Here is a 144,179-nt window from a genome sequence, read left to right as displayed (position 1 = left end):
GCTTTGCTAATTAGCAGTTAGCGTAACCCTGCTACCACTGCATCAATCACTATCTTTTTCTGTCTTGTTATGTCAAGATCACAACTTACTTTTCTCATGGTCTCAACATAGCGGAAGCTGTTTTCCCGAGATCACAACACAAAAATTATCTCAGGAAAACAAAAGTTGTGATTAGACATGGAAACTGTCTTTGTCGAGAGAAAGAGGGAAGTGGATTCCGCTAAAAATGCCATGGCTGAATCTGCGCATTTTTTTTTTTTACATTCCCACTGAAAATCTAAAATTCCACCCATCTGCTACACATAAGGGGGGATTTTTCCCCAGTTGTTAGGAAAGAATTTCAAGCCTTTAAGGGTTGTCTTTGATGGACTTACGTAGCATTGTTATTTGGGGAATTATTACTTTTAAATGTAACAGTGACAGTAAAACTGTATCTTACACTTTTATGGTTAAACTTTGTAATTCATCTGTGGTCCACATGCATGCTAAACCATGGGAGGGAATCAAGGATCAAGGATCAACTACAGTCTGGTACACCACTAGTACGTTTATGAACTCAGTGGTCATTTCATAGTGGTAAAGTTAGATAGACATTTATTGCAGGTGCTTGACATTCGTTCTGTAGCATGTGATGCCTGAGCTCAAGGTAATAAGTAATTAAAATGATCTCTGATGTTATACTATTGCATGTCAAAAACAAAAAAAAGGTTTGTTAGGTTACTTACAGTACATCTGTGCCATTTTCACCACTTTTAAACATTTTTTTCAACGATGGACCTTACGTCTAATGTAATAAGTATAAATATTACATTATAACTTAATCTTACATAGAAACTATTTGTGTGGTACAACCAAATCTTTTTAGTAGCTCTTAAACTCAAACATAGGGGCCGTTCACATCCATCACAGGCTATGATCCAACTCAGGCTTAGCTGGTTCAACCCACTGCAGAGCTGTAACAAAGATCAGGGTACCTGATCATCATCAGACACTCTGAAATTGGTTGTCACTCATTTTGAAACCCTTATCTCCACTATCAGGGTTCCCGCAGCACTCGTGTTCACATCAGGAAACTGGAGACGACCTCAAAGAGGTCAGGGGAGACTCCCTTTCAAGATAAATATCACAACATAGGAATCCTTCATCCATCAGACACACAGAGTATTTTCTGATATTGTGGCGGAGAAATATTGTGATGAGCTACTCTACACTGAGCAGACGTTTGAACTTAGCAAATAAATATATCCCAATGATGTAAGATCACCTTAAGAGATCATGACCTTAACTCTAAGGTGAATATTTAATCATTTTCTTTGGATTCGCAGGAAACTATTGGGTGATAAACATAACTGACATCATCTGTGGGTGAAATTCCTGAAATAAAATGCCCAATCTGAGCAACACACTTTCCTCTCCACAAAAGATCTGCTTCTAGAAGTCAAACGTTAGGAGGAAGCAAAGGACCACACAGTATATTGCATGTGACCCTTGCATCCTGGAACGGATGATGGTCCGACACAGAGCAAACAGAAAAGGTCCTCACAGTGAGAATCAGGGAGGAATCTTGTATAGTAACAGCAATTCCAAAGAGTACAATGAGACCCACCAACACAGATCAGAAGTCTGGCTCAGAGACACTATCCCATTTTATCTTCAGGCTAAGTGACCGTCTAGTTGTTTCAGTCACCCCAGGGCATTGTGGGATGTGCAGCGTGACTGTCGGTGTGTATGAGTAATGGGGGAGGGGGGTGTAGCGGCTTGCCAAAGGGAACAAGACGGCATTAATGTGAGTCACACCGATGTCAGACAACATCTGAGACCATAGACAAAAACGGGACTCCTGTGAAAAATTCATGGGATGAATGGAAGCCAATGAGTCGGCATTTAGCTGCAGAGCACGGAAGCTGCGGGCGGAGCTGTCACAGGACAAGAGGGCTGACTCAAGACACGCTCTCCATTGCGTCGTGTCTTGAAGACAAATGCATTAGCATAAACTTGTCCATAGCCCAACTTCACATTAAATTGGAAAATGTTTCCAGAAGAGGCTCAACGTCACTTTGCCCGCGTCAAATTACAGGGACCATTGAGAAGGTTTTTTTTTTTTCCACAAGAAAGTCCTTTATCCATAAAATGAGGATACGGACCTGTGATTCCAGGGCTGGTAAAATAAGAGGAAGAGTGCAAGACTTACAGGGCTCTTCGTCTCACGTGGCAGGGAATACAAGAGCCCGGCGCCATGCAAGCCTGAGTGCGTCATGGCCTTTTGTCGTCAAAAAACAAGGTAACAGTGCCTTGAGCGGTGGCTCTAGTGTTCATTGGCATCAGAGGTGAGTCACGCCAAGGTGAGTGGGAGCCGCTCTAGGGACATGGGGAAGTCATACAGACGTACTGGGTTCCTTTACAGTCCTCCACAATGTTCCTCAACAGCAGCCACCCCCACCCCATGCTCTGATCTCTGGCCAGAGTGAGGCCATCCTCTTAAAGAGCTGGTCACAGCGTGGCCTTGAGTCTACCTTAAGCCCCAACACCCGCCTCCTCTCTGCTGGTGGACTTTCTCCTCGGACCAGTGATGTCACCTCCCCCCGCAGGCGCCCGCAACCTTCCCTTCATCATCAGCTTTCCATCAGGGATTTAATGCAGGCCTATAGGAAACGTCCATCCAGGCTCCTCAGAGTGGAGCTGGAAAGGGACTGCACTGTGATATCCATGTGCGGGTCACACAAAGACACACACGCACACACACGTACATGTAGGGTAAACATATCCTTAAGGGGACCGCTCATTCATTTCAATGGGAAAAATGCTAACGCTAACTATGACAACCTTAACCCCTACCCAGCCCTAACCATAACCATAAGTAACCAAACAAAATACAAAAGTTTTTGCATTTTTAATTTTTTAGTTTTTTCATTAGTCACAGATTATTATAAAATAGTGTTTTCCCATATGTGGACCAGGAAACCGGCCCCCATAAGGTAAAGAAATGGGTATTCATCATGTTGTGGGGACATTTGGTCCTTACAAGGTAAGGTATACCTGGACCACACACACACCCATGCCACCTCATCGTTTCAGCAGCACATGATTGCTGACAGAAAGGGGAAATCCTGCTGTTAATGCCAGATCACCGAGGGATGTAATCGAAGATAAAAGCATAATCCGTCCATTCACAGGGCTGTAAATTTACAAGCAGCCATTGTTCTGAGATAGCCGTCGTGGTCACGCAGAGTTCACTTACAGGTCTTCACCCTTCAGTGTCCCTGTTCCTTACTGTTGAGTGACAGCTGTTTAGAACTTGCCTATGCCCTGAACCCTATAAAGGAGCTGGATACAAACCTGCAACTGCCTACTGCCTTGCTTACTTTTAGAGGACTTGTTTTTCAGCATCACACTGCCTCTCCTAACTGCCTTTAGAGGAATTATATTCCAGTTCCCTACTGCCTCTCCTAGCAGTCTTTAGAGGAGTTATGTTCCAGAACTCCACTGCCACTCCTAACTGCCTTTAGAGGAATTATGTTCAAATTCTCTACTGCCTCTCCTAGCAGCCTTTAGACCAATTATGTTCCAACACCCCACTGCCTCTCCTGACTGCCTTTAGAGGAATTATATTCCAGTTCCCTACTGCCTCTCCTAGCAGTCTTTAGAGGAGTTATGTTCCAGAACTCCACTGCCACTCCTAACTGCCTTTAGAGGAATTATGTTCAAATTCTCTACTGCCTCTCCTAGCAGCCTTTAGACCAATTATGTTCCAACACCCCACTGCCTCTCCTGACTGCCTTTAGAGGAATAATATTCCAGTTCCCTACTGCCTCTCCTAGCAGTCTTTAGAGGAGTTATGTTCCAGAACTCCACTGCCACTCCTAACTGCCTTTAGAGGAATTATGTTCAAATTCTCTACTGCCTCTCCTAGCAGCCTTTAGACCAATTATGTTCCAACACCCCACTGCCTCTCCTGACTGCCTTTAGAGGAATTATATTCCAGTTCCCTACTGCCTCTCCTAGCAGTCTTTAGAGGAGTTATGTTCCAGAACTCCACTGCCACTCCTAACTGCCTTTAGAGGAATTATGTTCAAATTCTCTACTGCCTCTCCTAGCAGCCTTTAGACCAATTATGTTCCAACACCCCACTGCCTCTCCTGACTGCCTTTAGAGGAATTATATTCCAGTTCCCTACTGCCTCTCCTAGCAGTCTTTAGAGGAGTTATGTTCCAGAACTCCACTGCCACTCCTAACTGCCTTTAGAGGAATTATGTTCAAATTCTCTACTGCCTCTCCTAGCAGCCTTTAGACCAATTATGTTCCAACACCCCACTGCCTCTCCTGACTGCCTTTAGAGGAATTATATTCCAGTTCCCTACTGCCTCTCCTAGCAGTCTTTAGAGGAGTTATGTTCCAGAACTCCACTGCCACTCCTAACTGCCTTTAGAGGAATTATGTTCAAATTCTCTACTGCCTCTCCTAGCAGCCTTTAGACCAATTATGTTCCAACACCCCACTGCCTCTCCTGACTGCCTTTAGAGGAATTATATTCCAGTTCCCTACTGCCTCTCCTAGCAGTCTTTAGAGGAGTTATGTTCCAGAACTCCACTGCCACTCCTAACTGCCTTTAGAGGAATTATGTTCAAATTCCCTACTGCCTCTCCTAGCAGCCTTTAGACCAATTATGTTCCAACACCCCACTGCCTCTCCTAACTGCCTTTAGAGGAATTATATTCCAGTTCTCTACTGCCTCTCCTAGCAGCCTTTAGAAGAGTTATGTTCCAGAACTCCACTGCCACTCCTAACTGCCTTTAGAGGAATTATATTCCAGTTCTCTACTGCCTCTCCTAGCAGCCTTTAGAAGAGTTATGTTCCAGAACTCCACTGCCACTCCTAACTGCCTTTAGAGGAATTATGTTCAAATTCCCTACTGCCTCTCCTAGCAGCCTTTAGACCAATTATGTTCCAACACCCCACTGCCTCTCCTAGCGGCTTTTAGACCAATTATGTTTCAGCTTCATACTGCCTCTCCTAGCAGCTGTTAGACTAATTACCTTCCACTTTGGCAAACTATCAATACTGCCCTCTTGAGCATCCGAGTTTCAAGCCTTTTTGTATGACATTGATAGTAAATTTACAACATTTAGGTGAAATAAACATATTCTTATGCCCTTAGTCACACATACATAATTAAGAATTATGATCTATACTAACTTCTGCGATCTGATGTGAAGGAGCTACCAGAATGTCAGTGTAATTGTACTTGGCAACATAACAGAGCTGAGTATGGACAGGAAACCCAAGTGACTCTACCTACGTACAGTCTCCATCAAACTACCCTGAACAGTGTCTTCTTCCCCAACAGCATCTGCTTACTGTACATTGCTCCCCTAAACCATTTTTAGCAGAAACCAAAGAGAAGCTTAGGTCCTGACCCAGAGGGAGTGGAAGCCTTGCATGGCCTGTGCAAGCTCTATTGGATCAGCACCAGGAGAGATGGTATAGTGATCCCGTGCAGTCCGCTAACCCCCAACTTCCTCGGGAAAGCAGCCGGCTTCCTCCCGTGGGTCTTGTTTGTGGCACAACCCTCTGCTCGGCCGGACAAGGATGGGCTCCGTAAATGTTTCATACCAAGCGGTCGCGGAAACACTGATCAGGAACAGGCTGCAGCCCCCCCCACCCCCCCCACCCCCACCCCCCCCCACCCCCCTTGGTACTCCTCTCCCACGTAGGACACCATGCAGAAAGCCTCACTCACTGAAGTCAATGACTTTTCTCTTGACCTTTATCCTTAAATAATACTGTGTGGATGACCGATTGGTCACGGGAGCTGTTTGTGAGGGACAATGTGGATGACCACCGTGGGCTGAGTCCGATGACGTCTTTGTAGTTTTATAATAGCGCAGACGTTTGCTGCCCACGTAAGCCAAACGACAATGAATGAAAGGATGACCGTCCCCTGTACGTCTAAGCTCAGCTGACAATTCTTTCTTTTTTTTTCCCGGGTAAAATTTAATATGCCTTTCAGCCAAATCCTGGTCATTGTCCCGTTCCATATCAGCCAAGCGCACATTCACATAAAAAAGTAAAAAAAAAAACACCCTTGGAATATCAACAAACACAAACATGAAGCTTAAAACCTGAAGCTAAGAAGTAAACACAAGGCCAAAAGAATTGTGATAAAATGAAAGCATTATTAGAAAAGTTCCAAAGTGAGAAAAACAACTCATCATAATGTAACTTCTTAACGCTGATCAGTTATTTTAACATGATTTAACTGCCAAGTACTTTAATAAAATGTCAATGGCAGGCAAGTCCCATAAATTATAATGTGGCATCATGTAAAAGGTGAACATCCTCATTACCAAGAAAATAATTTCCTCACCAAATAAGAAAGCAGAGACACACCCTTGCACTGTATGTGGCTCTCAGTTTTTTTCACCGTGGCTGACAAACTGAAATGGTAGCAATAAAATCATTTTGAGCCAGAGAAAACGGCACCAAATGAAGAAGCCACACAGACCTTCTTTCTTAATCTGAAAATAGCATTAGGCTTTAGTCCAAGGCTGATTTACGGTCTAAGTCACTTCTTTTTAAATGCTCCTGATCAGGCGCATATTCACTCGTAAAATAGAGGGAACGGAACCAAACTCATGATGAGACGCACAAAAAAGGTTCTTTTTCATGAACCCAAAAACATTCTGTCTCAAAAAGGACAGGAAACTGGTAGATGCAGGAAACAAGGTAGTTTGCTGGGTAGCAGAGTTGCTTCATCAGCACCAGTTTCCTCTGGGATCCCCAGTTTCCTCCAGAAGGTCAGTTGGGGTCTCTAAATTGCCCATAGTACGTGTGATGGACTGGTCGATCAAGTATGACCCCATGCCATGTGTCCTACACTTCCTAAGATTGGTTCCCGGCCCATCTAGAACCGTGCACTCAATGAGTGGTTAAGGGAAATGGATGGATGAAAGCAAACCTTTCCGAGGCAGTTTAAATCGTGCAGTTTGCCTCGCTATATTATTCTGGAGCTGGGAATCTACTACATCATCTATCCGGAGCACCACAGCACTGAGAACCAGCAGGCACACTTGGATGGTCCCATCTGCATCTTCCAGAGAATCTGCTGTGGGACAGGTTTCCACTGTGGACCCCTTACTCTTTGCTGGTACCGCTGGCAGGAGAAAAGCATGAGACAGGCCAGGAATTCCATCACACAGGGTGAAGGCGTGAAAGGCTTCACGAAGCAGCACTTGGGATGGCTAGATTCAGAGCATCCCGTGTGGCCAAAAAAGGCCATCCTTACTGGGGGAGAAAGTCTTTCAGGGGCCCAGACACTGGGGGGGCTGGCAAGAGTGTGCGAGTGTTGATAATGATAGCTTTGGTTTTGGGGGGGGGGGGCTATTCAGTGGAATTTTTCAGAGTTCCAGTCATGTCTCTGTGCGACCCTCGTTTAAACACTGCCAAAAATGTCCCCTAAAATAATCCTCCACTGTCCAGCAACATCAAGATTCACTGTCTGGCCAGACCTAACGCACTGATTGCCCCCAGCCCCCGCTTGGTGGTAAAATTAGCTGATGAGTTAGCACTCCTGGCAGGGCGCCTCCGCTCTCGCAGCAGACCCTTGACACTGGGCTCCTGTCTCCACTTTCCGACGACGGTCTTCAGGCCCATAAAACGTAATTACGCTTAACAGAGTCTTGTAACGCGACGGTTAACTACGATCTGCATGGAACTTTTGCAGTTTCTGTTGTATTAGAATCTCGGTGCTGGGCTAGCTCCCTCGAACTGGGCTAGCGCTCCGTGAGTGGGAACTCTGTTTCCGACGACTGACCTCGTTAAGTCTAATGGAAAATTCTTTAAGCTTTCTCAATGGATTGTTAAAAATGGGAAGTAGGGGGTGGGGGGACAGAAAAGCTACAAAACACTTAACAATTCTTGAATTCCACTTCCAGCCACTAAAAAAAGGATAGATCCCATTAATAAAACGGTGGTGATACGTAACATGGAAGCCGAGCTTACAGCTTACAGCTTACAGTGTGAAGAGTAGATGAGGTCCCAGTGTTATGACAGAAGCTTAGACACACTGAAGGTGTTGCCCCCTATTGGAGACAGTTTAAACTGCAATTGTCTCCAGTAGGCCCTTATTTTCACACTGCATGACTGGTTCGCTCTTTGTAATAGAACTTTCTCAGGAGTTGTTGTTCCCATTCAAGAAGAGTATCTGGGAAATCATATAAAACATGACAAGAAGGACATCGTTTGTGACACGAGTCAGTGTTTTATGGCATCCAAAAGGGTCAAGCGTTTTAGCATATTGGTCTGTGAAACATGACCAGGGCCTTAGTGTGCGCATGTGTGTGTGTGGAGATATATGATGAGACAAGAATATAATTTAGGTTTGAAGGAGGAAACATGATTGTCCTTCAGAGGTCAAATGAAGATTTTCCAGATGCTTTATTAAGGTAATTACCAAACGCCACATTTTGGGAAACCATTATGTTGTATATCATACATAATAATATTTTTGAAAGTCTGGTAGAGAGGGAGGCCTTCGTGTTCTCACAACCTGGCTTTTTCATTATAGTGACAAGGCCGGAAGTTCGGAATATGCCCTGATGTCTGTGCTGTAGGAATCCCCATCACACAGCTCTGATCCAGTCAGCATTCTGAGCCTGGCTTAGCCTGTGATGAAGCCTGGCTCATTACGACGCCGAAACAGCGCCTTCCTCCGGAAATGGGGCTTAAGCTAAAGCCTCATACATATCTGAGGCTTTTGCAGAGGCATAATCTCACTGGACATGGAGTAATTGGGCTCGTCGCTTTAACACGAAACCACAACTGTTCTACCCGAGGGATACAGAAGACACAAAGCTCTGGCCACACTAGGCTAAGATGTGTAACGTCTGGAAACTGACTACCATAAAAATGGAATACTTTCTATGCGGATTACGCAGCAGAATGCATTATGCTGTTTTACTGCTAAAACCTGATTCTGCAGTGCTCCACCCAAAACAGAACTTAGTTTATCGCTGATAATTTGACACTCCCTTTATTTCACATCAACATAATTTCTGGAAGATCTTTGTCCGGTCACTCTGCTGACTGCATCTTAATCGTGTGGACTGCAGACAACAGGACTTGATGATTAAGGTTAAGGCCTCTTCCTAGTGCTACACATTTAGTAGTGATGTTACACTCATGCAAAGCGCAGTGTCCACTTGACAGCCCTGTGACTGGACTCTAATTTATTTCCAGGTTATAAGTTTACTGGGCAAATGTATTCAAATCCATTTAGGCCCCTGTACATTAGCATAGGAAACAAATGTGGATGAGGCTTCCCAAAGCTACCTAGATTAGCAGTAATCAGACTACCTAGATTATCTGAAAATGAATCCACGAATGCTGTTTTTAATGAGGCCATTTTCTGAGGCAGATGACTGATGCAATGCATTCAATATACAGTAATTAGGTATATCTAAAATCCATCCATCCATCCATCCATCCATCCATCAATCCATCCATCCCATCTCTTACACAGTATGGGGTTGCAGGTCAAAAATCCAGATACATTATCTAAATACTATCAGCTTTGACTGATATGATATTTTTGGATTTTCTTGCCAGTATAGATATAATTATAGCCTTGAACGTCACTATCAGCAAAGTGCATCAGTTTCTTATTATCAGTGAATTTACGCACACTTTGAATAGGCGGTTTTGTATCACTTTTATCCGGGAGACAAAATGAAGCAGTTCACTTCGGTTTGGGATCTGTCAGCCTCCTGGGGATGTATTTACTACATTCACTCTTCCCATAATGTGACCTTTCATCACTGCAGCTGAGCTCAGCCCAGAAATCAGGTGCACTTGTGACAGTCTTGGAGAAGGGGTTACAGTATCACATCACATCAACTCAAAAATATAATCACATGCATCTAAGACTGGTGGTAGCAATCGCCACCCCCCCCCCCCCCCGGGTCTCGAAACTATTTCAAAATGACACATTTACATATTGCCTGCGTATCCCTCACCAGTGACTGATTTCAGTTTTTTAGAATGTCAAACTAAATCCTTCCTAGCGCCTGTCGAAACTCTGTCTGCATGTATAGTGTTTAGGGTTACTGTGTTAAAAGATGCCGTTTACAATAGCTCACTTTCTGCAGCATGAAATGTCGTAATGGAAGAATTCGGGCATTGAAAGAGCGAAAGCCAGTGGATTTATACTAGGATCCCTGAAGGGACCCTAAAACGAAACTGAACCATAGGGCTTTTTTTCTTCTTTCGGTCTCCTAAACCACATCGCACTGGGGGATTCATAAAATAAGCAAAACAAAAAAAGAAAAGAAAAAAAACAAACATTCTTGTCTCCATTCCATTCCAAACAGAGAAGAGTTTAGAAAAAACCAAGTAGCATCAGTTCAGGCTTGTACTGTCACTGTCACGTCTGGCAGGCTGGTCCTGTGTCCATGCAGGAAGTGTGTTGAAGCCCAGTTGCAGCCCTGAACTTTCCGTGGTTCAAACATTGCAGGTGATCGTCAAGCGGCCCGACACCCCCGTAACCTCCACGCCCCTCAGGAGCATCGAGGCAGTGGCAGAGGTGACCACGCCTCTCTTTCGTCCATGAGAAGGTCCTGTGACAATAGCTACTGTCGTACTCTGTGATACCAAGCTGGCATCGTAGGCTGGGAAGGGGGGCTGGGAAGGGGGGGGGGCAGGCTGTAAGACTGGCCTCTTTCCCATTCACAAATTACTAATTACTCATCATATTTAGTATAGGAAATCGTGTTTCCTGAGATAAAGGCTCCCATTCTTACAGGAGACGCGACTCTCAGTGTGTGTGAGGGAGAGCGGCCTGCATGCAGTGAGTGAAAAGGATGGATTGTTTCTGCAAAACTAAAATTGGCAAGTAAAAAAAATACTGATATTGCTGAATACTTGCAAGTCACGTGTGTGTGTCTGTGCATGTGTGTGTGTGTCTGTGTGTGTGTCTGTGTATGTGTCTGTGTGTGTGTGTGTGCTGCAGCCAATGCTCCCCCTTTCCCAGCTCCAGGGTCCTGCTGGAAATCCAGCCCCCAGCTGCCCCCACTTGTATCTTTTCTCCGTGTTCTTCTGCTTTTCCCTCTAGATGCTCTTAAATTCCTCCCTCCGTCCAAAGGACACACTTAGAGGCTTAAAAATATATTTACAAACGCTGGTCCTATAAACCCCTGGCAGGATCTTTGCCTAGTGAACTGGCCAATCTAATCTGCCCTGAGTGTGCCGAGTGCCTTGCGATGGACGGCTGCCCAATTCAGGGGGCACCCTGCCTTCTTATTTATTGTATATAATTTATTTCTTTGGAGGGGAATCATTGTGCTGGGACTGACCTATTTTTGCAGTGCTGCTATACTACATCCACCGACCCCCATCCACCCCCCCAGCCCCCGCCGGGATCAGTAAAGTTTTATGTCACCAAAACAAATTAATATCGCTGTAAACACTAACTGCCCAGTTAGTCCATCAGTCTCCATTTTCCATTACCCATCATGCCCTGCATTCGGCACCTCTCCGCGTTATGTAGGGAAATCCCGGGATGCCCTTCGCTTTGGGCACCAGTCAGAATGGGACATGTTGACCTCCTGTCAGCGTGGACGGGGGGTGGGGGCGGAGGGGGGCATGCACAGCTCCTCCAGAAATAATAGCATGGCTTTCAGCACTGCGTTAACAGGAGCTAAATATACCATTATCTCTGGAAGGCTACGGTTTCCAATCAGGGGTGAGCAGGAGGCGGCTGGCCGCCGTGGGCCGAGCGGACAGCTCCCTCCTCGCCATGGTGACCCGTGTCATGGCGACGCATATGAGCAAGTGAGGATGGAGGCGCTTCTGAGACACACAGGACTCTCATTTAGCAACGTGCCAAAGGGGAGGGCTGTTCACACAAAAACACGGGTGCTAGTGGGAGGGGGGGGGACACATCAAAGCGCGTGGACACAATCAATTACGCTAATCAGTGGAGCGGTTCACTTCATTTAAGTCTGAATAAATATGCGTGTGAACCAAAAATAATCCACTGGCGGAAGAAACAAGGTCCAGAGAAACAATGTTTCAGGAGTGACGAGGAGGGGAAATGGAGTCAGATGAACAGGAAGTGAACCTGCTTCCTGCTCAGGCCGCCGAAGATTAATGTTGCCGATGGAGACCGGTCCAGGGGCCAGGTGTTCACGCGGCGGATGGCATTCAACTGGCACTCCCTACTCCCCCGCCCCCCCGGCTAAATATTGAGGGGTGCTGGACTTCTGCTCTGAGTGATTTACCCAAAACCCAGGAAGGGAAAAGTCCTTCAGGAGAACCTGCCAACCTGCCATAAAAGCCACTTCCACCAGTGTTAGTGCAATGTGTGGTTCTCCAGACAGTGACAGAGCACTCAGACACAAAACCTGCCACTTTCAAGCATGAAGAAAGTCTGTCAATAGGGAAATTACACCGAAAAGTGAAGAAAAAAGTACAGTCAGATGCATCAAAAGATAATTTTACTGCATGCCAAACAGAGAGCAGATTGTGTTTTCCCTTCAGATATTTCAAATAAGAAGCGGACATGCAGCTTTGATCATATCACCTCTGCACTCAGAAGTCGGAGAATTCCCACGTTCTGCACCGCAATGTTAGCGGTCAGCAGATCCGTTTGGCTTCGCAAGGTCTGCGTTTCCGCTTCCTGATATTTGTGCTACAAGAGCCCTAACCCTTTTTCACATTTCCAACCAGCTTCCCATAAATTCTCAGGAACACAAATAAGGTGACACACGGACTAGATGATGGCAGACTGCCCACCGGGATTAGTTTGTCGCTGCAGCATCCAAGTCCTGATCTGATGCTAGGAAAGGAACCATGAGAATGGCAACTTATGAAATTAACAAACAAAAAAAAACTCAATTTGGCGAGGATCCACACCGCAGGGAAAACACCGAATATGATGAAGTTGCTGTTGATCTGTCCTTTAATAAACGTCTTTATCATGATCATTGAGGTAGCAAAGTACTGCAGAGTCAGAAGAAGAGAGCATGTCTTACCAATACCATGTGGCAACCTCTTCCTAGGTCACCCCAGCCATTCCATGTATTTGTTAAATTTAACCACCAGCCCACTTAACTTAATTAGTCAAATAACTTGATGAGATATTGATTAGCCAAACAGAGTATTCTAGCAGTTGAGTCAACAAACACATATATATTATATTGAATGGTTGCTGCAAAAGATGTCTGTCACAGCTGTAATGATACAACCAAACGATTACATTCTATGTATAGTTATTAAGATTTTTATTAGAAAATAAGTTAATAGTTTCAAATTTTCTTTCTGTTATACAGAGACCATAAGGAGAGTAATGTTACTGTGATTTACAGTAAATAACCTCTTCTAGATGTTTATTCTCCTATAAAAAAAAAATGCAGCAGTTTTATTTACTCAATCTCTGTCTCCCCGGAAGGTTACGTTACGTAGCAGAGAATAGGGTTTGGTACATTATATTAATTCCAGATTTTCACACACTGTAACATGTTCTGGTACCATTAACTGAGTCAAATTGTAAAGTAATCCAAGATATATTACTTGGCTTGGCTTACAATAATCACATTTAAAAAGCTAAAAATAATACTAAATGTTTAACTCATTGGATGATAATGAATTTGCTGACAGTTAGAAACACTTCAGTGTAATAAATTATACTTTACAACATTCCACTAAAATGATGGAAAACATTACACAAGTTTGTTTTAGACTGAAAACAAACATAGCTAGGGGAATGTTGAAAATAATTCCTTTCTTAGAAACAGAGTGTAGAGCAAGCGATCTTATCCCCTTCGGTAGCCCGGTGACGCCTAGGCAGACCTCCTCAGACTGATTATAGGAAAACACCTGTGGTCTGTATTGGTGACAAAGTCACACTCATCTCTAGTGCTACTGTGGTCTGTCGCCTACCTCCACAATAGAAGGAAAAGGCTACGTTTCACTTAGAGGCCACTGAAAGTAAAGATGTTTGGAATATCTAGGGTGACCAGATAACCCATGTTGTGGGGGAGACTTAGAGCTAGGACAGGATTTGTAAACCACCATTTCAAACAAAAGGAGCTGGATTTCACTTAAGCCTTGAGCTCTTGCTGTGTGCCGGTTGGTCCGACTCCTACAGCTGAATGAGCCTTTCAATCAAGGAAACAAACTAGTCAAAGCACAAGAAGAAATTAGCCAAGCACAGAAGCCTTTCAGTTTTAGTTTGTAAAACCTGAAGTAGCTCAAAGTGTCCTCCCTGACATAGATTATCTGCTCACCCTGGTGTAAAGGGTTATACATGTGTAAAACACACGCACAGGGATCTCTGAATCAATCATGCATGCATGAGTGTCTAAAAGCCAGTCATTAAGGCTTAAGAAAATGACACATTATCCTGGGTAACCTGTGCAAATCTGCTTTATTGTCCACATTAACAAAAGGCCCTGTTGTGAGAAGCCACAGCGTCAGCCCTAAACGCTTCTCCTGACACCACAGTCAGTCTGAGAGCAAGCGGGTCTGAACTCACAGGGGAACTGAGGAAACAGAGCAAGAGACACAAATTACAGCTACAGAATTACAACGTTAACGTCAGAGGTGCCATCAAGGCGAGATCAAGCCGGACAGCTCATGGCGGAGGACGTTTCGCGGCGAGTCGTACCCCCTGGCAGGTGTAACCGCCACATCTGCCGGCTTCTATGGATCTCTGGCTGACCGAGTATCTATGAACATCTTGGATACAAATTTGCATGCAGTCATTTTGTTTTTTCAGTTTCTGCAGGCCTCATCTTCTCTTTTCAAGCAATACAATCAGATATATTGGCTTAAAGAGACTTATTTGGTCACCAAAAAAAGCCAACTTTACGTATCAAAAACCGGACATTGAAAGCTGCTCTTGGTATCTCTTACAACACTGCAATCAACTGGCAACAAGTCTGCTTTAATACATTATTAATTGCTCTTGCTTAGGATTAAGTAACTTATACACACAGACTATAAACAAAGCCTGATACAATCAGCGAAACTGAAAGTTGGAGTATAAATCAGCAAGGAGGATAATGAGCCTGGAAAGGCGATGATAAAGGCTCACGACTTCAACAAAGCGATATTAAGGATGACACTGAGCGCACTGCTGCACCAAGGCAGCAGAAGGGCCAAGGAATGTTTGCATGCGGACTTTTCAAGCCTGCAGAGGTCCTCCATAAAGCGTTTGAAGGCCAGGTGACTACACATGTAGTCATCTGCATCAGAGGTCTCCTGAGAAAGTTGCCCCTCGCCCAGAGATCCACACACATGCCAGCCACATCCCAGCTGGAGACGTGGGCTGGCTGACAGACCCCCTGGTGCGAGCCTCGAACCTGTGTCTGCTGCTGCCTGCACATATTTTCACTGACTTTGGCAAAGATTTGTTCAGTTTATGTCTTATAACTGTGGGGAGGGGGGCAGCCTGCATATTTAAACATCACTGTTTGAAAGAGGAGATCATTTTGGGGAATGGTAGACGGGGGGCTGGCTTCTGGTCTCCTTAAGCTTCATCCCTGATGTTTGGGGACAGTTAGAGAGCAGATACAGGATGAGAGGCCACAGGATGCGCGGATGGGAGAGTCCCTGCACTCCAGGAGCCTTATGACCATGACAGCAACACTCCTAACGGCTCATGTGTGCATTTTGAAGCGTAGAAACATAGAGACTGCAGCTGATTGGAAGGACTGAAAGAGGACCAAGGCAGCTACACACAGCATCTCCAAAACGAGTCAGACCGCAAAGCCATGCGTGCGAAGGTTTTCACGTCTGGCCTGAGGGATTTCGGCACCTGAAATGCAGAGACCTGGGCTGCAGGAGCTGAGAGGCATGACTGCTAGCTTGCTTCCTTGTCCGGTTGCTGGAGTCAGACACCCATTTTGTACCTCAGCCTTGCTTTTCACTCTCCATTGGCCATGTACCCCACAAAGAATCTTGGATTGTGAAACTGGGCTGCAGGAAATGAAAAGCCCCAAACAATCAGTTTTAGAATTAGGCTGAGAATGTGCTCCCAGCCCTGCCCCCCTCGCCCCTTTCATGGGACATTTATGGTTTTCTAATAATCTAATGTGAACTCATAACTGTAAGTGGCACAAAATTGCTGTACCTGGTAGAGGCATGAACTTCCTGTGCCTGTTAGAGGCATGAACTTCCTGTGCCTGTTAGAGGCATGAACTTCATGTGCCTGTTAGAGGCATGAACTTCCTGTGCCTGTTAGAGGCATGAACTTCCTGTGCTTGTTAGAGGCATGAACTTCCTGTGCCTGTTAGAGGCATGAACTTCATGTGCTTGTTAGAGGCATGAACTTCCTGTGCTTGTTAGAGGCATGAACTTCCTGTGCCGGTTAGAGACATGAACTTCCTGTGCCTGTTAGAGGCATGAGCTTCCTGTGCCTGTTAGAGGCATGAGCTTCCTGTGCCTGTTAGAGGCATGAACTTCATGTGCCTGTTAGAGGCATGAACTTCCTGTGCTTGTTAGAGGCATGAACTTCCTGTGCCGGTTAGAGACATGAACTTCCTGTGCCTGTTAGAGGCATGAACTTCATGTGCCTGTTAGAGGCATGAACTTCCTGTGCCTGTTAGAGGCATGAACTTCCTGTGCCTGTTAGAGACATGAACTTCCTGTGCCTGTTAGAGGCATGAACTTCCTGTGCCTGTTAGAGGCATGAACTTCCTGTGCCTGTTAGAGGCATGAGCTTCCTGTGCCTGTTAGAGGCATGAACTTCCTGTGCCTGTTAGAGGCATGAACTTCCTGTGCCTGTTAGAGGCATGAACTTCCTGTGCCTGTTAGAGGCATGGGTTCCCCTTGCCCATAAGGGTGGCAGGCTTCCTGTAAGACACCTGGCCCAGCCCCCCTCACACACCCACAGTCTTCTTTCATGCAAATACCCCTAGGGTCACCCGTCTCTGAAAAACCCAGACAGTCAGACGATCCGGTTAACAGTCATCTCCGTGTCAGAGGCGGCAGGCTGGGCGTTGATGACTGTGAGGAAACGAGAGCCTGGAACAAAGCCTTGGCTGATAGAGGTGTGTTTCACACCAGCGAAGGCACGAACAAAGCTGCATGGAGCACAGGTGGCGAGGACAAGCCACAACACACACAGTCGCAGGTCAGACAACGGAGCAGTTTATTAGTGCTAACTGGTCACATTTGGTTAATGATAAATGGCGTTATTTCAATGAAATCAAGGTTAACAGATGCAGCCAGGAAAAAATATCCAGGGAAAATGGCCTGTGTGTAGGAATGGCTGTGCAGACATACTGCTTAGATCCTGAACACTGAGCTACGCATAAAGGGCAACCAACTGTAATTAGTCAGACCAATTAAAATCAGCACACGGAACCACAAAGGATGAGGTCAGGCCATGTCAGTAAAGCAGCCTGGCAGGTCTGACTGCTGACAGCGAGACAAAGGCCTCATCCAGAGGCCAAGCCAAACGCGTCAGGTTGGTTGCCCACCACCGGTCGCTTGGGCCGCCTCATCGATAAGGATGCTATATTAACTCAGGAAAAGGCTGTATCTGCAAACTGCTTCCTCAGGTATTCAGTTTATTGATATCTTACCAATTTTAACACATTAAGAGCATCAAACATTCTTTGACAAGAACTCATTAGTAAACATAAGTTTGCATACAGCTGTAGCATGAATTATATAAAAGGAGGTTTTAAAATGGTTTTTCTATTATGATAAACTATTTTAATACAAAAACACTTATCAGCATAAATAAGTACAATTCACACAAGCAGAAGATCTACACCATGCCCCTAAAAACGTGATTATTAAGACTGGCCTGGTAGCCAAAGGATAGCCTTTCATCACCAATTCAAGGGCCCAAGACAGCAGCAGTCCCATAATTCATCAGGACACCTTAAAGAAAAGCCAAAAAAAGAGTTGGGAATAGCACCTAAGCTTAATAATATGAAACAAGCAGAACTTCCATCGCCAAAGCCCAGACCCTACACCAGCCCAAGGCCATGCCCCCCTCCCTCAGCTGACCCTATTTAGTGCATAATGAGGCCAGCATCCTTAATCTGGGTCAGCTGCATTTTATTACCCGAGGAAGTCGCTGGCTCTGGGCTGCTGATCAATTGGCATGGAGGCACAACTGGAGCTGCCCATCAGTCCTGCCCGCTCACGCTATGGGCCCTCATTTTTCCTAGGTGAATCTGTGGTCCTGAAGTCTTTTGTTGGGTCACAAACAAAATGTTCAATTTCCTCTAACTGAAGGCTAAAGGTCTGTAAAAGGGCGTGTGCACGGACATCATATAATTACACATTTCATTTCCCCTTGAGGAATTGCTGTCGGATACAATTACTGTAATTACCAAAATACAATCTCTCTAGTCCACACAAAAAATACAATGGGAATATAAAACCAGTTTATTTAACTCTGGTTATTTATTGCAAACTGGCAACAAATACCTGTTTAAACTGGTTAGATTGGATCACATCTGGTGGATATCCTTTGTACAATTCAGGAACATCGTACAAGTCACGTGATTCCATATACCCTCCACCCTTTTGCAAATTCAAAATGCTGCAGCGAGCATAGTGACCACAAGCAGAGAATGTGACGGAGTTATGCTGATTTTGACGCCTCTTCTCTCTGCTTCAGAATCGCTTGCCTCACTTAACAGGCTTTGAAAGCTCAGATCCCTGCTTATGTAACAGAGCTGACTGGCATCTACATTTCAGATCTTCTCTCAGAATGCCAGCCTCCGTAATTCCTCAGACAACCCATCTGTTGTCAATACAGCCTTTATCCACAGCGCCCCCCCCCCCCACCCCCCACTTTCTGGAACAGTAAGCCAGAATATTTAAGGGATGCCCCTCAGTCTAAGTATTTACATTTGTTGATTTAGCAGATGCTTTCGTTCAAAGAGACATACAAGTAAGAAAAGCTGAACTGGTGTCCAGTACCCCAAGAGTACTTAGAGCAGGGGTGTCCAACTCCGGTCCTGGAGAGCTACTGTCCAGTAGGTTTTCTTTCATACCCGGCTTCGGATGAGCTGTTCTCAGGTAAATACCAGGAGCAGGTGTGGCTCATCCGAAGCCAAGTGGGACAGAAAATCTACTGGATAGTAGCTCTCCAGGACCGGAGTTGGACACCCCTGAATTAGAATATAAGGGCCTTGCTCAAAGGCCCAATGGTGATATAACTACTGCAGTGACCAAGGGATTCAAACCTGCATCCTTCTGCACGCAGACAAATTCCTAACCTGCCGAGCCACACACAGCTCTAGTTTAAAGCTTAACTAAACTTGCTATTACGGTAGGACTTACCTTAAACATTTCTGCTGGTACATTGTTACCGGTGACATAATACTGATCCAGTGATCCTCTCCTCTTCGGCTATTATCTATTCCCAGAATGAGACCAATCAGAGGGCTGTTCCACAAAGTAGGATTTCTTGCTTAGCTGGATAACTTGTGAGATATAAGGTAGTCTGAGCTAAATGTAAGTGACCAAAGATAAAGTCCATTCAGCCCAGACTACCTTAAATCCAAGAGATTATCCAGCTAAGCAAGAAATCCTGCTTCATGGAACAGCCCCCAGGCATGAACTGCTTGCAGCCCCATATCACAGCTTGGACATGGTGGCACCGTGGGCTGCCCTAAGAGAAGCCTGACCAGAAAGCCTCCATTCCACTCTGAAGCGTAGCGCTAGCCACACGACGCACCTGTTTCTCACTTGTGCATCCTTAACATTTCTGGGGCGGGTGCCAGCTGGCCTTGGACTTCGAGGGGTTTTTCTAACTCCTATAACTACTGTGAAAGATTGAGTTTCCTCTCCTTAAATGTCTTTCTGAATTTTACTGCCGTGTAACTGCCGTAATGTCCATCAGTGTTGTTGTTCTAGCCAAATATTTGTTAAGTAATTTTGAGTGACCATGTTTGGAAAGGCACTAAATAAAAATAAATTGCATTAAATTGAATGACATTTCATCTAATTTTATAATAAAGCCTAGATTGTTTTTACAGAGCAGACCACACCGTTACCTTCCCGATAAAAAAAACATTTTAAATAATGCTAAATATTCTCTGGAAATACAGTACACACTGATATTTTACAAGTAAAATTACGTAATTTAGTGATAACACAAAATATCAATAATCTCTAAACAATCTGTGATGGGGGATCTTCTCAAAGGCCCCCTAGCCCACTAACTCACAAGCCAACAGGGACTTAAATACGAGCTGGTAGGACAATGATGTTTACATCTGGAAATTGGGGAGGGCAATGAAAGTGCTTGACTTTATCCTGGTGTTCATTTGACGACTCTTGAATTTGTTTATCACAGCTTGCACCTGGTCCTGTCTGTCCTCATGTAGGACCATGCAGAGCAATGATCAGACCTAATGTCTCCCACAAGATGGCTGCTGATACCATTACACACCTCTATCACACCTCCATCAGTGTACCCTAACCCTAACCTGCATCAGTGTACCCTAACCCTAACTTCCATCAGTGTACCCTAACCCTAACCTCCATCAGTGTACCCTAACCCTAACCTCCATCAGTGTACCCTAACCCTAACCCTAACCTCCATCAGTGTACCCTAACCCTAACCTCCATCAGTGTACCCTAACCCTAACCTCCATCAGTGTACCCTAACCCTAACCTCCATCAGTGTACCCTAACCCTAACCTCCATCAGTGTACCCTAACCATAACCCTAACCTCCATCAGTGTACCCTAACCCTAACCTCCACCAGTGTACCCTAACCTCCATCAGTGTACCCTAACCCTAACCTTTCAGGTTAAAGACACCCTTTGCATTTATCCAAACCTAAACCCATTTGGATATACAGTAGGAAAAAGTAAGAAAGATGACTCATCAGACCATATTAATTGTTTCTGTTGCTCAGACTTCTAAGTTTTGTGTTCCTTAAACCAGCAGATTACGTGTCTTGTACACAAGCCATGATTATAAACAATTCCCCATTGGCAGCTCTCACACAGATCCCAGCTTCGCGAAGCTCATGCCATAGAGTCTTTGTTGAGACAGGTGCTGTTTCGTGATAAATTTTAAAACCATACTTTTGTGGTTTAGCTTTGAATCTTGACCATACTTTTGTGGCCTGTTTGACTTGTGACCACTGTTTCTCTTTGCTAGTGAAGTTTTTTGTAATTAATGCACCTGCAATCCGGGCAACGGTTATGAGGGCTCCGTCAAATGCTGTTTAGCTGCCTCATGTTGCTTTGAAAACTCACATATCAAAGTGCAGATCGTCAGCCCTTTTTATAGCCGACACATGCTGCTAACTGGCATTTAGTTTTATGTGACTCACCTTTGTGGCTGCGTGTGTAATTGTGATTTAGTTACTTCAAAGTTAAAATCCTTTTTCATGTGGTCTTTTCATTATTTTATTCACCACCTGTATTTGCCACTTACACAGGGTACAGGCATGCTTCGGTTAATACATGTGACCTAATGCTACCATTTTGACCAATCATGAAGAGACATCCTGCATACCTCCAGAAACACCATCTTCCATAACTGCTTATCCAGTACATGGTCCAGGTGAGCCTGAGGCCTATTCCAGGCACCACAGTGCACATGCCAGGGGACACCCTTGGCAAAGGACATCCTTGGCAGGGGACGCCTTTCGCTGAATACCAGTTCATCGTCGTCCCACAGAAACAGTCCACCGTGTTTAAAAAGAGCCAATGCAACCACACCAAGAGAAGGGAGGCTATTTTAGTCTACATAACATGTGAGGCCTTATTAGAAAGTGTAACCTACTCCATTGACAGTAGGAAGTCCCATTGTGGCGACAGAATGCTGTTTCACAACAGTGCTATTTTTACAGAAAGCCGTTTGGCCGATGAGTGCAGAGTGGTGACAGTCCATCGAGGAAGGGGGCCCCGTGGCATTATGAAGCTTCTCTGTACCTGCGGACGGAGACAGCGGGGAGCAGAGTCCCGATGAGCCGAAAATCACACAGCCCCCCGGCTTTCATTATTCAGCCGGATGAAAGATACGGAAGGAGCAACATTCCAGGGAGACACCATCAATGTATCCGTGTCCGTTCTCGCGTGGCATTTTTGTGCCCTCTCTTTTGGGCTCGTCCTTTCTTCGTGTGTCGAACCTTAACATCCAATATCCTGACCAAACAGGGTAGGAACAAAGGCAGAGATATTCTTACTGCCTGGTTTGGTTTCCAGAGGGAGGGGCCGTGTAAGTGTCCTTTAAGTGCTTGATTGATATGTGGAAAATACTGGGCCAGTATCTCTCTGCACCCACCAGATCTGGAGCTGGGGATCGCAAGCTAATTGGAAGCTGTAAATGGCTAGGTGACACTGCCACCTCCCCCCTCCCCCCAGATCCTCTCGCACCTGCACAGACATCAGCCCTGGCAGCCCCAGTAAGCCCAGGATGGAGTTTCCACTACAGGCAGGACGACAGGAAAAGTCTATGACAGCAGAGAGTAATCAAGCTTTAGGAAAGTCAGAGGGCTGCAATCCTGTGTGTTTGGGGACCAAACTGATTGCTCCAAGTTACTGTTTGGTTAAAATATATAATCACTTTGACCTCTTTGGGGTAAAAAAAAAAAAAAAAACTTGATTGGGAAATGGGCCAATCAGTGAAAAACAAACAGACAGCCAGTTGCTGCTAACCTCTATCTTGAAATCATGACTTTGGATTTCTGGATAAATTTCCACGTGTGTGTGTCTTTGCTTTTCCACAGAGCACCTGGAAACATTTTGGCTGGAGCCTGGCTAATTGCCAGCATAAATGCCCTGGCTTACAGCATGTATATGAGATATCCTTCCTGTAACATGTCTCTCCATTTGGTGTCATTGAAACAGAGCTAGGATGTGGCTTTGATTCCAACAGGGAAACCTCAGACCAGTCATATAACCTTCTCCCCATCAAAAATTGTCCACATTACTCAGATCATTGCAATTAGTTGTAAGTATTATTAAGGTAATTTCAAAGGGTTTGTTGGGTTCACTATGTGAGAGGACTTTAAAACATGAAGTCTTTCTGGAGTTTTGTAGAAAAGTACACAAAAGGTTGGAAAAATATGAGAAACAGCATGAAAATAATGGGAACAGTCATTACAGGGAGCCAGTGCTCCACAGCCCCCACTAAGGACAAGCAGAGTTTCATGCTGCTGCTCTGCCTTGATCTAGCACCTTCTCATGGGTTCCTGTGACACTCCAAGTGTGCTGCACATTTTCGGTACATCGGAGCAGGTGAAAATTACTCTCCACTAAGCTGAATTTTCTTTTTAAATTTAGCTCACATTGAATTGATGAATGCATTTGCAGAGTACAGTTTAATCTCTTAAAATGATTGTTGGTAATAATAGCGTTAAGACAGATGCACCATGTATGGTGCACATCACGTGGCACAAACACAGAGCAAGAGATTTTTTGAGAGGAAACCAGGGTCCAATAGGAAACCTCACACAACATACAGCAGCCACTCACAGCGGGCTGCTAATCCCCAACCCGGCAGGTGTCAGATATGGCCCCACCCATTTATATTCATTTGTTTGATTGTCGCATTTGAACAAAAACTGCATAAAACTAGTAAACTGAGAAATATTTTTATTTAACTGAAGTTTCAGTAATGGGCATTTTTTTGCACAAATGTGTCAAACTGGAAGGACAATTTATGTAGAAAAGTAAATATTAGCACTGAACTTTTTTGCCATGTGAAGGTCACTTTGAAGGAATACAAAAGATTAGTCCTGGCTTTCTGAACACAGGAAGTCAAAAAGATGCCTGTAACCTTTGATGCTGGGAATGGTTTGGTGGTTAAAGATACAGGCTTTTGAGCGGCGGGCTGATGTTTTCAGTTTGTTGTACCATTGAACAGGCTATTTAACCTCAGCTGATCCAGCTAAGTACTGAGCTGTGTAAACTGGAAATAGAAAAAGTAATAAACCACTCTGAATAAACCTTAATAAGTAATAATTAGTAATAAAATATGGAGAAATGTTATATATTCTGCATCTTATTAGGTTAACATGTTCAAAAAATACATGAACAATTAGGTTTTTAATTTGTAAGTTTGCAGTTGCATAGTTATAGGTCCTGGTGAGCTGCGGTAAAGATCCTGACAATCATCTAGACGATTCTCAGTTTGGGTCACAGGTGCTTCTCTACATATACGTGTATAAATGTGCACTTTTCTCTTCCATGTGTGCAAGCCACACTCTGCTGAACCTGTGAGATCCCTGGGATCAGACCCGGGTGCCAGGGTAATTCCCGCGCTGTCCCCTGTGCCCCATGAGTCACCTGTAGTAGACGTCTGTTAACATCTCTGGCAGCGTGATCACGAAGCCCCTTGTTCTGGCCTCGTCACTCTCGCCTTATTGATTCAAGAGCCAGTTTAAGCGCTTTCGTGACCAGTCCCGGGGAAATAACTTCATCAACATGACTGGATAGTTTGTTCCAGATAACTCCTATTTTCATTCCTGAAAACCTCTGTGTTTCATTTCCATCCATGTCCTCCGGTCTACGTGATAGCGCTGGACCTGGAGCGACCTTAAAGGCCTTCCAGGGAACCTTTCTGCATCCATGGCCTGCCGTACCATTGCGGGACAATCCGATATTAAAATGAAATGGTCAAATAATACGCCTATTAAAGTCAAGCTAGCATGATAGCAAGCATGCTAATGACCGGCGGCTTCTTCCTTAGTAGAACAATGTCTCCGGTTCTTCTTCTCAATTACACCACGTACCCGTTTAATCACAACGTATAAACACATACATGTGTTCCAGATCGCTTTACAAGCTCAGATGAGAGATAAGCTTGCAAGTCAGGTACAAGCACAAAGCTCAATCCTCAGAAAGAGAATGACTTCATTTGGATAATAAGGAACACAGTGGCTCGCAAACATAATTCTTTATTCAAAGGTAGGAAAGAAATAGGAAAAAGAATAAGTAGAAATTAAAAGAATACAAATGTTATTTTAACAAAGTGTACTTTCTCCACATTCTAGATAATATATTTGAATAAAGAATATTATGAGCTTATAATAACAGTGTGGCTAAGCTATAGCTTGCAACATAATGAATGAGAATGAATCTTAAATCCAAAACCAATAAGGCGTAGAAGTGCAAAAGTAGCTTATTGAAGAAAGGACCCTTCTTGAGTACATTTGAAAAGTGCTCAACTCTCTCACGGCATGGAGTGTTAGGGAGTCAGCGACCCTAAGAAGGATAACGCAAGACAAACATATTATGTTTCCATTGACTTATCTTGTCTTAGGTGACTTTTTTTAATCAAGCATCCAATACTTGACTAAGACCTCTTTGCACTGCTGGTTATTTCACCAGGAATCTTGTCCAGGGTTCCCTTCATCCCCACTCTGTCCTTTCTGGAATAGACTCCAGCTTCACCATGACCCTGTGTTTGATGAGCTGTCATGGAAAATGGATGGAAGGATTTTTCAGTGGAGCAGTCCAGGTGTCACACCAAGGGTACAACAGCAAGTCCTTCATGTGACTGAAATTGCACACTTCAAGTTCACAAGCCCCTACTCTTAACCACTTCACCACCTGCTGTCATGACTTAACATAGCAACAGTTCTGCTGTTACACATTCACGCTGAGGTGTGTGGCTTCACCACTACCGTGACCGAACATCTTCCACATCCAGAGCGATTCAATAGAATCACACTGTATGCACAGGTTTAATGTGGGGGTGTGACTCAGTATCAAGAGAGATAAAAACATGTGATTGTGCTGTCCCTGCTAAGATACCAGTGCTGTCCCTGCTAAGATACCAGTGCTGGACCTGCTAAGATACCAGTGCTGTCCCTGCTAAGAGACCAGTGCTGGATCTGCTAAGATACCAGTGCTGTCCCTGCTAAGAGACCAGTGCTGTCCCTGCTAAGATACCAGTGATGTCCCTGCAAAGAGACCAGTGCTATCCCTGCTAAGATACCAGTGCTGTCCCTGCTAAGATACCAGTGCTGGACCTGCTAAGATACCAGTGCTGTCCCTGCTAAGAGACCAGTGCTGTCCCTGCTAAGAGACCAGTGCTGGACCTGCTAAGATACCAGTGCTGTCCCTGCTAAGAGACCAGTGCTGTCCCTGCTAAGATACCAGTGCTGTCCCTGCTAAGAGACCAGTGCTGGACCTGCTAAGATACCAGTGCTGTCCCTGCTAAGATACCAGTGCTGTCCCTGCTAAGAGACCAGTGCTGTCCCTGCTAAGATACCAGTGCTGTCCCTGCTAAGAGACCAGTGCTGTCCCTGCAAAGAGACCAGTGCTGTCCCTGCTAAGATACCAGTGCTGGACCTGCTAAGATACCAGTGCTGTCCCTGCTAAGAGACCAGTGCTGTCCCTGCTAAGATACCAGTGCTGGACCTGCTAAGATACCAGTGCTGGACCTGCTAAGATACCAGTGCTGTCCCTGCTAAGAGACCAGTGCTGTCCCTGCTAAGATACCAGTGCTGGACCTGCTAAGATACCAGTGCTGTCCCTGCTAAGAGACCAGTGCTGTCCCTGCTAAGATACCAGTGCTGTCCCTGCTAAGATATCAGTGCTGTCCCTGCTAAGATACCAGTGCTGTCCCTGCTAAGATATCAGTGCTGTCCCTGCTAAGATACCAGTGCTGTCCCTGCTAAGAGACCAGTGCTGGACCTGCTAAGATACCAGTGCTGTCCCTGCTAAGAGACCAGTGCTGTCCCTGCTAAGATACCAGTGCTGTCCCTGCTAAGATATCAGTGCTGTCCCTGCTAAGATATCAGTGCTGTCCCTGCTAAGATACCAGTGCTGTCCCTGCTAAGATACCAGTGCTGGACCTGCTAAGATACCAGTGCTGTCCCTGCTAAGAGACCAGTGCTGTCCCTGCTAAGATACCAGTGCTGTCCCTGCTAAGAGACCAGTGCTGTCCCTGCTAAGATACCAGTGCTGTCCCTGCTAAGAGACCAGTGCTGTCCCTGCAAAGAGACCAGTGCTGTCCCTGCTAAGATACCAGTGCTGGACCTGCTAAGATACCAGTGCTGTCCCTGCTAAGAGACCAGTGCTGTCCCTGCTAAGATACCAGTGCTGTCCCTGCTAAGATACCAGTGCTGGACCTGCTAAGATACCAGTGCTGGACCTGCTAAGATACCAGTGCTGTCCCTGCTAAGAGACCAGTGCTGTCCCTGCTAAGATACCAGTGCTGGACCTGCTAAGATACCAGTGCTGGACCTGCTAAGAGACCAGTGCTGTCCCTGCTAAGAGACCAGTGCTGTCCCTGCTAAGATATCAGTGCTGTCCCTGCTAAGATACCAGTGCTGTCCCTGCTAAGATATCAGTGCTGTCCCTGCTAAGATACCAGTGCTGTCCCTGCTAAGAGACCAGTGCTGGACCTGTTAAGATACCAGTGCTGTCCCTGCTAAGAGACCAGTGCTGTCCCTGCTAAGATACCAGTGCTGTCCCTGCTAAGATATCAGTGCTGTCCCTGCTAAGATATCAGTGCTGTCCCTGCTAAGATACCAGTGCTGTCCCTGCTAAGATACCAGTGCTGGACCTGCTAAGATACCAGTGCTGTCCCTGCTAAGAGACCAGTGCTGTCCCTGCTAAGAGACCAGTGCTGTCCCTGCTAAGAGACCAGTGCTGTCCCTGCTAAGATACCAGTGCTGGACCTGCTTCAGGTTGCTTTTTAAATTGTTCTAAGCTGCAGAAGTGGCATCTCTCCACTGAGATACCCATCCATATGCCTGGCTGACTGTAAACAGCTTTGGGGGGGGGGGGGTGCTAATGGTCCAGACATCCTATTGGGCAGGAGGAGATATGAGTGATGACATTGTCCATTTAAAAAAAAAAAAAATACCTTCTCGAAGGCTTTCTTCAAATTCATGGAAAGAATAACACTCATTAATGACTTTTGTTAGACCATTACGAAGTGGATGCTTTGCTTTGTGATGAGGATGAGGATGAGGATTGCCCACTAAGGTGATGTTCTGGGAAGGTCAGGACAAGGGCTCAGCGCTGCTACTTAGGGAGACCATTCAAGCACCTGCCCCTGGAAAGGTCTCTGTACAGCCCTTCTGGTCATTATGGTCATTACATCGTTTTTACACCAAGAAAGACACATTTGAATGCCACTTCGCTATAGATTTAGACAAAAGTAATCATGGAAACCAACTACAGCTACAGAGGAGAAATCCAATATGGAAACACGATTAAAAACTTATGAATAAAAGGCTTTTCGGATGGCCTACTCCACAGTATAGAGCCAGCATATGTGGAGATTTGTTTGGCATTCTTTATTTAATGAGATGCATTTCTGGCTCCAGGGTATCTCAGCATTTTCCATTCTAGGCATTAAATAGCAACCTTTAACCAGAGAAGGCAGTTCCTACGCACAGAGGGTCTCACTGCCTTCCCTGCAGTGGGATTTTTGTGGCCGTTCACGGCACACACTCTCACTGCATCTGACATTCTTCTTGTGTACTGCGTCCTTGACAACAGTTACTTATTGCAAAAGGGGGGAGCTATCTCTTTAAGCAGCACGCTGTGGGAGGCGGGAAAATAAAAGAGAAGGGGAGAGTTAGAGAGCTCTGCCACTGATGGTGTGTGATGGGCCAGAGAAACCTGGTATAGGGTTGCACTTCTTGGTTTCACCTGGAAACCATACCTCTTGTATCACTCAAGTCCTCATTAAGGGAAGGCAGATTTGCCTTCATTACAGGGCCTGGACTCGTGCTCCTTTTCCGAGTAGCAGTTAGAGGTACGTTGGTCCATTGCTGGTCAAACCGGCCAACCGTCATGTGGACGCCTGTTGCATCACACCATCTACATCCTTCACCTCCCTCATCAGCACCTTCTCCAACCCGAAACATCGTCCCTGATATGTGCTGGGGGAGAGCTACCTGTGCGATGCCAGCACAATCTGACACATTAATCACTTTTTTTGACATTCTTGTTTAAATGCACTACACTAGCGTGCCACTCAGTTGAACACTGTGCCCAGGGGTTGTGGCTTCCAGAGAACTCCCCGGTCATCCATCTATGCGGCTGGGGAAGGATTCGGTGACTGGCTGCCCCCATCGAAGCACTTGCTAGGTGTCCATCATGCTGACGTAAATACGACCCCCATGTTTCCCGTTTTATTGCCAAAGGGAGGGGAACGGCTAAAAATACTAATATAGAAGAAGCCATTTATGAGGTGCTGGGAACCTACCTGAATCCCGTTGAAGGGAAATCTGATAGTCACCAACCTGGTCCTCTTATTCTGTGCCCAGGCTCACCCAGTAATACAACAGTGTTTGAAGGAACTCTCCACAGAGACAGGAACATATGTAGCCAATGTCCTTCTCAGAAGCTTGACTATGAGCCTGAATCCTGCCCTGCTCACCAACCCTCCTCCCAGTCACATATTAGGGCCATCATTAGATATCTATGAAAGCTTTATCAGGAACATGTTGCTCTTTTACGCTCTTCTCTGATGCAGGATGGAGATGAATGGGACCTAAGTCACTACAACACAAATGTGTTGTTTGTTGAAAATGTGAGACGGGTCGCCGTAGCCGACGTAGGGTCGCGGCGGCTGCCAGACGGGCACTCCCTCTCCGCACACTCCGTCCCCGGCAGCTTTCTTGTATTTCGGCTCTTTTTTCCCTCCTCTAGATCAAATCCGAATTGAACTACGGAAAAAATTTCCATAAAATTTAATTGCAGGCTGCGGAGAGAACCTTTCAGAAGAGGAGGATGGGGGGGGGGGGGGAGATTTTATCTATGTGCCTGGGGTTTCCCACGCGCTCCTGTCAGCTTGGATGATTTTATGGAGGACGGAGGCGGAGCCAACTTCTGGGCTGGGACTTAAAGTGACAGGCACCTGCTCGAGGAACGTGCTCTAATTTCCCCTCCGAAATCATAAAAACACATCGCAGAGAGAGCTGGCCCGTCGCACATATTCATTGGGAATCAGGACGCTGACACATGTGGAGCTGAGGTGCAACGGACAGATGCGTGTGATAGCTGCCATTTCTCAGCCTGTGAAAACCGCAAATCATTTTATACTAATCGCCGTAATGAAAGCACGTTTCTTCTGGTTTTGCTCAGAGGTGCCCTTTGTCTCGCTCCCTGTTTACAATATTGCCGTCTGCCACAGTTATTAATTCTGGGAAGCGTGCGGGCAAATCCATGGGAAGGGGAACCTGTGAGGAAAATTAAGGATGCTTCTTCAGCCAATACTGCAAACGTGACTAAGTCGAGATGAATGTGAGATTTTGCCACCCAAAAAACCTATGGCCAGAACATCTCCTCCCCCATCTAAAATGATGTCCCAAGGTACCACGCTAATTGGCTATTAGGGAGCCATGTGAAAGCGATTAGCTACTTTCGACAGCAGCGAGCGATCGGCAGCACTGGCCAGAAATCTCCACAACAGGAATCTCAGGAAAAACAGGATACCCATTAATGGGCTTATTGTAAATGAATGACAGCGATTCATTTTTTGTATTCTAAAATTAAATCTTACAATGATTTTCTCTAGTTTGTTCAACACACCAAGCTAGTGGTTCAAGCCACATGCCTAGCAGTTAAACTTTTTTGATATTGGTGGTATTTTAAGGGCAATTTCCGACGCACTGATTTAGCACATCTTTGGATCATATACACATCCTATATTGATTTTTTTGTGATTTTTTACATCAACTGCCTGTGAATCACAGAATACACAAAATGGCTGTGTATTAGGGGTGTGAGGGTGGACCAGCAAATGGGATGACACCAGGATGAAAGCAGAGGTTCAGGGGTGACGGATAGGGATGACATCCAACGATATGCAAGGTGACCATGTATCCCATGCATGTTTGGGTCACAGGGACACTGGAGAAGCAGGTGCAGCAGATCAGAGTGGACAAAACTCCCTGATGGCCCCTGAGTTTTTAAGCCTAGATTCAAAGGCCGCTGGGCTGAAATGGAAAAGCCAGCCCAGGCACCAAAGACGCCAAGAAAAACACGTCGATATAGTGACTGCGTCCTCTGTGCTACTCGAAGGTGTCATTGCCATCACATATCCTTACTCCCTCTGCAACCTCACACTCACACTGTGCTCCATGCTCTGTGGATCGGAACCAAGCGGCGAGGAGCGGAGGGGCAGTGCTGGGGAGTGAAGGATCACCACACTCGATGAAGTAAACGTCTTGTGGCACGCACAAAGAGGAAACCCGATTAGCCCCACTGAGTACAGAACAGAGAAATGCACCTTCAAAGGAGCATACCAGGAACCACCCAGCAAAGGAATGCAATTAAGGACAAACAAATAGGCAAGCTGCTGATCTTCGCTATAATACGTGATGCGTTATAATGAATCTGATGCAAAATCTCACAGTCACCCTGGCAGGAAGTCAAACTAACCTTGTCCTGGTGATTTAATTAATCACTGAGACGTAATGTCCCTATACATTTGCATGGCGCATCCAAGACTTGTTAATATAATAATAATAATAATAATAATAAAAAATAATAATGATGAGGTACAGAACATGTACAATTGCAATGAATAAAACAGACTAATTTTGTGATAAAAAAAATACTGAACACTGGTACAGATATCAATAAACAACGAAAAACAAACAGAAAGGTGACCTTTGAAATGCTGCATACCCCAAAATAACGTTTCCAATTTAATTATCCTGTTTCATTTCATCCACAAATGACTATATCCGCGTTACTATAGGAACCTGCTTTTGTACATTTACTTTACATGCAGTTTACAAGTCTGACTCAGTCTCCACCTGGTCCCTTAAGGTCCTCACAGGCAATGTTTAGAAATGGCGGTTTTGTCAGAGCGTGTCAGAGGAAAACACTTGTGCATGACTGCCGCAGCTCTCGCTACATCTGTCCTTACGTGAAGGGACCTGGCAGGCATATTGGGGCTACGCAGGCCGATGTTTTGGAAAAAAAGGAATTGTATGTTCCATAAGTTAATATCTCTATTACTGGGTTGCGGAGGAGTTACGATCCTGAATCATGTAGAAGATATACTTGAAGTAAAACATGATCAAACCATCATCTGCAACACATCTGTAGCCATGACAACCAATATCGCTAGTCTCACCAACGATCGTAAAGGCAAGAAAGTACAGTCATTCTGTGGCAATGCAGGCACGTGAATGAGTCACAGGCCACCTCTGATCTGGCTGAAATAGAAAATTCCTCCATCATTTGTTTATGCTCAACATCTTTCGTTCGTGTTAATCGTGTTGTGAAATATGCCGCTTCTCTCTTCTCTTCAGAGGCCACGAGGTGCCTTTCCAAGGCCTGGAAGTGGAAAGCCGCCATACGTGGTGGGATTCAAACACGCCGTACGGGAGGTGCAAGCGGGTCCACCGTCTAGGGGGACAACTGAGGAAACTGTCCCTGACTTGTGCTCAGGTGGAAGGGTTTGTGCGTCATGGGGTCTAGTTGAAGTAATTTTGTCCAGGGCTCGAAAATTATACACAGTGGGGCTTGGTGTGAGGCCATCCACAATTTACCAAATTAATTAAGGTCAAACTGGGTAGAAACCAAATAAGGGCAGTGGGTAGCACTATTCCTTCACACCACCTGAGTTGTGAGATCAAATCCCACCTCTGCTCATTGTATGTGGAGACTGTATGTTCCTCCTGTGTTGCACAGGCTTCCAGCAGGCCCTCTGGTTTCCTGCCGACAGTCAGCAGACGAAGATGTACAGATAAGCCTAGAACACCCCTAGGTGATTTTCAGCAGTCGGTGAGAGTCGGTGACTGCCCATCGGGCTTGTGTGTGTGGTCACAGTCAGACATGGTCAGTGCTGAATTGGCATTATAGCCAGTCTATGGAACTGAACTCTTTGATTGGGCTATATGTCAACCATCACCTCTAGTTGGGCTGGTGTGTTCCAGGGCAACCTTACATAACCAACAGGAGCCAATGGCAGCTGGTTATTTGTCAGTCTAGGTTGGAGCTAGTCTTTTGCCATCGGCCTGGTATGTAGCCAGCTTCGGACAAACAGGCATCTCTAACTTAGTCCTTGTAAGTCTATATATGATGGACTAGGACCCCAGAGCTACACCAGCAATTATGGGCTCCAGGTGTGACCCTGATCAGGATAAGTGTAGTTGGACGGTAGAAGGATATTCTGGTTGACTGCAGGAATCAAAGAGGAACTTTAAAGCCTAATTCAACAGGCCTCAATACTGACAAATTCTTATGTAAGTTTCAGAAAATACAGTACAGACGCTCCTCACTAAACGGCCAAGTTCCGTCCCTACGACCACGTCGTTAAGCGAATTGTTGGATATGTGAGGAGCCGCCACTTACCGATATTTCAAGCATACTGTAGATAGTGGGTGTGTCTCAGCCACCCTTAGATGTTATTTTAATGTCACCTTTGGACCATTTATTGCATTTTTAGTAAATGTTTATACACTAGTGTACTGTATACTATAATAAACAGAACAGACAAAATCAGTTCTAATACACATTACTTAGTTTTGCACACTGTAAATAATGGTAATCATTTTTATTTATTCTTAATAAATTAAAGGTCTAAGGTAAACTTCAATTGATAACTTTGATTTAATTTTCATACCTCGATGATTTCATCAAATCGGTCAACAAAATTTTCTGCTGCTTCTACGTCCACCCGCACCGCCACACCGCTGATACTCCGATTATGCAGGTTGAATCTCCTACAGTACAAATTTATTGCTGAAATATGTAGTTTTTGAGGTTGTAAACGTTAGTCTAGTGAATAATGACCAACTGCGGGAACGAGAGTGATTCTGAGAAAGGGTGATGTGAGATGAGATGCTTGACGCTGAGACGCCAGTTCCACGACCCAAGTTCTCGTACAGTGTACAACACAGACTGGTCAGAGAGCTGGTTGTAAGTCCAGGCGGTTGTTAAACAGTGAGGAGTGTCTGTATCTGTCATTTTGGGAATTGTGAATAAGAGCGCAAATAGAATCTAAAGTGTGGCAACAACAAGTAATCTAGTTACTCCAGCTAGAAATGAAACAAGAATGTTTGTTGGTCTCCTTGGTTTTTGGTTGTTGTGTAACCACAGGCAACATCGCACACAAAGAATTTACAGATACACCTCAGAGTAACTAATACCCATATAACACCCTTCTTTTTGGATTTGAATTCTCAAAATCTACTGGATAAGACTTGCAAAACACAAGTATTCATTGTATCTGGTCTAATTTTAATATAAGAGAAAGACAGTGGAAATTACATATAAAACAAATAGTTTCGCTAAACTTAAACGAAAACTTCAGAAGGATGACTAGTCTCACAAGGGATTTTCTTTATTTCTATTTACTATGACAGGGATTTGCTCCCGTGGCTAATTATCCCATCAGAAACTTTTCAACAGAATCATGCTGAAGACGTGCAGTGAAAATTCACTATAAAAGCCATGCATTGCTCCACAAAACTGCAACAATCAAGGCTGTGATTTATTGCGCCCAGCGTGATTGCCCAGGAAGGAAGCTGCCGATTTGATTTAAAACATGGCACAGGGGAAGAGGCTGACATGGGACTCAGTGTGCAGCCTGCAGAACAAAGGAAAGCGCTGCAGCACACGACAAATCAGCCACTTGTACCACTTTTAGCTCCCTTGAAATAATTCACTTTCGGCCCATTAAACAATGAAGGCCTGTCTAATCTGATTTTGGTGAATATTCCTGAAATGAATAAGGTTGCAAACTCTCCCCATTTTCCATGTCAGATCCAATGGTCTGAGTGCTGCTTTGTGAACTCCAGCTCAAACTCCATTTCACAAACAAGGCCTGAAATTATCATACATGTCAGTGTCTCACATGTTTTCTTGAAGCTTTCGATCTGAACTTCACCCAGTCTGCAAGTATCTGGGGCCCTTAGATTTTCCATTTCAGTCCAACATGTTCATTCTTCGGGCACTTGCAGTTTCTTAGAATCAGGATGTATCTGGTTGATTATTCATACAGGTTTTAACCAATGGACTCCAATTACTGACGTTACATTATGCTTACGTTATTTTTTTAACCTTTCCAGCCCTCAAAAACAATACCGCTTTCTTTCCCATGTTTTTAGGTGAACTGCAAATGTAATCTTCCTGATAGCCTGCTTACCACACTCAGTCAGCCTTTGGGTTCTCTGTGAAAGCTATTGAAGTCTGATACCTGTGTTCCTGCAGTAGACTTAATAAGATGGAAGTGAGGACAGCTGGAGCCAAAAAATCTGAAGGGATTTGTGTGCGTGTGTGTGTGTGTCTGCGTGCGTACGCGCCCTCACGGATGCACGTGTATGGTCAGTACTTCTTTTCCTCCCAAAAAACGAGTCTGTTTTTTTTTTAATTCCCTTTTTAAAAAGCTATTTTTAAACACCCTTGGGCCACCTTTACCTTTAAGTTATAAGTCTGCTCTCTCAGTATCAGATGAAATCAAGAACTCCATTAGCATGCAAATTGGAAAAAAGGGGGCTATGTTTCTTTTGGATTAACCGGTTGCTCCTGTCTGTGACAGAGCAATATCCCTTATCGACATGCAGCCTGTAACAGGCGACGCAGGTACGAGCCCAGGGGCGTGCCACACAGGCTGGGCACCGTGCCTGTCAATTCTTAGAGCTCATTGAGATGCAAGGTGCCATGCGCCGGATCCTAAATTAGAGCCAGGAAACGCAAGCTGATTTCTGACACAGCGTTATCCATTAACCGGGGGTGGGACCGCAGTGTCTCCGTGACGACGTGCACCGGCCAGCTTCCAGGTCCTATGTCTTCGACGGGGGTGAGGGGGGGGGGGCATTGATGGAGAATGCCAACCGGCCAGCGTCTTGGCTGGACCCCCGCTTCAGCCTCATCCGAACAGCGTAGCCAATCCACAGCAGCTGCCTCACGACCCCCCCCCCTCGCCTACCTGCTACATCCTTGCTGTGGGACGCTGATATAGAAAAGAAAATAAAACAGATAAAAGTCTACAGAGAGAATATGTAATATTACTGCTATGTTACATGGGCTGTGCTTGTTATAACATGCTGTTAGGGAACGGCTAAAGGCTAAAGGTGAGGTGATACTGATCAGAGACAAGCGTGCACCCAGAGCGCCCCTTCAGGCGAACAAACGCGACGTGGGCAGCATCTATCTGTGAAATATGGGGGAGGGGGCATCCAAAAATGAATCATACTGCACAAAACAACTGCAGATTAATGCACACAGCAGACCATATGAGCACGGGTGGCATTCGATTTTTTTGTTGATTTGGCTTTTGATTCAATTTTGATCTTTTTTATATGTTGACATCACAGGGCGTGACAATCACCTTTGTGATTTTTACCATGAGGGTGGCTGATGGCCCCTGGAGCCTCTAGGTGCCTCTGGCTTGGTACCTCCAGGACACCCTTGGGCTTGCTTGAGATTGGGGAGGGTGGGACATTTTTTGGGCTCCTGGCCAACACCCAGAGAAGGGCAAGGAAACACTCCCCCCACCCCAGACACCAGCATCAGAGTGAGTGGCTGAGCCTCAATAGAGACTCTAGTTGAACTCTGCGTGCGCATGATGAGACCCCCCCCCCCGCCGCTTCTTTTTGGAGAGGGACTCTAAAACAGTGCCTGCCAGCCCCACCCACTCCCTAAAAAAAGCCTCCATAGCTTTGGGCTACCAAGTGCTTCGGAGACATTTAAAGCAGAGTAATTGAAAACACTTGTCTGTGTGAACGGATGTGGGAGAGGCTCCAGCGAGTATTCCTGACATTCCTGGGCTAGAGCTGGGTCCAGATGGAGCAGAACTGAAACCAGATGGCTAGGAATGAGAGGACATCTTGGACGAAGCACTTTATATATATATATATATATATACAACTGTGCATATATGTATGTAATATATTTTTTCCCACCCCAAATCTGCTGAAAATATTTCATAAAGCTGTCACTTTATGATACGTGACTTGAATCAAGACGTCATCTGGCCCACCTCTCTCGGCTGATCGAGCATACCTGAATGGACATCTTTCGCATGCCGTCATTTACATATGTTTCAGTATCTGGAAGATACTCCGACGATGCCTTTATACCAGCAAAACAAAGGCAGGTCCTCGTCACAGTCCGAGGCAAATATATAAATAAATATATATATATATAAATATAACAGGGGGCACAACAAAGGGGGGAAGTAGAGCTTTGCAAGATGAACAGAATATTTTGACAGACAAGCAAAGAGCTTCTGTACTGGCCAGTGCCTTCAGAGACCCAGATGCTCTGCCCAAGTTGTGTGCAAAGACAAGCTGCACGTGCATCAGCAATAATAAGCTACGTTTCTCCAGATGACATAAACAGCTTCGGAAAATATTTGTGAAGACAAATGTTTCTGGTTAACATAAATCACAAATGTATTTAATTTTGCTGGATTTATTTTTAGCTGCATATTCCGTCTGGTCATATCCTTCCGGATATATAGCTGCAAATATATAATGTTAAACTGTAACTCTATAAGACTTTATGTATAATTAGGCCAACATTGGTGTAAACCTACTGTATGTACTGCTTGCGTTGGTTGGATTGGTGGAGAATCACATGACACATGGATAGAAGGATTATATTTGTCCATGGGGTTTCACACAATGGTGGAAAGTAACAAAAACAACCACACGAAATTAAGCTTATCCATCTATCCACCCATCCACCCATCATCTGTCTTCCATAATCACTAATCAAATAGAGGGTCTCAGTGCCAGTGTATGGTCATCACATGGCCAATTTATTGCTTAATACACTATATATAAGTTCGTATATATATGTTATTGTGGTGATCCCCATCTTCAAGAAGGGGGACCGGAGGGTGTGCTCCAACTATAGGGGGATCACACTCCTCAGCCTCCCTGGTAAGGTCTATTCGGGGGTGCCGGAGAGGAGGGTCCGTCGGATAGTCGAACCTCGGATTCAGGAGGAGCAGTGTGGTTTTCGCCCTGGCCGTGGAACAGTGGACCAGCTCTATACTCTCAGCGGGGTCCTGGAGGGTGCGTGGGAGTTTGCCCAACCAGTCTACATGTGCTTTGTGGACTTGGAGAAGGCATTCGACTGTGTCCCTCGGGGAGTCCTGTGGGGGGTGCTCCGGGAGTACGGGGTGCCGGACTGCCTTATAAGGGCTGTTTGGTCCCTGTACAACCAGTGTCAGAGCTTGGTCCGCATTGCCGGCAGTAAGTCGGACTCGTTCCCGGTGAGGGTTGGACTCCGCCAGGGCTGCCCTTTATCACCGATTCTGTTCATAACCTTTATGGTTTGGTGACCGACAGGCGGATCGGTGCGGCGTCAGCAGTGATGCGGGCGCTGCATCGGTCTGTCATGGTGAAGAAGGAGCTGAGCCAAAAGGCAAGGCTCTCGATTTACCAGTCGATCTACGTTCCTACCCTCACCTATGGTCACGAGGTGGCTCGGGCATCTGCTTAGGGTGCCTCCTGGACGCCTCCCTGGTGAGGTGTTCCGGGCATGTCCCACTGGGAGGAGGCCCCGGGGAAGACCCAGGACACGCTGGAGGGACTATGTCTCTCGGCTGGCCTGGGAACGCCTCGGGATTCCTTCAGAGGAGCTGGATGAAGTGGCCGGGGAGAGGGAAGTCTGGGTTTCCCTGCTGAGACTGCTGCCCCCACGACCCGACCTCGGATAAGCGGAAGTAAATGGATGGATGGATGGATATATGTTGTCTTGTATTTGGTGCTACAAAATGAGAATAAAATTAGCACATTCTAACATTTTGAAGTGTCTGAATTTAATTCATATTCAAGGAAGTGAATTTAATATTTAACAGTATTAGATGCTGATATCTTTCCTTTAGCACAGTCATCTGCAGAAATGTACAGTCAGAGATGATGTTTTTGACATTTATAGAATGTTAAAATAAGTACAGAGGGATGAGATTATCCCAACATCACAAAGCTCCGCTAGGGGCTCTGTAAGGTGAATACTAATACAGGCCTCTGATTGGTTATTACAATTCTAAATTGGTGCTAGTTCTGAAGAGGGGGCATTTGTTGAAAGAGGATGAAAGTCCACTGCAACAGTCTAGTTACTAAAGATGTCTGATTACAGCCTTGGTGGAAGGATATACCACCTCTTACTCTCAGAGCTATTTAAACTACACTGTAGCTCAACAAACTAAAGACATCTAGCCAGCTTTCTGCTACAATAATCTGATGTATGATACAAACATTAATCTTTCATGAAGTAACCTGCATGACATGCAAATCTTAGTTTATGCCGGTTGGGTATATTATTCACTTACGCTACTTGCATGTACTGACCTGTGAGCTGTTTTAGATAAAACTGGTTTCCAAATAAATTGCCATTAATTCAGCAGCTGGTTTGACTTAAAATAGTTTAGTTTGCCCTGCAATAATGAAGTTCTTGCACTGCTATGTCTTGCCTTTGTGTCCCTTTTCCACTTTATGTTGTACAACATGTAGTATATCGTCTGGCCACTGCGTTAATGTAGTATGTGAAGTATACTGTATAGTAAATGTTATGTGTATGTACTGTATGTGTAAATTTTAGTATGTCATAGCATATTGTTTAGTAAATGTGTAAATATAGCACCATGGGGCTCAGGGAGATAATATTCCATCCCAGATGTATGCATGTTTATTGATGGGCTGACAATAAAGATCTGTTCAATCTTGAATCTTGAATAAATTAAAATCTACTTTCCTGTCAATTGACAACAGCACATTATTATATAATGGTCCCTTTGCCTCTTTCCTGGAAAATGTTTCGCTACGTACTTTATTTCTTCCTTGTTTTTTGTGCCCTTTCCCTTTCCTCTGGTGAGAGGAGTGACTCAGAGGGCGCCGTGGGGCTCAGGAAGCAGAGTCTTACGATGCCGCTCACATCACAAAGAAACACAGGGTTCTGCTTAACAACCCGGCTCTTCCTCTGACTGTGTGACTCCTTTGCCTCTTTGTCCTGTGGCCGTTTCCGTTTCCCAGAACCAGAGGCGGCTAGCAGAAGGTGCTAAGCGAACATCATGCTGCGTGCAAGCCCCAGTCTTCAGAACAGCTATTCTTATTTGAGTTCTTGCGATGTCGTCGGTTAATCACACAAAACGTCTCTCGTCCCGTTCTTCCGTATCGTAACGCTTAAACCCAGCGCACAGCTCAAATCCATCGACGGCAGGTGACATGGATCGTATAGCGAGCAATAGTGCCACCATCTTCGGTGTTCAGGTGGAGTAACTGCGCCACAGCTGACCCCATTCATCAGCCCACCCCCCCACCCCCCAGATCCAGGCTCTCTTCAGGAATTTGTTCTTGCATAAGAGTTTAACGTAATTAGAATTCAGCGCGCCTCACGCGATCAAGCGAGTCTCGTCGCGTCTGTTTAGCTCCTAATACACTTTAACGTGAAATATGTTCCTAATAAGCGCTAGCTGCTGGGGTGGATGAAGGAGGCTAGAGCACCCAGGCGCCAGGCGGATATGTGAAAACATCCCCCGCAAAGCCCTAGGACCCAAACATCCAGCGTGACCCGCAGGAGGAAGCGGGCTGGTCTGCCTGAGCCGCCCCGAGACGGCACAACATTCTCCATTTTCTGTGAACCTTCCGTGCCGAGTTGAACATGGGGACAAGCTCACCAGGGACAGGCTATTTATAACTTCTGCCACTCACACATGAATCAGGGTGTTTGGACTTCGAAATTGAGTTAATCTAGTCAGGCCTAACTAAATAATGGGATAATCTAAACAGCAAGCAATGTGGAGTATTAAATAACCCAGGGTGCTTCCACCCAGATGCCTCAAGTCCAACTGAGAGTGAATATTTCCGGCAAGATATACAGTGCCGTGCCAAAGTCTTAGACCATCAAAGATTTAAGGCTATTTAGCTAGGTCATAAATGTGTATTTGCTTAAAAAACACATGCAACATTAGAATATATGCAAATAGCACAGTAACACGATAAAAACTAACAAGAATTTCTTCTGTCCCCTAGAAAGATATCACGTTGAATGTCTATATTGACACAGTTTTGGTTCCAAATCTCTCCTCAGGGGTACCTCAGCCATTTCATTGAGGTTTTGAAATGACTAAGCTAAGACACCTTGAAAGACATAATATTATAGTATCACACCAATATGAAGATCATTTAAACATCATTTTCTTTGATTGCTCAAGACTTTTGCACAGTACTGTAGAGATGCGGTGCCATCAAATTAGATAAACAGGCTGCCTGCAGAAAATGAATAATATTCAGTGCTGTCTTCTTTGAAGACTCAGAGGCCAAACCCAGGCAGTTCCACAAGCTTCAATCTCCTTTCTGCTTACTCACATTTGTTCTTTTATGATTGATAGCTAATCTTTGGATCCAGCACAAATTCGCCTGCTGCTCAGATGGAAATTGGACCACAGTACCAGAGTAATATTTTACTGTTGTTACCATGAAGCACTTCCAGGCAAAACATACAACCTGGGAGGTCAGACTGGATAACGCAGGGACCTAAATAATGTCCCTACATCAGGATACAGATTAAAGCACCAGGCATATTAAATAAAAAAGAGCCATGTGAATACAAAGGACATGCAGATATGTGATTGGAATTGAGCTGCTTGAGTTGTGGCTTTTTGAAATGTATAATAATCATAAAAAGCATAAAAATTAAGCACAAGAATCCAAGGTAAATTCATTATTCTATAGTCATTTCACAGCCATACACATTTTCATTTGAGAGAAGCCCTCCACAATTTCATGGAAGGTTTAGCCTGGCTACACTGATTACACCACAAGTTATGACAGAGGAATTAAATTTAAAATTACAGATTCTGAGAAACATCTTTCACTGAAAGGAATTTGACTGCTTGGTCCCACTGGATTACAGTATTATTCTAATTACTCCAAAATAGCTATTTCAAATCCTGGCCACTGCTTTTGGTTAAATACAACACTTTTATACAAAGAATACCGAAATAAGAAAATAAAGCACATATTTTATTGACACACTAAATATGTTTAACAAGGACTGAAGTGTAATTATACTAACATGGGTAAATAAAATGTTCCATAAATAATGGAAAGAATAATTTGCTCTGGTACTTTGAAAACCGCAACTTAGAACCTATCTTGAGAAAATACCAAGAATTTATTTTATTGATCATTTTCAATGATGACTGTAGATTTACAATGCAAACCACCCATGCACATATACAATGGTACCAAATCATTACACACTGGACGCCTGCTGATCCAATGACTGCAAATTAAAGGAATACAACTTCTATATTCCATATGGAATATTCTATATATTCTGTCCTAGAACTAAGCATCCTCATTCCAACCTCCAGATAAGAATAAAGCTTATAATAACCAAGCAGCATAAAACATGGGCAACACAGTGCAAATATGAAGATCTCAGGCAAGACCAATCATGCCCAGACCAAGCTTGACAGGGCTGGGCGGAGCGCAAAGCAGGCTGACATCACTAGGACCTTCATTCACCTATGCTTTATCTTACACCTTACCTCAGGGGTCACCAACATGGTGCCCACGGGCACCAGGATGCCCCCAGGGACCACAAGAGTCGCCCACGGACCAGTTCTAAGAATAGCACAATTCACCAGTGAGCAGGGTCTAAAATTATCCTGTTGCTATTCTTTAACCACATTTGCATTTACATAGATTTGAAAATGACATTATCTATATAAAAAAAGGCATTTAAAACATGTTTATTATACATGAAGTTTAGGAGGGCAACTCAAACTGGTAGCCCTTTGTATGGCTCAGTACCCGTAAAGTAGCTCTCAGTTTCAAAAAGGCTGGTGACCCTTGCCTTACCTTTTTATAAGAGTTCCATTTGTCTCAGCCCACAAACCATGCCCAACCCTGACCCACCAGCCAGCAGCAGTCATATGGATGATTCAAAGCCCATTTTTGTCTTGATCCTGAATTTACGATCTTTGACACCTCTCGTCAACCATCATCTGGAGATTCAAGTGTCTTTTTCCCAGTTCATTTACAAGAAGAGCGAGGCAGAGGCACATTTTTCATCTTGCTGTCTGCAAATAAAGCCCCTATTCTTTCCTACCAGCCATTGATATATAACATGGTTGTGCTCACCCTTCCCAATGCTAGTCTTGCCATGTACAACAGGGTCAGTACACATTGGATTACGGGTGGAGTATCTCTTCTAGGGACTTTAAGCTAATATGGGTAGGAGCCCCCATAAATGGGCCATTTTACCTATTTTTTTCGATCAGAAGGGGTGGGGGTATTAAAAACGTTGAAACATCAACAATATGCTACTTAAAGTGCGGGGTGCAGCGGTAAAACTTGCCGACCAGGACGGGGTAGGAGTGCTGTCGGTGAAGTTCGCCGATCGGGAGGAGAGGGTATTGCACCGGCGGATCTATCGGCCAGATTTAAGCCGTTTAACGGTTCGCTCTTTGGTTAGACTTGATTTTTTGCATACGCTCGTTTAAATGTATTTTCTTTATGTCTGCTCACAATTCGTCTACCACTCTAGCGGGGTAATATCAAAGACACGTTAGCCTTGTTTCTTTACACCATTCCATTCTTCCGTTAAGCTACTTCGTACCGGTTACCTTGACGGGTAGATTCCAGTATTTCAAAGAAAGCTGGCTGGCACGAAATCTCAAAGCGGAATAGTCCATTACGGACTGGCCGGGGAGCAACTTTGTCTGTCATGAAAACTCTCGCTAAAAATACGAGTAGCAGACATGTTACTATCATTTAAATGATCAAATAATGTTACACCCTTAAAGGTAACTGGAAATTCTGTCAATTTTCGGAGGCCCCAGACAGTTGCCTGCCTTGGCTAATGGTAACGTCCACTGTTGCTTTAGATATTGGGTTTGCTCTTGGACTGAGGAAGTTAGAGCATCATAATTCACTTTATTGACCAGGTATATCTGCATGTACCAGGAGTTTTGGCAGCATTGATGCATACATTCATAGACAACAAAACACAAATTAAGAAAATTAAAATATGCGGAGATAAAATATATGGAATAAAATATGTTTGAGGATGGAAAAAGTACTGTTTAGAACCAGTTACCAAATATATACAAATCAATAGTATTATACATCAATGTGCATGTATAGCAGCAGAAATAGTAGTAGTATTGTTTTAGTATTGTTGTAACTGTATTATAAGTCATTTAGCAATTGTCTATACTGAGTCATGATTGTTTGAGGTTTTGTTTAATGCCTCTTTTTTGGGGGATACAGGATCTTGCTTTCCATCGTTTCCCCCCTCCTCAATATTTTCAGTAGATGGCTTTGTGAGGACTTTTCACCATATGCCACCATTGTAAAAACCATAACTAATTCCATACCAGCTAATTTTGTCTCAGATTTTTTAATTACCATTGCCCACTCTTATCCCTTCATAAAATTGAACACACACTTGCATACAGGAACAGTAGAAGGTAGACATTACTGAAGCCTATATGGAACAGATATATCCTCAATCTGCAGCAATGATAGTCTCACATATCTGTTTGCTTTATGAACTTTGTTATGGCATGTTTGCAATATGAAAATTTGCAATATGAAAGTTATTTGAAAACTACCAGGGATTTGAAGCAAAATATTACTTTTAAGTTAAGGCTGGAGTTAAATTTGGAACCATCTGTTTGCCACATACTCTGTTAGAGAGCCTCAGCATGCTTTTTGAATTATTATTTTTTTTCTGTTTCCAAGATGTGTGGGATTAAGATATATTGCTCTACTCTCTCTAAGAAGTGTGCATTGAGAAAACAGTTTTCCAGGAAATCTCTCTGGTATGACAGACACGGGTGATAACACGCCTTGCTGTGCTGTAGAAATCGCGTGTGTCAGCGGAAAAGCACAATGGCATTTGAGTCTTTCGTGACACTGTTCCCCGCAAGTAAAAATGCAACAGATGCAAAAAAGGTGACCATCACACCCAGGGACATAGCTACAAATTCTGGGCCCCCTGACAAAATGGCACCTTGGGCCCCCCATGGTATTTTTACCACGTGTAAATTTTACCGGGGAGGTGGGGTGGGGGATGGTACTATAGTGGAATTTGGGGGGGGTTGAGTACAGTATAATTTTGGGCTCCTATAAAGTGAACCCTCTGAACCTGCCAGGGTATCCATGCCATCCCTCTCCCCCTCCCCCAGCACCCCTGACCACACCCCAACATGTGCCTCAGCTGACAGCAGGTCAGAATACTCCAGGACTGAGTATTCACAATGATCTTCTCGATATGGCCGTTTGTCAGTGGGTGACAGACAATGTTAGGGGCAAATTGCCTTCTGTTCTGCCACCTTAAACCAGCCGCTCCATATTCCTTCATCTCAGGATGCTGCGTGGATGGTTACCTCTCATGTCTTTTTCCTGCTAATTTGTCTCTGATAGTATGACATGTATATCAGAAGTCTTTCTACTAAAGGAGTCAAATCTATATACTAACCATTTTTTTTTTGTTAACTCTTTTACTAGATCTGCTCAACAAAAATCTCAGGGGTGACACCCACCTGTCTACCAGAGAAGGGATTGTTCAAAAGTAGTCATCCATTACCCAGCTATCTTCTATAGAACTCCTGTCCTCAATCATTACACATCTCCTGAACCTATTGCACCTATTGTCTTTTTGGGCCCCCAAAACATTACATTTAGCTGAATTGGTGTCTTTAAATTAGTGCTTAATTTGTGATTGTGTGGGCCTACAATGGACTGGCATCCCATTCAAGATGTTTCCCATTCTTTTTCGGTTATTCCTGGAATAGGCTCTAGGCTTTCTGCGGCCCTGTGCTGGATAAATGAGTACGAACGATGGATGGGTAGATCCAGAGATACAGAATGATGGTGCGGCTGTGAAAAACAGTCCCCCGTGCCGTGTAGTAGCCTAGTGACAGCACTCCGCATGCTCTCTCTTGCATAAGCGGCGAACTATAATAACGACACGCATAGGGTCAGAACGCATAACAGATGGAGCTCCTGCAATGGAGAGCGAATTAATAAAATTCGGAGTGTCGTCTCCAATATGCAGTGAGGCAGGGATGCCGCCGCATAGCTCACAAGCTACTCCAACATGATGTCAGGATATTTATGTTATCATTAATCAAGGCGGTTGACAGGGTAACAAGACGTATGAAGTCGATCGTTTATCACTTATATATGAAAACACACCAGGACAACTGTGAGTGACTGGACTGTGATAATGTGAGATCGTTCAATGAATTTACAGCAATATCCCTGATAACCAACTTCAACGGTCGAAAAGAATAACGTGCAATATAATAAAAATCAAATTACAAAAATGAATATTAATAGAGTATATATGATAAGAAACAAAGCTTGTTTAGCAGCAATATCCAGGAAAATAGAAGAACAACAAAAGATATCGGAAGAATTGGTCTTATGCACTTAGATCAAACCGTGCACCTCAACATCGTTACAAATAGCACACGATGTGAAGGGAAGCAGTGGAATGAAATTGATGTTACTAATTCAAGTATAATCATTATGCCAAGATGGGAATGACTATGGGGAGCAGAGACAGAAGCAGATTCTCTGTGCTGTGGGACTGTCATCTTTCCCAGGGTTCAGCGTTATTTATTCGCTAGTTTACTTGCAGAGTCGTGAGGCTGCCTAGCTAGGTTACACTGGAAGTGCAGTGCAGCCACAGAAGGTATTCTCAACTACCACTGCATCACTGCATATAAATACACTTAAACATAATTAAACATAATAAAAAGACGCAGAGAGAGAATAAGAAGATGTGCTATGAATAAATAAACAAATAATTGCAGGCTTATAAATAAGGGCAGGACAGTAAGCCTGCATTGTTTTATATATCTGTGTATTTGTGTATTTTCTGTCTTAACAGTGTGTTTAAATTCTCTACCTGTGCCCCAACCGAAACATGCTGATTAGGATGAAGATTAATTTTATTAATCCTAGGGAGAAATTCTAGTGCATACAGCAGCAAGAACATAATGTACAGATGAACACACAAATACTGCCAAACCGACAAGGTGCAAAGCCAGTACACTAAGTGCAAAGAAAGAAAACATAGTAAAAAGATTTTAAAAGTACACAGCATACACATAAATGCAATATTCTAAAAAACAGAATGTGATCCTTAAAAAAAGGGGGTTCTCATTCTGAACAGCTACATGGATGAAGCTGGACAGGGCGGTTCAGCTCTGTGTTGTGTTTCATGACATTCGTGTGTCTTTCCCTCGCACTGGAAGCATGACTGACATAAGTGCCCAGCCGAGAGGCTGCTCTTTCCCTTTCATGAGGTGAAAGTTGAATACAAAGAGCTACAAGTACAGGGAAACATCGTGTCAATATGGAACACCAACCCTTCAGGGAACTGATCCATGTCGGCACACTGCGTTCTGACTAGATCTACTTCCTGTCACAACAGAGAGCGCTGTGACGCTGGGAAGGGTTGACCAAGCACAAGGGGCCTCTTTTTTTTTTCTTTTTTTTTTTTCTTTGAGCGTTCATCACGAAGAAGAAGGTATTTTCAGCCCTGAGAGCGTGCGGCGGTAATGACGTCCAGCTGGTGCTCATTTGGCTGATTATGTCAATCTGACATACGAGTCATATTCGCTGAACGGGGCAGAAGCGGTTTAGGAGCGAGAATCTGGGAAGGCTCTTGTTTTGGATGCCGTTTAAAGGACCAGGTACAGTAAAGCAGTGCCGTGAGACATAGGTCTCTGAAAGCCAGAGTCGCTGAAATCAACAAACTCTGTAAATCACTTCCCTTTAGGAAATTAGCATTGCAGCTAATGCTAATTCCTAGGCTTGTTGCATTGATCTGAAGAAGGGAAACATTTCTTTACTTCTTAGTCTTTTCTTGTTCCATTTGGCATTATTATATAGCCTGATAGCCCTGTCCTTGTACTCCTTAGAGCAGCTATTAAAATCATGTCCCCTGTGGATTTGCCCATTTTTATCCTAGCTCTTCTCAGAAGGAAATGAATGCGTCATGTGATGTAAACGATCACTCGGGACTGCGTAATGCTGCATATACTATGGAAACAGGTTTACCGGGGTCGCACAAAAACGACTCACAAGATTTGTTTAGCGTTGGACAAATCCAAGGGTGATTCCCATGCACATTTTTGCTTAGTGTCACATCACCCCAACTGTGCCACTCGTGCAACAAGTCACTAAATCTCGTGGCCATTGTTCTGTGGTCCTGCAGGTGCCTCATGTGCTCAGATCACTATGAGGTCGTCCTCACATGGAACCATGTTGTAACTAAAGCACCTGCAAAATGTACGCAGGCAATTACACTTTTGTTTAATGGCCACGTGGTTTTACTTTACAGCATGCTAGCACATAACACTGAAAACAAGTGGAAACTGGTTTTCTATACATATACTGGGAGCCAACAATCTTGCCACTTCAATTCCCTCCCCGACAAACCACACACCTTCCACTGAAATGCACACTGATAGCTTCACGTTACTATGAACAAAGATTTTATGGAGGGTTAGGGTCTAAGTCAAAGGAATATAATACATATTATTGAGATGCGCATGATTCATTCACCCTTTTCCCCTAGGGATACCCTCTAGCACAGATGACGTTTAGATGTGATATCTTGCAAAGCTGTTAAGGGCATCAGATCAAACTCATTAAGACCCAGCTCCTTGATAAATGGGACTTTCTTCTGTTTTAAGGGCTGCTGTGTCATCCTGCCAAAACCCAATATCAATGTCTGAAGCAGACTATAATTATACTGCTGTCATTAAAGGCTTTTTTTTCCCTGTCCTTGAATGGACCCTACACAACACGAACATCCCCTTCTACTCTGTCAACATCAACCGCAGAGGTGGTATATCACTGATCTGATGGGTCTGCGTCGGGTCGTTGCTTTGGTCTCTGTGTTATGGTTTTCGTGTCAGTGTCACAGGCAGGGAGAATGTCTCAATCATAACCTGGCCTGCCAGAACTTCTCATCGAGGTGCTTGCCCAACAAAAAACAAAGAAGAATCAGGAGAGGTAACCATGGGATCTCATATAAACAGAACAACAACCAAAGGATTTCATAGATAGAAGCTTCTTACAGAATGGGATAGAATAGTAATTGATGTCTCCTAAGCATCATAAACAAGGTCCTCTAAGGTTATCCTCAGAACATTATATCCTGGAACACTATGCAATGGTTGTAATGGGAATGTAATCACCTATTGCCCCGTTGCATGGACTTGGCCCAACGAGTAAAAGCACAAAGTAATGATACTCTCCGCAAGAACTGATCAGGGTGCAGCTCGCACAGCAATTGTCATTATTAGAAAAATGGGTCAATAATGAAATGAGCTTGAATCTTTTCATAGGCGAGTTTTGTCTCATCCGCAGCCCCTGATACTCGTAATTCTGCCTCATTGCTAATGAACTGTCACAGCCTCACAGCAGATTACACGGTCGTCTTGTTATACAAACCGCTGGAAATCTGCCCCCGGAACAGCAGGGTAGCCGTAGCAACAGAGGAAGGAGCGGAGATCAATGTATGTAATTAACTGTTTCAGTACCCATTCACATGTGCTGCCTGGTGTCCCGCCCTTGGTTAGGGGTGTCCCCTTTAAAACAACGCACTCCACTCTTGCCTTTGTAGATCAATCGTGTTACAGGGGTCAACAGAAGCTCCTTTTCACTCAAGCTGCTATCCCACAAGGACCCACCTTTGGAGATCTCGCCTGTTTGATATTCATCAGGTGTTATTTTTCATTTCTGTTTCGTTGCTTGCGAGATGGACTTTTTCAGCCCTTAGGAATTTTAGGCCACCACCAGACCAAATCAGCCAGAAAGGACCTTTGATCGCTTGGTCCTCATTTTCATGTTCTGGGCAAGTAGCATGGTCAATGTCAATGTCAGTTGTGGATGTGTGGATCCAGTGAGTGTTCAGATGTATCACAAAAAAATGCAAATTGTTTCATGCAACATAAACAAAGCAAGTTCAGAGTGTCTTAAATTGTCTGCAAACATTTGAACTAAAAAAAAAAACGAAAAATGGCTCTGTGACATATGTTTACTGAGCTGTCATGCAGTAAAAAGACAATAAAGCATGAAAGTAATGGAGTATGACTTTGGAATAAGGAATTGACTTTGCAGTTGTTCTCAGAGCATAATATATTTACATTTACATTTATTTATTTGGCAGATGCTTTTGTCCAAAGCGATGTACGACTGAGGCAGATAATACATCATACAGCATTCAGCTGCCAGGGAGTGTGTTTTGGTACAAGTGCTGCTAGGCTGAGTTTCCACTGACTGACCCAGAGGAAGTTCAAGGTAGCTGTGGGGAAAATAGCTTCACAGACATTGCTTAAAAACCTATGCTTGATATAAATTTGTCATTAAGTGGGCTGGCTCAATCATCACACAAATATCATGCACTTTATAAGGAACCGCATCTAAGCACATCTAGTGGTACCAGACGAACCAGACCGCAATCGAGTTTCCTCTAGATATAATCATTTTTTTCAATAAATAACAATAATTCCAGCAAATTTCTAAGTCAAGGAAACTGCTTCTGAGGTGTTTTCTGGCAGTTTATGGTCTCTCTCTCATGTTTAATGGGGAAGTTTGGTATCTCAGTTGCACAGCACAACGCAGCTCAGTTTCACACAGCTGTCGATACAAGCTGCAGCCTGCCAATGGTGAGCACTGTGACAATCGGCATCCTGCCAATGGTGAGCACTGTGACAAGCTGCATCCTGCCAATGGTGAGCACTGTGACAAGCTGCATCCTGCCAATGGTGAGCACTGTGACAATCGGCATCCTGCCAATGGTGAGCACTGTGACAAGCTGCAGCCTGCCAATGGTGAGCACTGTGACAATCGGCATCCTGCCAATGGTGAGCACTGTGACAATCGGCATCCTGCCAATGGTGAGCACTGTGACAAGCTGCATCCTGCCAATGGTGAGCACTGTGACAAGCTGCATCCTGCCAATGGTGAGCACTGTGACAATCGGCATCCTGCCAATGGTGAGCACTGTGACAATCGGCATCCTGCCAATGGTGAGCACTGTGACAATCGGCATCCTGCCAATGGTGAGCACTGTGACAATCGGCATCCTGCCAATGGTGAGCACTGTGACAATCCTAACGTCAGCAGCCGATTCTCCTGTATGATGCCTTGTGATTGGCTGACTGGGGGGGGGGGAAAGTATGGAAAAACACAGAGCTTGGATTACCTGTGGAAGCAGAATTAAAAGGTCTATTTCTTACCCCAATTTTAGAGTTGCTGCTATATCTTTTATTTCTTAGCAGTTTATCCAAAACATTTTGTGACCAGTGAAGGTTACAACAGACCAGTTGAATCACTCTTGTTGACTTTTACACAGTCCAAGTTAGTTACCTTGTTGAAGGCACAGCACTGCAAGAGTTTTCTTAACACTTTCTATACTTATTTATATTTTCCAGGTATACTTGACTCAGCAGAGAATTCCTAAGATACATGTGACTATTTTCAGACTCAGCCAGCTGCTGACAGAAAGGTCCTCTGAATCTGTTTTCTCGTCTTAAAACACTGTGGCAAAAGACTTTCTCCAGATGATACGCTGAATATGACTACGGTGCCCCTAAAATAGTGAGCCGAAACGATAGCCACTGTAAGTCACCTTAACTAAGAGCCACATAGCATCTTGCACGTCGTAAACATTCACTACTGTTCCATTCAATATTTCCTATGAGAAGCACTGGGCACACGGGCACTAAAGAACTACATGTGATTCTTTTCAGTTCAACTTCACATGTCTTTTTTCTTAAATTATTGGAAGTTTTTGGTGCCAGGATAATATGCATAGTCTAAAACAGCATGGCTAACAAGGTGACCGTGTGCTTGCTGGAGCAAGGGGAAATTATATTATTATACCCTGAATGAAGTACACTGCTAACGCCGTGATACATTGTTTGGACGTTTTGAGATGCAGACACTAAACTTTCCCCTAAACCTCTATCAGCATTTTCATGAGAGCAAAGAGTTTGTGTAATGTTGGTATCAGATGCTACGTCTGTCTTCCCCTTAAGGAAGGGTAACTGAATCCCAGACAACGCTGTGATGCTTCACTAATTCCCCTTAGAACAAAACATGCTTTTTCATCATCTGGATGTTACTGGCTACACGTCATGTGACACTTTTCTTTACACTGCACAGAAAGCAGTTGATCCTCATGTTATAATCACATCAGTGCCAAGCCCTTGGGATAGACTCACCTAGCTTGGGTTTATGAGGTAATGATTTGTTGCAACAGCTGGGGCATCAGAGGGCTTCAAGATATTTTACAATGGACCTATCATTCTCATATCTTCTCCCTGAGCTGATGAGTCAGGGCTGGAGATGGCCATCATCGGTCTGCCCCTTTCTCTCTCTCACTCAACGATACTGAGACCTGAACTTCTTCCCTGGCAAACTGTGGTCCATGCACCACTCCTGAGATGTCCTGTCACCGTGTACTGGGGGGTGGGGCAGGCATCCCAGGGTCACACCAGCCCCACAGCAGTCATATTGTGAAGACGACATCACTGGGCATGCAGATGGTGAGATCTCAAGTGCAGGACACCAATACTGTTTACATGGCAACAAAAACAACAGTACCGTAAAAAGTCTCACTAAAGAAAAAGATAATTTAAACTGCCTTATATCACTAAATAAAAATATCATGAACTACATGCAGAATATAGGGATCTTCCTGTTATAATCTACTGGATGGGTTGTTAGTCTCATCCCTGAATTCCTGGGGGGGGGGGGGGGGGGCACACATGCAGTGTTCCCCCATGGGGTTCCTGAAGGTCCCCCCACGCTGTGTGCCGTCTTGGTCTAGTTTTTGATTTATTAGCCCTACCAATTTAATACAAAAGACTAAATTCTGCTGGGATCTGATATATTCTTGATCTGTTCTTGTCTGACGCTTCATAAACTACGTGGAAGTAAAAAGCAAATATTAACCAAAGAATCAAATTTATGTTTTATCCCTGATAAATGACCAATGAGATTCCAGAGTGCCATTTAAGCCAAGCATAACTCTTCGTATGTTCATTTATACTCATCTAGAGTTACTAGGCACATAGTCTCCCACCTGATCCCCATTTATAAGTCCCCCTAGTGGACATGTTAATACATCTTCTTTAAAGGATTCATACCAAAATTCTTCACAATAAGAACTGTGAGTATTGCATAGAGCGATTGAATTTGAAATGTAAAATTATTGTCACTGCACATGTGAGAAAAGCAGAATCCTAGATCTAACAATTTTGAGAGTACATGATGCTCACGTCATCAGCAGTCTCAGCTCAGCTTCTTAGAACATTTTGCGTATTGTTTTCGTGAATCTACAAGCAACTACACAGACGCAGACTCATGCCTCTGTGTGTGCTGGTGTGTAGCAGGCAGAGTCCCCCACCTATGGCAGGAAAGTTCAATTCAATTAATTTTTATGCAGAAATAAAGAAAGAAAGAAAGAAAGAAAGAAAGATGACGATGGAGGACAGGAACCAAAAACTCCCAAGTAGGGAGAAAAGAACAAAAATCTCTGAATGTCCAAGGTCACCCCCGCCCCCGCCAACCCCCCCCCCCCCCCCCCCGGACATGTCAATATTATAGAAAAAGAAAGACTGGGCCTGCTTACTAAAAGCAAGGTATATGAAACACTACTAAAATATCTAGAATTACATTAATGGTTTTATTTGTTTTTCAGAACTTCAGAGCAATATTAAAACTGGGAATGTTAACAATAACCACAAGCAGGTAACCAGGAAAGGACCCAAAGCAAAATGACCCAATGAGGTAAAAACCAAGTGAGATGATGTCTACATGAGAGTGACCTATGCAGAGGGGCGGGGCTCTGCTGCGCCGGGCGAGCGAGGGGGCGGGGCTCTGCTGCGCCGGGCGAGCGAGGGGGCGGGGCTCTGCTGCGCCGGGCGAGCGAGGATTTGCCCCGACTTCGACCCCTGCCCACTTCCCTCGCCCTGTGAGCGGGCTCTGTGTGACGTGCTCTTTCACACAATCTTATCTTCCCCTGGATCATGTTTGGAGAATAAACTCTATGAATCCATTTGACATTTGCAGATGTCCTCATCAGTGCCACCCGGGGACGGTGACGTCAGATGAGGGCCTCCCCACTCGCCAGTACGCAAGAGATTCAAATCATCTCAAATGCACGTCTGTGAAAGCTCACCAAATGTGAGACACCTTTCCAAAACAGCACATATCAATATCCTTATAGATTTTCTCACTTCCTGTAATTGATCTGATTATTAACTGATTTGTAATTAAAACGATGATTAGTTTCTGATTAAATGCTTCACATGCTATTTACACAAATACAGATACATTGGAATTAATCTTTTCACATGCCTCATTTGCTCTCCTTTAGACATATATACAAATAAAATAATATAATAATATATATGAATATAATAATATATATTAATTATATATTCTAATTATACACACACATACACACACAGTTCAGAATAAAGCCATATACCACATACCACCACTATTCAATGGCAGATTTAGCACAAATAACGCTATAACTTATATTTCTGTAGCATAAGAATTAATAGAACTCACATTCACAATGATGATTTTGTCATAGTGATGTCATAAGTTGATATACTGTACTCTGATTTGTCCACACTCATTTATAAACGGCACCTGTGGTACACGAGACGTTCATGGATCCCAACATGAGCCACGAGCCTCATCAGCGTCAGACTTTGACGCAGGACAAGCCTCCAGCGTCGTTACCGAGATGCAGCTACTGCGAGCGTCGCAGCTAACCCTGTGCTGCTGTGTTCAAAGCGCCACACAGGGACTGGCTGTCGGACAGAGCCCTAGTGAAACTGCTTCATTCAGAATAGGGCTCCGGGGCACCTCCATTCAAAGGGCAAGCAGTGCCATCGCCAAGGCAATCATAGCCGGAGTAAACCTTTTAGAAAGCACTCCAAACTCAGCGCTTTTAAATTCAGGAGAAAAAAAACAAGTCTATTCTAAAACAATAATGCAAGGTAAATATGGAATGGTTTTCTTCAGCTTAATCGATGGTCTTAAATATATTTACCAGGACTGCACAGAAATCACTTTCTCTGGTTTGTTTATTTGGTCAAATAAGGGCTTTGGGCACACGGATACATCACAGGTGAAGATGAAGCTCCCTGGGGGGCCTAAAAATATGGAAGATGATTGGATTGGTCAGGTGTCGGGACCCACTATGATATACCTTCATTGGGCCCAAAATCCCTGCCTATGAACTTTGCATGTAATATACAGATACTACCTTGTACTTATTGAGAAAACAGATATATACTAGATATATACCTATATATAGGTCTTCAAAATGTCGGGAGATACTGCTCTTTGATATTAATATAAATTGAAACCGTCAACCAACAATCAAAACAAATAAAAGTAAAAAATGTAGCCACCATGAATAACAGTAAAAAATAAGGATTTGGAATTAATTTCTCAGCCGAAAATTAACTGCGATGCGTGTTTCCCACATATGTACAGTTATGTGCGTGTGGTAGGGGGGACGGAGGCTAAACTAGAGTACTTCATGCCCCGAAAGAATTTTCCAGTAAACAGTGGCTACATAAAAGAAAAAAGCTATTAAATGGGTTCAGGCCTTCAATTGTTAAACAAAACAAGATGCTGTGGTTGTTTCTTCTCACCCTCCTTAAACCCAGAGCCATTGCTTTGGCTTTTGGACTTGAACATTACTACATACATTAAAAAAAAAAAAGTATTACATTGATATTTTTCCTATACAGGCTCAGAATTCCAAATTCAGCCTGATAACAATTGGCCGATCTTTCAGCATTGTTCATTCCTTTTGTTTGTTTGCTTCATTCGTTTTCAGAAATGCTACGTCTGCATAATTTTTTTTTGTTCTGTAACACACGCACACGTGCAGTCGTGGTTTAACTCCAGTCTTCCAGGCCGTTTCCACAGGCTACGGCTGCATTCATGCAATTTGCTTCTCTTAACAGTGGAAACGCACTGATCAGCCATAACATTAAAACCACTGACAGGTGAGGCGAATAACATTGATTATCTTGTTATAATGGCACCTGTCAAGGATGCCATTATATTTTAGGCAAGTTTAACAGTTAGTTCTTGAAGTTGACGTGTTGGAAGCAGGAAAAATGAACAAACTCTGATAAGGGCCGAAATGTGATGGCTATACAACTAGGTTAGATCATCCACAATGGCAGATCTTGTAGGGAGTTCCCAGTATGCGGTGGTCATTACCTACCAAAATGGTCCATGGAGGGCCAACTGGTGACCCGGCGATGGGGCCATGGGCCATTGCTTATGGGGAGTGAAGGATAGCCCATCTGGTCTGATCCCACAGGAGATCTACTGCAGCACAAATTGCTAAAAAAAAAAAAAAAAAACTTAATGCTGGCTATGACAGATATGTGAGAACACACAATGCATTGCAGCTTGTTACATATGGGGCTGCGTAGCCATACAGAGTGCCCATGATGACACCTGTCCACCTCCCAAAGAGCCTACAATGGGCATGTGATCAGCAGAACTGGACCACAGAGCAATGGAAAACGGTAGCCTGATCTGATGAGTCACATTTCCTGTTACATCATGTGGATGGCCAGGTGCATACGCCTCATTTACCTGATGAAGAGATGGCACCAGGATGCAGTATGGGAAGCTGGTGCTCTGGGCAATGTTCTCCTAGGAAACCTTGAGTCCTGGCATTCATGTGGATCTTACATTGACACATACCACCTAACATCCCTTTCTTGGCAACGACATTTCCTGATAGCAAGACCTCTTTTAGCAGGGTAATGCGCCCTGCCACACTACAAAAATTGCCAAGGAATGGTTTGAGGAACATGAAAAAGAGTTCAAGGTGTTAACTTGGCCTCCAAATACCCCAGATCTCAACCCATTTGAGCATCTGTGGGATGTGCTGGCCAAACAAGTCCAATCCATGGAGTCCACACCTCACAGTTACAGGACTTATAAGATCTGCTGCTAATGTCTTGGTGCCAGATACCACAGGACACCTTCAGAGGTTTTGTGGAGTCCATACCTCTAAGCAACACAGCTTTTTTAGCAGCACAAGAGGCAGGTAAGGGAGGGGGGGCACGCGCACACTGATTACAGCACATTGCCACACCCACTGCACCACCTAGTCCTGGCCTAAGTGAACCTAATGATGAATGAGGTATCACCTGAGGAACCTAAGTGCAGTAGGTGATATCTCAGCCCCACACCAGTGTGAGTTTTTTTCTCGTGGCTGGAGTGCCAATCCTGCCACCAACCCCCAAAATTCCCTGTAGGTTGGAGGACCTCCTTGCAGGGCTGGATGGAGATTAACATCATACCCAGGACAAAGCAATTGCTGGTTAAGGGCCTCGCTCAAGGGCCCAAGATCACTGCTGCCATTCACAGGATTCAAACCAGCAACCTTCCGATTGCTGGCACAGATCCCTAGCCTCAGAGACACCACTCTGCCCTAACACACACAAATGGGATGTACACAATATTAAGTAGGTGGTTTTAATGTTATGGCTGCTCACTGTAAATGATGGGACAGACTTTTATCCTTTATGAGCTTGCAAAAAAGGCAGTCCTTCCAATCTGCTAAATGCAGGGCCCTGCTGCAGCGATGTTAATTGGTTAATTATTCGATGCATAGCAATCAGTTGAAGGAAATCATTTGCGGCCAACAGGAAGGCCAGATACTGGAACAGGATCCCATGCTTATTAACAATAAAACTCAGCATTTGCTCTCATAATCATGATTTTCCAAGAGACCAAAGAATGAAAATCACAGAGAAGAAGGGAAATACACAATATCTCTCCCGTCGAACTCGCTCTGGACTAGGCAGAGAAGTATATAACAAGCTACCAACCCAACCGGAGACTAACAGACTTGAACATAAGAGGAGCTGGAACCTCATGCAAATGAAACCGATGAAGTCAGCGTTAAAAAAAAAAAAATCATATGTTAATTAATTCATTTAGCTGTTCTAACATGCACTTTGTTTGATACCTACTTTCCATTATATAGTTTTACAATAGATTTTAATGACCTAAAAGTAATCGCAGTATACCTCTTAAATGAGAAGAATGTGAGTGATGGAAAAGATACTTTTACCTCAGGTTGGACGCCTTCGACAGATAGTCGAAGTGAAGTATTTTAATCATGACGCAAACACGGAACACCTTTATTTAACGTAAGTCTGATATCATACGATAAAACGATGACAAGTGATTACGTATAACGAGTTCATAAGCTATACATCCATATTGGTTTCGGAAAATAATATAACAAAGGCATACTCTTCGAATTTAGGTTACACGTTATTCCTAGTAGAGCTATGTACTTTTCTCTCTCATGGTACGAGGAACAATGGCACACCTACATTACAGTCATTGACTTTCTCCACCACGATTTTTGGCTCTCCGCTTTATATTTGAAAATAAAGTAAAGGTCCGCATTGCACACTGGAAAGAACATTTTTTCTTTTTTTTTTGGGGGGGGGGGAGACCAATCTCAATTATGTTTGAATCAAGTTTCATTACTCATTGTAAAGGCATATACTACGATATACTACAATTGTTTGTATTTCTCTTTGATCTTGCCAGGCTTTTTGATACAAAAATTATTTTCAATGAAAAAAAAAAACACTGCCAGTTCTTCAAAATGACAGCAACATGCATTCAAGCCTACGGCGTCCGACACGCTAGGCACTGGCAACCAGTCCTCGCTGTAGTTGATGTAGCTTCGCATATCTCTCCGCCATTAGGAAGTAATAAGGAATAAAGTCAACAAAGGCAGCTTTCCATACACAACACCATGCAACTCAATAATCGCGCAGTTTATCTCGAAGTTGAAGACAGCCAGCTCACTCCATCAACAAAGGTCTCGTTAATAAGTACGGTTCAGCTAAATGCCAACGAGATAATACCAAAATCATTTGAATAATTCCACCTGATGTTTTTCAGAGACATTTAAGTGCGGTACTTACCGTGCTACATTTGACTATTAACACCGGCTTGTAAATGAAACACCTACTGTAACTTCTGACACCTAGCACTCATAAAATTTAAGTGAGATTAGAGGGTGCACCATCAGAGCACCTGCCAAAATAAATAGGTTGTACAACTCATTATGCGTATCAGATCGGAAAGTTTTAATGGCCATGAGTACTGTGGGTGATGTACCACGTAGTCGTACATACTGCGCTTACAGTAGTATGAGATTCTCTGCAGTGATCCTCCAGTGTTTAGTCCTATAGCCATAATTATTAGTAGATCTCCGCACAACACGGCACACAACCGATGGTTTTTTTTTTTCGTTCCTTTCCCCAATAATGTGTCCATTTCAGCAGCAGCACACGCGAGGTGAATTGGAAAAAACTTCATACTTGTAAATGGCTGCCGATACCGATGCCACTAAACATTACACAGCTACAACGGAAGCAAGACGATAGTATTTCTTTACTTCTGTGTTTATAATCATAGGAAGATTAAAACATAAAAGGATGTTCAATAAGCTCAGATATTCATGATCATCACTGTTAATATCAAGAGTAGCGTAACGCTTGATTGATTATAAATGTTATGACGGTACATTACTAACAGAAAACCTAAGAGATCTGTGATTTTAAATAAGCATATATAAAGATGACTAAATGAATACCAAATGTAAAACTGCCACATTGAAAGAATAAACGAAGGAACAGGTTTAAGCACAATTACGTTTTAGTTATCCTTTGAACTATATATATATATATATATATATATATATATATATATATATATATATATATATATACACACACACACACACAGACATATACTAAATAATTACTACGTTACTTAAGATGCCTCACTTCAAAGTAACGATTTTGGCTAGAAAAAAAGCGTGGCTGTTACGGAAATTCTTCAAAAAGTTATTTTAATTAAACTCATGATCTGGAAAGTTGCATTATCCAATATCGAGTACAGATCACTTATGAAGATACACCCGAAAACTTTCTGAAAGATACAGCGATTTGATGTAAAATTCTAATTATGCTATGCTGTGATTTGATTGGACTAAGCGGCGGGCTCGTGATGCGCTACATGTTATCATTGATACAGAATGCCTATATAAACTGGACCCTGCGCTCCTTCCAACATGCACAAGAAAATAGGTTGCAATACTTTACTGTATAGAAGAACAGACGAGAAGAGGCAACCTCCGTAAAATATACCTGCAAAACGCAATAGTAAATACATTAAAGTTCGACATAAGGAGGATTCATTTACACGTTTCATTTTGCCTTTTTATAAAGACATTCCATATCATTTTTTAAACCATGCTTCAGAGGAGCGGACTTTTCCTGCTGCTTGCGCTGACTGCGTCTGCCTACGAATCGGATCAGAACGAGTCCTTCTCACCGAGAAGATCTCGGGTCTCCGCCAGCAGTCCTTGTAAGAAACACACTATTATGCTTTGTGCTATATTTTACTTGCATAATGATGCTTGAGTGACTGGGCATTTAAAATAAATCGTGTCGCTGTGCAGTGGCTAGTACAAATATGTTGAATGCAAAATGGCATTGGTATTTGGGATCACCGTCAGAGTATGGTTAGATGTCTTTTAAACCTTGTTTGTGACTTATTGGGCATACGGGCACTCATAATGCTGGAACCAGCGTTGGATTTATGAACTACAGGTGGTGGTCGAATTTAAAACAGGGCGGGATTGCCGCAGGATAGAAAGTGCACTGGGAAGTCCCTTAGGAAAGACGGTTGACTCACTGCAGGAAGCGCAAAAAACTGTGGAACCAGTCCACGTTTTGTTGGATTCAGCTCGCTACGGCACAGAATCCCAGTTCTGTACATATATTTATAGAAAAAAACACAATGACCAGGTTACAACTCGCTTCTTCTAAAACATTTCTGTGATCGTTGAGCGAGACGTTCAGGTGTAGCTTCTCACGCGACATCACAAAAGTAAAGCGCGTGCCCTACCTTAATTTAAAAAAAAATGAAGGGGAAAATAATCATGCTACTTATGGTATATACATTTACTTTGAATGCAGGATCCAGTTAATCTTAATTGCTAATACAACACTTATGATATTACGTCTATTACACAATTACTATAGTAGGCTAATAGATATTTCTGGAATATATAGGCCTGTATTTGCTATATTTATAGGATGTAAGGTCTTCGTTCTAAAGTATATTGCTTGATATGGAGGGGAGATTATTCACTATAGATTAAAATAGTGAAATACTCGATACGCCAGAGTGAGTAAGCAGAAGGGGGTTAGTGAAGTACGCCGCTCCTCGTCCGTGTCGCTGCTACCGCACGTCCATAACCCAAAGAATGATGCTGCATTCCGCCGCCAGCACCGCCTGAATAACAGTACGCCAAGACAACGCCAAGCGCAATAAATACAGTCTGATGTTCTTAACAAGAGTTTTGGACAGATACTCGGTAATTGCAATTAAGTCTCCATTGTTAGTAATTCATTTGAACGTAAAACCAATAGCGTCGTGTAAAAGTCATTTAAAATGTCGAATAACAGCTTGTGCTGCAAACATTACACGATGCTTTACTTTTAAATGACCATGCATGTGCATAACGATTTTATTTGCCTAAAGTACCGACTCGGGTGATTAATGTGCCGTTTGACATTTTTAACGGCCACAAAGTCCATCATGCCAGATTCCGCTAGATAATGAATAACATCCACAAGGGCAGTGGGTACTAGGAGGAAATGTGCACAGCAGTGAACATTATAATCAATCTGAAGATTCCTTAGAGTCAAGTTCCACGATAAAAGCGTATTTTCAGTTTACATTCATTAATTTATCAGTGAATACCTATGTAAATCAGTTCCATTGGACAACAAGGTAAACTTTGTGTGTAACACTGCACTGCACTGAGGTCCTATGCCCTGCCTGTTGAAACAGAAAATTTCTATATTTATAGATGCTTGTGGACCTTTGTCATTTATCGTATAAACTAAAACACATTTTAATGAAAAAAATCTTGGATTACACACTATTCTAGTTGGCCAACTCTACTTGAGTGTTTGTGGTTGTCTTTAAAAATGAGCACTGAATATATCATAGCTAAGAAATCAAGAAATAAATTTCCATTTATTAACAGTTATACTTTATATGAGAACAAGTACTGCTACACACACAGGCCTGTGACAGGGTCAGCGAATTTTGAATGAAGCCAAATTAAGCTTTGGCCCTTTAAAAGTATGATTTATATTGCAGCAATAGTTTTGTTTTGCACATTTATCAAATTTTCTTCAGAAGTATTTAAATTTTTAGTAGCTTGGATAAACATAGTTTATGGATAACTGACTGTAATTGTGAGCTGAATGGATGAAATGGACTTTCCAGTGAGTGAAATAATAACCAATTCTGCATACATTTAACTGAAAAGTTAATTTAGTAACCCAACACAAACCCATTGCTGGGTTTTAGACAAGCACGAGTGAGTGAACAACTAATGTAGAAAATGTTGCATTGTCTATTGATTCAGCAGCTCATGATACACTTGACCTCAAAGTTGTCAGGCCAGTCAGCACACATCAGGAAGGATCCACTTATAATTATGGTCTGTATCACGGGCTCGCTTTCCTATGTCACACAATGGAGGTCTATAAAAGGAACAAGCCTTCTTTCAAGGCCCTGCCAGAGATGGTACCTTAGCCCAATGAGTGTGTTCTGCTGTAAAGCTAGATCTTATCTGCCTGGTCCCCTCTGTGGGGTTAGGGTGAGGGGAGCCCTGACGAGAGGTTCTCCTGTTACGTCATAGTCGTGTTTTGAAACCCATTCCACCCCCCCCAAAAGGAGAGGTGTTACACTGACACATTTTCAGGTTGGCGTCAGCAGGTTCCCTGTTCCAGCAGCCAAGGGAGAAGCTGGTGCATATCCTACTCTGGAACAGGTGCAGAGAGCCAGCTTTGGGATTCCGGCTTTCATACAAACAATGAAAGCACCACTGCAGGTCTCTGAAAATGAAGATTTTGTTTTTGGGGCAGAAAATTAAACTAATACAGAAAACAATCACTTACAGTTTTGGGTCCCTGCTAATGCAACGTGTGTGCCATTTAGGTATTGTCAATGCAACTTGGGTACAAATGAAGAAAAACCTTTCCAGGAACATTATACTACACTATGCTATGCTATCCTAGGCTATACTTTGCTGTTCCGTGCTATGCTGGGCTATACTATACTACACTATGTTATGCTATGCTATGCTACACTGTGCTATATTATACTATACTCTCAGGAAAAAGGGTACCAATTTCTACCTTTGTCACTGAGGCTGTACCCTCAAAGATCTGGCAGTTGTACCTTTAAGGGTAACAAATTGTACCTTTTTAAGGTAGGTACATAAATGGACTATGAGGAACGATTTAATGTTGTTTTTCCCCTGGGGAGTCCATTTCACACAGAAATGTAAGCTACAGCCCCCGTGACACTATAGTATAGTGTCACTGTAGTATAGTATAGTATACTATACTATACACTATAGTATAGTGTATAGTGATTCTATACTGTACTATGTTATACTGTACCATACTATGCATCTATTTATCAATCTATCCATCTATACCCTTCTAGAGCTTCTTACCTACCCTTCAGATTGGCATTGTTTAAGGGGCACCACAGATATTTCAGATAGTGACAGAAATGCAAGATCATTCTCTGTCACTCATCTGAGTAACGCCCACTCTGCGGTGCTGGCACAGAGCAGGACGTGCACGGTGTGGGGCGCCTTTCTGAGGGGCGCCGGCTTGCCAGGCGATTTCACTTTGTCTCAGATGGGCGGTGCCGTGCTGTCACAATGTGGGGGGAGGGAACGATGTCAAGGACACTCTAAGGTTAGAACAATGTGACCAAAAAAAAATTGTAAGTGAAGTTGGGACAATATTTCAAAATGAGCAAAGGCTGTTAATAGTGCCAGCAGTGATGCTCACCTAGGAGCATAAATGTGGATCATGACCCTGAAGATCAGGTTGGGAAACACTGGCCTAGGGGGCCACAGGGGCTAGGGGGACACAGGGCCTAGGGGGACACAGGGGCTAGGGGGACACAGGGGCTAGGGGGCCACAGGGGCTAGGGGGACACATGGGCTAGGGGGACACAGGGGCTAGGGGGACACATGCGCTAGGGGGACACAGGGGCTAGGGGGACACAGGGGCTTGGGGGACACATGGGCTAGGGGGACACAGGGGCTAGGGGGACACATGGGCTAGGGGGACACAGGGGCTAGGTCTTCAGCCTCACTAAGTATTCTGATGAGATTTAAAAAATGTGATGCAAAATGTGTTTTAACCATTCTATTTGCTCCTGGACTAGTGATTTGCTGAAAGACATTTTACTTACAGTTTTAAACCTGTCAACTGTTTGACCAGCAGTTCTACAATGAGATGCTTGATTGTATTATTTTAATAACATTCAATTGTAGCAATATCCTGACACAAACAACAATGATTCAGCTTTTTCAAACTAGCCTATTTATCAATGCATATCAACATGAAACCTGGTTCCTTATCCTAAGCTGAGGCCATTATGGAAACCTTGTAATAAATTCTGCCTTCAATAATGTCATCTCATTTCAACAAAGGTCAATTTTCTCCAGTCTCTCTAGAATGTATCAGATGGAACAATTTCTCAATACCCCTGCCATATTGTTGTCTTTCTATTAACACTGTGTTGCGATTCTGTCAAAGGCTACAAACACTAACCCCTGGTCACTCTTTCACATGCACCACTGTGGGTCTGCTTTGAAAATACAGATTTTGTTCAGGAGGCAGGAACTTAAACAGGTAGAGAAAACAATCCTTTACGCTTTAGCGTCTCTGCTAATGAAACGCCCGTGTGCCATTTTGTCATTGTCGATGTAACTGTCATGTCATACATGAGCATAATGGAGCAGTGTGTTTCGAGCCAGAAACGGCAGTCAGCACAAAGTTCCAGTCCAACATGGTGCCTCCCCCACCTCCCTGAGAACAGCTCCAGTTCATCTGTAGGGCAAACCTTAACTAGCTTGCCACTAAGTTAGCGGGAGACACACTGCTATATGTATAGTTGAGGATGCTGCAGCGAGACTCCAAAAATAGAAAACGAGGGACTCGTGTAAGATGCATTGCAAGGAGATGATGTTAATGAATAGCTGGGCTTGATTCCTCTTAGCCTGCTGCTTATTGTGTCTGAGGGAGCAAATGCATCATTTGTCAAATTTGAGTTAAACTGAGATGGAGGTTACCATTATGCCGCCTTGTCTAGACCACAGCCTCTCTGGTCCTCGGTGGCTCTGCAGGACGCTGAACTCTTCTGAACTGCAGCTGATTCAATCAAGTCGATCAGTGGAGTAGGTGAGGGCAGCGTTCAGAGAGAGAGAGAGAGAGACAAATCCAGCACCGGCTCCCAAGATCTCAACCTGCGAAAAGTTTCAGGCTGATTGTATTGGCGTCAGATAGGTGCTGGAGCTTGGTAGATGTAGGATGACTGGGCTTCTCTTATCTTCTTGACGTTCCTCTTCCTGTCCGCAGCAGATGTGGCACGCTGTCTCAACAGCGCCCTCCAGGTGGGTTGCAGTGCCTTTGCTTGTCTGGAGAACTCCACCTGTGACACAGATGGCATGCATGAAATCTGCAAGTCCTTCCTCTACAGTGCTGCTAAATTCGACACTCAGGTACACGCCGTCTTCTGTGTGAGCGGTAGCTTGGTCTTCAGTCTCAGTGCGGCTTGGAATTTGTGTTTCTCCCAAAGACACTGAGAGGCCTCCCTCATTGTTAGTAACCTGAGGCCCCAGAGTTGCTGCTCTATGACGCTGCTTTCTATATCTGTTGAAGGGTAAAGCCTTCGTGAAGGAAAGCCTGAAATGCATGGCTAGCGGCATCACCTCCAAGGTCTTCCTTACCATTCGCCGCTGCTCCACCATCCAGAGGATGGTGTCTGAGGTGCAGGAGGAGTGCTACAATAAGCTGGACATCTGCACTGTGGCCCGCTCCAACCCGGAGGCCATTGCTGACGTGGCTCAGCTGCCCAGCCACTTCCCTAACCGGTGAGTCCCACCCCCACCCCCCCCCGCCAGAAATCTGTGGAGCCTTGCTACATCCCACCAGCCGACCTTAACTGCGGCCCCTCCCAATTCGCAGGTTCTACAGCAAGCTCCTGCAGAGTCTGATGGAGTGTAACGAGGAGACCGTGGACCTGGTGAGGACCAGCCTTGTTTCCCGGATGGGCCCGGAGATGGCCATGCTCTTCCAGCTGCTGCAGAGCAAGCCCTGCCTATCTGGGGAGGACACGGCCCCGACTGCGATAGAAGCCCGAGGAAGCTGGCGCTGGCCCACGGGCCCACAGATGCTCAAGGTTCACCCCAACCTGCGAAGTAGGGACCTGGCCAGCGTCTACACCAAGAAGCGCACTATCGGTGACAACTCCTAAGTCGTCTTCAAGTGCATATGCGGCGTACACTGCAAATCCTGTGGGGGAAAAAAAAACACAGTGCTCTCTTCCTTTGGGTGTGTGAGGACATTTCCTTTCCAAACTTGGAAAACAAGTACCTTTTAAAAAAGTATATATATTGCTTGTGTTTCAGTCTTATATATTGATAGCATATGAGTGCATCCTTTGAGTATCTGGCCACTGATGTAGAGTTTACTCTTGGTTCAACAGGTGTATTCATGCATTCGATTATAAAATGTATTTTATATATTTTAAAAAAACAAACAAAAAGAAGGGTCAGACTACTTTATATTTAATAGAGTCATATCTATAAAAGATCATTTTACTCATGGTATGGAGTATTTCTTACATAGTACAATTACAACAGTGGAAAAAAGCAAAAGAGATAACTATTTGAATATTTAGGGTAATTGGCCTACACTGTAAAAGAAAATGCATTGAGGAACATTCGATGAGCATTTCATCAGTCCCTAAAGCCCTTATCATTTAGCTGTGCTGGACTATAAAGAGCCATCTGTCCCCCTGTGTTGTTCTATGATTGTAATTGAGCCATTGGACTTTCACACCAGACAGGGTTTATTTATTTTTCCCTCTTATTTTTGGAAAGATGGGAATCCTAGCAACTTTAGAGGTTATTGCAGAACACCAAAAAAATAAATAAAAATGAAGATAATCCCCCTCGGCGTCAAACTAAATATCTCTAAACATGCTGGAAAAGGTTGGGGTGGTGATTAAAAAAAATGACATGTAGCACAAATGTCACATCAAGAATTTTATTTTCCCCAAACCCTATGGTGCACAAACAGGGTGGACAATGAAACACATCTCCAAATTCAACCAGGAAACAAATTTTAAAAAGCATGTTCTCTTCAATGTGCAATCTGTAGCATAACTGGTGAGTGAGTCAGTGCTGGAGATGTAAACCTCTTCTCTGGATTAAAAAACCACATGATCCCTTGACCCGGAGAAGCTGGTTCCTCAATACTGACTTCCAGTGTCTGTTAGGAGGGAAAATAACAAATATTTAAAAGCCTTTTTGGAATACTATTAATATTTATTTTCCTACTATATTATTTAATTTGTTATTTTATTAAGTTGCTGTGGTTATTCGTTTTGTATGCTAGAAATAAGTTACAGATTTTAAAGAAAGGTTTGGCTGTGGCTCTCTGTTTCTTGGGGGGCACGGTGAATCTTAAAGAGAGTCTGAGGTGTCTTCTGAGTTGACTGAATAGGATGCATGTTATGACTCTATGCTGGTCATGGGGGAACACATTAGCCATGCTAGTCAGGAGATTTTTTTCCCTAGTGTTAAATGGGACCATACCTGAAACAGCTTAGCGAGGTTTGGAACTTACGTATGTGTGGAGGAGGTCGAGAGACTCATATGTTTCACGTATTCCTTTAGCTCTGAAAGACTGTCTTTGTCGAGGACTTTGTTTGTACTCCTGCGTAAGGTTCCAAACACGGCCAGTCATGCGAAGAGGTCAGCCGAATTAGCCGTCATACTGTACAAGCACCCCATGCTATTTATCTGGAATTGTGAAAATGCACAGTGTTTGCTGGATCAATTTTGACACTATGCAATTTAAAGTGTTCGTCTCTCGTGAAAGTTTGCCCCTGGGGATTGGGGGAGATGATTTCCAAAGCGATCTTACCGGATACAGTTTGTTAAAACTGTACATCACAGGCAAGCACTATGCTAAGCTCTCGCTCGGGTCAGTTAGGGAGTCGTGAAATTTATGTGTAAGGACGAAGAAGGCTTGGGAAGACTATGTGCTTCTGTGTCAGAATACCAAATGATGTGCAAAGTGTAAATAACTCACAACACTATGCAATAATCTCTGAAGATGGGGCTCTGCACTTAAACCCATACTACAGCTGTGGCCGTGTGAATCCACTAGTGCCTTCCTGTGGTATGTGGGTAGAGTAGACGCCTCCATATTCACACCAACACAGTGAATATTAAGGTTTCCTCCCCTTTTCTTTTACCAAGTATAGAATTGCAGTTTTCCCTATATTGTTATCAGGTTAAAGCATTGCTTAAAAGTAGCCAAGATGTATATGTTATAAAGAAAAATGTATATAAACAGGAAATGTTCAGAGCTCTGTGTGTAAACATGGAGACTATTTAGATATAGCTTCACTTTAATAAGCACTTTGCATCTCTTATGACCACTATATAAGGGCATTTAAACTTCCAGCACTTGTTAAAAGTCAACCACAAGTCAACTTGTTCAGCTCGTAAACCTAACTTTGAAGTATCAGAGGAGAAACTGTGTCTGCTGGATGATTATGAGGAGCTAGGTTGTGTAGATCCAAATGGGTTGTGGTTACTGTGCTTATTTTAACAACGGTTAGGGTTGGCAGGTGGTTCTGCCTTTGCGAAACGCCGAAACAGCCCGATACTCGACAGCTGCTGCTAAACCAACGTGCTCACCCCGGCTGAGTGACGCTCCTGGGCCCCGCATCGACGCCACCGCTGCCAGGGTGACCTAATGGTGTCATACTTCAGCTCATTGTGTTCGCAGGTCAGAGGCTTTAACTGGCCACCTGTTTCCATATGTTTTTGGTGCAGACTGTTTTGATCGATGAGATGCGACAAAATGACATAGGTGGACCTTTTTTTTTCCTTGTTCATTTTCTACGTAGTCTTGCTTCTTTTCCAATGGTATTTTTTGACACACAGATTGCCACCTCCTGGTGAAATTATGTAACTTCAGAAAGGTTTTCTCACCACTTTATTTTGACTCTATAAATCAAGGGTCTATAAGATTTGGTGAACCTTAGAGAATGTATCTTATATCTCAATGTCTGTATTGGGGTTAGGGAGCCCAAGCTCAGTCGGTTCTGCTGGTCAGTTGGGTGGTGAAACTGGTAGAAACATGTATAATGTGGTCAGTCTGGGTCACCGCTTACTAGAGTACTTGCTGCAATTTATAACAGCTACATTAGGGTGTTGGTGGGGGGGGGGGGCGATTTAATAGAAGCCAGTAAACATAAAAACATCCCTCTGATTGTCTTCTGTGGCTCAAGACCTTAATGCAGACAAGAGCCAGAAGCATATGCCTGCATTGCAGTCAAAGAAGCTCAGAGTGTCTACGCCAGCTTCCAATGCACCCATGTTCCTAGGCTGAGGAACTATGTCAGAACCTAGTAAATGTATCCATATTTGCAGAAGAGGTTGGGCTTTGGGCTCCCTGTGCTGCGCAAATCTACGGTACTTGTTTCTTTCCTATTAAGACTTGAAACCCATCACTTATCCCACTTGCGAGTAGGTGTTACATTTTTGAGCCACTTCCATCAGATTCTTCTACATCGCTAACTGTCGTCACGATGCTTTGATTCCACACTGAGTGATGAATGACATCAGAATCATTTGTTTCATCTTTTTCTTTCTTTGAAGTTCATATGTTAAGCATGATTGAACCTTGTGATTTATTTGCACTTTAATACATGTGTATTTAATTTCCACTTCAGTGCCATTTGTTTGCAGCTGTATATTTAATATGATGAAAGTCGCTGAATCCATCAAGCTTGTGTCTTTTGTTTTGGCCAATGAAAGAAATAAACTAAGATCATATCTGGCGTATTGCATCATGTTCATTCGGTCTGGACTCATCCTTTCCTTGAGAAGACAGATTGGGTAAAATTCTTGATGAAAGATCTGGATTTCTCCAAGTCTCCAAAGATCCGTATTTCCATAAGAGGAAATATTAGGTGGACATTTCAGAGAACACTAATAAAACATTTTTGCATGTCAGATAAGCTTGTTTATAGCGATGATTATATATCGCACAGATATCAGGGACTACAATTACAACAACAAGTATACTGTACATCATCAACCGTACATCAGCAATCAGGACAAATGCCAGTGGGCAGGAAACAGTTTAAGTGGTTTATTTTGAGTTTTCACCAAAATTGAAATCTGAATAATCTGAATTTTATTATAATCCAAACTGTTAATGATAAGCAATCAAGCATAATCAGTTCCATGCTGTTCTGACAATACCTGGTCAGACTGATGGACTGATACATGGATGGATGTTATAGTCTCTTTCAGTTGTGTCTTAACCTGAAGACACCACATTCTCAGCTTATATTCGTCAATGGTTGCATATGGACAACAGCATTGTTTTAAAGCAAGAAAATCTGATCAATTGTAGCATTATAAGTATCTACAATTTATGCAAAGGACTGAGGATTGAGCCACATACACAAGAAAAAAGCAAAACTCCGAGTCCCATTCATTCTGACACCAGAACTTCTTGGCATCCGCCAATCGGCTTAGGCTCTTAGTTACAGAGTGACTGTGACAAATCCGAGATCACATCCCTGTATAGAGTGAACTTTTCTCAAACGAGCTAAAACTGCAAAGTGTGTGTATTTCATTCCAATGCCTCCGGGGAAAAAACCCAACATGGCCGTCTAGAAGCTCTGCTATCTTGAGCAGTGGGATATATAATTTCATGCCAATTTGGAGGAGTTCTGTGGGGCTTCTGATCCTAAGCAGTCAGTCTGAGGGATTGGTGAAGTAGCTGCTCCATACAGATTTCAGCTTGTTCTTTTTCATAGAGACACAAGCAAGAATCCCCAGTGAATCTATCTCCTGCACCAGTTCCGTCTTGCATTTTGTCTTATTTTTCCTCAGTGTGATGTCAGGTCCCCTCAGAGTGAGTGGTTAATGATCGCACTTAGCTTTCCCAAAAAGCTGTAGCAGTCACAGGGGACATTGGGTAATGGTTTGACTTCCAGGGGTTTTAGAAGACTGCATGGGAGTCAGAGTTATTTGGCACCGTGCAAAATGAATTTGATTCTCTTGTACTTTAAGGCAACTTTGAGGAGTTGGCCTGCTTTAGCTGACCAAGTGAGCCTCAGGACGAAACACGACCTGCAAGTGCAAGAAAAGTCAGGACAAAGCAAGAAAGGACAGCCATGAACCATGTGGCATTGGGAGTAATTTGAGTACTATGTCTTAACTGACCACTATATATGTTCATTTCTCTCTGATTAGTCCCGTAATTGTCTACAAATTCCCAGTATGAATACATGGGGGCTTGGGGTGGGGTGAGGTGAGGTTACTGTTCTTAGAAAGACCCAGGTGGCACAGAGAGATTGAGTTAGTCGACAGACAATGTCTTTGTTCTTATCGGAAAACCCATCAATAGCTGAAAGATTGTCAAGAGATTGCAATGCAAAGAAATGAATTATCTACGCCAGACTTCTGAGTCAATCAAAAGCACTCCACTGCCAATCAGGAATGATGATGAAAGGGAGACACAGCAAGACAAATCACCTCCTCACCAGTATTCAGCTGAAAAAATTCCTGTGTTCCAGTATGTTGTACCAAATTACCATAAGCTTTCTTTTGTCACGCAGCTCATGGTGTCACACATACATATTTATCTTGCTGGGCATGTAGCCAATGCAGTAAAGACGAAGAAGCGCTTTTGGAAGACGGATGGATGGATGGATGGATGGACACACAGATGGATTTTAGAGTGACTTGCAGTTTTTTTCCCCCTTGGGAATATTCCGGCCCAAAAAGCACCAGCTGTGTGGGTTATAAAGTAATTCAACCGAGCAGTTGCCCAATTATCGTTCTTTTGTTCAGATTTTCTGCCAGAAAATGTCCAGAATTACTGTGGTAAAATATAAATGCAGCTTTTTTTGGAGTATACAGGCAAGAGGGAAAGGTCCATACTACATACACACACACACACACACACATACGCACGCACACGCATGCATGCACAGGTCTGTCATTATTCTTTGTGGGGAATCTCCATTCATTTCTATGGGGAAAACTCTAATCCCAACATGACAACCTTAACGCCTACCCAGCCCAAACCTTACCCATAAGTAATCAAACGAAATACGAGACTTTTGGCATTTTTAGTTTTTCGATTGCTTTCACAGATCTTTGTGGGGACCTGAAAAATGGTCCCCACAACATCAAAATAATGGGCTTTTATTACATTGTGGTGAACATTTGGTCCCCTCATTGACTAATAATTCAGGAAATCATAAGACGCAGAGACAACGAAAAGGTCTGCCACACCGTCGATCATTTTGCTCCCCTCGAGTTGGACCTGCTCACTTTTCCATCTGGCCTTGTTTCTAGGACTCCACCTTGTCGTGCTCCTTAGGACTGGCAACCGACCACCCCTCCAGACTCCGCCTCCAGACTTGGCGACCTGCGGCTCCTTTCACCTTGGGTTTCACTGACCATGCCTGCAGGACGCTGAGACAGAATGTCTGCTTTTCCTGGGCCCTGCTTGCTTGCCAGACCACAACTCCCTCAGGGTCCCTCTCCAAAGTCATTCCCTTTTTTCCCTATTTCACTCCAATTGGAGGAACGAGATCCATATCAGTCTCATACTCTTTTTCTTCTCGAATACAGACCTCTAGCCTTTGCCCACAAAACACAAATGCTGTATTCCCTAAGTGAAAGTTATCATTAACTGGACTTGTGTCGACCTCAGTGATCCATTTGTTCCTGCCCTCCATTCCCTACATCGGTGATATACTGTGTAAACTAATGACTATTAATGTTACAGTTTGTTCCGTATTGATATTTGCACCGCGTAGAATTGAATATCGATACAGTGATCTTAAACTTAACTTGGATTGAACTAGTGTCTTTATGAAAACGTCAATGGACCTTCACAACATTAACACCGATATGGACTGCAGGCTCAAAATAGCCTGTATGGTAAAAGAATAATGTGGGAAAACATTGATGCATAACCAGTAACTACTTTTCAATCAGGGTGGGGGATACACTGAATCAACCCTGCAACGTGCAGGACGTATGGCGTAAAAACAGAAGAGTTTAGCGCAGATTCTGAACCAGGCCCAGAATCAGAAACCGCAAACCTGGAGCTGTCAGGCCGCACCTCCGCTCTCCAAGCCTGACCTGGCGGCACTTAACACACAAAACAAGACCATCCCTTTGAAAATGTAAGTGATATACAATCTCTTTTGAGCAATATGTTCATTTGGCTCAAACATGTTGAGAAAGAGACACATTTCCAAAATTGATGGGAGACGTAAAATAAATAAACTAAAGAAGTGTTGGTGTCACTCTCCAATTTCTAGCATACGTTGATTAATCGCCTGTAGACTGCTGAACGAAAATGGAAAACACTGAATTACATTAGATGGGCTTCTCCAAAACCTCAAGAGTCGAGTTTCCTCCAACAACCAGATTCAGCCGAAGTTTCCACCCACTTAAAAAGAGACGTTTGGCACAAATAGGAGTGAAGGGACTAAGCAATAACTTCATTTTGAGTTTCCACGAAAAATTAGACTTCACGCAGAAAGGCGAGGAACAATTTGACATGCATATTTTTTAAATTCTCTAACCACACTTGCCGCTACAGTCATCTCTCTTCCAAGACGACCTAATCGACCCCATGCAACCTGGCCTTCAGCTGTTCTCCCTTCCTCTCTGCACCCAACACATCTCATTCAGGAAGACTCCATCTCCTCAACCTCCATTATCCACTTAGCCTTTTCTGCAGAATTTGACATGGTGGACCCTGCTGGCCACCCATCAAACATCATTCAGAACCAGTTCCAATTATGCCTCAGAATTTCTTTAAATCCTCTCCAGGAAGGGCCAGACCAGAGGCTCTCCACCACACCTCACCTGCCACCTCGAATCTTTCCTTTTCATTTTCCATTGGCTCAGTTATATCAACATAACTTTATTATGACTGCAGCACTGACCAAAGGGTCTATTTGTTGGCAAAGTGTTCTGAGACTTTTTAAGATCAAACCAAAATGGAAGGTCGCTACATCACCCTGGAGCAACAATTTTCATATATATCAGGAAGATGCTAACTGGTTTTGCTCGTTGTGAGTTTGACCATGAACGTTTAAGAGCTAGTCAAATGTTGTGGTGTTTTAACTGTCTTGCTCAATGTTTCAAAATCCAGTCCTCGGGGACCCACATACAGTCCACGTTTTTATTCCATCACAGGCCCCTACCAAGAGCAAAAATATGGACAGTCTGGCAGGGAGCTCGGAAGGAGCAAAAACACGGACCGACTGTGGGTCCATGAGGACCGGATTGGGAATCACTGGTCTAGCTACTTGATGACACATTTTCAGCATTAGATCTTCAGGTCCTCTGTGGAAAGATCACATAAAATATGACTGTGAGTTGATGTCGAGGATATGCCTCACAAATTCTCCCTGGTCTGTAAGAAATAACACAGCATTCCATTTTCAAAAAGCATCTTTACTTCACAACACAGACTGCAATATTGCTGTACTATTGTAGCGTTAACTACGCTTTATGTGGGTCCAATATGAAATGAAATTCAACAAAAGAAACTTTCATGAGGAAGTCAAACTCAGAATGTCAGATATTTTAACAGTATCACTTGAAAACTATTAAAGAAAAGCATCGCATAGAGACATAAACCCAAAATCTTTTAATCAACAACAGACCTACTTTGAAATTCACCTACTACAGCCATCAGAAATTTCATAATCCACTGCAGTGGTGAGATCAAGCCCTGCTTTCTGATTTTACAGTTATTAATGATGGCTTCAAGAAATATTTAGTTTGACAGGCACATGCCAATGATTCTGCAAAAATATTTTTTTGGTTTCTAATACAGGTTGTTTTTTTTTATAAATACAGATCAGTGCACATATATATTATATCTGGGGCTGAGTACTTTAAAGCAAATGCTCCCAATGTAATTGCTTAACTAATTTGATAATTGTTTTTTTTATTATTATTATTATTATTATTATTATTTATCTCTAGCAATAAAATGAAAACTTTCAATGTATTTTTAGTATTGGCAACATGCCAAGTGACTGATTGCCCCAATCTTTATGAATATTTAATAATAAAAAAACAAGAATCCTATCAGACAGACTCTTCAGCTATTCCCTCATTCTGAGCGGGATGAGTGAGGCCACGTAAAGGTCGGACAAATAATATCCTGACATATCCCATCTAATCAAGCATCCCTGTAACACCATTGCCATACGGCATCTCTAGCCCCCCAGTTTAATAAGTTAACTAACTAGGCAGATTGTCCAGGTAGTTAAGAGAATAATGTGGCAAACGCAGTGTGGTATTCAAACTTCACAGCTGGAGTGGTTGCAGTTATTTCGTGAAGTTTCCTCACAGTAAGGATCTAGCAGGCAGTGATTTTCCTCAACTAAATGTTTTCATCATAATGTGGTATTTCATTAGAATATATATTTCACCTCACAGGGGAATCTGCATATAAAGCAAAAAAAAATATTCCCTGACCTTTTACCATTTCCCTTCTCCCAGTTTAATGCACCAGTTTGTATAAACGACTTGGCAATGGATTACCTTGGGCGATTCTGTTGTGAAAGGTGCTATATAACAATAAATTGAATTGCTTGTGAAGTTGTGCAAATATTAATTCATTAACATGACCAGAAAGCAAGTTTTCACAACAGCTGAGATAAAATTACCTTCTTACTAGACCTACCGGAACATTTAAACATTTATATACAGAACAGTGATGATGTTGTATACTGTGTAAACTCCAGTTACTGCTTTAGATAGTTGGTGGTGACGTTGAGGAGCGCAGAGACCCGCAGAGGCTGATATGCTGCACTGAGTGAAACACCAGGACACAATTGCTCGCACTGCAGGACATCTACATACAACATTGTAGGTCCAGGGCATTAAATATTATCAAAGACACTCATCATCCATGCCATGTAGACTGTTTCAGTCGCTGGACCCAGGCAGGCGCCTCCGGAGTCTTATGACCATGACTGAGAGGCTGAGGAGAATCTTCCGCCCCCAGGCCATTAGGATCATTGAAACCACCAATTAAAAACTAAAACAAGCCACCAATGCAACCTGCACTTCATCTTTTTTTCTGATATTGTCTTGTGATTTTGCATCTTTACATTATATATTTTTGATATGGTTCTATATTTTGTACAGGGGCATCAGAAGCATTTTGAATGTGGGGGGGGGGGGGGGGGGGGGGACACACCGGCATAAAACTAATATTTTATGTTAAATGTGGGGGGGTCCAAACGAATAATTATGAAATGTGAGGGGGACACGACCCCCTCAGATTTAATGGCGGCAACGCCCGTGATTTTGTAATACTTATTTTGTTAATTTATGTCATCTAATTTGTCTAAGTTTTCCTTCTACCCTGCTTACTGCACAATCCGGAGTTTCGGCAGATTCATTTCACTGCTGTTGTGCCACTATATTCATGCACGTGACAAATGAAAATCTTTAATCTTCATTCATTTGCCCTGCATCTGGTGCCCTCGGCGACTTGTTTTTCAGTGTTTAGAAAGTTCCGCCCCCTTCCAGGAGTAGGCCTAAAGCTCAGTACGCTTGTTGTAATTAGAAATGCCAGTCACGTGATTCATATCCTGAAGGAACTCGACTTTATGACATTGTTAATTGCAGTAGTGTCAATCATTTACCAATTCAAACGTGAAATATCATCCCTACCTATGTAGATGTTCTCTTTTCAGATATATATACTGCTGTAAAGTGCATATGCACGTCCTCCATCCTGATATGACAGCTTGTAAGCTGAAAATTAAAATACGAAGCTTCGCTGAGAGAACAACAAAAAAGTGACCTGTCGCTTTGTTCAGTCGCCCCACCTTATTTCCTACTGTACTTAACAATAGTGTCACCACTTATTTTCTTGGATGAAATGTCATATAAGCTGTAAGACTGGTTCTGTCTTTTATCAGGTACGTGAAGTAGGCCGTGATTTGTAACAGGTGTCTGAACGGCTTCTCTAAACGTCGCACAATGGAGTTAAAAGAATAAAATATCACGATGTGCTTTTAGCGATGTCCTCTAACACAACGGCACAAAGAGAAGCTCCATCGGGTGGGAAATGGGCCGGTGCAACTCTGAACTTAAAACCCACATTTAAATGCACACTGTGTTCCTATATATTAAATTTAATGATCAATAAATACATCCATTTATCCTCCAACTGGGTCGCGGCGCAGAGAATACATATAAAAAATAATAAACTTAATTGACACATCACCACCTACTGGTGTGGAATTATAAAGCAATATTACCACCTTATATGGGTAAGAAAACAACGTGAAGAATGTAGCAATGAACCAGGTACCAGATCCAGACTTTTTGCGAGCCCCATGTCAACTGAAAGCTACACCAATGCGAGGTGCACAGGGTTTCTGGCGGGTTGAGCATCACCGATCCCCCCATCAGGGAAATTACAATGAATCGCCATGTAGTGTCTGATAGTAATGCAATTAAGTGTTCTAGCAAACTTGTAGCCTTTGAAAATTAAAGCAGCATTATGAATTTGAAATTATCTTTGAAAGAAATTAATTATAAAATTATGCTAGAAACACAAAATATATAATTCCTGATATCGTTTGCTCAAAATACAAGGCAAAGTTCAAATGTTACGCATATGTCCAAGTCTATATTAATGCTTCCAAACCGCTGGAAGATTATTGTTGTTACGCGGCGTGTGTCGCAAGTTAAACGCTAGAGGGCAGCGTACGGCCGCTTAAGGTAACGCACAGCTCATAAGAAACTGGCATTTGTAGATTGAGGTTTGTGTTGCCACCTTGTTAATGGTTTTCTTTTTTATAGTAATTTATATGACGAAATTATTGTGGAATTTATCTTTTTTTTTATGATGTTTGCGTAATGCAAAGTTTAATCATATTTATGAAGTAATCCAAACGACTTATACCACTTATCCAAATCTCAGTACCTGCGTTAATCCTTTTTTTAATGAAAAAATATAATGGTATATAAAAAGCAAACTTTAATATATTGACTCACTTTGATCCACGGAGAGATGGCAGTTCGAGGACATGAGGACATGGGGAGGACATGCAGACTGCACCCACGTGCATGCAGGTGTGCGGTTACACTGCTGCCCACAGAGCCCTTGTGAAATAACATCTCTTACAATTCATGTCAATTATCACAAATTTTCTTTTAGTTTTACCATTTTTCACTGGTGCTTTCCACCCTACTTTATTTCACCTCTGTGTACACCTGTATGCTGGCTATCCCAAACGGTTCCTGGATATAATCTACTTCGGCAATAAGCAGTCATTTTCTACAATGAGTCTGAAGTAATCAAATCATGCCGTCCACCAGTCAGACAAGAGGGAAAAAAACTCCCCCTCGAGGAGATGTTACTACTTCTCTTCAGTGAGAAAATACTAATTATCAGCCTCTGTCAAACTTCTAAACAAAAATAAATGTTTATTCTTCATAACAACAGCAACACCTGATGAGATTTCCGATTTGTTGGAAAATAATACTATTTAGTTAAAATTACTCTTATAAATTACTTATTGACTGGCAAAACTCCCTCTGTAGTGTCAAAGGTGACAGTTTATATTCAGAGATTTTAAAAAGGTAATGTAAATGACAATGTAAAAGCCACGGAAGCCACACGCCATTCACAAGTTGGTAGCTGCATGATTGCCTTCCATCTGTGAAGCCTCCGGGATAGCGTCCGGGTTAGCCTCCAGGATAGCCCCTGGGATAGGCTCTGGGATAACCTCCGGGATAGGCTCTGGAATAACCTCCGGGTTAGCCTCCGGGATAGGCTCTGGGATAACCTCCGGGATAGCCCCCGGGATAGGCTCTGAGATAACCACCGGGATAGGCTCCAGGATAACCTCCAGGACAGGCCCCGGGATAGGCTCCGGAATAGCCCCCGGGATAGCCCCTGGGATAGCGTCTGGGTTAGCCTCCAGGATAGGCTCTGGAATAGACTCTGGGATAACCTCCGGGATAGCCCCTGGGATAGCGTCCAAGATAGCCTCCAGGATAGGCTCTGGAATAGACTCTGGGATAGCCTCCAGGATAGGCTGCAGGATAGCCCCCGGGATAGGCTCTGGGATAGGTTCCGGGATAGCCTCCTGGATAGGTTCTGGGATAGGCTCCGGGATAGTCTCCTGGATAGGCTCTGGGATAGGCTCCGGGATAGGCTCCGGAATAGCCTCCTGGATAGGTTCTGGGATAGGCTCCGGAATAGGCTCCAAACCCCCACAAACCTGAATAGGACAAGTAGTTACAGAAAATGGGTAGCCTATATAAGTAGCCTATATAATGCCATGCAAGTTCTCACAGCTCACGGGTGTCACATCCTGCCCCTCATGTCCGCCTGACCCTCCTGTCTCCTCCCTAAAGTGCCCCTCATGAGCCGCGCCTGTTTCTTGTTACCCCTCATTAGCCTTAGTATTTAAGTACCTGTTTATCTCATCAGCCCCATTCCAGTCATTCGTGTCCTTCCCAGTACTCACCTTCATGTTTTGATCCCTTGCTTATTCTTGCCCATTTCTTTCCCTGCTCCTGTTCAGTCCAGTTAACCCCTTTCATGTTCGCCCAAGCACCTGCCTGGGGCTCCATCCTCTGATAGCTCATGACAATGTGTGAGTGACTTGGGCCAAGTCGAAACTAACAGGACTCTTGGAAATACTCTATAAATGGTATAAATACTTCCTTACTCACAGAAACACATCAAAACATGTACTGCTGCAATTAAAAGGTATGAAGAGGCATAATATAATTTTTAGTTGAAGCTTTGATGCTGGAAGAGAACTAAAAATGCTTAAACTCTTAACTTGGCCCACTGAGGACATCTAGTGGTTCCAAATGTATAATTTATGCTACTACTACCTTAATATTCAAACAGATATTTCTTACCAAAACCCCCATCCGGGGGTAACACCCCTGCCTGAGACTCCAGACCCGCTCCAACCCAGGCCAGGATAAGCAGCTGGCACGTGGATCTGTAGCTTTCTTAGCAAACTGATAGAAATGTCGTAATTCGGATGTCATAATTCTTATACGATAAAATCTACCAAAACTGAATACAGAGTAGAATTTATCATTAATTCCAGAATATTAATGCATAATGAGTAGTAGCCAGAGGTCTGGTAACTGTAGAGGCCTTTCTTTGTGCACCATAGCTCAAAATACTCGCTATGATGTCTGCAAAACCAGCACTGACACAAAGAACCTTTCAGTACCTTGGTTACATGGTGTTTGACTGAGCCCCCATGCGTGCTAGCTATCTAAAAAGTCATATAAATCTTTATCAATTGGTTATCTTGTCTTTGTGGGGAATAGAAACATCATTCTAGGGAAGCAAATGTAATGTTTGTGAGATGAGAATGTTTTGCTGCTGGCACAGAAACATCTATCCGGAAGAAAGACTGGAAACAATGGTTTGGTTTCCCATATTCACAGGATAAGGCGCCGTCAGTGTAGAGCATCATGTCTCTCAGGCTGAGGGATTTTTTTATTTGTTATTTTGCCACATTCCCTCTATATGGAAAATAGTTTCCTTTTAGAATAAGCAAAACGTATCAAACAACATAAAACGAACCATCATGGAATGAAAACAATTTACAGTCCTTTTCATCGGCTGTCACAACATCGTAAGGCCTTGTTAATTCATTTTTTTTACAGCATACAACGCAAAACAAAGACTTTTGTGCAACATCCTGTTTTCCCCCCTTTTTTGCCATGATAATAACGGAAAACAAACCATGCTGATTTACAATCAGCTGCAATACCGTGGCGACACTCACTGATGAGGAAATTCTGAGGAGTGAACATTAAACAACCTCAAGAGTGGTCTACAAAACAGAGCCCCCCCGCCATAGTGATGTTGCCAAAAAAACGTGAGTGAATTAACATCAGAGACGGACCTCAAATGAGACCAAAGATGGACACTACAAAGGTGTAGTGAATTCAGTGACTTCAGGCCATGAAGGTAGGACGGCCAGGACAACGGGGTATGAGATCCCGGTTGCTCCAAAGGGCCATGGGGGTCCATCCTAACGGCGGCAGGTCTGTCAGCACAAGGAGCAGGGAGCAGTGTCTGTGATGAAGAGCAGAACACCCTTCCCACGGGTCCTGGCCCCTGCAGCTCACAGAAATCCACCGGTGATTTAACATTCTCTCACTGCTTATCCTCCGCTTCCTTTACGACATGTCATACGTTTCCTAATTTTACTGCAGTGTGGACCAATTTCAACACATAAATCTATACAAAATAGATTAATCCTCTACCTATTAATCCTTTTTTTTGGGGGGGGGGGGGGGGGGGGTAGAGTTGACCTTATTCCTGAGCACTGCACTGGAGATACTCACAGGTTCACTGGGACGTGTCATCACTTAAGAGGCAGAATTCGGGTACGAAGTTAGACCCTACATTAGCAATACACTCGGGACCATATAACTTTCAAATATAATATGTTGACTTTAAGAAGAATCTAATTAAAGTGTGTGACACACCAGGGTGTGTGTAGCTTGGGGAGTGTTCAGGGATGGGAAGTGCCAGTATAAGCCTTTGTTTCAGGTACCACAAAAGCCTGGATTTAAAAGAACTTCCACCGTTCCCCTCCTTGCCATCCCTTGGAGCCTCTGCACTGACTCTCTAATTGGTCCTCGCCTGGCTTGATTGGGCCAGTGCGGCTGTAGCTGGGGGCAGTGAGGGGCAGGACCGGGCTGCCTTTCTGGCATGAATATGCGCACATTTTTTAGCTTTATATTTGTTTCAGCTAAGCAACCTGCGCCACACCTTAAAACTTAGCTTCAGCTATTGTAGCCAAACACAGATAAATGTACCAAAAAGCACAAAGGGTGTAGTAGCAAAATCTGACACGTGTGATGAGATGAAATGGACTGACATGTGCAGAGGCGTACCGAGCATTTCTGGGCCGTCTGACAAAATGTCACCTTGTTTGCCCCTCCCAGTATAATTTTACATATTGAGCGGCCCCTTTAAAGTGCTGGGGCCAGTGAATCTTCCAGGGTATCCAGGCCCCTGGACATGATCGGCCTGCAAAGACCAGAGGGTTGGAAAAAAAAAATCACACTGAGTCTGGTGATATACAGTATTTATACAAGTCATGTACAGTTAAAAGAGCTACATATATACAGGTGTGTGTGTCTGCTAAGAATGAGATCAGACCTTGTGTTCCGGAGATTTACTAGCTGGGGAGCGTGCATCAGTCCCCAACTCTGAGAGAGGGTCGCAAACTGAAAGGTCCCGCCGAGAAATTCTCTTATGTGTTAAAATCACTGTTTCTTGAATGCTGCTAAATCAGAAAAAAAAAACTTTTCTTCAGGCCTTAAACCTCATTATGGTAGGTGGGGGGGGGGGGTCTGCAGATATATAACACCAGGACATCATTCATACCAGCATTGTGTGGTCTGGCTATGACTGCACTCCTTAAGGTGACAGGCACTCTGACCTGGGGGGTTGGGGGTTGGTTCTGGAGGTGTGGAGACACAAAAGCTACCACTGTACCATTCTAAAAGGCAGGCGATGGGGAAAGGGGACCCTCTATTGGCCACGTGTGGGATCAGGACTGGAATTAGCCTCTCTGATTAGCCGTCACTCCGGCTGCTTCAAACCTCTCTACTGTTCAAGGTAATCTAATCCAGCCACCACCCCCACCCCCAAGTCAATTCACATTTTTGACCAGTTCCACCACCTGCGCACCTGATTTTACTGGCCAACTAATTATAAAGTCCCAGTTTAACTGGCTCTGGCAAGCAGGTGGGCTGGAGTAAAATGCGGACTGGCCCTGAGGGGCTGAGGATTGGCTGGAGGACCACTGGGCTACATCACCTGAATTCTGCAGATAAAAGGCAGGAGTGACATTTTTCCATCCATTGTGTGCAAAAGCTACAGGCCTTTCTGTCTCTGCTGCTCATTCTGCTTCTTAGCTGGGGGGGGCAGGGGGACAAAATGACTGAAACACCACATGAAAAAGGATTTCAACTTTGATGTAACTAAATCACAATTACAAAAATGGCTACGAAGGTGACTCACGTCAGGCTGAAGGCCAATTAGCAGCATGTGTCGGCCGTAAAAAGGGCTGACGATCCGCACTTTGATATGCGAGTTTTCGAAGTAACTTGAGGAAAGTAGCCGACTTCACGTCGATGCCAAATATTTGGCACCCAAATCGCAGGCACATCGGTGACAAGCACAAAATTATTCAATGTGTCAAGGGGCGCGGTCTCTAAAATTATGACATCATGTGCCAAACGTCATGGGTCAAACGGTACCAGGCAAAGAAACAGCATCATCCTCAGAGATGGCCGGACACATAGCATCGCTGCTAAACAACTGAATCAGCATCTCTGTAACTCAGTCTTAACTGAAATTACGTCACAAGCTTCACAGAGTAGGAATCTGTGGCTGAGCTGCTCTCTGGACGCAGCTTGTACCCTTTTTCCTACATTGGGATGAGTTTAATTTCAGGAGAAACACAAAGGACGCCGCCAACTCACAACATCTGTCGCCAGCGGTTAAAAAGTGTAGGAGGGGGGCCCATAATGGTATGAGCAGCCACCTTACGGGAATCGTTAGGTCCAATGATTTCATCACACGACGGGCAGGGGATACAACATTTTACTGGACATTGTTCCCACGTTAAATCCCCATATTCTGAGATTATAATGCCCAAAAATACACTGCTAGCTAAATTAAAAGGTGGCTTTCACGACCTCCAGGATGATGTCTGATGCCTTCCATGGCCTCTCTGTTCTGCCATAAATGAGGAGGACACCGTGAATGATTCGGGGGACTCATACGTGGACAAGGACCCTGGAACATACCGGCAGCCTGGGGCTCGGGGTTGCAGGACTTCACACCTTGTGTGAAGCAGATTTCCAGTCCCTTCAACTCAATACTGTAAGCTGTCCATATTGAAAAATGGCCCAAAATCATCGCAAACAGCTCAGGACCTGTACGACAGCGTTCCGAGGAGGACTGGAGAGGTTCTGAAGGCAAAGGGAGGCCTTGGTTCTTACTGGGTCATTGATATTAAAATGTTGTTGGGTATCTGTGTAATTTTGTCCACACTAGGCAGTTACCTTCAGTTTTTTTTTTTTTTTTTTTTTAAATTCATTTTCCTAACTATGCTTTTAAATAGCGTATAATGTTACCTACGTATAGGGTTATGTATTTAATGAGGCAATCCATTTTAAATGCCTTACTCAAAAGAACAACAATGGGTAATTTTCCCCTCTCTCCTCGTGGCAAAATGAATTTCCTTCCTTCTTCATTTCACCAAAAAAATGCCACCATTTCAGATCCTAAATTCAAAAGCCCTGTCCTCGGGCCACATATAAATACGTTTACGAATGCATCTGCACTTATATCCCTACGCATATGTGTATATATGCACGTACCCGGGTGTGTGCGCCCAATTAACTTCATCAATAATACGCAGCCCGTCAATCTTGCCTTCTCTTGTCCCAACAACTTCCTGTCTGAGAGTAAGTGGCGCAGCCCAGAGAGCGATGGCTGTAGCTCGCTGGAAACAGGAGATGGACGACAGCTCCGCTCACTGGAATTCGAAACCTCTGCTACCTGGGCGTCATGCAGATACTGCCGATTAAAATTCACCTGGGGTTGGGATTGAAAGACAGTAATCCATCAGTTTCAATTAAATTTAAAAACCCGTCACGAAACAAAATCTTTTCAAAAGTTGTGGGTTTTGTTTCCATTGTACCTGATATTTATCGGTTTTTTCTTTTATCACAATGTTGCATCATAATGCAACATACCCACAAACATTAAGACAAATCTGCTATTTATTAGCCCAACATCCGCAATTAACGCCAATAAACAGGATGGTATCACTTTAGTGTTTGTAAATGATCCCTACAGTAGCTTTCTGAAACCAAGTACCTTTAGCTAATTGGTTTAGTTGTGGGTTTGGCCACTTGAAGTCAATTACGCTAAGACAATGGAGGGGGAGGGGCATGTATACAAAAACAAACAAACAAACAAACAAACATCACACAGCAAGCTAACGCTAAAAAGCCACATAGAAGCCCCAAACCCACCTGAAAGTGACTGGATTCGTTTTTTTTTTCAGTTTCCACTGAGGGCGAAGTGCTGGCTGTTATCTTCTGCAGAAGACCTTCTAAGGGTCTTTTTGTTGTTATTGTGTCTCACTGTGCGAGAGTGTCAGTAAGCGTGTCTGTTGTCCGTATGTATGCATGTACAGGTTCACGACTTATGTAACAAACAGAGACGGCAGTCGCACTGTCGCCTTGCTTTCTCTCTTTAACAAAAAACTTTTTGTATGTTTGTATCCATGTTGACATGGGGAAGGGAACTGTAATGAGACTGATGATAAGAAGTCCCCACAATGATGGCACCGTCTACGTGTCACTTTTGTGTGTGTTGTTCCTCTTTAAAGACTTAAACTTGATTAGCATTCAAACTGGAACCTAAAAACCTCTCGTAACTAGCAAGTATATAAAAAAAATTTAAGTGACCAGAAAGTATCAATCATTCGCTGGAGAATAATGGATTTCCCTATGCTACCCATAATGCCTTTCTGCTAGAATCTCTCCCAGCCTGTCAGGCAGTACGCAGGCCTGGGAGGGAGGCCCCCACGCTCTCTGAGGCCGTCTTTGGCACTCTGTGATAGTTATGCGGGCTGTCAGTGGGGAAAAAGAACACACACCATCAGGTGTATTTCAGAAATTGCATGTGTATGGGATTACGCTGAAAAGGGAAGATTTCCGATTGAGAAGTTCTTCTTTCTCAAAGATCGGAATCTCAAATAACACTTTGATGAAGATCTCTGGTGACAAATTGGTCGGGAGAAGGATCTTTCTGGCATACCTCAATAGATCTGAAAACTTGACTCTCCTTTCAGTAGCTATCAGCCACCTATGCTCCTTTATGATTAATTAGGGTATTTTGTGGCAATCGTTACTTAACTTGCTTCTTGTGTTACGGTGACGGAACAAATGGCGGGATTAAGTAAGGGGGATCCTCTGTAAGACTAGAGGAGCCGCCGAAGCTCTGGGTGGGTAGCGTCGGCTCGGTGCTCTGAGCGTTCACACAGCATGGAGGCGCAATTAAGTCATTAAGTCATCAAACTGGACACTTTCAAATCCCCCAGGTTCTCCCTCGTTCCACTTCTGAGCTTCCCTGGACTGCAAAGGTTGACAATGAAACAATAGCGGTCCAGTTTTTTGTTACACCTCGGTGGGTTAGCGAATACGCCTTCTGCGATAATTTCTCTGGAACTGTACGATATTAATTTCTGTCCCTGCCAAAATACAACACTAAAGAACACATATTAAGGATTGATTGTTGCAGTTTTTCCTGGATACAAATCATCTTATCAGCGGTAATCATACAAAGACATTTGCATGAAAAACGTGCCTTTCAAGTGCCATATAAATTTATTACCCACACAAACATATTAAGATACTTCACAAGTATATATATACACAAGTAAATATACTCATATATGAATATGTGTTACTAATTTATGAGCTACATCATCACCATTTTACAATTATATCAGTTGGCGTTCACACGCGGATCGAAACATTAAACACAACATCCATTATTTACATATTAGTTCTGAGTTGATGATATCTCTTAGATACGAATTTTCAGGGTTTGATGTGCAGTTTATGGGGATATGTAGACCTTAAAAAAAGAACTTTTAGGGATATAGAACCAGACATTTAACCACGTAGTAAAATGACAGGTTTGAACCCCCACCCTCAGAAATTTGTTAGCTATCGAGCATGTAGCCACGTAGTTAAATCACGAGATTGAACCGCCTCGAAATTTGCTTCAGCCTTTCGGTCAGCAAAATCTAAGTAAGGGGACCTCCCTTCCTAAACGAAAAAATCTACTGGGGGGTGCTGGTCCCTCCACGAAATTTATTTCTGGCTACTGTTCGGAAAATTCGGCAGGTTAACATATTTATCTTGCATTTACCCATTGTTAAAACGCTAAAATAAACAGCTAGCCGCTGTTATTATGAGGCAAAATTAGATAAAATAACGGACCAGTATTGATGTCCTAAGAAGTTCCAGAAAACTTTAATCTTTTATTCGTTAGTAATTTACCGGTGGCTGTCAGATAGGCTACATGCAAGTCGAGGTTTGTACTGTAGGTTTTGAAAGATTGAAAATAGTGGACCTGTACGGTGAAATATAAAATATCATTTATCAGTAAACATAACATTAACATAATGCAATGCAACATAATACATAGGAAAAAGACCACAGTTGGAATTTTAACTATAGCGTCATATTTTATTTTGTAATAAAAAAAAAAATAAAAAAAAAAAGATGCCGAACATATTTACATTTTCTTTATTAGGGAAGCAGTATAGAACATTTCGGTTATTAGACAGATGATCTACTTAGATATCTGCTTTGATATTTACTTAATATTACCATTATTGAAGTTGTCTCGCAGATCGTGCCCACAGCCGCCTCAGATTGGTCTATGATGGCTCCCGTGTTGATGGGGCCACATCGCTTTAACTCAACCGCACTGTGAATTTCTGCTTAGTATAAATTATAGGGCATTCTAACCTGTAACCTGTACCTCATTTAATATAATTTAAATTACGGTTTAATCCAGCGTCCATAGGGAAAAATAAGAAACACATAACTGCTGAAATCAAATTTTAAAATAATTCGTTTAAACCCTCATACATAAAACCACCGCCGGTTTTTATATTTATTGAAATTAATACCAATAATAATAAGAAGAAGAATAAGAAGTTACAAGTTCTTTTCAGACATACAGCTCGTGAAAGTAAAATTGCATTATTCTGAGACTAAAAAAATATACGTGAGATTTTATGTCTGGCGTTTTCCTCCTTTAACCGTATTAGACAGAAAAGCAAAAACATGTGCAATACGCCTAATTATAGTGAAGAACAAAAAAGAGTATTACCGATCCTTAGGCATGCGTATTATTGGTATGGTACCAAAAAGCATTTGTTGAAACACGTGGGCCTATACTAAACAAAAACAGCAACGACGACAATAACAACAACAACAATTTATTATTATTATTAAATTGAGAAGAAATAACAATGACAATGACAATAACAATGTCGACGACAAACTCTAGTTGCCGTCGGCTGGTCTCCGACTGAAACACTGAAGCGAGAAGGCCTCCTCATCTGCAGTCCGCCTTTAGTGCCGGGGAGCTTCGTCCGGAGTTCTGAAGCCGTTTTCTCTGTTTGGCTACCTTTTCTCCTCGATAACATCGTATTATCCGTAATATCACCGTAAACACCGGTTAGCATATTCTGCTGAACTTTGCTAGAATGTTTGTGTTCCTCACTTCAACTAAACGAAAATTGATAATAATAATAATAATAATAATAATAATAATAATAATGACACTTGTTCCCTTTGTGTGGTCTTTGGCTTGAAATTACACTATGTGGAAGTCCAACGGAAGAACCACCGGGAGACACGGCAGCGGGAATCGCAGGAGGCGGCAGCGCGCTTCCCAGCTCCCCTACTGTCCTGTAATCCCTTTGAGACACAGCTCATTATGGTAGGATGAAGCCATTTTCCTGGACCGTTCTTGTTCATCTCGGTCTCAGCCAAGCATTGCGGCCTGGCGCCGCGGCCTCTTCACATCCACAACATCAGGTGTAATGTTACTGTTTGTTGTGGCCTGTGTAGACTAATAGTTTGTTGGACGTCTGTGTTGGTGTAAACCAGCGGAACATACACCTTGCGTGGCCGGGTCAGCCAACCGTGAGGACCTGTATACTAATTTAGCACAGTTTCAATAAACACAAAGCCAAAGGATGTATTCTTTGAGGGATCATTTTAACGCTTCTTTCGTTAGCATCTGGCAAGTTTATTTTGGATCGCAATGACGGGGACGTAATGCAGCTAGGATAACCCTGATAGAGAATTTGGGACATAGTACTTGGAACCCTGAAATCTTTTCTCGTGTTTGCTTAGACTCGCTGAAGAAGAGATTATTTACTTTAACTGAGACCATTTAAAGCTCTGTAAATCATTAGGAGAACACAAAAAAACAACACGACAGTCTGTTTAAATGGCACGCAAATACATTTGTATGCACGAGTTCCCTTGTTCTAAAAGGCCCGTGCCTTTAAGATTTTACTCTGTATCAGATCTTCTAGTCTAAAAGAACGGCATTATCATAATATTGTTTGTGATATTCATTATTGTATTTGAGGTTATCCGGCGTTAATTTAGACTAATTAAAATCATACAGACTTTTAAAAACAATTTTACCCAACCGCATATAATAATAGACCTATTACAAATACGGCTGAAATATACAGAAGCAAATGTATAAATGTTACTTCAAAAAAATTACTTTTTCGTCACTGAAATAAAAAGATACCGAGGTTTCACTCAGTACATAGGGGTTAATTCTGAACATCCAGTACCTAAAAATGCAAACATACATTCTAAGAATTCGTCCTAGTTTATTGGCACACAGTACCAGCGATGATGAGCTTCTTCAAAGCCTCTTGCCTTGCCTATCCAGTCGTCTTATTTTAACATAAACATGACATTGAAGGAAGAACTTACTTAATTTTTATAATTCCTCGATTCCCTTCCTATTGTTCTGTCAGTTTGACTCTTTCACCATCTCATAGTACTACCAACTATCAGTATAGGATCCATCGATAAGCAAAACAAACACTGATCAAATAGCCCCGACGAAACCCCGTAAGGGGCTAATAGTGTCTGAAACCGGCTATGAGCAGTGATCGTCGGAAGTGGTGCTGTGAAACGATCTGGATAATGTCCAGAGCTCCAAACATATCAGTGCCATTTAGTGAAGAAAAAACACCATATTATCAACATTCTTACAAATTTAAAAAGTATAATATCTAAAGCTTAGCCTTTATTTATAATGCGTATTTACCATCGAATGAACACATCTGCATTATGGTGAGTACAACTGGTAGTGGATGGGGTGGGGGTTATGAGGAAATACGGCAGGTACACCTGCAACCCGCTTTTGATATCAATACAGCACCCCCAATCATTTCGCCGAAGAAAAAGACATCCAACAGGAACGAGGCACATACACATAATTTGACCAAATGAAGATTAAGTACAGAAGTGAATAACTGGGGTGTATTTCTGGACAAAGGCTGCGCTTCTGCATTCCGACCACTCCGTCCTGGATGGAAATGGGTGTGGTTTTAAAAAAAAAAGCCAGATTTAAGTGTGCCCAGTACCACGTGCTCATTGCTTGGCTAATGGCTGTTGGAGGAAGTGCTCAGTACTGAAAAGGTAAACCCCGGCCGAGGGGAAGCCCACCGCACAAAGATTGAACAACTGTTGCGCCAACTTGTCAAATGAACTAAGGTCTTGATGCGGCTTTAAAATCTGCTATAGATTCACGCTATATTTTTCTCGAGAAGTCTCTCCGGTTGTTGCCAGTGATGCTTCCTAGTCCTATGACTTCTACGCCGTTCTCTGTTAAGGACATTCTCAAGTTGGAGCAACAGAACTCCCACCACGCTTTCCATCAGCAAGGATTTTTTCTTCCAGACCAGGATGTCCCACCTATTCAGTCTTCGCAGTGCATGCAGCAAAGCATGGAGGTCCTGTACAGTCCGGAGAAACCGCCGTGCACGCCGGCCGGACAAGCAAAATTCCCCGTAAAGTCGGACAGCTTTGACATCCTGAGGGGGCATTGTAGCTCACCGCTGGAAGAGAGTGATCCGAGCGACGACCCAGGTGAGCGGCGTCACCGTCGCGCTTACTCCAACTATATTTCAGTCGGAGCGTTGTACAAAATAATAATATGGAATTCGTTTAAAATATGTACCATCATTTACATTTGTACTTAATCTGCGAATAATGTGCGTATTGTCATTTTCTATATTAACACTGGTACATTTGTAGGTATATGAGATGTTACAGTCTCTCAAAATTAATACTTCTTGTAAATTGATGTGCTTTTATTTGCTGCCAGAAACGAATAAACTTTCAAATAAACTTGCAGCAAAACATTAATCTCACAAACAATATGCGCAAGCACTATATACATGAAGTGAACAGTATACAAGATACTGCGAAAGCAACGTACAAGGCTGGCACGTGAAAGAAGGGTTTAAATAACCTTATTGTGGAACCGTGTACAGTATAGCTGTAAGTCAGGCGTTACGTGGCTTTGGCGTGAAATGTAAAGACGAAATTGCTATTGGGAAATGTCTAATTATTTTCAGGTCACGAATAATGTTACTTTCGGTTTTAAACAAAACAATAATTGCATAGCAAAAAATTATACATAGTGTGTATGATAAAAATTGAATATATCCTAGCTATTGATATACATTCAACGACGTTTTAACTTTTAAAATACCAAAGTTCTTTGAGGATATAAGACATCTGTCATATTACGTTTTTATTCATTCAGCCAGTTTTACAAATCCGTTATTTACGCTACATCTTCAATCATACATTCATGTTTTGCTTGAGGCCTTGCAGCATATGGAACAGCCGTCCTGCGCATCTTAGTTTTTGCCATTAATTTTAAAGCATTAACTGAGCATCTCTTGAAATTACCTCTTTTTTTTGTATTGCAGGCACCTGTGTGCATGGCGACTCGCCGGACTGTAACAAGAAGAGCGACGACATTTTCTCGGACCGACCGAAGCAAAGACAGCGCAGGAAGCCGCGGGTCCTCTTCTCTCAGACGCAGGTGTTCGAGCTGGAGCGTCGCTTCAAACAGCAGCGGTACCTGTCTGCGCCTGAGCGCGACCACCTCGCCGGCGTCCTCAAGCTCACCTCCACCCAAGTTAAAATCTGGTTCCAGAACCGGAGATATAAGTGTAAGCGGCAGAGACAAGATAAGTCCCTTGAATTAGCTGGACATCCTCCCCCACCACGAAGGGTGGCAGTGCCGGTGCTCGTGCGGGATGGCAAACCTTGCCTAACGGGATCGCAGACATACACCCCCCCATACAACGTAACAGTTGGCACTTATCAGTACAACACCTATTATGGCGGCTACGGCAACAATCCGTACAGTTGCAGTTATCCAGGGGTGCCAGCCGGCCCTAGTGCCACACAAGCCAGCGGCCACATTGTGAATATGAATCTCGGCATGGGCAACGCGGATGGAACCTTGAGCCAACAGGGACACTTTCAGGCAACATTACAAGGAATTAGAGCGTGGTGAGAACTAACAAATGGAGCTCTCGTGTCTAAGTGACCCCTTTTTAGAAGAACATACGAAATGACAATTAAGCAACAGCACACCCGATGTCAATTTTACTGAGCTGATTTTTGTTTTGTTTTGTTTTTTTTTTGTTTTTGGATTTAACAAATCCTGGCTGTGTCTAACTAAAGAGTAAACAAAAATGAGGATAAGTTTATATATATTTTTTTGTAAAATATGTCCATTATTTTCAAACAGTATATGATTTTATACTTTTGTATTTAGGCAATGGAATGATAGAATAAAGGCGAATGTGTTGTTTCTTACTTGAACCGTTTGTTTATTTAGTCAAGATTGCTTATGGTGTTTCCGAGCACAAAATCATTGTAAATGTTTGTAGTATTAAAATTTAAAACTCTGAAGCACCATATTTGTATTTTAGAAGGGAACGTACATCGAATAAATAAACGCTTAATAAATGGAACAGAACAAACCCATGTCATTAAAAGGAGTTTGTGTAATCAAGTACACTCTTATTTTTAATTTAAACTAGCCTAAATGCTTTATAAGTAATTTTTTTTTTCGTCAATTGTAAATTAACGACGGGTTGTTTCAATCTCCTCCGGGTTTCCGTACTAAGAGATTATGGCATTCTTAAATAACAAACGGCAAATTGTTTCACACAAAGTAAATTTGGATTACATTTAAATATACGCCCTAGTTACAATCTCACCAAATTATTTAAGAAATTAATTAAAAATGAGAAATTCTTTATTATAATCATGAAAATGTTTTTATAATCTTTACAAACTTTGCGTATATTATTGCAGATAGATGCACACGACACTATTGTATTAATATTTTAGAAACAAGTAAAAGTATACATACGTTTAATGGATCGTTTAAATGATAACGGTGTGTGTTAATTCTTCTCTTCACATTTATATCAAAAGACTAACAAATCCACGATAGGTAACAGGTAGAGTAAAATAAGGTATAACTACGAGCAAACGTTAAAATACATTATGGGCTAGTATGCAGAAAACGCTAACGTCAAACTGAAATTTTACGCATTTAAGCGAAACTTTTTAACAAAATATATTTCTAAACCTCCCCCGCATGTTTATTTGATCATCACCAACTATCTGTGCTCCCATTAAAAAACAATTAGGCCTAACCTATAGGCTATTACTGATTGAAACATTACTAGAAACCATTTAAAATACGCAAAGACTGATATGCTTTTAACCACTGTGATTGTTATCATTATCAGATTAAACTAATATAGACCAATTTCTAGGGAGACAGTCTAGTGTTAAATGCAAGGTAAAATTACTAAACTATCTATATTCCTGCTTTATAACACAACAATGGACTAATATTTCCTAGTCCCTCTGTGTAAAAAGCTGTTGATTTAACCGATTCTTAAAGCTGGCCGCAATCTTAATTCTATCAAATTGGGAGGTCATTATTGTCCTACGGTCAAAACATCAGAACAATAGCAGAGAAGCGCGATAAGGCTAGAGAACCTGGCCGGCAGAGGAGCGCAGGTAAGAGTAAATAAACCCGCAGACACACTGGCTCTGCTTCTCTTGTAGCTTTCGATCAAACAAGGAAACATTACCAATCCGATTAATTTGCAATCGATCTGAGTGCGAGATACAAGCGCCACTTGAGCTGCTCAGAGCTAAACGGTTTAGATTAATTTGGAAGTCATAAGGGGAAGGATTCCCTACGCGACTGGCGGAGATTCCGCGTTTCCTCTCACAAAATGTCTAAATCTGACTGTGGCGTTACTACGTATGTCAATATACAAAAATTGCCAAACAGATTCATATATTAAGATTTTTAAAGAGGTTTAAAAATCTAATCTCTCTGCAAAATAGTGGTTTGCTAGGCAATAGATAACCTATACGTGGCCTTGCATATTACTACGCATTAATCGAAAAGTGTTATTTTCATCACACTGCATTTCACAAAACAAAAACGTACTCAGTGAACCCACGACACCGGATGTCTGCATTCGTCTATATTTTTAGTGTATCTGTCGCACAACCGAGAACTTTCATTAATGCCGCAGCGTGCCGACGAAACCAGGATCACCAGGTCAGATCACCAGATCAACCACCGCGTTGTGTCAAGATTGCAAAGGGCGTTTATCAATTTTAAATCAGTGCTTTATTTCACTATAATAACCACCATACAAAATATAACTATGACTAAGCAGACAGGGTATTACAGCGATTAGTATCTGAGTGAAAAAACCACCTTACAACGGCAAGGTCACAATGACATCAATCCGTAAATCTAAAAATAAATGAAGTAAACGACGGCCGACAGCACGTGCGCGGTGTAGTGGCCGACTGAAAGAACGGAATAGTGATGTTATTTCATCCTGGCATGCACTGTTTCATACTTTCACCAGCTATATCATATTTTGTGATGTCTGCACGTTAGATTTTTATATACAAATCACAAATAGAATAATTGAACCATTTATAAAGTGGCCTCACGGTAAGTCTGCTAAGCAGTAGGCAGTATGAAAAAGGAGATGCTTTTTATCTCATCTTGCAGTTGTTTAGGCTGCTGAACAAGCATTTAGTACCTGGAGAGTTTATACCTGCAAGACCCAATCTGTCTTATCTGCTCACCATTTACCTGCCATTATACTCTCAGCCCCACAACAGTGCAGGAGAATATGTCCCAAGCATATCGCCCCCCCATGAACATTAACAGGCACACGATGGCCTGTTTGGGGGGGCTTAGTGCTGGAGACTGATGGCTGTTTATAATCGATACATCAGCAGTGCAGTGAGAGAAGACTGCAAGTAAATTCCCCCCCCCCGAGCCCCCAAAGTGTCAGTGTTGGAGCTTACACCTCATCCCTCCTAGGCTAGCTGGACAAAGCCTGGGGGGCAGGGGGGGGGGGGGGCAAGAGAAGCACAACAGAGCTTGGAGATAAGAGGGTGCTGTGGTTCTGTGCCGCACTAGCGGCAGACAGAGTGGAGACCGGAGCCACTTGAGCGGATCAGATAAGCAGCGCGTGTGTCGGCAGCTTAGCTTAGTGCTGCGGCCTGGCGGCTTTGGCCCAGTGAGGAGACCCTGCAAGGCAGCATGGGACGGGGCCGCCATTCCCCAGGGCGACTGCTGCAGTGCGGACCATGTGTGTACTGCAGCCGGCATCACTAAGCAGCAGAGCCGGCAGGAGACACACCTGATGGCCCCGGGGGGCCAAAACGCGGCTGCGGAGCAGTGCCCCCCCCCAGCCCTAACCTTAACCATAGGTAACCAAACAAAATACGAGGCTTTTGGAATTTTTCATTGTTTGATTGCATTTATATAATTTGTATGAAATTCCGTTCCGCCTTTGTGGAGACTGAAAAGTAAGTCAAAATAACATTTGGTCCCCACAATATATATGACCCCCCCCCCACCACACACACACGCACATATACACATGTAAAATAACTTACCACCAGACCACATTAAAGGTGCTGATTTATAAATCATATACCCCCATGAGAGTATCAACTGTAATACTGACCATTATGAGAACTAGGGGTTCTCATAACTAGGGGTTCTCATAATGGTTTTAAAACATGGGTAAACTATGATAGACTTAGATTTGTCATTGTCAATAAATATATTTTATCATGTCCCCATAGGAAAACGAAATTGAAATAACAGAAATAAACCGTGTAAACTTCTGTGCAGTGTTTATCGTTTCATAATCACATATCATCCTTTTGCGCATGTTTTACATCAGAAGACGAAACAAACAACAAATGACAAACAACAAACAGCAAAAATCTTAAATATGCGAATCAGAGCCTACAGCAAAAAACGAAGTAAGACTTTAAATCACTGACCCAACGCACAGGGAAACCGGACTTTGTGTCCATCGATTTAAAAACTGGAGAGGCAATAATAAACACAACTTATTTGCAATTCTCAGTTAAGCCGCTGACAGCCATCTACATCTTGAGCTTGGAAAAGTCTTATTTTTGTCTTGTCTGTACCGTCCGGAACAAAACTAACGGCCCGATCGTCTCTCCCACTTCCCCTGCGTACACACATCTGTCGGCACTTAGGAGACATCACTCAGCTGTCCGCCATCTATAAACAGCCTCTTGTCCTCTGGCAGGAGCAGGCCAGACCTCGACGGTGCGCGGCGGAGCGTCCAGCCTCCCGCGCCGCGGCTCCTCACACCCCGCGCCGCGGCTCCTCGCCCCCCATCCGCTCCCACGTGCATCTCTGAGTTTTACAAGCTGTTCTGCTACGTTTCGCAAACCGGTTGTGAAATATCGTTAATTTATGTTTCATTAAATCCTACAGTCGCCCACTGTGCCTCCGCTGAATACATGCGCGTCTGGGCGCGTTGGTGCAGTTCCATGAAGGCAGATTTTTTTTCAACAACAAGCTTTATACGTACTTTTTTTCCGGGATTTTTATGGCTGGTTTTCTTCTTGCATACCGTATGTCAATGTGTTTTATTCTGGGTGAAATAAACAGTTTCAAAATGTAAAGTAAGGGAAGAAACATTCGTGTCGATTGGAAATATTTAAGTTTGTCAAGTGCTTTGAACCAATTATTCCGGGAATGGATCTTTGTAAAATATGAATTGATTTATTTCGATAGTTTCTTACTTAATTCATTTAGAATGAATGACTGAAGCACTGAGACTTAAGGAACTGAGCAATTACATTTTATCCGGTCTTAATGAGCATATGTAAAATAAAGATAGGCCTATTCTCCCAGAAGGGATGTATTGTTCATTTATAATTCCACAACTCGTCCTGAAATCTTTAGAAATTTATATTGCTGGGGTGCCAACACCGTGTCCCACCTCATCACCACGCCCTTGGCTGGTGTATAGCGTTACAGAAGAGCCGTACTGTTCTCAGCACACTGGAGAACATTTTTTAACGATCAAAGCTACTAAGAGATATACAATTTGACCTGCCATTCAGTCTGTCATCGCCTCACCTTGACATACTCGTCTTTCTTTGTTCTTACCAGCTTGATTTCACTTTTTAATTTTTCGCTAATAAAGTTATGGCACCGCTTTTAACTCACATTTCTACATTTCGGTTATTATTATTATTAGGTTACGTCAAAGCAAAAGCAACTCCTGGCCACAGTATATAGGCGGCATTATATCACAAAGTCTTAAGACTGCGTCTTTAGGTTTCCCCAAAGGCAGTACTTCAGAACAGCTCTCTACATCACACAATAAGCTCTTTCAAATATACAGTATATATTTGAAATAGTAGCCAAAGAAAATAACATTACTGGTAATTAGTTCTCTGTTTACCATTGCACTCTATTAAGCGAAATCTTAGTTTTTTTTTGTATATGCAGTACTTCGGTTAACGTTGTACTTGAGTACATGGATAGCAATTATAACCTCGCACTGCCCCCTGCTGGATATGGATTTAAATTTTCCTCACCTCAGGGTGCAACAGGATCTCTTTTGGACCAAGAAACAAAGAAAAACCGCTTCTAGTTCAAACACTATTACTTTAATGTTGAAGTGTTTTCCAAGATATATTATGTTCAAACAACATAGCTTTCACCAATCCAGAGATTTAATGATGGATATCAGAAATAAACCATGTTATTACACTGATGAACCATGTTTCCTGCACTGATTCTTGACTTTAAAGGAGTGGTTTTGTATTAAAAACACTGCTACCTTAAATTGACTCTACACATTCTAATTCCAGACATCCATCCATTTTCCACCCACTTATCCTGGTCTGGGTCCTAGAGGGGCATGGAGCCTATCCCAGGCAGCACAAGCCAAAAGGCTCCGGAGCATACTGGACAGGATGCCAGTCTACCACATACACCACGGCCGAGTTACGAATGGATTAAACCACGACATGGATGGAACATGCAAACTCCACACACACAGCAGAGGCAGGAGGTGTGACGCAGCAACTCCACTCAATTGCTTGTGGTTCAATGTATATGCCACTCCAGAATGATTAAAATATAATTAGTGAAACAAAGTAACATATTTAGACTGTAATATGTTTCTTTGCAAATCAAAATGCGCACATATAATTATATGAATTATATACAACATCATGATTAAGCAGGGTAAAGGGTAAAGATTCGCTTTTTAAAAAGTGTTGAGAAAAGAGCCGATACAGATGTCTGTAACGTTTAAGGATGACTCGTGCCACTAGAGGGCAGCTATGCTATATATTACTACTAATACGCAGCATCCTCTACTCTATGGTCACATGCTTCCGCAACTCACATAGCGTTAAAACCTTAAAACTGTGAGGGAGCAATTAAACCTAAAAAGGACGATTATTATTTTTTTTGTGATTAGTGTGTCTACTGTTATGACACTCTCACATGTCACCATCAAGACTGAAGATGGCTTCAATGGCAACTGGATGCTGATAGCTGAGTCCACATATCAAGCGCAAACATCAATCATCCCTCCCAGTACAGATCACAGATAGACTTGTTTCTGAGAGTCTAAGCGGCGATATCTTTAAGAGAACAAAGTTTTTAACTGGTATCGGGTGCCCTCTCCATCTTTAGATGGCAATGGGGGAGAAAAAGCAACAGAGGACTGCACACACACACACACACACACACACACACACACACACACACACACACAGCATAAGATATATGCCTTCCTGGGCTGAAAGGTCAGGCCCTAACCAGTCAACATCTGGTGTTGGATTAACTGGGGTTACTACATATCCGGGTCAGTGTGTGACCAGCATGGACACCATAAACAAAAGGAGGGGTCCGTGGGGATGGGGAGTCACACATGGGGGTGAGTAATGCTCCCGCAATCACGACGCTTGTTCTACACGCGACACGGGATGACATAGTGTGCCGGATCAGCCCAATATGTGCAGCCTGCGAGTCAGATAGGCATCAGCAGAAACCAAACAGGAAAAAGGCTTGATCAAAGGTCCTAAGGATAAAAATACAGTATGCAGGTACGCAGCACACGGACAAAACGTAAGCAGTCTATTCAAGGGGATGCCAATCGCTCCAAGAAAATCTGTAACAGAAGGTTTACTTTACTCAAGAAACAACAAGTGTTTGTCAATTAAGCCTTGAAAAATGCCTACATCCATGTCCGGCTTGCCACAGTTATAACGATGTATTTAGGAAGGGAGAGGTTTAGAATGACTTAGCTACTTGCCACTCGCAGTTTTATGGCATTCTTGATCAGATGTTTGAAAAAGGTCTTTGACAGATAGCGCCCCCCAGAAAGCACGCATCTGTGCCCAGAGCTGGACATTCCCTGGTGCCAGGTCAGCCGTCCAAACTAACACCAGGAAATGCTCAGTGCCGGGGGGGGGGGGGGGGCGATGGGGCAGCACGCACGTTCGTCATCTTAGGACTCGTGTTATTGGAAATGGACACCCCTCTGAGGCCTCACCCACTCCCAACTTTCCATTTTTATCCCCCCCCCCATCAGCAACAAGGGGGTCAGGTCATGCAGAAGCAGGACAGGGTTCAGGGGGCATGGGGGGGGGGGGGGTGGGCTGGTTACAACAAACATTCTGCAATGTGCGTGTCAGGTGAGGAGCCGAGCGCAATGTGCTGAACACATTAGCCCCCCGTGGGCCACCCACCCTGACCTGGTGCTCCACTGCACTCACACCCCCAGACCTGGAGTTAGGGAGCCCCCCCCCCCAACACACACACACACACTCGGGTCCTGCCTGCTAGCAATACAGATATCCAGTTGCACAATAAATCTCACACAGGCAAGAGATAAGAGGGACAGCAGAGGCTTCCAAGCTGCATGCATCTGGACCCTGGCTCCTATCTCAGGCCTTTAACAGAGAAAACTGACACGTAGCTTTTCTACCAGGTACTGATCATAAGGGATCACTGCTCTTACTCCAATAAGACAGTGCAGCACCATGGGGCTGACTAGCTAGCAACTCCTTAAGATGACTACAGCATCATTATTATCATTCTTACTGGTACTGTTCATTTTATTATTCATCTACCAATATGAAAATAGTTTTTGAAGTTTTTTTTTTAAAACTTTGATTGTTATCTATTTTATTAAATTAATTATCGCCATACGCAAAGACTGCATGGAAGTATGCAAAACCTGTAAGTTAGCTTACAGGGAGATAAATAAGCACAATGAAATGGCATTGTAACAACAACACAACAATGGCTATTAAAAACAACAACTTCAAGTGTCAGTAAATACGTTTCGGAGTCAACCGGTAGAACTAGACGAAAATTGTGGATACCAGAATAATACTAAAAACTATTATACGGATACAGATAAATGCTCATTACACAAATCTAATCTTTGATTTTCAAGTGAAACCTTTAAATCAAAGCTATTTAATGCATTGTTGAAGATACCGAAAACTCTTAAAATCGTTACACATCAGCAGTTAAAAATCAACTCTGAAAATTAAACTAATTTAACTAGTATTAAGTAATGTAATGGTTTCATCTAAAGTTCATGTATTATCAAACTTCAAATATAATAAAAAACAGAACCGCATCAAAGAAAACGAAGCCACGGAAAACAGCCTTCGATCAAAAGTATGTAAAACTTTGACAACAATAATTCGACCTAAATCACAGCGCGATGTATCTCGCTTAGGGTCCCCAGACTGCACGCATTACGTCATGCACCCTGGTTCGCTTCAGCCAATCAGAGCGGGCGACACCCGCCCGCAGCCCTAATGTATAAATTGAAGTGACGCGAGGTGTAAGTGTTCAAACTTTCAGAGTAAACTTTAACTGGATTTATCCGATCGACATCCTAGTTTATTTGCATCTTTTGAAAACCCGAAATAAGTATAATTTAAGGTGTGCAGATTTGCAGCAGACATGTCTACCACGGCCAGACCGTTAACGTCGTTTCTTATTCAAGACATATTATCTATTAAAAACGATAATCGACTGCACTCCTTTGGACATACTCCTCTCATCGAAACAAAGCCAGGTGGAAGCCCCACGGGTACAGACGTCCAGCAGCCTACGGATAAATGGGATCGGTGGGTCAGAGCAAAGATGCCTCATGATTCACTGGAGGAAGAGTCGGGAACCAGGAAGAGCGCACACTTCGATACTCCGGGAAAGGGTAAGATGTGAAGACAGATTTTGACCTTAAAATTGTGAACTGTATTGTGATTGAAAACCAAGGAAGTTACGCACGCTCGGTGTTAAATATATATCCCTCCAATTAAATACACATATTTTGGTGGTGCACGACGGATTATTGCTAGTATTGAATAGAATAATTGTTACGTATTTAATTAAGGGGACGCTGCTAGTTGGTAACTGAAGTGCCTTTGAAATCGTTAACCCTGCATCTGATCCACAGATTCATCGGACAGATCGTGCACGACTTTCTCGGATCTCAGGCGAAGCTTGGCGGTGGAGGGCAGAGACGCGGCGAGCAAACAGAAGCGCAGCCGCGCCGCCTTCACCCACCTGCAGGTGCTGGAACTGGAGAAGAAGTTCAGCCACCAGAAGTACCTGTCCGGCCCGGAGAGGGCTCACCTGGCCAGCAGCCTGCGCCTGACCGAAACGCAAGTTAAAATCTGGTTTCAGAACAGGAGGTATAAAACCAAAAGGAAACAGCTGGCCACAGAGTATGCCAAGGACTTCCTGAAGAAATCAGAGGGACTGCATTTCTGTGGCACTGAGGAGGACCTGGTCAGGGCATCTTTCCTCGCCATGATGTGTAAGACATATCAGTACCGACCATATCTGTACGACTTTAACGGATGGAAATCGGCCTTGTGGTGAAAAGTTAAAACAGTGGACTAAATAAACACGTATGTTTGGACATTCAAAAGGAGCATGGAAAAAACATATACGACAAACTGTTAACTTTACAACAGGGGTGGCCTGGGTTTTCTGGTGCCCTAAGTGAGATCCACCACCCCTCCAAAGCAAAAAATACATGTTGTCAATTAATTTATATTTAATTTTAGTAGCACATGTCAGTTTCACAAGAAAAGTACTTAAATATCAAAACTAGTGTAAATAACTGTAATGTCACCGAATGCAACCAAGGAGTATTTTTTTCACTCGATCACCTATGCCACCTGTAGCGCAAGCTGCCCCTGCTTAACAATAAAGTATTTTATATTATAAAGTTTTGAAAGTGTGTGTGGGTAATTTCGTTCTGTAGTTTCAAACATTCCAGTTTTACTTAAAGTCTCAGGTTGTTGCATTTCAGAAGAGCGCTGCCTGAAATGCGGGGAATCCCTATCTTGGGAAGCTACAGAACGGGATTTGTTTATGATAATTATGAAAGTGTGTTTATCTGTTCATACTCATGATTGTTACTTCTTGCTCTCCTTCCAATGCCTGGGATGTCAATGATCCATCTGCCTTCTCACTTATCCTGTGTAGGGTCACGAGGAGGATATCATTGATGACAGTGATGTAATTATGTTGCTCAGATGGGATCCTGAACTAATCTCTTTTTCGTTACACCCTGCTGTTCATTGATGCAGTCATTTTTGATCAGTTGCAGAAAGCTGAAGTGTTAACAGTATTAAGTACTTCCGTCTGCCCACTATAATCCTAAAGCCAATATGGACTGATTGGTTGACACCCCCCTCTGCTCAGAGACCCGGATGGATGCTCTGTATAAAAGTACTAACAACCTGCAGTGAATTTAAGTGTGTGTGTGGGGGGGGGGCGGGGAGATGGATACGGCACAAAGTGGGTCTGCTCCCTGGGTCGGGTGCCCGTCCATCAGTGGGCAAATTACTCACAGACACTCACAAACCACAGGCTATTCAGAGACTTCAATTAGTCAAACTTCAGGTCATTGGGCTACAGGAAACACCCCACACAATGCAAGGAGGACATGCAGACTGCACATGTACAGAGTGCGGCTGGGATTTAAAGCCAGTCCTGTATCTCTTGAGTCCCCATGCCAGCCTGTAAATTTACATTTCAAGTAATTACTTTAACCTTCATAGGCAAATTACACATAAGTACATGAACACAATAAAGCATTCAAGTATGCTGTCGCACCTTTTACATATTAATCTGTATACATCTCATAGACCTCACAATTACATTGCCTGCATATGGTATGTAAAGTAGTCATTATTGCCAGAGGTGTATCGCTGCAAGTCCTGCACTGGAGTGCATGCATTACTGCTGCGGTCAGGCGCATTTTACACGCATGTACTCCTGCAGCCCTTTACATGAATGAAATAAAAAAAAAAAAACAGTGACAAGTGAGCTCAGTGAAATTCCTCAGAGCTGTAACACGGAATTCGATGATTTAGCGACTTTAAATTGGCCAGAGTTTGTGTGTGTGAATGTGCGTTGTGATGAGCCGGCCTGCATGGGATGAGCAGAATGGAGGGCAGAAGGGTGGTCGGACTTGCTGGCATGATGACAGCACCTTCTCTCCCGTGTCCAAAGTCATTCTCTATGTATGTGTTCCAAACACACAATGGTACATGAAGGCATGGCTATGATTCAGCTAAATCCTTATTGACAGACTGATATTATCCTTCAGTGAGGTTAATGTGACTGTGAGCACCCAGTTTGCAAATGGTCTGCTGCATCTTAGGAATACACAAACAGAATGTTCATTCACAGATGAATTTCTATTAAAATGATTTAGCCTGGTTTTAAAGGGTAAATTTCCAACTAAAATAAATCATTTCCCTAAGCATAAAGACAGATTTTTAAAGATCTGTTGTCAAACAATGACATCGACTGTACTTAAGCCCTGATGGAGCGTGGAAATTGTGCAAGACAGTAAAGAGAGGATCTATCCCATAACATGTGGGCTTTCAAAATATTCAGCTCCCAGTTACTAAAAGATGTTAATCAAAGTTCCCCTATCAGAGGCAACCTAATCTGCAGTTTGACTTGGCACAAGGCAGTTTTAATTGTTGTAGGGTGGGGGTGCTGCTGGGGGTGGGGGGCATTCGGGATAAATAGGCAGCCTGAATGACGACTCACAAGGACAGCAGTGTAACCAGAGAGTCGGGGAAGCCCCCCCCCCATCCCCCATGACCCGCCGCCTCAGATCAGTCAGACAGACAGCGTCCCGCAGACGACTCCGGCTCCGCAGAAGACTGCCCATGGGGGGGGGGGGGGGGGCGGGGGGGGGGGGGGTAATGGCTGTACAGTAAGACAGGCTCCTCAAATTCTACCCATGGCTGGAACGCTTGACCTCATCAATCATGCCATCCATCAATAAACGCTTCTAGCTGGGGTCATGGCTCCTGTCCCAGGAAGCAGAGAGACCAAGATAACTTGACGTCGCTATCAACATCCCCCCCCCCGCCCGAGTCCCCACATCCTCTGCTTATAGCTTAAGGTTTACTTCCCATTGGCTGGGAGTAGCCTGTCCTTGCCAGCTGTTCATCGGGTTGTGGGGCTGGACCCAGCACACGCCTGGGTACCGGGTCGAGAGCAGAAAGCAGCTGGCTGCACGGGCGTATCTGTTATCAACATGTAGGGCAGCGCACGGCGACACAAGATCCCTGCCATCCCACAGAGGCTGAGATAAACCTGAGAGTCTGACGATAACGACCTCTCTGCAGCTGCTCGCTGTGTCTCCACACCGAGGGAAACGTGCTCTGGCCCAGAGGCCCTGCAATGGGGTACAGATGAGGGCGTGTCCCGCCGATTCGCTCTCCGATTGGCTGAGCACGTCGCAGACTCGCACGGGTTTATCTGAGAACCAGTGGCAGTTCCGGGCCTCCGGCACCCAAACGAGCCAGTCTTCTGGTTTCTGCCCAGTCTAACAATGCGTCAACTGGACCGGTGAGGGAGGGGACGCTGCCAGCAGAGGCTTAGACGCACCTCAGGACAGGCACTGTCACGGCCATTAATCAAAACGACACGGACCTTCAGTGGTCTCTTAGAGCGTGTCAGATCGGCAGAGCGATTAGCTGAATGTTCAGGGGTTCCGTGTTTGGGCCGCAGGGATCATGCCGGTAGTTCTCGATGGCTCCGACAGGCTGAGGAGCTCTCTGTACGTTCTTCCCCACACTCGCCATGTCGCCGGCACTTTCGCCATGAAAATGACATCTCCACACCTTCGAAGCTCCTCCTGTCAGATCACAGCAGGTTCTCAGCTCCGCTTGGACTTCGCCGATGGCAGAAACGCTAATACTAAAGCTGTTGGCATGACCTAATGCAAACTGCCATTCTATAATTATCAATGTAAAGTAAAACAAGTTTTTTTTGTTTGTTCCGGGAAACAGAGGCGTTACTAAGTCACTACTCAAGTTGGGCCTGATGTTACAATCCATTTGGTAAGACTGGCTCGAACAGCCCCCCCCCCCCCCGCTCCAGCTCACCGTACGAGTAGTTAATGAGAGTTCTGGCTTCTTTGTCCTTTCCGTGAAACGCGCGCGATCCGCCGTGCTTGCGAATGGCCCAGCAAGGCATGGCCACGCCCTCTGACCTACGCGGCAGCCCTGGAATGCCGCCCATCCGGTAGCTTGCTGCTGGAAACATGTCAGCGGTGATCCGCGGCCGGCGCTCGGAGTGGCCCCCGGATTGTAAACAGAAGTGGCGGCTTATATTGCGCTCACCAGCCCCCTAGCCCACCCCCGCCCCCTACTGTGCAGGCCGTCCAGTAGTGAGCACTTATCAGCCAGAAATTCGTTCTGCTGGCCTCAGACTACTAGCTGGGGAGGGTGTACATGTGTTGTGTATCATTTGACTGTTGTGTGTGTGGGCTGGGCTGAGGACAGGCGTGGAAATGCATCAGAAGTGGATCTAGAAGTTGGAACTGATTGAAGCTACGTAGCAACATTCTGCTATGGTTAGATGGGACCTAGTAAGCTTAATAAATACTGCCTGCTGTTTGTGTTATTTATTATTTGTTGTTCACGGCACATCTGCTATTTGTCTGTGGGCTAAATCACAAGTACTGTACTTTACTGTACTTGATACATGTGACAATAAACTTCTGAGCCCTTGAATCATTGAATTGAATCATGATAATTATCAACATTTATGCTAGGGCTGGGCGATACGGCCATACAAGAGTATCTCTATATATTAGGTCAATGTATTGATATTCAATATATATCGGTATTATTACATTTAAAAAAAAAAAAAAAGTCAAGAGAGAAAGTCAAAATAAATTCTGGTTTTAGTTATTCACAACAATATCTCCCAACTGGAAAACATTTAAAGTGCAACTCTGCTGAACATATTATCACATAAGACGCAAAAAAAAAAAAGTTGTTCAAAAATTAAGTGCATGGAGTGAAATTGAGGCCACGTGTCCTGCTGTGACACTCGCACTTTCAGACTCTCACGCTCACGCGAGAAATCCTACGGCAAATCTATATTATTCCATTATAAACCTAAAATTATCTACATCAAAAGTGTTTGGGTAGTTTGCCAACCCTTTAGGACTATTTGCATGGTAACAGAACTGTTACATACCTGTAAATGTGTGTGCATGTGTGTACAGGCTTGTCTTGCATTGAAAATCTCACCCCAGTCAGCTGACCGACCGTGGCATGCTTGGTACTTGCGTTTCACTATCTGGACTCTCTTTGACATGCCGCAGGGCTTTGTGGTGGCGTCTGTCCATATGCAAAAATGGATGAAATATAGGATAAAAATTCAGTATCGTCCAGTTCAGATTTATACAGACGGAAAACTATTACATGTCAGAAGTAGTTATCACTACATTACGGCTAAGATGAGCTCATGGTCACTAATCAGTTCCTACTAGTGAGGCTGGGTAGAGCGATGCCCAGCTGGAGATGGGAGATTTAGCCCGGGGGGGGGGGGGGGGGGGAGTGCAGAGTGACCTGCCTGTCATGCCAGCTCGCTGAGGAGCTGAGAGATCAGCCACGGCAACAGTCATAAATCTCCACTTATCCCAGCTGTCAACTTTCAGTTCAATCCACAACAAGCAGGGATTAAGGGAATCTCGGCCATCTTCACCAGACCAAGAAAAATGAAGAGCGATTTGGAGATCAATACCATGCAAATACAAAATCAATACCTTTTCCATAAGGAGCATCTTTAGAGTAAGAAAACGAAACTGCCTTTCAATCGTAGAATTAACTGGATTAGACCTGTGTAAAGTAGTCCTGGGTTCAAGCAAGGCAAAATGATTTTCTGGGATTAACAGGATTACCTTCCACATCTGCTGATGCACTCCCACGTCTGAGCACTGATCTCAGGAGCAGCAGAGTGCAAGTCGAGCAAAAGGCAGGCTGGTCGGGCACATGTGCAGGACACAACAGGGGACAGATAGCAGGCCCGCAGCCAGAAATATATGTTGGTGGGGGTCTGGCATCCAAATCCATAATTTTACAGCGTATGTGGCAGACACAGAGATACGTACAGGGGGACAGAGACATAGAGACACGTACAGGGGGACAGAGACATAGAGACACGTACAGGGGGACAGAGACATAGAGATACGTACAGGGGGACAGAGACATAGAGATACGTACAGGGGGACAGAGACATAGAGACACGTACAGGGGGACAGAGACATAGAGACACGTACAGGGGGACAGAGACATAGAGACACGTACAGGGGGACAGAGACATAGAGACACGTACAGGGGGACAGAGACATAGAGATACGTACAGGGGGACATACACACAGATACCTACAGGTACAGGGGGACAGAGACACAGAGATACAGAGAGGGACAGAGACACAGAGACACAGAGATACAGAGAGGGACAGAGACACAGAGAGGGACAGAGACAGAGAGATACAGAGAGGGACAGAGACAGAGAGATACAGAGAGGGACAGAGACAAAGAGATACAGAGAGGGACAGAGACACAGAGACACAGAGATACAGAGAGGGACAGAGACACAGAGAGGGACAGAGACACAGACATACAGAGAGGGACAGAGACACAGACATACAGAGAGGGACAGAGACACAGAGATACAGAGAGGGACAGAGACACAGAGATACAGAGAGGGACAGAGACACAGACATACAGAGAGGGACAGAGACACAGACATACAGAGAGGGACAGAGACACAGACATACAGAGAGGGACAGAGACACAGACATACAGAGAGGGACAGAGACACAGAGATACAGAGAGGGACAGAGACACAGAGATACAGAGAGGGACAGAGACACAGACATACAGAGAGGGACAGAGACACAGACATACAGAGAGGGACAGAGACACAGACATACAGAGAGGGACAGAGACACAGAGATACATACACACACTTATGCACAAACACCAGTGGAGGTTTCTATAAGAAAACATGAAGCAGAGCTTCACCGAAAAAGAAAACAAAGAGTAACATTAACAGTGCCATGACTATGTATTTACCCTAATTCCCTCTATTTGTCCATAACACTCAATTGTGTCTGATCTCAAAAACAAATTCAGTACAGTGCAAAAGAGAACCTGAGTAAACAGAACAGTTTTTAAATAATCATTTGACTTATTGAAGGAAAATAATTCACCCATATCACCCATGAGTTTCATATTTGGGATAGGAATACAGACAATGTTTAAAAATAAAATGTCTTGTAAAGAAAGTCCAGAATAATCAATAGGCAAATTATAATTCTAGATAAATGAACACTGCATTAGGCTCACAAACTCTGCGATATTTTTTTTTTGGGGGGGTGGGGGGGGGGGGGAATATTTGTGCTCGAATTTTAAGCATGGATCACAAACTCCTGAGAGTCGTGGCCCAACTTCCAAATAGTTCCAACTCTCCTGTGGATTCCATACTTGCCCAGTGTCTTTTTATTCACATAATCATGAATGCAGACTGACCTGAGAGAGGCCTGCAGTTCCTTAGATGTTTGTCTGGGGTCTGCTTTGAATTCCTTGATGACTTTTCTATGTGCTCTTGAAAGTAATTCTGCTAGGCTGGTCACTCCTGGGCAGATTAGCTACTGTTGCAAGATTGTTTTCCCATTTGGAGATGACGGCTCTCACAGTCATTCGCTAGAGTCCAAGGGATTTAGAGCGTGCTTTGTACTCCTTTTCTGACTGATAAATTTTAGTAATGTTCTTTCTCAGGTTTTCAAGGAAGTTATTTTGATTGTGTCATTTTGTGCTGCTTCCTGGGAACCCTTATCCAACTCCACGTTGCTGGAATGGGTCTATTTAAGTGAGATATAGATTCAACAGGGCTGGCAGCAATCAAGCTTAGGCATCTCTAGTGTGATTTAACTCTTTATCATTTAGATTTGGTTCATTGGTTGATTGAGTGACTAAAGGGGCAATTGGTTTGTTATATGGATGACATGCGTGTTAGGGAATTATGATTGACACACTTTTAACCATTCAGAACATTAGTTCAGTCAAGATAGTCACCTGTTCAAGAAAGAGGCAAGAGTAAAAGATATTAAAATTTATAAATACAGTTGTTGATTGCAGCTAGTTCTGTATGTGAAAACTCTGACAACAAAGGAAACTATAGGGAGATTAGAGATGTGTTTGCCCACTAATAATGATTATTGATCCCTGTGGGGAAATTCTCTTTATTCTCTGAAGGTGACAGCAAGCTGGCTGTGAAGGGCAGCCACCTATAGCAGTGCCCTGGGAGCTGGGAGTTAAGGGCCTTGCTTAAGGACTGGCCAGACTCAAACCAGTGACCTACTGCTTGCAGGGTGAGAAGCCTAGCCCACTGTGCCACACGCTGCCCCTACAATCGTCTTCTGGCTTTTGTTAGTGTTTGTGTTGCATATGTAATGTAAAGCAGAACAATAATGTAAAACTGTGTAGTTCACATATTTTAATCAAGTCACTCCACTCCATTAATTTTATTTCAATTTCTATAATGACTGTATTTCAGAAAAGGGTGCAACCTTAACACCTACCCAGTCCTAACCTTAGCTGTAAGTAACGTTTGGCATTATTAGTTTTTTGATTTGATTGACCAATGTCCCCACAATGTAATATGTACATGACCACACACACACACAAAGGAGCTTAGGGATTAAATAATTTGTTCATTAAATGAGCTGAGTTCCCACTTCGAAAGTGACCCCCCCCATACCGACTGAAAGTATAAGTAACAGTTGTGCTCACAGAGTTCCCCGTCCCATCCCTCCGTAAATCACTCTGAGGTCACAGACAGAAATGCTTATGAGATCTTGGGAGTACGATCCCACTGCCTGCTCATTTTAGCGAAAGTGTCCAGAACTGGGAAAAGCGTCCATCACCGAGAGCTGGAAAGAGAACTTTTGGGTGACTTGGTCAGTTTTCCTCAACCCCAGAGCAGACCCTTGTCACCACAGTTACACCGTATATCATACTGAGTGATTCCTGCTATAAAACACCTACATTTACTTACCTATCTAGAAATCTAATTTTGAATAGATGGCATTTTCCTGTTTATGAAAAGCCCTGTATGTATGGCGGGTATATGGTTTCACATTCCAAGTATAATTCTCCTTAAGGCATTTACTTCTGAGAATAAAATCTTGCTTTAATCAATCTAAGCCAGCGATGAGGAAATGGAATTTACAGTAAATGGAGATAACAGCTTAAGCTACAAGATGAAAATAAATGAGCAAAAAAGAGAAAAACACTAGATCACTGTCGTGTAACATAACAGCCCAGAAATAGTACAGCTTAGGTGGAGCAGAGGACAGCATGAAGACGTAGGCAGGCTGAGGAAAGGGCATGCTGTCCTCCAGGCAGTGCTAACACATAGCCATAGCTAACCCAGACTCAGTAACGCGACTGCAGCGTGAATGGGAGCGCGATGCGGATCTGATATCACCTCGGCCGCATCTGGGGGCCGTCCCCCTCCCCCGTAAATGACCTGTCAGGGCCGACAACTCGCGTGGCAGCTAGCTGTGCAACAAGCGATGACTAGGCTGTGATTTCCGACTTTGGGTGGGGTGAGGTGGGATGGGGTGGGGTGGGGGGGGGGGGTCTCTGATATCTCTGGGCCCTCTGGTGTTACCGAAAATGGGGGCATGAGAGATATTTCAAAACGTAGCAAGTGGGAAGACGGCTTTTTCTCCTCAGGTATGTGCAGAGTCGTGATGCAAAAGGAGATCACACCTTTTGAAGTAGATAAATGAAGTTCACGTCAAACATAACAATAACAGTCCTACAAGAAAGTATCAGGAAGGTGACTAAGTCGTAAACAATGCGATTTGACAGTGACCCAGTAAACCGTGTGTTAATGCAGGGATATACCATCTCATTCCCCAGTTTTCCGTTCCTATCATTGCACGCCCACTCTGTCTGCCTGCCACATCTCAGAGGCCAGTGCGGCCACCTCTGAGCGGCACACAGGTAATTAAATGTGAAGAGGCAGGATAGCATCTGTTTTGACGGGATTAGGAATCTGACAGTAACGCACCACATGGCCCAAGGACGGAGCAGAAAGAACGCGACCATCAGATAGCAGCCTTGCCGATGATCACGCCTCAGCGCTCAGCACCAATATTACTCCTGCCATTGTGACGCCTCCACTTCAAGCGTCGGAGTGGGACACGGTACATTGACAATCAAACACAAAAGGGTTTTAAAACAACCCCCCTTCTTGTCTGTCCTCCCCCCCCCCCCCACCGCTTTCTTCTTCATTTTCCTCCACCTCCTTCCGAACTCTGACAGAAGGAGCAGCTTTGTTTTCTGTACCACCTGGATAAACTGGCTTTTCCGACAACCCACAGAGAGGTGGTGGTGGTGGTGTGTGTGTGTGTGGGGGGGGGGGGTAAGGGGGAGGGGGTAAGGGGGAGGGGGTAGTCCCTCTGGAAGTCCCATCTCAACACAACGGGGTGCTTTCCAGCATCCGTCCTGGGGCTGGCAGCGTTTTAGGTGCCTGCGTGTGTGACTCACCGAGAGCCTGTGTTTTGGGCATGACACCCTGCAGGAGGCCTCCGGAGGCCATGAAGGTCCTCAAGTCCAAATAAAGCAGAAGATAAAGGAGGAGGGCCCTTAAGACTGCGCTGTGGAACAAAGTAAGGACTGAAGGCGATACTGGCTATACAAAAAAAAGCACCAATTCACCCCTAATATGCCTGATCTCTTGAACGCGGGCTGCACACCAGCACTCAAGCTGGTCCATACCGCTAGATCAGAGCTGGTCTCAGATACGGTCGTCTGTGGGAGGTCAGCAATGCTCCTCAGAGGCAAAAAAATAAATAAGCTTGGCAGAGAATACAATAAACAAAAGGGCAGGGACTTCCCGCGGGCGTCTACGTGTCCGGGGACATGCAGAGGTCCTGGGGCTTATGTAAAATCCTCAGTGTCACTCCTCGACAAGCGGAGTGTGTCGTGTGTAGCGGTGGGGTCTCGTGCTTAACTTGATGTGGGTGTTAAGTGGCCTCATCCACTTTATAACAACAGGAGATAAAATCCAGGGACGTGAATGAAGTGAAACTGGTTTCTGTGACCTGGTTTAGCTATGGGGACATGACCAAAGCGTCCCTGCTAATGTCACACTGGTAGGTAGTGGGGATAATGTGGTCTGCTGCTCATCCTGCCCTCCAATGGTGTGAAACAGGCATGATGCTTCAGAAGACCACGATGTTCAAGGCTCAAAACTAAGGATGGGCAGATACACATTATTTCAGTTCCAATCCTATTACAATAAACAACTGCCGATCAATACAGATTCCGATACAGGAGTACTTTTTAACAATTTTATGTAATTTATATTATGCCGTATTTATTCATAATATTTCAAAACTAGTTAATACAAATGAAAAAATGTATGCCAAAAATCTTTAATTAGGCTACTGCAAGCATACATAACGTAATGTTTCACCTCGTTTGTCCGTCTTGTTTTAAGCGTTTTGAGGCATTTGCAGTTTAATTTGAATATTTTACAAGCGAAGATACACAAGTGGCGATTACTTAAAACTGTCTCAAAATCTGCAGCAAGCGCGACAAACAGCCCAACCTACTGATGACTCCCGAATCATCCATCGCTTTTCTACTCGCGCTGTCTGCTACTCCCACCTCTCAAAACTTTGTTTTTACAAAGATTGCAAATCACTGTGTTGCTAGTTGCTGTTAAAAGCGTCAAATACTTGCAGATCGTCACCCTCTGATGTTGTACGCTCCTCGTACTGTGAAGGGTATGCCCATGACGTCACAGCAGGCGGGAGTCACTGCGTTCACACCCACTGAGTGGCAAACAGACTGAGCTGCAGTGTTAGCGTTCAACTTGAATGCCGCAAAAAAACATCTAAAATGGGAAAGAGAGATTATGCGATTGATTGTACAAATCAATTTAACAAGAAATAAGAGCTATTTATACAGACTGTCAAAACCTAAATGAGTAAGTATCGGACGTGGATCGGTCATATACGGCCAATACCCGATTCGTCTAATAGGTCTGAATCAGTGCCGATACCGATCCGAATATCGGATCGGTGAACCTCTACTCAGAACCCAATAAGAAAGCGATCATCGCCTCAGTAAGAATATTACATAAAGAACATCCACAACTACATAAAAACCAGCGGAGCACTAACTGAAACCTTAAGTTCTTCGAATGAAAGTATGAGTTTCGCCAATCAAGGTTACTTCCTTGACTCTCGCTGCTGCCCCCAGTAACAGAGACCGCTGCCGGCACCAGGGGGCGCCCTGCTCCATTACCAATATTTTTGATTTTGAAAATCAACAATGAATGGTATGCCAAGAGAGGCCCCTGTCAGTGACCGAGGAACTCACAAGTCAACAGCCATTTCTGAGGACTTGTAACCATCAAATTGTGTCATTCAGCTCCAAAGCTTCTAAACGCTGACAACTTCCACGGACGCTACTCCACTATCCATTAGTAAATTGTTAAGTGGTCTCTGCACACAGAGATCCAAATGGAAGCCTTGAATTACATTTAATCAAGCGAAAATTACGGGGATTGCATCAGCATTCTGCTGTGTCATGGCTGATTATGATGCAGAGAACTCTCAGTCACTTTTTATAGGTTAACCTGGGAGCCTGAAAACGGTTTGGGGAGTTTCAGCAGGTTCGTCGTTACTTCGGTGTCACGTTGGCCCCTGGTCCCCTCATCAGGACCTGCTCCCACCAGCCAGGAATTCATCCCGTCTCCACCCCACCCCAGCGACCTGGGTCCTAATGGTGCCCGTCCACACCCAGACTCCTTCTCAGAAACAGTGGGTAGCAGACTCTGCCAAAGAGGAATGCATTGTCCGCGCTTCAATATGCCGTGACTAGCTAACGAATTTCACTGCAGCTGATAAGGAGACTCCGACGAGCCCCGGCTCAGGCGAGGCCTCGCAGGCCGGCCCAGCAAAACCGGATCTTCGATGTTGCCCCACTCATCACGTCCCAGACGCCGTCGACGGTGAAGATGCTCGCTCGCCCTCACGGGCTGAGCCAGCCAGTCGCCCCACACACTGTCAAAGACCTTTAATAAACGGTCTTATCTCCAGGACTGGGACGTGAAGTGGTGGGGGGGGGGGTTACTGCAGATAAACTGATTGCCAGTGTGGGGGGGGCAGTGTAGGACAAGGGCTTTCGGGGTGGGCGAAGGGAAGCTTTCTTCCGAGCTTCTCAGATAAACCACCAGAGTACTAGGGGACAAAAATCAACAAACAAGGTCGCTGCTCATTCCAGCAGGTGTGTACGTGTCTGAGGACATGCGGAGGGAACATGGCTTATATAAAAGTCCCGAGCGAGAGGTGTGGGTGGCGGGGGCACCTGCCGCTTGGGACTTTTATATAAGCCATGTTCCCTCGGTCCGCGCTCACGTCCACATCAGCATTCATCCCATTCCAGCTCTTCCATGTACAATTCACATTACCCTACCACTAGCTACTTTTGCATGCTTAGCATACAGTATATCTAAGAGATTTAACCGAACAGCAAAAATAAATATTAACAATGATGCTGTGCCTGCAATAAAAACTACTTTGATAACAATGGCTTAAGGGACACATTATATGCATCCCAAAGTTAAAGTGAATGATTTGTAGACTGTGTGGGAGAGTTTGAACCATGTCAAGTTTTAGAGGTGATCAATGTTGACATACCACAGCACAACAACAAAATGTGTCCTCTGCAATTAATCCATATGTGATATCATGACACAGCAGAGGGCAGCTAACTCAGCAGCCGGGGAGCAGTGCTTGGGGGTGGTACCTTGATGGTCAGGTATTCAAACCAGCAATCATCCAATTATAAGTGCTCTTCCCTAAGCATTAGGCCAACACTGCCATTAAGTAAAAGTATTACACTCGAAGTATACATTTTTCCCTGCTTACTAAGTTGTATTTTTTTCCAGACAGCACATGAAAAACTAGAGTAAGGACTAAGAAGGCAGATTTGTCCGAAGCACGTCAGGTTAAAAAATGTTTTTGCGCCACTGCCGCCATCTACTGGACAGTTTATTAAATACACCCATCGAATTTGTAAACACTTATCCTGCTCGCGATCGCAGGTTATGAAACATCACAATAGCAAGTACTTTATATTACAAGAAAAAATAATAATAACGATAACGCTTCAAAATTTGCAAAGTGATGTATTAAGGTGATGTATCGTCAAATAATATAAGCGAACGAAATGTTACATGTACAACCCCGTTTCCAAAAAGTTGGGACGCTGCAGTGTATAATGTAAATAAAAACGGAATGCAATGATTTATATGATGCAAATCATATAAACCCGTATTTATTTTAAAAGAGAACAAAGACAACATATGCAAAATATGCTGAATTTGATGCAGCAACATGTTTCAAAAAAGTTGGGACAGGGGCAACAAAAGACTGGAAAAGTTGTGTAATGTTAAAACAAAACGTGGTTGAATTTCTTATAGGTTAATTGGCAACCTCTTCCCTGAAGACTAAGAACAGTTTCTAAACAAACTGTTTCTAAATAAACCTTTTTACATCCTTTTCAAATAATTTCCTTCTCAAGTACGGAAGTTGCTTTTTCACATTAAGCGTGCTAAAACTTTGTTAATTTCAAGGGGAAATCGTTTAAAAATATTAACTTTATAAAAATATAAAAGGTTATATCAATTTTAAATTATCTTCCGAACGAAATAAATTACAAATGACACTAATGCATGATGTTTCATAATGGCTGCCAGGCGACATATACCTTTTACATGTATAGGACAGTACCTGCCTCCAAATATGCTGACATTGGTGTTTGTACCTCCGTAAGGGTCCAGTGATCAAAATCCATTTTCGTTCTTTACCCACAAAACTAAAAATTGGGCAAATATTACAAAAACCACCACTCGATAATGCTCCATTCACACCTCACCGCGTTCAGGTTGCTGTGGAGCTATTATTATAGCAAAAATATTTGCAAATGTGTATGGAGAGTAGTGTGACTGTATCTCAATCCGCGTCTGCGTAACCAGATTTGTAAATGTGTAAAATAATTTGTAAATGCGTACTGAGATTTGCAAACGTGTATTCAGAATTCGTGTGCCTAATCAGATTCACAAACCTGAAAAAGAATCTCTAAATTTATGAGATTTGCATGTGTACTGAGATTTGTACGTGTGTAGACAAATCTGTAAATGCGTACATAGGTATTAAAGGCTAAAAGTCCAAGTATGTTGCTCCAAGAGCTGTAAGTACAGGCAAGTCACCAGTTACAACCAGGAGCGTTTCTATAGCTATTGAAAAATAAGGGGCTAAGTCAAGTTTACCTGGGGCTTGACTTAATTATTGATTGATTGATCGCTTGATTGATTGACTGAAGGAAGATTATTTTAGACTTAAAAGGCTAAAAAAGGGGCTACAGCGCAGAGTGATGGGACCTCTCAATTGGCTGCCTTTTTACACGTGATTCTTGCTACACTTCTGCCGTGTCAGATCTGCAGATGCGCGTGGAGATTTGTCTGTACGGTGGAGGATTTGAGGGCTTAGGGCTTTCCGCTGTCCCATTGTCAATCTTGTGAGGGCCAAAGTGTGGGACGCTGTCAGGATATAAACCATGAGACAGAATTCCTCTCGACACGGAATTCTGAATGATATGTCTGAATTATATGAAGTACATGCTGAATTATATACCGAGTGAAATTAAGTTAAAATGAGCAAAGTAGTCAGGGCCGGAGTAGAGCTGTATTTTTAACCGGGATTTCTGACACTATGTGTTTCGATTAACATAACCATTATCTAGGCTTTTGAACGCACATCCTTACCAACACACTTTAATTTTGCGTTCAGACATATAATTCAGCATATCAGACAAAATAATAAACCTCTAAGTTGAAATTTTCAGAAATTTTGAAATTCAGAGGTGATGATATTAAGTCGAAATATTATGATATGTTAACCAATATAATGCATTACAGATTGAACCGTTTTCCCTTGAATAGGAAGTATTAGTGTAGGTTAGTATTAGTTAGTATTGAAAGACCTTTTTAAGTTGTAGTGTGAATTATGCAAAAGTGGGACACTTTGGTAAATGATTTAGAAAAATCTCATGAAAGCCATTTGCTCAAATTGTTTTTCTATTAGCTGCATGTCTCCTTAAAAGGTTTTGAGTGGACATTTAAACAATCTATGTAATATTTAAGAGTTAAATGGGATAAAACATTGAGATAAAACATTTCTTGATGAGCTTGTTCAGGTAAAGTGGGACAGCTCTTCTGCAAAAGTGGGACTATGGTTTTTTTGTATGGAGGTAACATATACTTTAATTGCACAAAGCAATATTTTATTGACCAAGAAAACCAACCATAAATAAATTCATTGTAACATTTTGTTCACGAGATCCAACTACTTAAAATAAGTAATCGTTTTCTTTTTCACTTCATGAGTGTCTGCCTGAAGTGTAACTGATGACTTGCCTGTATTTATTAGGCTATATACTTAGACTTTTTAGCCATTAGTACTATATGCGCATTTACAGATCTTTGCACGCATTTACAGATTTGTGTACACGCTTACAAATCTCAGTACACTTGAAAATTACAAATTCAGAGATTTTGTTACATATTTACAAATCTGATTACGCACACATGGATTGAGATAGTCACACAACTCTACATACACATTTGCAAATAATTCTGATACAATCATAGTCCCACAGCCAAAAGTGAATGGTCACTGTCGATCAATTGTGAAAGGCAGCCACCTTCGGTACCGTCTTATGAGGTTCCAACCCTCAAATTTGTAATCAGTAATAAATAGGCTATATTTGTAGTGGGACTTTTTAAAATAACATCATATGGAGAATGATGTTACGGCGAATTTCTGATTGCATGGCCAATCTTTGGTTTCGCGTAGCTTAAACAGATACATTCAGGGTTGCCAACTTTATTCAGCTGGCTAGAATGAGATATCCAATTTGAGACAAGTCTGCATACACATTTACATGGATGTAAACGTTTTATTACCTTGTAAATAGTCTGTAGGGTTTGCAAACTACCCCGACGTTTTTGACGTAGCTAATTTCAAGTGGACAACGAACAGTTTGGTAATTCAGGTCCAGAGTGGACCTGAATGTCCAGACCGGAATTTTTTTTCAACCAAACAGTTGAGTACTCTGTTACTGTGACTCTTTATGCTCAACTGATTGGTTGAAACAAAATCCCGGTCTGTACTTTTACTCTCTGGACCTGAATTACCCAACTGTGATAACGAAACAATATACATGTCGTAGGAGTGTCACACCAGATGCGTAAGAATTGTCAAGAATTGTCAACGCTGTACACTACGCTTTTTTTTGGGACGCTGTTAATCCTTCCCTTTTCCCCTTCAAGACTTACCACACTTGATCATTTGTCTGATTGTAGCCTATTTACTTGCACCGTCTTATAGGGGATACAGGGGATAGTTGTTGAATTATTTCCATACCCACTTTCTTATGTAGGGTTGCTGGGGTCCAGAACCTGGAGCCTATCCCAGAAGATACTAGCGCAAGGCAGGGAACAACCCAGGATAAGGGTGCATCCAACCGCAGGGTACGAACACCATGCACACCTACGGATAATATGGCAACTCCAATTCACATAGCATGTTCTTGGCGTGTGTGTAGCATAATTAACCACAAGCGTGAAATTACAAAAACCTAGCTAAATAAATACACAAACAAACATTAAAGTTTTTTTGGGGATTTACAATACTTTAACAGTCTAATCAACATCTTCTATACAAAGAACTGACACAGTACGATAAAAACAAACGCATAAGTTTGATTATTTGCATTTTTATTAAGCTCCAGTGTTACAAACTGTGGCAGCATTACCACAATTAGACGTTTCCATCTTTATATCTGAGAAACATGCTTGTGCTCTTCATGGCACTGTATAGATAAAAAAACAAGACCTTAACTTTTTCCTCCTATATTGTGCGCAAAAGAGCAGCAAAATACACTTTATATACATAGCCAAGGACAATTAGTGAATTAAATTCTGTTTAAAATCTATAAATTGTTCAAGTAGTGTTTCACACGTACTACAATGAAACAAATTAGAGTAACTTAAAAGGACATGGTTCTCCTCCTTTCCTCACGCAGCCATAACGAACCTGCTGAGAGTGTACAAAAGCGCATAGGCACCAAACAAATAAAAACAGATGAAAATACTATTTTAATAGTACAAAGTCAGTTCTCATTGCGCCCATGGCCACGGCTTTTAAACATTACATTTTTTATACAAATTCAAAATAAGTTGGACAATATCTGAAAACTGTCCAGCTTAATATCTTGTAAAACAAGTACTGTCTGAAATACATTTACAACTGAAAATATTCAGTCTGTTAGGGTACAACAATCAGCATCACATGTATTACAATGTGTCAACAAAAAAAAGCTTCACACATATATATATATATATATATATATATATATATATATATATATATATATATATATATATATATTTTACATAACAGGTATAAAGTTTCTGTTCACGATGAGCATCTGCAAATGAATCAGTGATGTCTGTGGTAATTGCTTCGGAGTAATAGCCGAGACGCAGCATGCATGCTGATTCAAGTGTAAGACAAGACACCAAACACCATGGAATGATAAGTCCATTGTCTGCCTGAGGCAGACTAACTAGTGTTTTCTGCTTGCATAGAAGGCAACTATGACCAGCTACTCCTTAATACATAGGCATTCATTTATCACTAGGCCTAGACTCAGTTCAAAGGTACAACCAACTTTTCCAATCCTCCAATACTGCTGGCCAATGTGTACTGACAGGAAAAGGAACCTACTGTTTATTTTTTAATTAAAGCACAAAAGCTGGAGTGGGATAAAATATGTTCGGGTATAAGCTGTCGTCACCAAGTTGTCAGGTGGAAACCGCGACCCGCGCGGTAAAACGAGCCAGCACACTCAATACCGCTGTAACAGCGAGGCAGGGAGCAGCTGCATAGTGTGATGCATAAGGCTTTGGTCTCGAAACAAACAGTTCACGAGTATACTGGTCATCGTTTTCATTAAAGCTACACATTTGTACGTTTTATTTTATTTTTTAAAAATCACAAAATATTTCTTTGGAGTTTCAGAGGGAAAAAAAAAAAAAAACACTTTACCTAAAGTCACTGGGAATCTTACCAAAACAACTGCAATGCTTGGATGAGCGTATAGGAAAACACTATTTATAAGGCAAACTGATCACTGTGGAATCCCATGATATGTAGAAGAATGAGGGACCCCCAGCTTCTGACTCCAAGGGGATGGACGGTAGGCACGGGATACATGTTGGGGGGGGGGGGGGGGGGGTGGCTCTTCACCTCCCAATGAAGTCGGTTCCCTCAAAGGCCTTGCCCAAGTTTCCCAGGCAGACAGGATCAGTCAGGCTACTTTCCTCACATATACAACTGCTGAAGAGGGGGTACTTTTTTTTTTTTTTTTTTTTTACAACCTGTAGAATTTAACACCAAGTTATTCACCACTCTAGTAAACATAGAATCCAGTGACTTGGATCCAAAGATGCGGACTTCAGAAGATCAAACATCCTTCTAGTGGATTGGGCGGAGCTGGGCCCTGGACCCCTAAAACTTTGGCGTGAGTGTGAAGCATCAGCGTTGCATTATCAACTAAACGCACACACACTTGGACTGACCCCAACTTCCCATAATTGTGTGTGATTTTGGGACAAAACAGGGTCAGTGTTGTGTAAAGCTTCCAAAATTCTATAGTATCAGTTCACTTCATACTTTTTTTAAAAAAGTGACGCTCTTCTGCACATTCATCCCCAGGTTCCTCATCACAGTGTTGCACGCAACAAGGGAAAAAAAAAATAAAAAATACCAAGTTAAACAGAACCTCCCCCCTTTAATCTGGGAAATACATGGGCTGCAGTTAGGTAACCAAAAATAATTACCCCTTGAGCATATGAAGGACTCGGGAGCTCTGGTCTGTGTCCTAACACAGCTCATGCAGCATTTAAAAACAGTCAATCAGCCTCTTTAATCTACCCTGTGGCATCATTGTCTTGAAAACTCTTAGCTCAATAATAATAAAAGTGAACATCACAGCAACTGCCTCTCACACACACACACACACACACACACACACACACACACACACACACACACACACACACACACCTTTGCATTGACTGAACACAACCAGGTGGGTTATAGCTGAATTCAGTCTAACAAATAGAGAAATCCCCCACCACACGTAGCAGAATGTTTGAAGCATGGAAAACCCTGCGGGGGTGGGGGGCTGTACAAACTACACCCGTCCCTTTCACAGATGTCCATGAAGCCACTCCTGAAAATGGTCACGGACAAAGTGACAGAGGCTGCAGACTGCAGGTGACAGGCACTTGTGAAAACGGGGCCGACCCAAGTTCACTGTTCTGGGAATGTGCCAAAGTTATTTACGAATGCACCATTAAAATATTTCTAAAAGTAAAAAACCCCAGGGTTGACAGACCTTGCAGAGGTTTTGGACTGCAACTCGTGGAAAGTAAATAAAATAGGAGAAATCCTGCGGCCTCTTGCTGAAACGCCTTCATGAAGCCTCCCCAGGGATCAGTGTTCAGAGGGAGGGGCCGGCGGCCCTCAGACATGCATCTCTTCTGCTCAGTGTTTCTTTCTGGATCTTTTGCCAGTTATGCTCAGCGCATTCTGTGTTTTGTGACAGCGAGGCGTTCTCCGACTGGGCCAGCCACATTTCTGGGCGGGGACAACACCCTCCCTACCCCAAGAGCTTGGCCCGGCTACTGCTGGGTCAGGAAGTACTTGAAGAACTCGTAGACGGACCAGGCGATGGCCGTGGAGGGCATCTGATAGATGACGCGGGCCTGCACGCCCTTGAAGAAGGCGGGCAGACCGCCTAGGCGGTACACGGTCCTGAAGGCGTTGGCCATGCCCGACAGGTGCCCGCGCATGCTCATGGAACTCAGCACAGTGTCCTCCTGCGTGTTCAGCAGCGTCTTGCAGACATCCAGCGGCGTGGTAACGGCGGCCGAAACGGCGCCCGCCGCCGCCCCCGACACGATGTGGCTGGTCGGCTGGTAGCTCCGCTGCGGGTTCAGCCGCTCCTGCATGAACTCGTAGGTGACGAAGTGCACGGCCTGGAAGGGCACGTTCATGGCCAGCTGTGTGCTGTAGCTGCGGTAGAAGGCGGCCATGCCCTCAGCACGCCTCACCGTGCGCACGCAGTCCAACAGGCCCCGGTACGGCGAGTTGTACATCTGCATGCGTTGCTTCACCACTGAAATGTGAAAACACCACTGTATTTTCCATTGCCACAAATACTAGTATAGGGACATCTGAACGCTTATCGTTTCCCCCTCACATATCCCATCTTACTCTCCTTTGAGACACAGAGACAAATCCATATACAGCATCAGTCAAAAGTCTGGACACGCCCGGCTGCTTACTAAGGAGTGAGAGTGTTGCATCACATGACCTGTCCCCCTGACCTAAACACAACAGAAATGGTTTGAAGGAGTTTGACCAGAGTGAAGGCAAAGCGGCCTGGGGTCGAGTGCATCGTTGGCGACGCAGCGTACTTTTCGCGTCTATTTCAGTTTATATCTCGCTGAAATCTTAATGTAGAATCGTGAAAAAAAAACACTGCCTAAATCCATAATCGGTCTTCTTTTCAAAACGGCTATTGTCGGAAGTATTAAAGTTTTCAAAAATTAGGTTAAAATTGGTAAAAAAAGTAAACCATGTTACCTTACTTTGTTTTACCTGCATCGGGGGCGTGTAGTACCGCTCTCACCCGAAGATCGCTATTCACATTCTAAATAGCTGCATTAGCACATATTCAAATCGCATTTGCATGGTAATTTTCCAGATACATCCCCATCAGCGCCATAAAGGGGGGGGGGGGGGGGGCGTGGCCAGGTGACAATGGCTCATTCATACACATGAAAGTTGCTACATATTCAATGAAAGAAGCCAGAAATAGTTACATGAGTTAGGCTTTTCTTATTTATTTAACCAAATGAATGTTGCAACTACACCATTTAGTCATCTTCATGTAGCCAAGACTTTGGTGATCAGATATCTGGGATCAAAACAAACTGCCAGCATTGCTTACTATGTACTTTTATAATGTGTCTGCAATTGTTCCAAACTGCATTTTGCAATGTCTATACCTTGATGTCAAATTATAAACTTAACAAAAATCTGACATATTTACAATATACATTAAAATAAAGGTGTAATGGCAAAACAAATATATAAGAAATAATTTGCCATGAATTAAATTTATGATATTTGAAGAAATGTGTGATAATACCCCAGTCAGTGAAAGCGTGTTTCCTACCCCTAGTCCCCAGAGGGTTAAGGGTCTTGCTCCAGGGCCCAATGGTCGGATCACTCTACCGACCACGGGATTTGAACTGCCAACCTTCTGAGTCCCAACCTACAGAGCAGCACCGCCCCCCGCCAACATTTTGTTTTAGGTAAATGCATAATTTCATGTATATTATTTTATAGTGCGGATATCCATAATTATTCTAAAATGTAGAGAATAATACAAATAAAGCTCATATCGATAGGGGTGTCCAGACTTTTGACTGGTACTTTATATACAGTTGAGAGCAAAGCTTTGGGTCAAAGTGCAGGGTCAGACCATTTATCTGACACCCCAGGAGCATTCTGGAAGGTTACGGGGCTTGATCAATGGCCCGACATAGATGTGACTGAGGCACAAACCAACAACCTTCTGATTACAGGCACAGAGGTCTAACCCACTGATCCACACGATGGGGGGAGGGGGTCTACAGTACCAAGATCAGGTCAGTGTGAGCCATTAAAATAAAATAAATAAAAACTATGACGACACTTTATTGATCCTCATAGAGAAATACTCCATTCATCTATGTTTCTGTGTCCGTGATACACATACATAGAGGTGAGAGCGAGCTTGGCAGTGAAGGGCAGCCACCTGCAGCGGCACCCAAGGATCTGGGGGTTAAGGGCCTCGCTCAAGGGCCCACAGATGTGTCACTATTCTGCAGACCTTCCAATCACAGGCATGAGGGCTTAGCTCGCTGAACCACGCGCTACCCTGACAGCCTGCAGCTTCCCTGACCTCAACTGTCTTGAGATATTTTCATTTCACTTCATTTTACTAGAAGACCCTCCAGTTTTCCTTCCTTAATGGCACGTTAAGGTAAAAGCGGCTTACATGATGAGCAAACCATCCCCTGCTAACTATAGGCACAGATATACAGGACTGTCACAGAAAATTAGAATATTGTGATAAAGTTCTTTATTGTCTGTAATGCAATTAAAAAAACAAAAATGTCATACATTCTGGATTCATTACACATCAACTGAAATATTGCAAGCCTTTTATTGTTTTAATAGTGCTGATTATGCCATACAGCTTAGGAAAACTCAAAAATCCCATCTCAGAAAATTAGAATATTTCCTCAGTCCAAGTAAAAAAATAAGATTTGTAACAGCAAAACAAAATCAAACATTTGAAAATGTCAATTAATGCACTCAGTACTTGGTTGGGAATCCTTTTGCACGGATTACTGCATCAATTCGGCGTGGCATGGAGGCAATCAACCTGTGGCATTGCTGATGTGTTATGGATGCCCAGGATGCTTCAATAGCGGCCTTTAGCTCAACTGCATTATTGGGTCTGGTGTGTTTCAGCTTCCTCTTCACAATACCCCACAAATTCTCTATAGGGTTCAGGTCAGGGGAGTTGGCAGGCCAATCGAGGACAGTGATGCCATGGTCAATACACCAGTTACTGGTGGTTTTGGCACTGTGGGCAGGTGCCAGATCATGCTGGAAAATGAAATCATTATCTCCATAGAGCTGTTCAACAGATGGAAGCATGTAGTGCTCCAAAATCTCTTGGTACACAGCTGCATTGACTCTGGACTTGATGAAACACAACGGACCAACACCAGCAGCTGACACAGCTCCCCAAACCATTGCTGACTGTGGGAACTTCACACTGGATTTCAAGCAACTTGGATTTTGCTCCTCTCCAGCCTTCCTCCAGACTCTAGCGCCTTGACTTCCAAATGAAATACAAAACTTGCTTTCATCTGAAAACAGGACTCTGGACCACTCTGCAACTGTCCAGTGCTTCTTTTCCATAGCCCAGGTCAGACGCTTCTTCCGTTGTCTTGAGTTCAGGAGTGGCTTGACCATGGGAATACGGCTATTGTAGCCCATTTCCCGGACACGTCTGTGAACAGTGGCTTTTGATACCTGAACTCCGGCTTCAGTCCACTGTCTTTGAAGCTCACCCAAATTCTGGAAGCGGCTCTTCTTCACAATGCTGTTAAGTCTGCGGTCCTCTCTCTTGGTTGTGCAGCGTTTCCTGCCACATTTCTTCCTTCCAACAGACTTTTTGTGAATGTGCTTTGAAACTGCACTCTGTGAACAGCCTGCTCTTTTGGAGATTTCTTTTTGTGTCTTACCCTCCTGATGGAGAGTGTCAATGATGGTCCTCTGGACAGCAGTCAGGTCAGCAGTCTTCCCCATACTTGTGATTTAGTTTACTGAACCAAGCTGACTGTTTTTAAAGGCTCAGGGAAACCCTTGCAGGTGTTTCGAGTTAATTAGACGATTCAAGTGATTAGTTAAATAGCCTGCTAGTATAGTTTTTCATGATATTCTAATTTTTTGACATAGGATTTTTGAGTTTTCCTAAGCTGTATGGCATAATCAGCACTATTAAAACAATAAAAGGCTTGCAATATTTCAGTTGATGTGTAATGAATCCAGAATGTATGACATTTTTGTTTTTTTAATTGCATTACGGACAATAAAGAACTTTATCACAATATTCTAATTTTCTGTGACAGTCCTGTATATTATAAATACTGGACATAATAAACATGCCAAAGGACCCAGTGCAGCTTTACCTTCTGCCGGGTTCATGACGGCGTCGTGAAGAACAGTGGCCACACTGCCAGCGACCCCTGAGAGAACCAGAGAGACAGGTCACATGCACGCCTTTCAGAGGCCAATCAGGATTGGACTGTGTAATGCACGAGTAGGGGCGGGGGGGGGGGCGGTCATACCATTGGCCAGGTGACTGTTGCCCCCGTTCTGGATGACGTCACTGAGGATGTGCTTGACCCTCTCATAGCAGGCAAAATAGAGGGCGTGGGCTGGGCCGGCACCCAGCATGGTGATGTTGAGGCCCCTGAAGGGCCGCAGCAGACCCTCGGTGCGCATGATGCGATGCAGGGCCTCGTAGACGCTGCGGTATTGGGCCTTGGGGTCCGGCTGGAGGCTTTGCATGCGCGTCTGGGGAGGTGGCAAGGGGGCAAAAAGAAACAGGGAAAGATACGGTCATGGGGGGGGGTGGGAGTGAGGGAAAGAGCAGGGCCCCCAACACCTGCTTAACACTGCCAAGTCAGCTGGCCCCTAAATACCAAGAACAATGAAGAGCCACACCCTAACGTCATACTCTCAGGCGCACCAACCACACCCTCCCCCTAGATCAGATCCAGAACAGGAACACAGGAAAAATGGCCACCTTCTTGCTCTCACATCTTCTTTGGGTCTTTACGCCCTGACTTAAGCACAGAAAGGTCAGTTAATCTCTTTTATGATTCCTCTAAGGAAACGCTAAGTAACCTTTGCCCTGTCAGCTATGGGGCTCCAGGTATTATGGGACAGTCTCGCAACTAAAGTAACCTGAAGACCTGTTATTTAAGCTCAGGCTGCGCTAGCTTATTATTATTACTATTATTATTATTATTACTACTTATGGTAACTCCCTACACCGCCGTAAACCTCTGTTTCCCAGTCTGTCTGTTGTCTCAGTGTCAGGTCTGACGCCCATGTTTCCCTCCTCTCTCCCAGGCCAGAGATGGAGAACACAAGACCACTCCAACCACACGACACACACGCGCTCCTGACTGGGTGGTTCCACAGGCACACGCCAGCATGCTCTCCGGCCCGTCCACGAGGATGCTGCTGTTTAATATGAGGCACTTGGAGTGAAGCTGCCTGGAAAGGCGCTACATTTCACTGAAAACAAGATACAATAAAATGGCAAACTATAAACAGCGGCTATAGAAAGCACTACTGGACAAATGTCCATATTTTAAAAATGTCATTCTGCCACGTACATACATGTACCAAACAATCTGAACATAGGATTAGCTCTTTAGTAGACACTGTGCAGATTTATTAGCAAATAAGAGGCGGTTATTATTATTTTTTTAAGTAAAATTACTTGTAACAGACCAATGAGTCACCCACAGCAGCTTAATTTATACTAAAGTAGAACTAGCAACAAAGCTTCAGTCAACCAACTCGCAGTTTTAGAATCTGACCATTGACATTATAGTTGCATCTTTAAACATTAAAACTAGTTTCTGATCCTTATTGGTGAATCTTTACACCACTAATAAAAATGAACAGAACCTCTGATGGTATGACAGCCAATGACACTCAAGGAACCTGTAGGCTTGAAGGCAGGGGAATGACCATGCTAGGGTACCCTTTAAAAAAAGGCATTTTGTAGAAAGGGATAAAACGGTTTGGCTAAGGCTTTCAGAAACTGCACTACAGTTTTTCCTCAACTGTTGACACACTAAAATTGACGGCATTAAAACCATTAAAAACGCCACACAAATTGCAACACTCCTCATTAAATATAATCACAAGTCAAAGTGCAAGTGTGTGTTAAGCACTTTGTGACCTACAGTTGAACTTCCTATTGGCAAAAATAGCAGAGAATATTGCTGCAAAAGCTAGAGGAAGAATGGGGATCAGAATGAGGAGGTAGACGAGGAACAGGAAGGTAAATAAGGCAGGATTTCTCTGACCAGATTTGGGGAATTCTAGGTGGACTGCGTCATAAACCATGTGGGGGAACCTCAGCTGCTTCTGCCATCAGAACATTCAAAGCGGAAAACAGGCAAGTGACGCATGACATTCCCTGCTATAAGTATACTACATTGCAGAATGACCCGCATGAACTCTATTGTACGGTCACGATTGTTAATGAGATGCAAAAGGACAGTGTTTGCTTTACTGTATCAATGCAGGATGATTTGTTCATTTTCCCCCATGTTTTCATTAGAACATAGTAATGTACTTTAAGAACTTGTGACATATGTTATTGTAACTTGCAGCCATGACTTGCATACTGACCTATAAGCAAAAAGCAAGGAGTGATGTGACAGAAGTCTCTTTAAGATTCAAGTATGTAAATGGTGAAGAATGAGTTTCATTCACTGCTATATTGTGTGTACAATTTTGCATTGGTGCAAGTTTCTAAGAAAATTACCCGTTTTTGGATCTCTGATGATGTTCCAGAAAGTGTGTGTAAAAAAACTGAGAAAAACTAATAAAATATCAACTGGGACAGTTTCAGGAAAGAAGATCAGTGTTTGAAAAATGTGAATTTTAAAAGAATGTGTGAATTTGTGCTGGACAATATTGGGGGAAGGGGATTACATGGAAATATTTACAGGACAAAAAAAGAGCTGAAATTTTTTTTTAATTTCCTGTGAGTTAAGCCAACAGACAAAGCAGTGCTCACTCACTATAGGATTCAAAATATCTACAGAACACAAATGCCTTTTGGTGACCAGTTCTTGTTCACTTTTCACTCATTTTTGGTAAATTTCTCACAAACATGCCAGACTGTCTATGAATGAGTGAAACAACAGGAATGAGAATGGTTATGACTGGCTCGGTGAGCTCTTGCAGATCTCATGTAAAAGCAGTGGTGATAACCTATAGACATCTTTTTAAACATACTAGATTAACTTAAAGAGGAGCTTAATTAAAAACGCAAAACTTTGTTTTTTCCCCATATGAATAAATAAAAATGTTTTAGTATAACTTATTGATGGTCTCAACCCAGCTGACTATTGCAATCTTTGTGACGTGACAATTGCATGTGTATAAAGTGTGATGTTAATATCACCACGCATCGGGCAGACTTAGTGTGAATCATTAGGGGAGGGAGAGGACAGTTCCTGTGAAGCCCAGAGGAGGAGGAGAAGGAACAGCAGGCCTTGTCATCCCTGGGCCACTGGACATTTTGGTTAGAAGTGAGATTGATATTTTATAGTTGCGGAATGGGAAGGAAACAAGGGCAATATGCTGCTGGAGACGGACGAGCTCCACCACAAAGAGAGACTCCGTGTGGCAAGAACAGTTTGGCACGGCATGCAGTAACAATAGCCATCCGCGACCCATGCCCTGCAGTAGAGACAGGCAGGGTAGAGATAGCCTGGGTGCTCTTCAAGATCAAGGGGAAAAGAGTCAGGAAAGTAGGGAATGGCAGCCTGATCAGAAAGGCTGCAGTGCATGGGAACTGCTAATGCACACTAAAGACTTTTTAAATGAAGAAAAAAAACACTAATGATAAAACTGCTTTCGCTCAGTGACAGAAAATGATGATTCAGCACAAAAGGCAAAGAATGTGGTGATGAAACTCTGGACAGACAAGAAGCAACAGCGACATGACAGGATATGACGGTGTCTGGAAGGAGATGGGCGATTATCTCCACGTCGCGGGTACAGGTGATAGAGGCAAGCAGCTACACTGAAAATCACCGCAACACCATAAAGCTCCAACAAGTCGGCACGGACCAATAACTAACGCATCACAGTTTCCGGGTCCACAGACATGCAGTTAGGGTAAAGAACAGCAAACAGTCATAAGCTGAAAAAGACTGCCGTGGTATTAAAGTGCTTATGGGGGATGAAACAGTTATGACGGTATCTTCAGTAAGAAGGAGTGGAAGATGACAGCTTACAGAAAGTTACTGTGCACTGGCTCTGATCTGCACTGCGTTTAGAGATTGCTTATCCTTTATCCCTGTAATTTTACCTACCTTTTGGTTTCTGTCCTCATAAACTGCAGGGGGGGGGCTTGCAGAGGCTGAATATGGGACTCTCTCCTACACGTGCGGGAGGTACAGTACTGCCACAGGAACTCAGCCTAAGTTTCACTGACAACAACCTGGACAATATCTGCCATTTTACCATGGCAACTTGTCTTGAGGTAACCACTGGACAGCAGGGAAACATCCATCCATGTCCTGCTTATCCTGGACATGGCCTGGGGAGACATGGATGGAGCCTATTTCAGACATATCAGGGCTGGCCAGTTTCAGTGCTGACACTGGTGATATTAGACATCAGTATATCAGTTGATCAAATTTTCCAATGTAGAAATACGGAGATGCAAGCAAAAATACATAACGTGTTGTGTTTATATTTTTTTAGTAATAATAATATAAATTATTCTGATATTCCCTGCACACGTACCACAGCAGCGAGGTTTGTGTCCGTTTCTCTATGTTTTACAAATTCAGAGAGCCAACTCACAGGGTTGCCAAGTTTGGTCAGCTGGCTGGCGTGAGATTTTCAATTTCAGAGTCTCCACTCACACACACATTTATATGTAACAGGATTATTGCAGTTTAAATAGTCTGTAGGGTTTGCAAACTACCCCAATGCTTGTGAAAAGCATCCCTGTTGGTATTTAACGTGGATGCTAGCATATCAATCATGCTCAGTGTGTCCAGACCTGCACGTACAACGCTGCGCAGGAACAAATTTGGAGTGCAGGGGGCGTTTCTCCACGGAGGCGCACAGTGACGTCAAGCATGTCAAACATTCAAGCGGAGACGTCCACTAGTACGTATAAGGAGAAGCATGAATCAGCCTTATCTCTTCTCCTGCACTTCCGCATAACTTCTGTGTTACTACTAGTGCTTGTGGTCAACAAATTAGCTAGTTATCGCTGTAAGCCCCTCCCCAGAAGTACAAAAAGTACATAGCTTGGAGTAAGGACGAAAAGGGGCTCCAGAACAGTGTCTGAGGAACTACAACCCAGCCAAGTTCATGCAGTGTGAATGTGACAAAAGTTTCCTGGGAAAAAAAAAATAAAATGAAAAGTTCCTGCAGTATGAAAGTTAATGAGAGCTCTTTCGCCTTCGGCAAAGGGAACATGCGTATTGTGTGCATTATAGCCATTGGTTAGCTGTATGCTTACTCTCTTTGAGCAGGTCACAGGTACTGGGACAGTGATATTTTCCAAAGATTTCAGGTTAGACAAGTTCCCCACCCTGTGTTTCTTCTGGTAAATGTAAGCACCTATCCAATTACTGTGACTACACTAATCTACAAGGCTCACTTTCAACTGGGTCTGGATAGACAGAACATAGAGCACTTTTGCAGGATGATCAGGCCTTGTTTAGAGAAGCCCCCTCCACTCTTATACTAACCATTTCAAACTTCCCTGCCAACCTTTGTTGTTGCTTTGACAATGTCCTCTGGCTTTTATGGCTTTAAAACTTCAAGGACCTTCTTTTCATCCAAACCCCCGGAAACAGCACTGCGAGTGGATGTTCAGCATACAGCTGGGCGATATGACCAGAGAGTTATATCGGTTTCACGGTATACAATGGTATTTTATTTTTTTTATAGTATGACTGGGCGTTTACCACACATTTTTGTTTTACGTTTTTGTATTGTTCCCACATTAACTATATTATTTTATTAGCCATTGCGTCTATCCGCTCCCTTAATGATGACACAACGTGTTTGTTGGCTAACTGCTTATGAATTTCCTTTTCTTAGAAGGAAAATGCATTGCCTGGTTTTTATTGCAAAGGCTTTAATGGGCAAACAACCTCAGTACATATGTAGTTTGCTGACATTCCGGACTAATACATACAGAACCTGTTCATCAGTTAAACTTCTCCTTCAGCCTCCCACCACAAGCACAGAACTGAGGAAATCCACCTTTTGTTCTTATGCACCACCTGAGCGGAACATGTTACAAAATATATTGAATTTAGACTCCTTGCCTTCTCTGAATGTTTTTAAAAAATCTCAAAACTCTGAGCTTAAAGAACAGTGTCATTGTTTCATATAAATTAATTTTATTCTAGGTATTTTTGGAAAGTGAGTATTTGTATATGTTTTAGTTTGTGTTTATATTATCTTCTCTGTGCGTATATGTATATGGAACTTTTGCCTTATTTTTCTTATTTGTTGCAATATCACTTCTTCCAGGACGAAGATGGCATCTCAATGGAACCTTCCTGGTAAAATAAAGAATAAATAAAATAAAACAAACAGCTAATGTTAAGGTGTGCGCCAGCCAAGTTAACATGTTTGATAAATGTTTAATAGTTCAGTGTTGCTGGAACGTGAGCTTTACTGACCTTGCGAAATTTCTCATAAAGACCGGGATGTTGGTCTTTAAGATGCTTCACCAAGTTTGACGTGCTACTTGACTTTGTCGCCACAACTTAGAGGCAGTCAGCTATATCTTCCGTTTCTGATCTTTCGCGGTACATTTTTAGCGGTGCAGCAGTGAAAAAGGTCCCCCCCTTAAAAGTTTCCAGCTGCGCCACTTTCCGAACGTTGTGCAGGCTATTTAAACCGGTATTGCGGTATATGAAAAATTCATATCATAACAATAATAAATGGTTTTCGGTGTGAACCGGTATACCGGCCAGCACTAGTTCAGCATTAGATGTGCTTAAAGGCCTTATTTGCCATTTACAGGAGCACGAGTACAGGTACACAGGAATTCCTTGGCTTTTGAATACACCTAACATAACAGACACGTAGGTGGGGTCAGAATGCAGGGGCAGCCCTTTCAGCTGGTCACTCTGCTAGCCACAGGATTCCAACCAGCAACATTCTGCCACATGCTGCCCTAAGACATGAGTAATTTATACAAGAGCCATGTTCTAGATATGTGTACTTCATTTATTTTTCATTGATTAAAAGCTACTTGGTTTCACTGGGCTTTTCACAGAACGCTGACCTACATACTGCCTCTATAAACAGATGCAACAGACTTTAATTAAATCTTAATTTAGCTGAATGAGCTGACTGCTAATCTGTGTGTGAGTTGCCGAGTGGTGGAGCAAAAGCACAGGCAAACACATCCATTCTAAGGGTGATGCCTAGGTGAATCTGTCACTCTCACTGAGACTGCTGGGAATATAAAGGGCAGACTTGCTTGTTGAAAGGGAGCTGGGTGAGTGGAAAAGGAAAAGGGATCTCCCTTGTTTAGTCACTGTCTGTGGACTCCTGACACCCCTCTCACAAAGACCAGGAGTTTTGCACCAAATGAGGGACTCAGCATAAAAGATGACTGGCTTACCAACTAGATCACAAATGCCAAACTCTCACATTCATACAGAATGACCATTTGTCAAATCCTTACTGAAACCAGTTAACTAAGCATACCCACTTCACCTTTTCTCAACAATACAAACTAGAAGCATTATTCATGTATTATACAACATGCCAAACGTGTATTCAGAGAGATGACCTCTGGGCAGAATTTGGCTTTGGGCGTGTTCAGTGCTGCACATGAATATCTGCACTTATGTTTTCAAGGTTATGTATTAAACCCTTCCTGCAGTTCAGTGTAAGGCGTTTATGTGTATTCTAGACACATAAATGACTCAGTGAAGAACTAGCTCCTATACTTTGATCTTTGTGATATTTGAAGGAAGTATGCTATTCTCTCTATCTTCTACAAGGTGGCTCTTTGGGTGCTTCAGGTTCCCTTCATTAGACTGGTTACTCCAAATAGTGTTCAGAGAACCCAGGTCTGTAGTGGATTAATTCTGCACGGCATACTCGGAAGAAGCCCGAGATTGCAATTAATTTAAGAACAAGAAACTATCATATGTTCAAAACAACTTTGTTGGGTTTAATACTGTGTCATAAATCTTACGCAAAAAATAAAGTAAAAAAAAATTGAAATGAAGCAAACCAACATGTACATGCCTTCATAACAAAGCATGTTTTTGCACCTTCCATCCGTGAGCATTGGCATCTGGAACATGGCAGGTTGCATCACCGAAATGATTTTGGAGATGCCATAGCTCACGATTTAACTTTGTGCTGAAAATCTGATGCGGAAATCAGATCCCCTGTTCATTGCACAACGGGTGTCAATAGCCAAACCTAAGCATGACATCACATTGGCTGCTACAGAGGCCCTCTGGGGCCATGGGATTGGTTTGGTTTCACCTATCCCAAGCTCTTCTGTAGGACGGTGCCATGACCCCCACAGAAAGGAGCTGCTAATGCAACGAGAGGTGGGACACATGGTGGCACAGTGCTGCCCCACACAGGGACGTCAATGCAACGGTCCTTGCTAACCACAAGGTGCAATGAAGACAAGTTAACAGTTCATAGGATTCAGCTCCTCAACATTCCAAACAAACAGCAAACTGTTCAATAAATGAATAAAGAAACAGGAGGATGAGTTCTTTCAGGACAGGAACAAAGGGCCCTTTGTTTGAGCAGTTCTGCTGCTGCACATCTCGATTAGCCACGAAGAAAATGCACCTCCAGTCTTCAGTGGAGCAGACAAGCAAGATCTTTAAAAAACAGTCTGAAAGGGAAGACTGCAAAACCCTTTACCAAAAAAATAAATAAAAAATCTGTGCATACAGCTCAATTCTCTTGGGCCTCCTGTAATTCTAGTAATACAACCCAGCACTTCTGAAAACGGTCCCAATACAACCTTCTATACACGTTTACATTCGACATCTATTAACATGTATGTACTTTTCAAAGAGAAATTCAGGTCATGCACCTGCCAAATTACACGTTGTCCTTCCGTGATTCAAACCTGCAGATGTCAGGTGACATATTGGGTCCCCCGACAAACTGAACATGCCCTTACAAAGCCGGTTTCAGTCCAGGAAATTTAAAAATTGTCAATGGAATTGTCAATGAAGACCTACTCAGAAACTGGCAGAGTTACATTTCAATGCAGGGAAAAATAGATAATAGCACAGCTACAATGCTCATGAAAAAGTGAAGTCAACTTCTTGGGTGTCAAACAGTAATCTATTCATGAGCTATTATTTTTCCCTCTCCCCAGGAAGCTTTGCCCATCAGTTTGAACTTCTCAACTGGGCACAGATGGCTCTGCCCCCAGGGAAGCCCTTTCCACATTAGAAAAGTGGGAGCACAAAAAGGGGGACCACAAAAAGGGGGACCACAAAAAGGGGGACATACTCCACCTAGCCAAGATCCTGCAGAAGTAAGACTAGGCATCTCTCCCAACTCCATTGCTTACTTGGGACGGCCCCTTTGGATCTGATAACCTAGTAATAACGATACCTACACCACAGCAGACATCACCTATTCTGTGGTATTATATGGAGGCTGTGGGAAACCCAACCAATCCAAGCCAAACTTTTGAAATTCCCACGTGTTCTATTAAAAAAAGAAAAGGGGGTAAACTGATATTAACATCTACATTTATAACATTAATGCTTATCCACCCAGTACTGCAGGTCACAACTTGTTTGTTTTTTTATACTTAGTATGCTGTCTTATACTCCCACCCCAGAAAAGTCACACAAAGAGCAGAGGCCTCCTCCGTGCTGCCCTCGGACCCCACAGCAGAGTTCCAGGGTGACTCACCCCCGTTGGAGCTCCCGTACCAACACGCAGAAGCTGGCCCAGAGTAGCCAGGGCAGGGTGGAGAGGAGGGCACACAGGCTGGAGAGGAACACATGGGAAAGAGGCCCAGAGATGCACCAAGCATGGCAACCATCACGGAGGACCCAGAAAGCCGTTAAAGGCCGCACCAGTGCCCCGTTAGGCCACATAAAAGGGGCGCAGGCGCGGCGTGAGGGCATGGACACCTGGCAGCCCCAGCTAGCGAGTACCTCATGGGGGTGGGGATCGGAGGGTGCAGGAAACAGGCCACTAATCAGCGGCATGGGGGAAGGAACCGAGCAGCCTGCCTTTCATGTGCTGGGGGCTGATTGCTCAGCCACCAAGGTGAAAGGACATACGCATGGGGCTGGTGGGCCCTGCAGATAAGGAGCCTCTTGGATACTGTCGCCACAAGGAGCCCTGCAAGGCTTCTAACCAAAAGCACAATGAATTCCCATAATCGTCTTTAATTCAATGCTGCCATTCAATATCCACAATGACATATGATCCACCATGATAACTAGGGCAAGAACTAATTTAAATGTATAATAAACTGAGCATGGAAACAGGAGAAATCAAAGTCCTTGCACCTGGCTAATTTTTTTATTTTATTTATATATATATATTATATATATATAAAAAATTAAAGTCCCTTTGTTCCCCTCTGGAAAACGACATTCTGAATTGCATCAACTACAACTCTCACTTAGAGGAAATAAGGACATATTATCCTTTTCTGCCCCATTCCAAATCTTCCATGTTTGCTTAATGACTGAATTATCTTCTCTCCGGCTGCCACTGACTCACTCTGCGTTTCATAATTAGAATACTCAGCACACATTCTAGCAGACACCAAGAGGCACACATGGAAATCTCGTCTAGCCGTCCTTCCCCTAAGCACTACCTTACGTAACATCTACAGTATATTTAATGAATCTCAAAACTTAGAAAAGACTTGCGTCTTTTAAGGCTTAATTAACTGATCAAATAAATCAAGGTATAAAAAAAATATATATTTGATTGACGTGAAATAAACAAACATTCTATACACGTTAAGATGGGTCCCCTGGTAAGCTCACCTTACCACTGTAGTACAACACACACTGATGACTGCATGCAGTATCCCATGTTGGTTACTAGGAAATGTTTCACATAATGGGTGGTGAGAGAAGACAGGGAAAAAGGAAAAGAGAGACTCATATACTTGCATCATGATCAAGCCACATCACTCTAGTGCTCCACACCCACATGAACCTGGTGTTGAGGCTATCAGTAGATCGCAAATACCAGAACCTCCCTACTTGGTAATCAGACATCTTAAAAATTGCTCCAGTGAGAAGTCACTCTCTACATGCAGTACATTTTATTATAAATTAGATTGTAACGTTACATTTTCATGAAGACAATCCTAGAACAGCTTCATAAATAACTGAAAACCAGAAAATGGTCTCTCTCTCAACACGGTAATAGCCAGTGGAAGCCAATAACATGTGACTTGTGTCTGTCTGATCATGAAGCTGCTTGATTGGATATGTGCTAGAGATGCACCGATCAGATATTCAGATCAGTATTGGCACCAATCCAGACCTATTAGACCGATCGGGAATCAGCCATATGCAAGTGATCCACGTCCAATATTTTAGTTTTCGGCAGTTTGTACAAATCAATTTAACAAGAAAAAGGAACTATCTTTTAACAATCAATTGCACAACAGCTCCTTCCCCTTTTAGATATGTTTCTTGCGGCATTCAAGCTGAATGCTAACGCTGCCTCTCAGTCTTTTTGCCATTCAGTTGGTGTGAGCACAATGACTTCCACCTGCTGTGACATCATGCAGTACGAGGAGTGCAAGAACATCAGATAGTAGGGTGATGAACTTAAAAGCATAAAATACTTCTAACAACTAGTAGCACAGCAATTTGCAATCCCTGAAAAAAAGGAGGTGAAAGTAGCACTTAGTGGAAAATCCCACTAAAAGAGCATGCAATTGTGCGAGACAACGTGAGCAACGTGAAAAAAAACAATGGATGATTTGGGAATCACTAGCTTGGGCTGTTTTGCGCACTCGCTACAGCTTGTGATACACCAGGGGCTGCTATCGCAGGTGTAAGTGACACTGGTTCCAGTGGGAAAAACATTGTGGGGCGTTTTAAGCATTCACCACTTGCATATCCTCACTTGGATGATATTCAAATTGAACTACAAATGCCTCAAACAAGATGCACAAATGAGGTGGAACAGTGCATTACATATGTTACCAGTAGCCTAATTGAAGCTTTTAATTTGTATTTACTAGATTTAAAAAATAATAAAGTAGAAATATTTTATATATATTATATACATACATAAATACATATATACACACACACACACACACACACACACACAATCCACCCAGTACTATATCATATTAAAATATTAAAGTAAAACGAGCTATTGTATCAGAATCTGTATCGGTGTCAGCAGATTAGAATCGGATCGGAACTGAAAAACAATTTTACTGGCTTTACTTGCCGGAGGACTGTACATTGCTGCTGACATCTGCTGCTGTCAGAGTGTTTACCGAACATCTCTCCTCAAACCCCAAAGAAAGGCTTAAATTAAGGTGTGTGTGTGTGTGTGTGTGTGTGTGTGCACGTGTGTCTGTATGTATATTATATATCACACACACACACTAATAGAATACTGCTGTATAATGAAGACACAATGAAACATTCTAGGAAAGCAAGCAGGAAACCTTAAGGTTTAGAACCTTAACCACTGCACCCTACAGTCCTCTGTAGTTTGTCTCACAGGAACAATGGGTGCCAGTCACTACAGGAGCGGATGTGTCACCTGAAAGTTATAAGTTCAAGTTCAAAGTGGTTCTCCTGAAGTAAGAAAGTACTTTAATTTTAAAAATCTTGTTGTAGAAATGGATAGCATGTTACATGTCTGTAGCATGCATGCATTTCCTAAGCAACCCAATGGTTCGTTGCATCAAACAGATGCCCATTATATTAGACAGTTAAAAAAGCAGCCATAACAAAATGTAACTAGCAAGACAGTGATTATCATAAGGTGTCAGGAAATATCAGACAGCTACACAATACAGTAGCTCCCACTGTAGGGTGTCAATGACATGTATAGGATTATCGGCAGGGTTGCAAAAGGGGAAGTTAAGATGGGGGAGTTTCGAAATTTTCCAAGTTGGAAACTTCCCATGGGACCTAATGGGAAAATGTGTGAATTAACAGGAAATTTGGTAATTTACACAAATTGTATCATATACAAAAATATATAGACATTGTCACAAACAGACATGCACGCAAACAATTTTTTTCCTCCAAGTTTTGACTAATTTGAGAGTAGAACTTTGATTCTTTCATTGAACAACAAAGATAAACGTAGTAATTTAATTCATTCAAGTTCCCTGTTATAGACTAACCTGCAGTTTTGCAAATTTCCAGTTTATTCCCATTAATTTCCAACTCAGAAAATTCCCAGAATTTTGTAACCCTAGTTATCAGGAGCACTTTTTAATTCTGCCAAAAGCACCATTTGTCCATAATTTTTCCTAATAATTTCACCATTTGTCCTCTCACCACCTTGTTTAATAAATGTCACAAGGCAGTGCATGCACAAGACAGTGAAGGAATTGCACTCTTCAAGATATCAGCAGAGGAAATAAGCACTGCAATCCATGTACAATGCAGTAAGGATTTCATTTAATCTGACTGACATCTGAAGCAAATATGCCCAACGAGTGCTGAAATGGGCCAAAACAGCAGACTTTGGCAAGAAGGGGAGGATGAAGCCTTCTGAGAAGGCAACAGAAGGGAGCCAAAGATCACAGGTCATTTAATTGTGGCAGCTTAAAAGCAGTGAATGCTGAGACACTGGACCCTCTTCACCCAGACACACGTGTCACACTTATGCAATCAAATGATTTTAACCAGAGGCTCAAGACCAAGTGTCTACAGAGCAGAAACTGAGGGCTTAAACACTCAACATATATTATGCAGGAAATGAATGACTGAATAAACGAATGAATGAAAGAATGAATGAATCAACAAGCAAGCGCAGGTCATGTGAAGTAACATATATTCGTTTCTCAAATTCTCATGAAATTTAACCGCAGTTTTGATTATGAGAGAGAGAGAGAGAGAGAGATTAGCACCGCCAGTCAGTTTTTAAGTTGGGTAAATGGACTTCAAAATCTTTAGTAATCATGAGGGAAAGAAGTGTCAGAAAAGAAATTATAATTACGCAGATGAAAAAAACACGTGTGTGAGGGCACAAAATGAAATCATGAATTCAAAATGAAAATTGTGTTATCCCGGGAAGCCGGGATAAGCACGATGGAGTCGATGATATGAGCAGAGGCGAACGGAAGGCACACCTCCTTACAGTGGAAATGGAAAAGGCAGCGGCCGAAGTGCATGCAGGGACCTTGGCCGTATCTCCCTGAGGCACGGTCATCACTATGCTAACCAAAAGGACGTAACAGGGGACAGCAGGGGGTGGGGGGCAGAGGGGTCGCAAACGACGACAGCGATCTTGGTTAAATAAACTTCCTGGGAGTGGGTCCATGTAGACCAGCAGAGCCCTACGACTCCATTCACGCAAAGCCTACTAATTTGGTTACGATACCTGTGTGGTTTTTCAGAACGGTTGTCACAACTTTAGGTAAACACAAACCAAGCAGCAGGAGGAGTTGTGCACGATCTCACTTAGCAGGAACCTTCAGCTGTACCCGTGGCGGTCTCCGAGTGCTCTGGTGCTAAACTCGGGCAACTTTTTTTACGGGCGGAAAGGAGCCTAACGAGCAGCAATAAATGCCGCCCAGCGGCTTACTATACGGCCGGGGCGTCAGGCACACGTGCGGGGCGGTTACGCGCTGAATGCCCCGTGTTCAGCGAGCTGAACAGCTAGCGAAGTTCACTCCTCCCCCGCCTGTTAGCTCGGGTACGGGTTAACCTGCCCGGGTAATTAGCGAAGCAAGGGTTACTAACTTTGCACGCGACCGAACGCACGTGAGATAAGTAATAGTAAAGCGCGGCTGAGTCCCCCTAACTAGCTGACTATCTTAACTAACCGACTTGCTTAACTAGCCTAGATAGCTTTACCTTGACAGAGTCCACAGGGTACATCACGGTGTGCTCCAGTATCCCAGCCACCGCTCCCGCTGTCATCTGCGTACTTAGGGAAGCCGTGGGCGGCAAGCTCTCGTAGGCATCCGCCTCCAGCGACTCGCCGTCGTGACTCTGGCTGCTTTCGGACATCTCGAGAGGTGTTACGACCGGTTCGACGCGCAGCTCCATGCGGGACACGGGAGGTGAAGGATGTTAACTCGCCTTCTACTGGGTCGGTGGCGACACCAGGCACACCATCATCGTTATGCCGAAACGCCGTTGTGACATAATCATACTTAGCCTTCCGAGAGGCCCAATGAAAATCCAGAGAGAGTAAAATAACATGGGATTGGCAGTGGAGTTGGCCAATCGCATGATAGGAATTGTGGTTTGACAAGCGAACCAAAAACGTCAAACTTTCCCGGACTTTATTTCTACAGATTTTCATGATATATGAAGCTACTGTCGGTTGAGAAATTAGTTAATATAAAATTTGAATGTTTTATTTAAGGTACATTTTTATCTTGACAGTTTAAACAATTTTAAAAACGTTCACGCGGTGATCTAGATAACGATCCAAAAGCCATGCAATCCAGTAATTGCTATCCTTGCGTAACATATAAAACGAAAATCAAATTGATTGATCAGAACTGAAGAGTAAAATTAAGGACTTACATTTTTAGCTGCGTTTTTTTTTTTTTGCTATGGGAAATATTGGGATATGGGGGGGGGGGGTTACAGTTTATACAGATTCATATATTCGAGGGATTTGTATGTGTATGAGAAGGTGAATTTTTCACTTTACACAGCTTCCATACCGATTATACAAAACAGGGATGCTGTGAACCTGGAGCCTGTCCTATACAGCAAAGAGCACGAGGTACCTTAGGTGGGATGCCAGTCCATCCCATGGCAGACATTCTGATGTCGGTTTACCTAACTGCGTGTTTTTGTACTGGGAGATAATATGCCAGATACAGAATTGGGAGTGGAATTCACCCAACCCTCTGAGATACTGAGTCCCCCTGATAAAATCAGCTACATTATTCTTATACATAGAGTATGATAGTCAGGAACCATACCGAGGCTAAAGACTAGGGGCCTTTGCTAAAAGGTGGCCTCCCCAGTTGACAAATTTTACTGTTGCTCTCCCCCCATCCAAAAACTTTTTCCATCGCCAAGTCTCTCCCTCCATCAACAACTACACCATCATATCAATATTGATCCAGTATTTTGTTCATATTCCTTAATTTTTCAGCCACATATCCTGGGTCATCCGAACCCTATGCCAGGCATTATAGAGCGCAGGGCTGCCAGTCCATTACAGAACACAGGCAGCATGAAGCCTGTGCCTTTGGACTGCAGGGGGAAGCCTACACAACTCACGGTGAACATTTCTACTCTCACAGCGCAGGATTTGAACCCCCATAACTCAACTTGGACAGTGGCAGTGCTACTTACAGAAGCATCAGATGTGATGGCTGAAAATAGACAAATGAGTGGAGGGTTAGATTATTAAACTACAGTTCAGTCATACTGCAGTCCTCAAATATGGATTTGTTTGAGTAAAATCGCTGATGACATGGATATCTAGCAATCTGTGAAGCAATTGCAGATCTAAAGTATTTTATCAGTTCTTGTCATTCATTTTTGTTTACTTGAAGCGTAATGTGTGTTAGGCATCCATATTAAAATCCATCCATCCATCTTCCAACCATTTATCCTAGTCAGGGTCAAAGACTCGAATTTACTAATATATTTCTTTTCTTAGACTATCTAGACTCATTCTGATATTAGCAAACTAGATTACCACATACTTTAAAACTGATAACCGCAATAGTGTTTGCTTTCATGGCGGTGATATGCTAACAATTAGACCACAATCACATGCAGTTGTACCGGGCTGACAGTGGCCTTAAAACTCATTTTGCTATTTGATCTGTTTATTGAATAGCTGACTGTTGTATTGTGTTCATCCTGCTGCACATCGGCCACTGTGTTATTCTCTCAGGATACTAGTTTTCTGGTTTTTTTTTCCACCTTAAGACTTGCCAAGAACACTTTTTGAATGAAATCAAAGTTCAGCAGCATAATTTGTTTAGCGACCCCTTCTGTCAGTGTTTATCGGCTATGGCTAATGAATGCTTGACTAATTAGGCTATTGTTGCATTGTTACGCTACACATATTCTGAACTTGAAAGGAGAGAAATGAACTTTCCATATATATATTTTGTAAAATATAATCATCAAGGGCTTGGAATGTCATCAATTATTTGGCTTTAAATACGAGTTCTTAGCATAATGGGATATTGTGCTTGACAGGGTTTCATACAGAGGTAGTAAGTCTGTATTACATAGCAATGCCACAATGATGAGCACATGAACTTTGCATTTGAAAATAAAAATAAAATTAAACTATCAGCATTCCGATTTTGTTTTATTCCGATCACTATTATGATGTAACTCATATACCCTCATTTGTCTGGGTAGGATAAGTGTTTTCAGGGTGTAACCAGGGAGTCAACTGAACGGTGATGTATTTTAGGGAGGGTCTATAGATTAGAGGGCTGTGGTCTTCATATCAGACAACTTCTGTTCATTATTGGTCTTTATCACTCAGCAGAGAAACTCTAAGAAAACAAGATAATGACTACTGTTAAAGTTAGCCCCAGTCCAGTTCTTCAAAACTTTTTTTCACCAGAAGTGAAATCATCTTTACTCTTACAAGTGTACCGTTAGATTTGTACACCCCTGTACCCAACTGATCTATAGTTGTCCAACTGGTTTAGTTGTGAAACACTACATACTACAATCCTTTTTACAAAATTAGCATAAACAATAGTTGTGACATGTGAATGAGATTCTAAGGCGATTGACTCAGCAGTGACTGTAAAAGTGAAGATTATTTACAACAAACCAAATCAATA

General features: G+C 43.3%; 4 protein-coding genes and 2 long non-coding RNA genes across 7 annotated transcripts; 3 read left to right on the top strand and 3 right to left on the bottom strand.

The window, feature by feature from the left end:
* Positions 1–24,974: 24,974 nt before the first annotated feature.
* LOC140587686 (uncharacterized) lies at positions 24,975–59,014 on the bottom strand. The gene is made up of 4 exons (XR_011989366.1): positions 58,921–59,014; positions 56,175–56,296; positions 25,289–25,400; positions 24,975–25,190 (listed from the first exon to the last, which is right to left on the bottom strand). It is a non-coding gene; the product is annotated as an uncharacterized lncRNA (long non-coding RNA).
* Positions 59,015–60,049: 1,035 nt separating this feature from the next.
* Positions 60,050–69,976, top strand: stc1 (stanniocalcin 1). 2 transcript variants are annotated; one of them, XM_023838456.2, is made up of 4 exons: positions 60,050–60,370; positions 65,476–65,615; positions 65,776–65,987; positions 66,082–69,976. In XM_023838456.2, exons 1-4 carry the CDS (start codon positions 60,256–60,258, stop codon positions 66,368–66,370), a joined length of 756 nt encoding a protein of 251 aa, XP_023694224.1. In that variant the 5' UTR covers positions 60,050–60,255; the 3' UTR covers positions 66,371–69,976. The 2 variants fall into 2 exon arrangements, with proteins under 2 accessions (XP_023694224.1, XP_023694223.1); XM_023838455.2 differs by having other exon boundaries at positions 65,473–65,615.
* Positions 67,151–109,314, bottom strand: LOC111857511 (uncharacterized). Its single transcript, XR_002841372.2, has 2 exons — positions 109,143–109,314; positions 67,151–67,389 (listed from the first exon to the last, which is right to left on the bottom strand). It is a non-coding gene; the product is annotated as an uncharacterized lncRNA (long non-coding RNA).
* nkx2.7 (NK2 transcription factor related 7) lies at positions 90,482–92,705 on the top strand. Its single transcript, XM_023838453.2, has 2 exons — positions 90,482–90,953; positions 91,805–92,705. Exons 1-2 carry the CDS (start codon positions 90,656–90,658, stop codon positions 92,398–92,400), a joined length of 894 nt encoding a protein of 297 aa, XP_023694221.1. The 5' UTR covers positions 90,482–90,655; the 3' UTR covers positions 92,401–92,705.
* nkx3-1 (NK3 homeobox 1) lies at positions 101,097–102,508 on the top strand. The gene is made up of 2 exons (XM_023838457.2): positions 101,097–101,485; positions 101,729–102,508. The coding sequence occupies exons 1-2, from the start codon at positions 101,233–101,235 to the stop codon at positions 102,154–102,156; spliced, it is 681 nt and encodes a 226-aa protein (XP_023694225.1). The 5' UTR covers positions 101,097–101,232; the 3' UTR covers positions 102,157–102,508.
* A 10,147-nt stretch (positions 109,315–119,461) lies between the features above and the next one.
* On the bottom strand, positions 119,462–141,542 carry slc25a37 (solute carrier family 25 member 37). The gene is made up of 4 exons (XM_023838452.2): positions 141,247–141,542; positions 126,748–126,976; positions 126,589–126,645; positions 119,462–122,948 (listed from the first exon to the last, which is right to left on the bottom strand). The coding sequence occupies exons 1-4, from the start codon at positions 141,439–141,441 to the stop codon at positions 122,452–122,454; spliced, it is 978 nt and encodes a 325-aa protein (XP_023694220.1). The 5' UTR covers positions 141,442–141,542; the 3' UTR covers positions 119,462–122,451.
* Positions 141,543–144,179: the final 2,637 nt, after the last annotated feature.

The sequence above is a fragment of the Paramormyrops kingsleyae genome, chromosome 2 (genome assembly GCF_048594095.1).
Source record: "Paramormyrops kingsleyae isolate MSU_618 chromosome 2, PKINGS_0.4, whole genome shotgun sequence".
Classification (NCBI taxonomy): domain Eukaryota; kingdom Metazoa; phylum Chordata; class Actinopteri; order Osteoglossiformes; family Mormyridae; genus Paramormyrops; species Paramormyrops kingsleyae.
This window is presented reverse-complemented; position numbering and strand designations above follow the sequence as displayed.

Bases quoted from the DNA above. Each gene is read 5' to 3' on its own strand.
- stc1 (XM_023838455.2), top strand. From the start codon at position 60,256: ATGCTTCAGAGGAGCGGACTTTTCCTGCTGCTTGCGCTGACTGCGTCT. The intron at 65,616-65,775 runs GTACACGCCGTC...TATCTGTTGAAG, and splicing joins CTGCTAAATTCGACACTCAG to GGTAAAGCCTTCGTGAAGGA. The intron at 65,988-66,081 runs GTGAGTCCCACC...CCCAATTCGCAG, and splicing joins CCCAGCCACTTCCCTAACCG to GTTCTACAGCAAGCTCCTGC.
- slc25a37 (XM_023838452.2), bottom strand. From the start codon at position 141,441: ATGGAGCTGCGCGTCGAACCGGTCGTAACACCTCTCGAGATGTCCGAA. The intron at 126,977-141,246 runs GTAAAGCTATCT...CCACCTCCCCAG, and splicing joins ACCCTGTGGACTCTGTCAAG to ACGCGCATGCAAAGCCTCCA. The intron at 122,949-126,588 runs GTAAAGCTGCAC...TTCACATTTCAG, and splicing joins CGTCATGAACCCGGCAGAAG to TGGTGAAGCAACGCATGCAG.
- nkx2.7 (XM_023838453.2), top strand. From the start codon at position 90,656: ATGCTTCCTAGTCCTATGACTTCTACGCCGTTCTCTGTTAAGGACATT. The intron at 90,954-91,804 runs GTGAGCGGCGTC...TTTGTATTGCAG, and splicing joins TGATCCGAGCGACGACCCAG to GCACCTGTGTGCATGGCGAC.
- nkx3-1 (XM_023838457.2), top strand. From the start codon at position 101,233: ATGTCTACCACGGCCAGACCGTTAACGTCGTTTCTTATTCAAGACATA. The intron at 101,486-101,728 runs GTAAGATGTGAA...TCTGATCCACAG, and splicing joins CTTCGATACTCCGGGAAAGG to ATTCATCGGACAGATCGTGC.